This window comes from Stegostoma tigrinum, chromosome 23 (assembly GCF_030684315.1).
Source record: "Stegostoma tigrinum isolate sSteTig4 chromosome 23, sSteTig4.hap1, whole genome shotgun sequence".
Lineage (NCBI taxonomy): Eukaryota > Metazoa > Chordata > Chondrichthyes > Orectolobiformes > Stegostomatidae > Stegostoma > Stegostoma tigrinum.
Genome location: NC_081376.1, coordinates 24,424,342 through 24,568,520, shown reverse-complemented (window position 1 = coordinate 24,568,520; position 144,179 = coordinate 24,424,342). Strand labels below are relative to the sequence as shown.

The 144,179-nt window shown below is 42.1% G+C and overlaps 1 protein-coding gene across 1 annotated transcript; it reads right to left on the bottom strand.

Annotated features, from left to right (window-relative positions):
* Window positions 1-77,577: 77,577 nt before the first annotated feature.
* Window positions 77,578-140,362, bottom strand: LOC125462126 (interleukin-21 receptor-like). Its single transcript, XM_048551696.2, has 9 exons — window positions 140,038-140,362; window positions 137,937-138,018; window positions 134,584-134,698; window positions 117,498-117,694; window positions 115,468-115,619; window positions 110,663-110,831; window positions 104,959-105,064; window positions 99,779-99,863; window positions 77,578-79,190 (listed from the first exon to the last, which is right to left on the bottom strand). The coding sequence occupies exons 2-9, from the start codon at window positions 138,004-138,006 to the stop codon at window positions 78,240-78,242; spliced, it is 1,845 nt and encodes a 614-aa protein (XP_048407653.2). The 5' UTR covers window positions 138,007-138,018; window positions 140,038-140,362; the 3' UTR covers window positions 77,578-78,239.
* Between the last annotated feature and the right edge of the window lie 3,817 nt (window positions 140,363-144,179).

The window sequence follows — 144,179 nt, the reverse complement described above, 5'->3', positions numbered from 1 at the left end:
ATCATTCCATTAAGTCTCAGGCATTCCTTCATATTAAATGATAATACACACTCTTCTAAAGCTGAAAGGTAGAATGCAATGTTGCCTGGAGAGATGTCTGGAATCAACACTGATCAGGTGGTTGTGTGGATGGTCTCTGCAGGCCCTACCACAATCCCAGCACATTCCTTGTAGCCTCAACGTTGAATTTATTAAAATTTAATGCCGTGCTGCAGTTAGCAATGTGATGGTTCAATGATCCTTGGTGTCTGATGTTATCTGTAGTTAAGGAGTCGGTTGCTTGTGAAAGGTGAACAGAGCTTGTCCTTTAAAACTTCTTTCATTCTTGGAATGCCTGAAAAGGATGCTTATTCGTCAAGGAGGCGTGACTTCAACAGGTCTGGCAGCTACAAAGGGCATTAACAGATCTTTCAGAAGTGTCAGTGAATATACGTTTGCATAAGTGCAGGATAGTTTACTATGAAATGTGCCCTCAGTAAGCTTTTTCTTCCTTTTGTTCCTAATATGTTACTTTGCAGTTCTAATGTTGTAACTGGGTTGAGGGAGTCTGTTTCACGCCATTCGACATGTTCTGAGGCAGGGTCACTGGACCCAAAACATTAACTCTGATTTCTCACCACAGATGCTGCCAGATCTGCTGGGTTTATCAAGCAATTTTTGATTTTGTCTCTGATTTACAGCTTCCACAGTTCTTTCAGTTTTCATTCAACATATGTCCTCCTCAGTCATATTTAATTCTGTTAAGTAAACCAACTAGTCAGCTTTGTGAGATAAATGTCCTGATGATGCATCAAAGATCTTAATTTTCCACCAGGATCTCCTTTTGCCCTTTATTCAGCTAACTGCTGCTTTTCCTTGGCACCTTGTTCTGGAGCAAGCATGGCACAAGCTGCTGATCACACCTGTCACTGCTGCTGGGAGATTATGATGTCTGTCTGACTCTCAGGGCATTGATCATGAGTAGTATGGACATCTATGAAAACTTTTACAGTGGAAGCAAGCTGGAGCTTGGGTATTGTGGAAGTGTTTGACAGATAACAATCATTTATTTTGTGCACACAAGCAGAGAAGCTTTAACACAGGGATCAAAGCTCCCTCTAACAAATTACAGAATTCCTTCAAGTTTTATCTGGATTAAAGCATGCAGATTACAATTCTCACGTTCAATATCCAACGGTCCCACATTATCTTTGCTTCCTAGCTTCCTCAGAACTGAAGAAGGGTCACCGGACCTGAAACGTTAACTCTTTTTTTTCCTCCTCCACAGATGCTGCCAGACCTGCTGAGCTTTTCCAGCAACTTTGTTTTTGTTCCTGATTTACAGCATCCGCAGTTCTTTTGGTTCTTATCATTTCTGATCACATCATTTGAGAGATTTTCCTGCGTTGTTATTGATTTATTAATGGACCAGACATGTATGTCTGGTGCTGTGACTGAGCCCTCAATTACCCAGGTCAGGTCTTTGCCTGTATGGACTGTCTATCCTGGATCTTTGTCCCTTTTCCCAGATTTCCATAATTTGAGAACTTACAGTCTGAACCTTGTGGGCTGTAGTCACCAAACCGACTGAATCTTTTACCAAGACCATTTGTTGAATGCTGCAGCAACATGTTTGACAAAACTGTATTTCAGTTGGACCTTTCCCAGGAACGGGGTTGCAGAAATTTTTGACCCTCCACCAGTAAATCAAGCCAAAGTTGCTGGAAGCTCAGCAGGTCTTGCAGCATCTGTGAAGAAAAAGTCAGAGTTAATGTTTTGGGTCCTGTGACCCTTCCTTAGAACTGATGGTAGCAGGGAAAATATTGATTTATATGCAGCAAATAGAGAGGGAGAATAAGTTATGGAATAAATGATAGGATAGAGCCCAAAGAGAGAGAAGAGCAGTTGGATAGACAAAGGAGTTGATAACAATCTGGCTGGGAGGGTGAATAGTTGTTAATGGGGAAAGGTAGTGACTAACAACAGGTAGTGTGTAATGGTAGGCTATGTGATAACAAGGCCTAGTGTGTGGGGTAAGGGGTTAGGACATGGGAGAGTTTAGGTCCTAAAATTATTCAACTCGATATTGAGTCCGGAGGGCTGTGGAGTCCCCAAGCGGAAAATGAAGTGTTGTTCCTCTAGCTTACGCTGGGCTTTGCTGGAACATTGCAGCAAGCCAGAGACAAAGATATTGGCCAGGGAACAGGATGATGAGTTAAAGTGGCAGGCAACAGGTAGCTCAGTCTTTTTTGCAAGCAGAACGTAGGTGTTCTGCAAAGCGGTCGCCAAGTCTACTCTTTGTTTCCCCAGTGTAGAGGAGACGACATTGTGAGTAGTGAGTGTAGGTGAGGTGTTGCTTCACCTGAAAGTTATGTTTGGGCCCTTGGATACTGGGGAAGGAAGAGGTAGATGGACAGGTGTTAGATCTTCACCTGTTACATGGGAAGGTGCTGTGTGGCTGTGGGGGCATCTTGGGGGTGAAGGGAGAGTGGACCAGGGTGTCACAGAGGCAATGATCCCTGTGGAAAGCAGACAAGAAGAGGATGGGAATATGTGTCTTGTGGTGACATCGTGCTGGAGGTGGTGGAAATGGCGTCTGATGATCTTCTGGATGTGGATGCTGGTGGGATGGTAGGTAAGCACAAGGGGAACCCTATCGCTGTTGCGGGATGGAAGAGAAGGGGTGAAGTCAGAAGTGCGGGAGATGGGTCGGACCTGGTTGAGAGCCTGTCAACAATGGTGCTGGAGAATCCTCGGTTGAGAGAGAAGGTGGACATTTTGGAGGCCCCCTAAGTTGGCCTCAACAGAACATATACGATGGAGGTGGAGGAAGTAGAGGATGGGATGGAGTCTTTACAGGAAGTGGGGTGAGAGGATGTATAGCTCAGATAGCTGTGGGAGTCAGTGGGTTTGTAATGGATATTAGTAGCCCGTCTATCCCCAGAAATGGAAACAGATGTTGAGGAGGGTAAGGGAGGAGTCAGAGATGGACCAGGTGAAAGTGAGGGCAGAGTGGAAATGGGACGTGAAATTGATGAACATTTCCAATTCCGGATGAGAGAGGGAAGCAGCACTGATGATATCAAAGATATATTGGAGAAAGCATTGTGGGCCAGGACTGGAACAAGGAATGTTCCACATACTCCATGAAGAGACAGACATAACTGGGGCCCATGCAGGTACCTAAGGCCACCCCTTTGACCCGAAGAAAATGAGAGGTGTTAAAAGAGAAGTTGTTGAGGGAGAGGATGAGCTCAGCCAAATGGAAGGGGGTGATGTTGGGTGGGGACGGTTCAGGCCTTCGCTCCAGGAAGAATTGGAGAGTCCTGAGACCCTCCTGGTGGGGAATGGACATGTAAAAGGATTGCACATCCATTGTAAAGAGGAGGCAGCTGGAACCTGCAAACTGGAAGTTTTGAAACCAATGTAAAGTGTCAGAGGAATTGTGGATGTATGTGGGCAGGGTTTGGACCGGGAGAGAGAAGACTGAGTTAAGGTAGGAAGAGATGAGTTCTGGGGAACAGGAGGAGGCTGAAACAATGGGTCTGCCCAGACAGTCCCGTTTGTGAATTTTTGGAAGGAGGTAGAAGTGAGCAGTGCGAGGCTGGGGGACTATCAGCTTGGAGGCAGTGGCGGGGGGAGGTCACCAGAGTAGTTACCATTGTAGATACAGTGGCCTGGTGCATCATAGTGGGGTCATGGTCCAGAGGAAGGTAGGACGAGGTATCTGAGAGCAGGCGCTCAGCCCCTGCAGTGTAGATGTCAGTATGTCAGACTACAACAGCATCACCCTCATCGGCAGGCTTAATAACAAAGTCAGGGTGACATCTAAGTGCATAGAGTGCAGTAGGTTTGGAGGGAGACAGGTTGGATTTGGTGACAGAGGCAGAGAAATTGAGGCGACCAATCTCAATCACATTGACAGTTTCGAATGAACAGATTAAGAGCAGATAAGTGGCCACAGGGAGGGGACCAGGTGGAGGGAGAATGTTGGACCCGGACGAAGGGGTTTGTGGGACAGGGAGAGGCCTCCAGGAATTCCCTGGCATGTCTCGACTGGGACAACACATCCACAATAGCACAAGCTAAACAGAGACATGTCGGGATGTTCCTGGAGGCCTGGCATTCAAATCGGAACTCCGTCAACAAACGCATTGATCTGGACCCGATATATAAACCACCGCAGAACAGAACTGGAAGTGATACCAACCACTCCAGCAAACCAAGGCATATAAATAACAAGCGGGATGGAACACCAGCACTTCACAGGAGGTGCACTTACAATGTTAACTAGCAGGGTGACAAAATGTCTGCAATCCAACACACCATCTCAGCGAACAAGTCTACAACCTCAGTGAATGGGCTTGCTTGGATGTTTTAGGGATATTTCGATGCATCAGCAACTTATACTTCCACATTACTAATTGTACATGTTAACTAATCATTGCCTCTTCTGAGTGAGTTTTGTTTTGATTATAAACATTATTGTTGGTTTATTAAGAAACCCAGTAGGTTATCATTCTATAATTTTTAAAAAAATTTGTAGTATTCATACCACAGAAATGCCAGATGATGACGACCTCCAACAAATGGGATAAAAAAATGAACAATCATTTGTTGACATTCATAGGTGTTAACATCACTGAATACCCCGCTGTCAACATCCTGGGAGTTACTGAAATGAACACATGGGCTGCAGTGTTTCAAGAACGCAGCTCATTGCTGCCTTCACAAGGGCAACTAGACATGGGCATAACTGCTGGTGTAGTCAGTAACACCCATGTGCCCTGTATACATGAAAAAAAAAGTGGATAGAGTCACTGTATTTAATTGGCCACCTCAGTAACAGGTAAATCTATTTTAGATTTATTTTGTGACTGGTGGAATAGCGAGACCAAAGCATTCGTGTACTCCTCCAGGTTCAGCTTGCAAAATTCTCTTGAATATTCTACTCCTTATCCTTTATCTGTTCAACCTTTATCTGTTTAACCTCAATGGGTTATATTTGGTTATAATGGTTGAGGGAACTGATTTTCTGTTTTTGTTTAAAAAGGAAACCTCTACAGAGGGAGAAATCTATTCTTTTTTCTCTTTTCCTAGTGCCAAAGACATTGTGAGTTGAAAAAAAAGGAAGAATACGGACATTTATACTTTCTTAATACCCATGGTGTATGTAAACCAGTTCTCATTGAATCATTTTTGCTTTGGTAAGAAGCAAATAATTGCGTTTATAAAGATAACCCCTTGATAAACAATTTTTATTTAAAATTTGATATAGCTAAGCTATTTAGTAGGCCATCCCGGGAACTGTAAAATATCTTTTCAGTTTCTGTAGTGACCCATGGAGCCATGGGGCTGGAGACATAATGCAGTCCTCCTGCCTTGGTGACAGCACTATAGTAAGTTTAAGTGCAGAGTAGCAATCCGCCTGCACTGCTCAAAAACCCATTACAGAATTAACCATCACAGCCTGCCTCCTCTGTTACAACATGTACCTTTTCTGTTCTAGAGGAAGTGGGCTATTTGGGATTTCCAAATTAGTGTCATGTTATGAATTTTGTGATGGGGGCATCCATGGAAATATTATAACTCTGTTAGGGCCACAAAAGCAAATAAGTTGAGAAACCCTGATCCAGTGTGTCTTTGTTAAATAATAATCCATATGGGGCAACAATTTTTGTTCAGTGATGTGCAGTATATTTAGAGCATTATATCTAACCCATAATGTCACTGATTTAGCAGTATTTGATGGAACAGTGTAGAGGGAATTCTACTCTGGACATCTTCTGTTCTACACACACGCTTCAATATGGATTACAAAAAGTTACAAAAACTTATGTTTGTTTCGAAATTGAATCTTTGCACTAAAAGTACTAAATTTACAAATTAGCACTTCATTCTAACAATATAATCTTGCTATGTCCCCAGTATAAAATAATTATTAATAACTCACAGAAGAAATGAGTGAGTTATGTCAATGTCTTTATTTATTGTGACAAGATGCAAATTAGCAGCAACGTATATTTTGTATATGTAATTCTTAATGTAGAAACTAGACTTCTCCCAGCAGCTCAGCCAGATAAAGTAAAACGTAAATGAAATACCAGGAAAACCATCAATAATTATGATCGATTTAACAAGTGAGTCAAGTGCACATATTCCTAAATAACGCTCATAAAATTGTCCGATGGGAACTGTGTACATGGACTCCCTTTCAGAATAGTTAGTTTGGGTGTTCCTCCTTCATGGTTCACTGGAAGCAGCCATGTCAAGTATTACAGGGCAAGCTACAGCTAAGTAATGATGACATCAGCTACATAGGTGGTAGAAGCAGCAGAAAATCGGCTGATTTTTAACACCAGGGCTGAGTCCCATGAAGCTGATCAACTGCTAGCCATGGTGGTAAGTGACAGAAGGCTAGGAAGTCTGGGGCCAGCCTGTCATTCTCGCAGTATGGGAGGTATTAGAGACTCTGGTTGGGTAGGGCTCTTTGGTTGAATCACTTAGCAGGGTTTAGGGGGAGGGGTCACTCCTTGCTGTGATCAGGTTTTGGTGTCAGGACCCATTGTTTACTTTCTGGTTACTTTCTGATGTGACACAACACCAGTTTGCACATGTGGATCCCACTTTCAGACAGGCTTCTCAAACCCTTGAAGAGTCGAGCACTTAAAAATCACAATAGACTGTAAATGGAACAGGAAATCCACCCTCTCCCTTTTGACACATCTGTTTTTGCCAAGTAGCAGGTGTGGAGGAGTGGGTGTGGGGAAGTTCAAATTTCCATTCTCTTAGTCCTGTTATTACCAGCACAACTGATACATCAGCCTCGTTGACATCCAGAATTTTTCAGTTCAGGAATCTGTTTGGTGAATTTAGTGAGGATATAGTAAGTCACACATAATTGTTCTCACCCTCAAATACTGATTAAAAACTGTTCAGTCCTGAGATAGTAGGAACTGCAGATGCTGGAGAATCTGAGATAACAAGGTGTACAGCTGGATGAACACAGCAGGCCAAGCAGCATCAGAGGAGCAGGAAGGCTGATGTTTCGGGCCTAGACCCTTCTTCAGAAAGAAGGCCCTTGACCCGAAATGCTAGCTTTCCTGCTCCTCTGATGGTGCTTGGCCTGCTGTGTTCATCCAGCTCTACACTTTGTTATCTCAGTCCTGAGAGATGACTCCTCTCTTCCCCCCCACCCCGGCTATTCCCACCATCAGATTGTTAAAACCTCTTTACATTTTAAAGTCAACATCACCCAAACCCTGCACCCCCACCTCTACCCTGATAACATGGTATCATGTTAATTGGCCTGATCTGATAGTGTAGTCAGGGGTCAGCATTCAGATCTAGGGTAGAGTGGAGGTGGGGCTGCACAAATATGTGCTGGTTTTGGGTGTGGTGCCTTGACGAACAGTTCAACAGCAGCCACAGAGGATATTGAGTGTCAAGGCAGGCTGATTAAAATACCTGTCTCAACTACCTGGGACTGATCCCAATTGTTTTTGTTCATTATTATGTCCTTTAGACCTCATCACACATTCTTCCTCCTCTTCTGCGCCACTCCATATGTCCACGAGGTTAGCTCATGCCAGCCCACACTTCCACCAGTCCTCAGTAGCTCTTCTACCCTCTTTGCCAACTTGCCAACCTACCCCAATCCCCAATGGTTCTGCATACCTTCCATAACAGCTCATGGCACTTCCATGCCCATTCATGCAGTTGGCACACTGAACAGAACCAATGAACCCTGAGTAAAAATGGTGCATATGAAAAACCTTTAAAACCCTCCTTTCAAGACTTTCTTTAAAAAATCAGCTGTAAGTGCAACTCTAATAAGAATACTAATCAACCAGATTTGTGAAGTAAAAATGGCAGAACTGATTTGATGTCTTTTTATCTTGTATAAAAAAATGGTGGCTTTTCCATCTATTTTTGTCAATGCCATCAATCAAGCAACATTTTGCTTGTATCCACCTTGTATCCAAATTAATGAATATCTGGGATCTCAACCAAGCAAACATAATCAGGCTTGGTCCAGAGGCCAGACTTCCATTTATTTATTGAAACAGGTGCACTCAAGGGAAAACATTGCTTGATTGGTAGCTTTTTGTAACTTAGATCTATTTTGTCACTGGTTTAATTTTTTATTTACACAAGATAAAGAGATGTCAAATATTTAAAAGTTTCTGCTTTGACATTTGGTTGTCATGGACAATATGAGAGGCCACTGAGGTGGCATAAGTTTGCAAAGAGGGTATGGGTACGGCCTTTTAAATTATCCAGACTTTGATTCAGTATGTTTCTGAGGGCACTGAACCATAAGCCCTTGAGAAGCTGGTCTGATTTCATGAGTCAAAAGCATAGGAAATGTCCAATTTTACAATGAACCAGCCAGGTAAGGAATACATGGTACAAATTCACTGCCAACCCCTTTCTCCTGTGCTAGTAAAAATTGGGTGTGGTGTGAATGGGGCCAGGAATCCCAGAATTGGTCCTGCCTGCCATTTTCAAAAGCCTGCAGAGTTCTGTGGCTCCACAAGAAAACCCAAACAACATTTTCAGGTTAATAAAATGTGAGGCTGGATGAACACAGCAGGCCAAGCAGCATCTCAGGAGCACAAAAACTGATGTTTCGGGCCTAGGCCCTTCATCAGAGAGGGTGCTCCTGAGATGCTGCTTGGCCTGCTGTGTTCATCCAGCCTCACATTTTATTATCTTGGAATTCTCCAGCATCTGCAGTTCCCATTATCACTGATAAAATTTTCAGGTTGTTGGTCTTTTACCAGGACTGGGAAAGTTAGAGATATAATAGGTTTTGAGCAAGGTGTGAGTGTGGCAAGGACATATGGAAGGTCTGCGGTTCTGTGCAAGAAGAGAAAGATTGAGTGACAGAAGAATCAAAGTTATAGAATCAATGTAAATAATGATGGAACAAGAAAAGACACAGAAATTACAGACTGATATTATTGAACTCCATGTTGAATTCTGAAGTGTATAATGTGCCTTAAAAGGTGAGGTGCTGTCAAGCTTGAGGAACTACGCCGCATCATTTGATTAGGCACTTTTCAGCATTGCAGACTTAACATGGGTCCAATCTGGTTATACAGTGAGTGCACTGACTTCAATGCAGAGTCACAGGATAGAAGCTGTCAGTACTCTGCTGGTGTTGTACAAATGGAGGGTAGTTTGCTACTATCAATTCCATCCAGATTCATAGGTGCATCTCTCTTCTCTGTCTGGCATCCATTGGAGCTGAGTCGAAGGCCGATCTTTGAGGGCACCAGGCCATGACTGGTATCAGAGTGAGAGAGGGTGCAGTAGTCATCGCTGTAGTTGTATTCACCATTTGGATCTTGGGGCATCATGGACAGCAAGGTGGCATTAGCTAGGTCCTCAAACAACAACCAACTTCCAACCTGCTGACCCTCAGCAGGTAGAATGGATTGGCTTCCACTCAAACCACAAATGCTATTGCTATAATCTAGCATTGAGTTGGAATAAAACCTATTCCTTGGATCAATGAGACATTTCTTTTTAACATACATGGAATCTGCATCATAGTTGTGTTTGGGGCTGTTTGGATTAAGTGGTAATGTGTAGTGTATTGGAATAGGTTTTAGGTAGGTAATGTTAGAAACAGCTTCAATCTTGGGAGTTACAATCACTGCATCAGCTTCATCTTCCAGGGACCTCTTCATCTTCATCATCTCATGGACTGAGCTACTGCCAGGTCTTTTCTGAATGGTTGGTTGGTCTTTGTGGACCCATTCCTAAAAGACATAGTCATAATTAGACAGAATTTCTACACCTAAGCTGTGCTACAATACTTTATAGGCCTTTTCTTCATTTTTTAACCCGTTATTGTAGCTATTAAGTAACAATAGTTGGTTGATCCTTGGCTTTTCATACTACGGTAAAATTGCTGCTTATTGTGTGATTAAAGTGTATTATATTATTATTTCAAAATTGGTACTTTAAAAATAAAGAAAGATGAGCTTTAGTTTTAGTTTTGTGAAGGTAATTCTTTTAAAAATAGATCAGCATTCAGTTTGCAAAAGTAGTCTAAATATATAATTTCTAAGAAAATATGTGACTCGTAAGTGACAATCAGATACCTGTGGTATTAACTGATGAAGTGGTTACATCGTATAACACAACATCTTTTTTAAAAAAAACAAGTGAGTGGGGGAGCTGGTAGTTTAGTTTGAGATCAGTTCTGAAGAATCAAGTTTCAGTTTTGTGCTAGCAGGAGAACAATTTCATCTCAGTGGAAGAATGCTTTTGGTTCAAAAGAGTTGTTTCATTCTAGTCACACGGCTGTTTGCTAGGACTGTGGAGACTTAGTTTGTGATTGGTTTTAGAAATCTTTATTAGTCTAAACTAAATGGAAGTTCAGTCCATTAAAATTGGAACAAAGCCTTAAAAATGTTTCAGCAACCCGAGAAGGAAAACTGGAGGAAATCAGTTAAGTAAGAAATTAAATAATTGAAAGAGGAGTGATATTTCTCTGGGCTTGAGTATCTGAGAAATATGTCGGTTAGAAGCAGTTTATAGGAACAGGAGTAGGCCTTTCAGCCCTTGAACCTATTCCACCATTCAATGAGATCTTGGCTGATGTGTGGCCTAACATTGTATTGCCTTTGACCCATTTCCCTTAATACCTTTGCTTAATAGATTAAAGCCTTGTTTTACAGAGGAAAAATATGATGGATGTTTGCAATCTGAATCAAACAGAGAAAGTACTGGAGAAACTCAGTCTGGCAACCTTTGTGGAGAGAGAAACAGAGTTAACATTTTGAATCAGTTCTTAAACCAGACTCAAAACATTAATTCTGCTTCTCTCTCCACATGATGCCGAACCTACTGAGTTTCTCCAGAAATCTCAGTGTTTGTTTGAAACCTTGCTTGGCCGTTTATGTAAAAATCTTTCCAAACTGTCATATATACAGCTTTGATGGACAAACGGGAGGCTGAAAGAACACAACAGGCCAGGCAGCATCTGGAGGAAAGGAGCTGTCAATGTTTCAGGTATTATCCTTCTTCAGGGCTGTCTCTTTTGTCTCTTTCTTGTTTCTAATATATATAGCTAAATTTTGTTTTTCTTTTGTGCAATAAACTTGTGCTTTTTCGTTGAAAAATATTGGCAGCCTCATTGAATATGTTTAATGATGAACTATCACTGTAATCTAGTGCAGAAATTAAACTTATTATTCATCCAGGTGGATTTCAATCTTGAATCTGATTTATCTAGTGTTACCATCAATGAGATCATATTCCTGTGCCCACCACCGCTTTGCTCCTGTAATGATAGAGATCAGAATTTTTTTGTTTGTGTGAACTGATGAACAGCCACATAATTATGTAGCACAGGGATACCAAAATTCTACTCTTCACGTACAGTCTGATGGAGTTTAACTACCTGATGCAGTTTAACTATCTCTCACAGATCTGCAATATTCTCACTGTTCTAAATTTTAAAATCACCTTTGTTTCTGAAACTCTCAATGGCTTATTTTCTCCTTATCACCATTACTTCCACCTCCCCGACAACTCTCTGAGATGCCTGCACTTCTCCTCTTCTGCCCTCTCCCAATCTTCTTCAATCCACAACTGGCTGTACATTTAGCTGCTCTTACCCTAGCCTCTGGAATTTTTAAAACTTCTCTGATTTTTGGCCCTCCTTTAAAAGCTATAGGTCAAATCTTATACAGATTTAGAACATAGAACAGTACAACATAATGCAGGCCCTTTGGCCCACGATGTTGTGCCGAACTTTTACCCTAATAAATTTGGTATGGGTTACGGTAATAAATATGAAAGAATCTTGTTAGAACGCCTTTCATGATGTCAGAAGCAACTTATATTTTCAACAGAGTTTCGGGCATTGAGACAAAGTTTTGAAAGGAACCATAAGATAGAACATAGAACAGTACAGCACAGGAACAGGCCCTTCAGTCCACAATGTGTGCGAAACAACATGGTGCTATTAACAGAGATTATTTCTTGTTAACAGTCTCATCAACACTGATTCTCTGCCTTAATTGTGCTTCAACCAGAGCCTGAGTACTGACTGTTCTGTCATATTGACTTACTAATAAATGTTAATCATACACCTATAGCAAGTGCTGGCGGCCAATGTGACATACACATAGCATGATTTTTGAAGGAAATGGCCATGTCTCGATGGATATGGAGGTGGGGATGTTTTCCTCTATAAGAGGAGGTGATGGCCTACCAGTATTATCACTAGGTTATGAATATAGAAAACTCAACTAATGTTCTGGGGACAAGGAATCCTGCTACGGCAGATGGTGCAATTTGATTTCAATAATAAATATCTAGAATGAAGAATCTACAGATGACCATGAAACCATTGTAGATTGTCATAAAAATCCATCTGGCTCACTAACATCTTTCGGAGAAGGAAATCTGTCATTATCTCCTGTTCTGGCCTATACGTGACTCCAGATCCACAGAAGTATGATTGGCTCTCAGCAAGCCACTCAGTTGTATCAATCACTATGAAGTCTCAACAATGAAATGAAATCAGACAGACCACATGGCATCAGAAAAGATAATGGCAGAAATAGCCCTATTGACCCTGTAAAGTCCTCCTTACAAAATCTGGGGTCTGGTGCGAAAACTGGGAGAGCTGTCTCACGGACTAGTCTAGCAACAGTCTGATATAGTCACACGCATGAATCATACCTTGCAGGCAACACCCAGATGCAAGCATTATCATCCCTGGGTATATTCTGTCCCACCCGCAGAGGTAGCAGCTCAGTGGTGTACATCTGGGAGGAAGTTGCCTTGGGATTTCCCAACATTGCCAGAATCAATGTACTGCCTTCAGGTTAAATATGGGCGAGGAAACCTCCTGCTGATTCCACATACCATCCTCGCTTGGCTGATGAATCAGTAGTCCTCCATATTGAACAATACTTGGAGGAAGCATTGAGGATGGCAAGGCTGCAAAATATATTCTGGGTAGGGGATTTCAATGTCCACCACCAACAGTCACTCAACAGCAGCAGTCCTGATTGAACTGGTTGAGTCCTAAAGATTGTAGTTGCTGGACTGTGTCTTTGGCAGATGTTGAGGAAAATAATAAGAGAGAAAAAATTACTTGACCTCGTTGTTACTAATCTGCTGCCTGGACATTGAAATCCCCTACCCAGGTCCAGGACTTCCACTTCTGGACAGCACTACCCAGTAAGCTATGGCATCTAGAAAAAAAGTAACCTCAGTTATGAGTGTAGTTACATAGAACATCACTGTGTTTACCTTGAAGTTTCCGTTGTGTTCACTGTAGAGTGGCTGGAAAAAGTTAGCTGGGTTTGGAATATGAATCCATACCTTATTCACAATGCTTGAAAGGGACAAAAAATTAAAACATAAATTAACACATTCAATTTACATCATTTGGATACAAGACATTGTATATTCATGAAGTACCAACAAGGTTGGAAGATGAAGAAAAGGTTTTTCTATAAGAAACATGCAAATGAAAGAAAACATCAAGTCGTCAAAACGGATAGAGAGAATGAGAAACAATGTTCTGCGCAAAGTGGCTGGAATACAGGATCCCTTCACACAAAGAGTGATGGAAGTTAAGTCATTCAGTGAGAAAGTTAGAGGACAACTTACAAAGGAAAAGTATTAAAGAGAAAGAGCTGGAAAGCAACACAAGGTGGCTGATATGAAGGGGGTGAGGTAGTGGAATTACTTTACCCCTTTCTCCTCTTCATTCAGTTGCCTGAAACAATTTATGTTTTAGAAGGAATATTTGAAATGTTGTGTGTTGTAATTTTCAATTCTAAATATGAAGGAAGATTTCACATAAGTTTAAATCAAAAGGAGGGATAATGTGTATTTACTCAACACATAATGAAACATCTCACTATCTCATTGACACAGAGCAACATAGGTAAAGATGAATTCTAGAGGCAAGGTTTTATGCTATTAACAAAATAAAGTACAAGGATAAATCACTTGTTCAAATCTCAGTTGTTTAAAAATGCACATGTATAAAGTAGGTCTAGATAGGTCAGAGATAATGGGAACTGCAGATGCTGGAGAATTCCAAGATAATAAAATGTGAGGCTGGATGAACACAGCAGGCCAAGCAGCATCTCAGGAGCACAAAAGCTGACGTTTCGGGCCTAGACCCTTCATCAGATTTTCATCACTAGCCATGTAACTGGTTTGATATGAGAAGCCACTGCTGCACAATAGGATTTTAACATGGGCTGTTGAGGGTTTTTTCATTCATTCATGGGATGAGGGCATTGGTGGTTAGGCCAGCATTTATTACCCATTCCGAATTGCCCGGAAGCAGTTAAGAGTCAACCACATTGCTGTGGGTCTGCAGTTGTATGAGGGCCAGACAAGGTAAGGATGGCAGATTTCCTTCCCTAAAGGGCATGAGCTAGATGGGTTTTTCCAACAATTGGCGATGGATTCATGGTCATCATTAGACTCTTAATTCCAGACTTTTTTTATTGAATTCAAATTCCACCATCCTCTATGGCGGGATTCAAACCCGGCTGCCCAGAACATTATCTGGGTCACTGGATTAACCGTCCAGTGATCATACCTCTAGGACGGTGCCATCATTGAATATATTTTGAGCAGAGATAGAAAGATTTTTTTTTTCTCTCAGCGAATAAGGGATATGGGGAGTGGGTGGAAAAGAGGAACTAAAGTCTATGACCTGACACAATCATATTGAATGGCAGAGAATGGTCAGTGAACCATATGGTCTTCTGCTGTTATTTCAGATGTTCCTGTGAGACCAAAGTAAAGAGCTGTCATGTAATAGAAGCTCTAGAACTAGCATGATGTGCTGAATGGTCTCTGTTGTGCTGTGATTTGTGCATTTTTAAACATTCTGATGTGAATAGTCACTCAATATGAGGAGGCTGTTACTGGCTCCAAAAAAGCATGGGAATAAACTGTCAGTGGCTACAGTGACACTGGGATAGATTGTTATTGGTTACAGTGAAAAACTGTTACTGACTCCAGTGATAACAGTAAAGAACTGTTTCTTGGCCCATTGACATTGGGATGGACTGTTACCATTTACAATGAACACTGGGAAAATCTGTTACTGGTTAAAATAAGAATTGCAGTAGACTTTCTGGCTCCAGTGGTGTGAGTGAGACACTTACTAGCCCCATTGACAGTAGAATGGGCTGTTACTGGGTACAAATAGCAAGGAGATAGTCAATTATTGACTCCAGTCTATAGCTGCAGAGATGGCTATGGGTCAAATTATATAGACTTACCGTATGTGAATCCTGAAGTACAGAAGTATGGAAATGATGACAGCCAATGAGATTGGAAACAGCACTACAAACAACAGGCTACTCTGTTTGGAAGGACTGTCCATTGCTTTAAAGGAGAGAACAGAAATAAAATTTATTGTAGAGATGGGTCATGGGCCAGCTTCACAAGACAGAATATTTTAACTTGGGGATTAGAGGGAAGTTGCAATGTGAAGTGGAATTGTTTATTTTCTTGATATGCTCTGTGATTGAGTATTTTGCCTCATATTTCATTTGTGACTTGGGCTGCTGCAGTGATGGTTTTGAGAAATTGCAGACTTCCAAGAAACACTCACTAAATTTAAACTCTAAGTGTCAACATCCCAGTGTGACCTGAAGCATACAATAAAACTTTCTAAACATTGTCCTGTCAAGTACTTCCAGGACTGAAATAAAAAAAAAGTAAATAGAGGAAAGCTCTACCACTATCCATTTGACCTTCTCAAGGAAGAAACAATACTGGTTAGACAAAGAGTGAAACAATCCTTACATTACATTATATTATAAATGACAGAACCCTTAGGAACACTAACATTCAGGTGGACCTGGGTGTGCAGGTCCATAGTTCCCTGGAAGTGGAAACTCAAGGTGATTAAGAAGGTATATGATATGCTTGCCTTCGTCGCCCGGGGCATGGAGTGCAAGAGTTGGCAAAATATGTTCAAACTATATAAAACTCTTTATGGGCCACATTTGGAGTATTGTGTGCAGTTTTGGTCACCACACTACCAGAAGGATGTGGAAGCTTTGGAGAGAGTACAGAAAAAGTTCACCAGGATGTTGCCTGGTCTCCAGGGCATTGACTATGAGAAAAGATTAAAAGGACTGAGATTGTTTTCACTGGAAAGACAATGGCTGAGAGGAGACCTGATAAAGATCTACAAAATTTTGAAAGGCATATACAGTGTGAATAGTTAGAAGCTTTTTCTGAGGTTTGAAGTTTCAATTACAAGGAGCACAGGTTCAAGATCAGAGGGGGCAAGTTTCAGGGAGATGTGCGAGGGAAGTTATTCACGCAGAGAATGGTAGCAGCCTGGAAAGCCCTACCATAAGAGGTGGTGGAAAAAGGCACATTGAATACATTTAAGAGGCACCTAGATAGGTACATGAATAGGGAGGAAATAGAGGGATACGGATTGAAAAATGACAGGTTTGTTTTTAGATTAATTTGGGCACAATGGTTGGCACAGGCTTGGAGAGCCTTTTCCTGTGCTATACTTTTTCATTTGTTCATTATTCCAGCATGGGTTAGATATAGAGTAAAGTTATCTCTGACAGTATTGTGAAGATTCCAAGATTATAGAAAAGAAGGTGTCGAGTATGTTAAATACAAGATAAAGTTTATACAAACATACAAACCAAACTAGGAGCAGGCCAAGTAGCCACTCAAGCCTGCCCTGCTGTTCAGTAAGATCACAGCTGATCCGATTATAACCTCAAATCCATATCCCCACCTGCCCTAAAAACTTCTCACTTCTTTGCTTAACAAAAATCTATTTACCTCTGCTCTAAAAATATATAGGGATTTTGCTACCACCATCTTTCCAGGTTGATGGTACCAAAGACTCATGACCCCCTGAGAGAAAAGAAATTAGCCTAATCTCTGATATGACAAAGTGTGAAGCTGGTTGAACACAGCATCCTCTGATGAAGGGTCTAGGCCCATAATGTCAGCGTTTGTGCTCCTGAGGTGCTGCTTGGCCTGCTGTGTTCATCCAGCTTCACACTTTGTTATCTCGGATTCTCCAGCATCTGCAGTTCCCATTATCTGTTAGCCTAATCTCTATTTTGAAAACGGGAATCCCTGAATTTTTAAATAGTGATCGTAGTTCAGGATTCACCTGTAAGAGAAAATACCTTCTCCATGTCTACCCTGTCAAATTAGCTTTGCAAGGTCCGTCATTAATAAATTATGTATTTTGCAATGTCATGACCCCATTTAATTATTTAATTGTCTTTTTTTTAACTGGCAGCCTGGACCCAAAACCCAGGGCCAAGCTCCCATTACACAAACTGAGCTCATTGCCTAGGATTTAGGTGGTCAGTCAATGCACTGCAGTACTATGTGAATTAGTAATTTTTGCTTCATGGTAAAGGAATTTTTTTATTTATTTATTCATTCATTGACTTGAACATTGATGGTCAGAACAGTATTTACTTCCTAACCGCTGCAGTTCATGGTATTGGTACTTGCACAGTACTGTTGGGGGTAAACTCCAGGATTTTGACCAAGTGACAGTGAAGGAAAAGTGATGTATTTCTAAGATGGGATGCTTTGTGCTTTGGAGGGAATAGTGGTGGTGTTCAGATGCACTTGCTGCTTTTATCCTTCCAGGTGGTATAGGCACCAGGTTTGAAAATACGGTTGAAGTAATCTCAATGCGTTGCTGGCACTATGTTGATGGTGGAGGGAAGGTGACTCTTTAAGAGGTGGATGCAGTGTCAGTCAAGTGAGGTGCTTTGACCTGTTCTGTGTCCCTAACTGTTGCTGGAGCTGCATTCATTGAGGCAAGTGGAGAATCTTCCATTCCGCAGGCTTCATTGTTTGCGCATTTTTATCCACATGACTTGCTGTATTCTGTTAAATGTCTATTCACTAACACACTCAAAAGCTGTGGGGTAGTTAAACAGATTTTCAGCGTGTTACTAAATGTATACTTACCAGACCTTGGCAGCCATCTCTGTATAAAAGGGGCGTGACTTGCCCTGTGACTGATGATTCAGTGCTATGTGAAAGCTCTCTGATGGACAATCACTCCACAGTTTTGAAGAGGACGGAATTCGATTACCCCAAAACTACAAATCTCCATCAGTGAGCAAAGAATGTAGCAGAGAATGGCAACCCAACAACTGCTACACCATTGATCATAGATCGTAGATCATAAAATCACTGAAGTGAGGAAACAGGCCCTCCGGCCCAACAAGTCCACACCTAACCTCAAAGCATCCCACCCAGACTCACCCTGTTATAACCCACTTAATCTACACATCCATGAACACTACAAGCAATTTAGCCTGGCCAATTCACCGAGCCTGCACATCTTTAGACTGTGGGAGGAAACTGGAGCACCCAGAGGAAACCCACGCAATAAGAGGGAGAAGGTTTGGACTAGAGAAACTTACAAGGACAGATACAGCAGCAATATATAGAAATGAAGGAGAAGGGGAACAGAGAATGGAGCAGTGAATGACAGACAAACAGAATGTGGGAAGAACACGGATTTTTATAGAGAAACTGTTTGAGTGTTTAGTTTTATTCAGCTGATGGGCTTTAACTGGACAGTGAATTGTGCTCCTATGTATGTAAACATACTGAAATTGTGCTTTTTAGGTTATGGGAAATGGTGTTTCTTGAAACAAAAATGTGTAAAAATTACACTTCAGTCCTGTCTTTCACCATCTGGCTATCTGTGATTGAAAAGAATGAATTAAGATGACAGATAAACCAAGTAAAAGACAAAGGAGCAGAAAGAGAGAAATAGACATAGCCAAAGTGAGGGAGAAAAATTCAGAATGAGTGAGGGGCCAGTCAGATAGTGTGCTAAACAGAATCTCAGCAGCAGTATACTTGCCAGGGTTTGTCTGCCATTTTATTTCTGAGCTCCACTTGCTCCATCTGCCGTTATAGTTGCTTTTACTTGAGGGTTTGCTGCGAACCCTTGCTTTATAATGCATATCGGGTTTCAATTCTGACTCCTCAATAGCCAGATGCCGGATATCATTTAATATCTTTTTAACTGTCACATTCTGCTAAGGAGAAAAGAGATTCACGTAGGATGTAAGATGGAATTTAACATAATGTAACGTCGCTAAACAGAAAATGTGAATATCATAAGTTAGACATTTTCAGACAATGTTAGGTGGTTTGTTCCAAGTGAAAAATTTATAGAGGCACAGGAAAATCAAATGTAAACCTAAAAGAAGGTCAAACAAAGCTAAAAACTACACAGACAAGGTGGGAAATGGTCTAATAAGTGGCAGATGGATTTCTATATCTTTTGGTCTGAAGTAATAAACGTACAATTGAAAAATATTGGCAATGACACTGCTAGCATATAAAGGTTTTTAAGGCATATTTACCAGGTTGCTGCTTGGTATGAAGGGACACAAGTAAATTTGAAAAATGTTTTTGTTTGCGTTATGCAAATTAAAGGGCGATGTAACAGAATTTTAAAAATTATTACATGATGGTGTTCCCACTTAACTGGAAAGAATACATGGAAAATTGCGTCCCACTGTTCCACAAGTCACCGCAAAGCGTATAAAACCTCAAATAGCCTGTCAAAATGACCAATTTGCCTGACTATCCAGGACTCAGTAACAGAAAAGTAACTATTTACTGCAACATACTTAACTTAAACAACAGAAAAGAGGAGGTTGTGGCCTTGCTCGCTGAGCTGGTGTGTTTGATTGTAGACATTTCATCATCAGGCTAGGTAACATCGTCAGCGTACCTCCGGTGAGCTGTGGATGTTGTGCCCTGCTTGGTATTTATATGGAACAAAAATAAAGTTGCTGGAAAAGCTCAGCAGGTCCGGCAGCATCTGTGAAGGGAAAAAAAGGAGTTAACTTTTCAGGTCCAGTGACCCTTCCTCAGAATGTTCTGAGGAAGGGTCACTGGACCCAAAACGTTAGCTCTGTTTTTTCCTTCAGAGTTGCTGCCGGACCTGCTGAACTTTTCCATCAACTTTGTTTTTCTTCCTGATTTACAGCATCCGCAGTTCTTTCGATTTTTATTTGTTATTTACATACTTCGGTTCGCTACTGATGCCAACCACCGCAGCAAACACACTAGATCGGCAAGCAAGGCTACAACCTCATCCACAACCTGAGCTACAAATTTGCTCAAACTTCAAACAGAAAAGAGGATTCCTTATCTACTACTATGAAACTTTAATTATACCACTTCAAAAACTCCAAGCACATACACAGGATCAATCATGATGGAGATGATCAAAAGACAAATGTTTTAACATGTATACTTCGAGTGGTAAAAGAATATAGATCAGGCAAAAATAATTCTTAAATTCAAAAGTCCATGCCACAAGGTGGAAATTTATTTTTATCACAGTCTTTTTTTTATCTTAGCAATGATGATACAATGTTATCTGTAACGTGACAGTCACTCTTGGATTATATAGTTGTACAGTGGACCTAATTTCTTTTTTGTTTTAGAATTCTTTCCTTTTTCTTGGTTTTTCTGACCTTTCCACACATGAGAGAGAGATGAAGAAATGGATGTTTTCTGTTTGCAGGTTCTGAATGGTTCTCTCTCTGCTGCCCTGGCACTTACACGTTTTAACACTCTGCAACTCAACTAATTATCCAGCAGAATTTTCTCCTTCCTTCCGTCCTAAATGGATGACCCCTTACTCTGAGAAGATGCCCTCTGGCCCTATACTCTCCTACAAGGGAAACCAATGATGATACGAAGGTGGGTCAAGTTGTGGATAGTGCAGAGGGCTGTTCTAGGTTACAAAGGGACACTGATAGGATGCAGAGTTGGGCTGAGAAGTGGCAGATGGAGTTTAACCCTGAAAAGTGTGAGGTGATTCATTTTGGAAGGACAAACTTGAAAGCAGAATACAAGGTTAATGAAAAGATTTTTGGCAGTGTGGAGGAGCAGAGGGATCTTGGGGTTCATGTCCACAGTTCCCTGAAAGCTGCCACCTAGGTGGATAGAGTTGTTAAGTAGGCATATGGTGTGTTAGCTTTCAATAATAGGGGGATTGAGTTCAAGAGCCGTGAAGTTATGCTCCAGCTGCAAAAGCCTGGTTTGGCCACATCTGGCGTATTGTGTCCAGTTCTGGTCGCCTCATTACAGGAAAGATGTGGAAGCGTTGAAAAAGGTGCAGAGGAGATTACCAGGATGTTGTGTGGAATGGAGGGAAGGTCTTACGAGGAAATGTTGAGAGTGCTAGGGCTTTTCTCTTTAGAATGACGAAGGATGAAAGGCGACTTGATAGAGGTATACAAAATGATCAGAGGTATAGATGGAGTGGACATCCAGAGACGTTTTCTTAGGATGGAGGTAGCTATTATGAGGGGGCGTAGTTTTAAAGTGAGTGGGGGTAGATATAGGGGAAACGTTAGAGGTAGGTTCTTTACTCGGAGAGTGGTCAGGGTGTGTAATGCATTGTCGGGGAGGGTAGTGGAGTTGGCCTCATTAGGGGCATTTAAGTGGCAACTAGATAGGCATATGGATGATAGAGTAAGGTAGGGGTAGAGGTTAGATAGACCTTAGGATTAGGGTAAAAGTTCGGCACAACATCATGGGCCAAAGGGCCTGTACTGTGCCGTACTGTTCTATGTTCTATGTTCTGTGTTCAGAAGACTCTCGAAGCAACTTGATCTCAAATTCTCCCACTCACTGCTTCCTAAAGTAATATTGTATGCACAGTGCAAAGGAAAACAGAGCTTCATTTTCAAGTTGCAAAAATCTCATGGTATTTCAGTTATTACGCAGCAGTGTAACCTCCAGTTCAGTTTATGGTCTAGAAAATAGAAAATATATGGTCTCTAACAGCAGTTAAGGGTCGATTATAAGCAGACTGTTTCCAGTGATTGAGAGTGACCTGACAGAAGTGTGTCAATCCTGAACTCCAAAGTAAAGCATTGAAGGGCTGAATTGCTGTTGAGTTGGTCCAAAACCAGCATGATAATGTGGTGAGACTGGTGATTTGTCAATGCCAACTTGTGTAAATGAAGAGTCAAGGAGGATGATGACCATGCACCATGCAGGGATATTGTACTGAAGTCACAGTTGGATGATGACCAGGGCACGCAGTTGGAAAGCTGCAGCCGCCAGTTATCTGCTCTGACTTGTGTGTCAGGAATTTGCACTATTTTGTTTCTCAGGGAAGGAGAGGAGAGTTCAGCACTGCGTATAAATGAGGCAAATTGCGAAATGCACATAGTTGGAAATAAGCTGGTTGTCATTTAATAGTAATATAAATTAAAGGAAAATTGTAAAATATTTTCTTGTTAATAAGATTCTGAGTTTTTTTCATTTTTCTCGTATTCCCCCAACTTTGTCACCATTGTTCAAGCCACACCAGGGAGAAAAATTTTACCCCAGGTGAATCTAAAGAGTAGAGCAAATGAAGTAAGGCAATACAACCAGCTCCAGAAGGATTAAAAGCACTTAAACATATCAGGTAAATAAGTGGCAGATACATGGATTTTAAAAAATTGCTGAATAACATAGTAGAAATTTCTAATTTTTGTTCCTTAGGAACATCCAGTTCCTTTGGAATAAACACTGGTTAGGGGAGAGAGTCAGAGCTAGTGAGAACTTAATGTGGTTGCCGTGGCATAATGGTGAGCATGTGGGATTCTGACCGCTGGGATCTGAGTTCAAGTCCCGGGGCAGCCTATTTCCTGGTCACTTTAGCTTGTGGAATTCATTGCTATGGAGTGCAGTGGAGGCCGGGACATTGGATGCCTTCAAGGCAGAGATCTACAAATTCTTGATCTCAGAAGGAATCAAGGGCTACGGGGAGAGTGCAGGGAAGTGGAATTGAAATGCCCATCAGCCATGATTTAAATGGCGGAGTGGACTTGATGGGCCGAATGGCCTTGCTTCCACTCCTATGGCTTATGGTCTAACTGCTGATGCTGGAGTCTGAGATAACACAGTGTGGAGCATGGCAGGCCAGGCAGCATCGCAGAAGCAGGAAAGCTGACATTTCAGGCTGAGACCCTTCTTCAGAAATTCTTTTGAAATTTTTTCTGAAGAAGGGTCCCGACCTGAAATGTCAGCTTTCGTGTTCCTCTGATGCTGCCTAGCCTGCTGTGTTTCTAGAGCTCCGCACAGTATTATCTTAGGGGCGAGAGTGAGGTAGGGGTGGAGGTTAATAGATCTTAGGATTAGGGAAAAGGTTCCGCACAACATCGTGGGCTGAAGGGCCTGTACAAATCTTTGTGCAAGTCTTTCTCTATTTTTCAACAATCATGTTGGATAATTTGTCATGTGTAATGAATGAGAATGTGGGGTTTTATTATGTATTGAGTGTGAGCATTGCTGACAAAGCTAAAATTTATTATCTCCCCTTAGCTGCTGATCATGTGACAAAAATGCTCCCACAGTGTTTTTCTTTAGGAAGTTCTTGGATGTAGACCCAACTAACAATGAAGAAATAGCAATTTATGTCCAAATCGTGTTGGTACTGTCTTGAAGGAAACAGGAAAATAAAATGCTATGCACAGCTGTTCTTGTCTCTTTAGGTGATAAATGCTGTGAGTTTGGGTGAGGCTGCTAAGAAGACTTGGAAAGTTGTTGCAATGTATTCTGTTTACAGTACTGAAATTGCATTGTGTTGATAGTGGATGGAATGGATGTTGAGGCTTCTGGGGCTACAGAATGGAATCTCTGTGGGTACTTTGTGGGATGGTGATTGGCACTAAGTAGAAGTGAGAGTCACTCACCTCTTTTGTTTCTCTACTCCAAAATTCTAGTTCATGCTCCAGATAGGATCTCAAATACTCGCTTGCATTGTTCTGCCATGTGATGTTTACCTTCCGTGTGGTGGAGTTAACTGCCACAGACAGTTGCTGAGGAGCTTCTAATTGTACTACAAGATAAGAGTTGTCCAAGAGTTAGACAATGAGATATCACATGTTGTTATAAGAAGAAGGTAATATCCTGTTCAAAATGAAATGGAAAAGAGTTAACTCAAGTATTATGGGAAAAATTGATAATGCTGAGAGCTGAAACTCTTCCTATTTCAGTCAGATACCTCCAGAGAGCACTTTACACACAGAAGTGTGGTGTATCTCCATAAAGCTAATGGTGTGCCATTATGGAAACAGTGACCTATTAATTCCATGGGTGTTATGGAGGGAGCACCCATTTCAATACACACTTTTATGGAGAAGTGACCCCTTTTGTTCTACACATTTGCTGTAATGGAGAATGCTTCTTTAAGTACGCAATCAACACTTACTGTTTTCAGAAGGTTTGAATTCCTCAATGATGTAAGTTTGTGATGTGTTAGCCTGGCTGTTTGACTCAAGAATGATTCTAAATTTATCCATCCGAATGAACATCTGGAAGTACATGATACAAGTGTAGTAGTGAACCCATCTCTCGTCCTCCATTGGCTGCATGGAACTTCTTGTGAATGTACAATTATTTTGGTGAGAAAAGCTGTTTTTCACAATCCTGTTTGGAAATGGATTGATTAAAAAACATGAATCCATCAATGCTCATAATATGGCCCAGGCCATTTGCAGCCACCCACCCATCAATTTCAATCACTGCCTCCACCATAAAGCACTTTAAAATGTGTGCTGTCTAAAGGATTTACTGCAGCAATTCACCAAGACTTTTTCAATCACACTGCCCAAGCCTCTACCACTCAGAAGGATAATTTCTGCAGATGTTCAGAAGGTAAACTGCTTCATGTCCTTCCAAGTTTTGTTTATTTCCTCCCTGGCTGTGCAGTTTGACCAGGTGATTCACTTCAGTCTTTATTTCTTGTTCTCCAGTAAAAGATAAAATTATGGTATTGGATACAGAATTCATTTCCCGTACGGCATGTGATCAGGTACCATTAAATCCAATTACTGTACTGTTTTGGCCTGAATGTTGGGAAATTGCAGAACTAACAAGACAACTAGGGGTTGGATACAGAGTAAAGGTCCCTCTACACTGTCCCATCAAACATTTCTAGGTCATGTGCAGAATGGTTATATGCAATGTTAAGCTTCCTCTATACTGTCCCATTAAACACTCTCAAGGTGTGTGCAGCTCGGGTTAGATGCAGTTTAATGTTCTTTCTGCACTGTAGCATCAAACACTCCAGGGATTGGACAGAATATGTCAGCTGCAGGATAAAGCTTTCTTTATAGGAGTGAGGGGGGAAAGCGAGGAGGACCATACATTGTCTCTAAACATTTAAACTGACATGTGGTAGAGCGGCAGCAAAGGGAGGTTAATGACATGGGAGAAAACAAATTGCAGAATGACTTCACAGTACAAGGTGGCACGCAATCTAAAATCTTAAGGTAGGCTGACTTAAAATTGTGTCCCAGTGTTCTTCCATTCAAATGTATGTTATGTCCTCGCTTTGCATCTCCATTTCTAAAATGGAAGAAATTGATCTGTGCCATTTTCAGGTTGACCCAGAGGTGATTAATCATATAGAGGCTAGTTAGCTTAGCTAGGGTATGCCTAAGGAACTTCTCTATTGTGTCGAAGAATTGGCCCTTGAATGTTATGTCGATAACATCAGCATCAAGGAAACTTTCAGAATGTGAATGAATGGGCTAGCCTTTGATACAAATATTGAACAGGAAGGGCATGTGAACATTATCTTGAGGTGAGCCATCTTTCCATCTGGACCATCAGCTTTGCTGGTCATTTAGGTCACCAAAACAACACCTGTTGGCCAACACTTTGCTTATCAATCTGGTATCAGCTGAGTCAATCTGATATCTTTCGTTTCACAGAATAATTTCTGTACAAGACCAGCAGTTGGCTGTCGGTACCAGCCAATGTGTGCACTATTGGGATTATGGGTAGGTGGATGCCAGAGGAGGAATTTGTGTTGGAGTAGTGTCAGACAAAGGTGTCATCACCTTGAAGGGTCTGATAGGGATGCTTGAGGCTAAAATGGATGATTTGCATTGTGTTTGAAAACAATTATAAATGGACCCTCAAAGCTGATTTTGAAATTGGAAGTCAAGTTTCAGGTGTTGGATTGGAAATCAAGCTGACTGGACCAACCGTCATTTTGCATCAGCAATGACATTTGGAAAATGATAGCCCTATTGCTGTTTATCAAAGTAAGCCTCACCAAAAAATGCCGCAGCTTCCAAAACCAAAATGAAAGAATTACAAAGATTAAGTAGACAGCTGAATTGGCTTGGCACACAAACAAGGTCAGATATTAGTTTTACGCCTTTAAAGTTAATTGCATCTATGACAAATCCCAAAATGAAAGATAGTATTTGGGTGAACAAAACATTTGTAAAAATTTGAAAATAGGGCATTATTTTGATATATATGTATTAATATGCAATTATTTTGAAGTTTCCATCACTAGGAGATGCCAGGGACATGACGCTTGTTGGTTTTAGCCTCATGATTATTCCAGAAAACAGAATTCCTGCATTGGATCCTTCCAACTTCCAACCTATAATTGCAGAAATTTACCTGGCATCAGGAATCTGATTCGTACTGACACCCAATATCCTAATTCCCCTAATCTTCAATGTCTGCTCCAGCAGTCTCAAAGGAATTCTGTGTGTTGGAACAACTTGTTTTGATCCCCAGGATTCCTTATATTCTAGAACAGTGCCTTAAACATAATCGTGCTCTTCAAGAAAGGAAGAGTGGAGAATTCATTAAATTATAGGTATTACCTTCATACCTGTAGTAGGAAATTGCTGGACATCTATTAGGGACATGGTAGCAGGATACTTAAAAAATCATAAAGTAAAGGCAAAGCCAATACAGACATATGACATAAAAATCAAAAGAACTGCGGATGCTGTAAATCAGGAAGAAAAACAAAGTTGCTGGTAAAGCTCAGCAGGTCTGGCAGCATCTGTGAAGGGAAAAACAGCGTTAACGTTTCAGGTCTGGTGGCCCTTCCTCAGTGCCACTGGACCTGAAACATTAATTCTGTCTTTTTCCTTCACAGATACTGCCGGACCTGCTAGCTTCTCCAGCAACTTTATTTTTGCTACAGATTTATGACAGGTGCATTGTGTTTGATAACTCTATTAAGTGTTTTGAGATAATAATTTTGTTGTGGGAAAGCCATTCAATTGTGTGTAACAGCCCTTCTGGATATAAAAAGATAAAAGGTTTGAGATAGTAATTTGGCAGTGGAAAAAGCAGTTTGGTTGTCTGTGATAGTACTTCTGGATGTATAAAAAAGGAGTTTGAGATTGTAATAAATATTTAAGAAAATGAAGAACCAATGGATATAGTGTATTTGCTTTATGTTTTGTATTAACAAGATTATGGCTCCTTGGAAAAGATACAATAAATTTATAGGAGTGGTGGATTGTTGCATGAACAGAAAACAGCGAGTAAGAATAAATTGACCATTTTTGGGTTGTCAGCCTGTAACCAGCTGGGTATTAAAAACATCAATTTCTGATTCTCTGCTTTTATAATCTATATCACTGGCTTAGTTGAGTGCATTCAGTATAATATATTCGAGGTTGCTGATGATTCAAAATTAGATGGAAAACTGAGCTGTTATGGGTATGTAAGATGGTTCCAGAGGAATATAGGCAGATTATGGTAATGATGTCATGGTGGAATATGGTATGGAAAAATGGGAAAGTATCCACTTTAGTAGGAGGAACAGAAAAGCAGAATATTTTTAAAAGGTAAGGGACAATGAGATGTTGGTTTCAGAGGGATCTGGGTGTTTTTGTACAAATTGTAGAAAGTTAACAGACTGGTAGAGCAATCAGTGAAGATTGTGAATGGTTTCTGGTCTATGGTAGATTCCCAGGATGTTGACCATGGGGGATTCAGTGATGGTAATGCCATTGAATGTAAAAGGGCTGAGGTTAGATTATACCAAATTGGAGATGGTCATTGCATTGCACATAAGTGGCATTAGTGTCACTTTGCAGCTCAAGCCTAGATATTGTCCAGGTCTTGTTGCTTTTGAACATGAAATGCTTCAGTATCTGAGAAGTAAGGAATAGTGCTGAATATTGTGAAATTGTCAGTGAACACCCCCACTTCTATGATGATGCAGCTGGAGATTTTTGGGCCTAGGACACTACCCTGATGGACTATTTCCTAGATTGTTAAAAGTATGTGAGGTGAACTTATGGAAGTGTACATAAGACTTTTTAATAGAGCCAGAATGAGTTCAACAATACAGTTGAATTTCAGAGATGAGCAGAGCATGAATGCACCTGACATCAAGGTCACATGTAACTAAGTGTTGCATTAAGGAGCAGTAGCAAAACTAGAATCAATGGGAATCCAAGAGAAGACTCCCCAATGATTGCAGTTCCACCAAGTATGAAGGAAGATGGTTGTTCTTGTTCTCAAACAGTCATCACAGCTCCAAGGCATCTCTGCAGTAGTACATCTTCAGCTGTTCCATCAGTGAATTTCCATCCATCATAATTGGGATGTTCACTGATGATCCCATAAGACATGGACAATATCTGGGCTTGGCTGAGAAATGGCAAGTAACATTTGTGTGATAGAAGTACCTGGCAATGATCATCTCCAACAAGGGAGAGTCTAACCATTGCCCCTGAAATTCAATGACACTACTATCAATATCTTGGGTTCACCATTGCCTAGAAACTGAATTATACTCGCCATATTAACACATTGGCTACAAGTGTAGGTCAGAGATTAGGAAATCTGCAGCAAATAACTCACCTCCCGACTCCCCGAAGCCTTTCCACAATTTACAAGGTGGAGATCAGGAGCATGATGAAATATTCCCGAATTGCCTGGATGTCTGGAACTTCAACAACGCTAAAGAACCTTGACACCATCCAGGACAAAGTGCCTCCTTGCTTAGCATCACATCCAAAAGGTCTTCTCACTCCATCACCGATGCTGAGGAGCAGCGGTGTGTACCAAGTGTGGGATGTGCTGCAGACATTTATTGAGGTTTCTTTGACAGACCTCCCAAATACATGACTACTGCCATATCAAAGGACAAGTACATCAGATATATAAGAACACCACTACTTGCAGGTTCTTTTCCAAGCCACCCATCATACTGATTTGGAAATGTATTGCTGTTCCTGCACTGTTTCTAGGTCAAAATCCTGCAACTTCCTTTCTGGAAATTCCCTGACCCTCCAAGTAAGACCCACAGCTTCTCCTCTTCTATTTTTGCACTTTAGAATCTTTTAATTTGGACCCAGCTCTCCAAGGTGAAACTGGCTTATGATGAGCTATCAGCTTTTTAGCACTGAAACGCTTTGGGATGCAAAAACAGGTTCATCAGTGGAAAGTGCTTACCGAAAGACTTGCAGAGTAATGTGGCTGTTGTTGTTTCTCTCCTTCCATGTGCAATCCATTGTGTGTTTGTAGTCAACATAACAGTTCAGTGAACCTGCATAATAAAAGATATTCCCAATAAAATACTAAGAAAAATGGTTGGATGGTTAATACATTCAATATACCGTGTCCAATGAAGAAAATATTTGTAATTAATTTATCTTGAATCACTGACCTGAACTAAGCTTTCTCTTACCTAGCCCCATCTGTGAAATTAATAGGTCACTTTAAGGTTTGTTTCAAAATTCAGTTGTAGACTGTATGGTGTAACACTCTGATCAACAGTAATGTTGAGACTTCCTTAGACATTAAAGAGCTTGTCGTGGTATTTTTGCTTGTATAAGGTAATAGTTCTAAAAGGGTTAATGTTGTAGACTGGCATTAAGATCCCCCAGAAGTGATGAATTCATAAGGACCTGGGCAGGAAAAGGAAGAACACCGTAGGACCATGTAATGTGAAAGTCTATATCCACAAGTCTGCAATAGCCTCAAAAACAATGTTTAACTAATGTTGTGTTTGATTGCTATAATGCAATAAACTACAACTTGTTTAAAGTAAGAATATCTTCATTCACTTGTTTTCTTCAAACACCATAAAAGGAGACCCTTGAACCCAGTTGTCCAAAGAGCATGGTAGCAACACCACACCATTGTGAGGTGATAACTTCACTGTACACATGGTATCAGAAGTGGACATTGTGATTATTCTATAATGTAACAACAGAGGATCCAGGAATAGAGAATTTCAGTGGACGCAGGAGCAATATTGGATATTTACAACTTTAAAAACAGGGTTGAATCTTACATTTTTTTTGACTAAGTGCAAGTTGCATCAAGTTTGCTGAAGTGATTCTAGCGGCAAGGGCAAATGAGTTTTCTCATTAAACCTTACCAAACTCACTGCACAAATTGCCATTCCTGCCCTTCTGGCATGCATCATGTTTGATTTCTGACCCATCTTACTATGCCCCATTTCCAGAGCAACTCACCGTTCAGTGGATGCCCCAGAACTGGCCAACCTCCCTGAAGCTAACACCATCTATGAAGGACCATTATGCACTCAGCAAGCACTGGCAGTCCAGACCTACCCTGCACAGTTCATGACATTTGCTCCCAACATGGTAGATGGGGAAAATCAATGCTCTGCTTTATGGACGCAATCTTAGAGGTCTGACTTGACAGGGTAGTGCAGAGAGCCAACCAACATCTACAGATTCAGGGCATGGTCAAAGGGAAATTGCCTGGTCTTAGAAATCCAGGATATGACAAGAAAATATCTATTTTAACTGTTTTCCATAAAGAGAATTCATAAGATTTACGGATGCTAAATGATATTAGGGCTAGCTAACTGATTCAGCAGGAAAGAGTTCATCTGTAAAAGAAATTCAGGAGGTTAGGGGACACTCCATATATAGGGTCCTGCATCACACTGTACTCAATCTCATGATGTCAAAAGGACATGGTCGGGGAGAGGCAAAACAGCTCTGTGTCTTGTTTCTGTGAAGACCCGTATCCACAGTCCCCAACATTCTTAGTAATCATATTGCCCTTAGTCATGTAACTGATATCTGATTGCTGCCATACAGTAAACAATGTCTTATGTAAGAGGGTCGTCTTGATCAGACTCAGTAGTGTTTTTCTGCTACTGTTGTAAACCACATAGACCCTTAGACAAAATCAAGAAAAGAGGATGGTGGTAGCTAACCAGTCCAATCACAAGCTGAGATAACAAAGTGTGGAGCTGGATGAACACAGCAGGCCAAGCAGCATCTCAGGAGCACAAAAGCTGATGTTTCGGGCCTAGACCCTTCATCAGAGAGGGGGATGGGGAGAGGGAACTGGAATAAATAGGGAGAGAGGGGGAGGCGGACCAAAGATGGAGAGAAAAGAAGATAGGTGGAGAGGAGAGTATAGGTTGGGAGGTAGGGAGGGGATAGGTCAGTCCAGGAAAGATGGACAGGTCAAGGAGGTGGGATGAGGTTAGTAGGTAGGAAATGGAGGTGCGGCTTGAGGTGGGAGGAAGGCATGGGTGAGAGGAAGAACAGGTTAGGGAGGCAGAGACAGGCTGGGCTGGTTTTGGGATGCAGTGGGGGGAGGGGATGAGCTGGGCTAGTTGTGTGATGCAGTGGGGGGAGGGGACGTACTGGGCTGGTTTTGGGATGCGGTGGGGGGAGGGGGAGATTTTGAAGCTGATAAAGTCCACATTGATACCATTGAGCTGCAGGGTTCCCAAGCGGAATATGAGTTGCTGTTCCTGCAACCTTCGGGTGGCATCCTTGTGGCACTGCAGGAGGCCCATGATGGACATGTCATCTGAAGAATGGGAGGGGGTGTTAAAATGGTTCGCGACTGGGAGGTGCAGTGGTTTATTGCGAACCGAGCGGAGGTGTTCTGCAAAGCGGTCCCCAAGGTTCCGCTTGGTTTCCCCAATCTGGAGGAAGCCACACCAGGTACAATGGATACAGTATACCACATTGGCAGATGTGCAGGTGAACCTCTGCTTAATATGGAAAGCCATCTTGGGGCCTGGGATGGGGATGAGGGAGGAGGTGTGGGGGCAAGTGTAGCACTTCCTGCAGTTGCAGGGGAAGGTGCCGGGTGTGGTGGGGTTGGAGGGCAGTGTGGAGCGAACAAGGGAGTCACGGAGAGAGTGGTCTCTCCGGAAGGCAGACAAGGGTGGGGATGGAAAAATGTCTTGGGTGGTGGGGTCGAATTGTAGATGGCGGAAGTGTCGGAGGATGATGCGTTGTATCTGGAGGTTGGTGGGGTGGTGTGTGAGAACGAGGGGGATCCTCTTTGGGCTGTTGTGGCGGGGGCGGGGTGTGAGAGATGTGTTGCGGGAAATGCGGAAGATGTGGTCAAGGGCGTTCTTGACCACTGTGGGGGAAAAATTGCGGTCCTTGAAGAACTTGGACATCTGGGATGTGCGGGAGTGGAATGCCTCATCCTGGGAGCAGATGCGGCGGAGGCGGAGGAATTGGGAATAGGGGATGGAATTTTTGCAGGAGGGTGGGTGGGAGGAGGTGTATTCTAGGTAGCTGTGGGAGTCGGTGGGCTTGAAATGGACATCAGTTACAAGCTGGTTGCCTGAGATGGAGACTGAGAGGTCCCCACCCTTGTCTGCCTTCCGGAGAGACCACTCTCTCCGTGACTCCCTTGTTCGCTCCACACTGCCCTCCAACCCCACCACACCCGGCACCTTCCCCTGCAACTGCAGGAAGTGCTACACTTGCCCCCACACCTCCTCCCTCACCCCCATCCCAGGCCCCAAGATTACTTTCCATATTAAGCAGAGGTTCACCTGCACATCTACCAATGTGGTGTACTGTATCCATTGTACCTGGTGTGGCTTCCTCTACATTGGCGAAACCAAACGGAACCTTGGGGACCGCTTTGCAGAACACCTCCGCTCGGTTCGCAATAAACCACTGCACCTCCCAGTCGCGAACCATTTTAACTCCCCCTCCCATTCTTCATATGATATGTCCATCATGGGCCTCCTGCAGTGCCACAATGATGCCACCCGAAGGTTGCAGGAACAGCAACTCATATTCCGCTTTGGAACCCTGCAGCCCAATGGTATCAATGTGGACTTTACCAGCTTCAAAATCTCCCCCTCCCCCCACCGCATCTCAAAACCAGCCCAGTTCTTCCCCTCCCCCCACTGCATCCCAAAACCAGCCCAGCCTGTCTCTGCTTCCCTAACCTGTTCTTCCTCTCACCCATCCCTTCCTCCCACCTCAAGCTGCACCTCCATTTCCTACCTACTAACCTCATCCCACCTCCTTGACCTGTCCATCTTCCCTGGACTGACCTATCCCCTCCCTACCTCCCCACCTACACTCTCCTCTCCACCTATCTTCTTTTCTCTTCATCTTCGGTCCGCCTCCCCCTCTCTCCCTATTTATTCCAGAACCCTCTCCCCATCCCCCTCTCTGATGAAGGATCTAGGCCCGAAACGTCAGCTTTTGTGCTTCTGAGATGCTGCTTGGCCTGCTGTGTTCATCCAGCTTCACACTTTGTTATCTTGGATTCTCCAGCATCTGCAGTTCCCATTATCTCTGATTCAATCACAAGCTGATTATGGTGGGCATCACAACACATTTGACAATTGCATTTGCATCAATTAGGAACCATAATATGATGGATCAGGGCAATTATTGGTGACAGATATCAATGGGAATGAAACCCAGTAGATTCTACCTGAATCAAAGTTATTCACTTCATCAGATTGGCACCCAAGTGATGAGGGTGAAAATAATCTCCTACTTGTGGCTGTATGAGATGATTGATTTGATCATAGGTGAGCTGATGGGAACAAGCTCTCTGAACCGAAATATAACATTTTGATTTCCCCGGGTAAACTAGTAATGGTCTTGACATGATTCAAATTCTGATCATTGCATTTTAGAGCAGTGAGGAGAGGTGGATGTAATATATGACTTTGGACATTTCTGGCCTCTCAGCGGTGGAAATGTGAATTGACATTGACATAGACAGCCAAAGGAACTCAATGTCACTTGCATAATCTTGCTTCTCTGCTCTATCATCACTTACTTGGCTGCTTCGTTCTGTCCAGTTTGGTGTATTATAGAGATGTTATCTCTGCAAGGATAAACTGATTAATTAATACTTAGATAAATAGATTGTTGGAGCATTTGTAGATCAACTGATGAATTGATTTATGAGTGACAAATGGATCAATTGATACATCTATATATCCAAATACTGATTGTAAGTATACGGGCAGACAGATCAATTGAAATGTAGATAGAGGCCATGCATATGTGGATGAATCATTTTCAGGTCATTGTCAGTATGATTTTGATAGATTTCTGATTTACCTCAGATCTGGCCCCAAGATACTTTTTGTATGGTCCTGGTTCATTGCTCAGTTCATGTTGCCTTAGCTGATCTTTGTATTGGCAGAAGTGAATGATCTGCCATGTTGGCAGAAGTGGTGCCAAATTTAGGACTTACCTTAGTGAAAAGGGAGGAAAATGATAATCGCCACTCATACTCCCTACAGTGGTAAGGTTGGACAGTCAGCATGGCATTGTAAAAGGGAAATCAAGCTTGACAAATTTCCTGGAATTCTTTAAGGATGTATCTAGCAGGGTTGATGAGGGGGAGCCAGTGGATGTGGACTTTCAGAAGGCTTTCAGAAAAGTTCCTTATCAGAGATTAATGTGTAAAATTAAAGCATAGGGGATTGGGGTGGTGTGTGAAGATGGACAGATAACTAGTTGAAGGCATGGACTATGGGCTAGGATCCCAACTATTCACAATATATATTAATGATTTAGATGGGGGACCTAAATGTAACATCTCCAAACTTGAAGATGATACAAAGCTGGGTGGAAGGATGAGCTGTGAGGAGAATGTAGAGTGCTATTTGAACAAGCTGAGTGAGTGGACAAATGCATGGCAGATGCAGTGTAATATAGAGGTTATATTGTGAGGTCATCCACTTCAGAATCAGAACAGATTACAATTTAAAAAGCTATAAATTGAGAGAGGGGACTGAACAATGAGACCTGTATGTTTTCATGCACCAGTTACTGAAGGTAAACATGCAAGTAGCAGGTGGTGAAGAAGACAAATGGTATGTTAGCTGTCATAATAAGAGGATTTGAGCAGAGGAGAAGGGACGTCTTTGGCAGTTAGACCATACTTGGAATATTGTGTGTAGTTTTGGTCTCTGTATTTGAGGAAAGATGTTTTTGTTATCGAGAGAGTGCAGCCAAGGTGTATCAGGCTGATTCCTTGAATAGCTGGGGATGATGCATGAGGAGTAGTTGAATAGGTTAGGATTATATTCCCTGGGGTTCTGAAGAATGGGGAGGAATTTCATTGAGACATATAAATTGTAACAGGACAAGATTGGTAGATACAGGAAGGATGGCAGGGGAATCTAGGGCCAGGGATGACAGTCTAAGGATACAGGGTGAACTATTTAGGACTGACCTGAGTAGAATTTTCTTCACTCAGAGTGGCAAGCTTGTGGAATTTGCTACCGAAAGCAGTCGAAGTCAAAGTATTATATGATTTCAAGAAGGTGTTGGATGTGGCACTGTGGCTAAAGGGATCAAAGAGTATGGGGAAAAGCAGGAACAATCTGTTGAGTTGGATGATCATAACGAATGGCACAGCAGGCTCGAAGGGCTAAATGGCCTACTCCTGCTCCTATTTTCTACGTTTCCCTAATTATTGGGTCGGCTTTTCAAATGAGTCAGGTTTGAGTTTGGAAGTGAGTAGCTGTGCAATTTCATGCTGATGGCTGGCTCCGTGCTACCATCTCAGCCAGAAGTCATTTTCAAAAGGGTGACTTGGCTTTGGGTTAGATGTCTGCTACATCCCAGCAGGCAGCCAATGTAGGGTGCTTATTGGTCACAACAACTAATATTGGCCTCATCCCTGGGCTGATTGAGAATTTCAGCTAACAACGCAGACCTCTACACCTCACTCTCCATTACAAATCTGCAGCTAGCACCCTGGCTGTTAGGGTTAATGTGGGAAGGCCACCCATTGATCATTAAGTGTTGGGAACCTACTCTTTGTCCTTTGTTGGATGGCAAATCTGCTCCCTCCCATTAACTTGGCAAAATTTCTGGAGCTCATCATGTGGGGTTGGATTCCAAGCTGAACCAGTGCCCAGGATCTCAATCGATAGTTGAAAATCTTGCCCATGGACTCCCCCTTGAAAACTGATTTCTGGTTCACAAAAGAGGGCTTGGCTATGAACATGTCACTAGCCAGCTACCAATTACAGCTTATCTTACACAGAGGCTCCATATGGTTGACAGACAGAGAACCATTTTTTGACATCATTCAGTGGCTTCAAGGGAGATAGAGAGCTAAGTCAAGAAGTAAGGGGAGGAAACCAGGTAAGAAACAGGTGAGGACAGATTCTGATGAAGACAAAACGCTGAATACCTACATTGTTCCTGAGCTTTGGCAATGAAACACAGCAGTGGTAGAAGGATTAGCTTCATTGTGAGGATTGCCATGGCAAAAGCAAATCTATGGAATAAAATTTGAAAAATATTGATAAGTGAAGAGCCTACAGAGCAAAACAGCCCAAAATTAGAACAGAAGTTAGCAACCTCATTTCCAAATTCCACAGTTCAAGAGTTGTGGTTGCCACAACTGTACCTGCCCTGAGATTCCTTGATGGAACAACATAGAGGGTGCTCTATACTGTACCTAACATGTGATGTATCTGCCCTACAGTTTTTTGATACTTCAGTGTAAAGGGATATTTGCTCTGTAATCCTGTACTGTAGCTGTGCCAGGAATGTTTGATTGGACAGTGTTGGGGAAATGAAACCTGATTTCAAATCCATTCTGTACTTGCCTTGGGAATATTTGACAGGACAATGTAGAGGAAACATTATTCTATTTAACTTGTTCTGTGTCTTCCCCAAGGCCTGCCTGATAGAAACAGTGTAGAGGGAGCTTTGTGCTCTATATACATTGTATGCACCTGGGGCATTTGTATTGATAATGGAGTGGAAAATGTCATCTATATTTCCAAGTGTTCACCCACACTATAACTAGCTACACAGAGCTTGAGTTTGATCTTATCTAATAAGTGCCTGCATTTGAAACCAAAGTGATAGTGATTAATAAGAGTGCATGGAATGACTAAATCTGATTAATTATTATCAGCTATGAATCTCAGAAGTGAGCTAAATGCTGTTGCCGCATATTGCAACACACAGATCTGTCTTTAGTTTGTAGAGATTTCACTCCGTTTGTTGATTGTTCTGTCAAGGATTAATTCTGAATTCAAGCTTCTCATTGAAGCATGACAGGGAATAAATAAATTCAATGACCTCTGAAGTTCACTTGACATGTGATTCTAATTTAAAGGTGAGATAACAAGGTGTAGAGCTGGATGAACACAGCAGGCCAAGCAGCATCAGAGGAGCAGGAAGATTGACGTTTCGGGCCTAGACCGTTCTTCAGAAATGGGAAAGAAATTTAAAAGCTGCTGTTTTTAACAAAAGCATTTCTACTAGTGACAATTGAAAGTAGAAGTTGAGGGCAGATTGGCTGCACCTTTATATTTGTCACCTCCTTTTGCAATGCTGATGGGAGATATTCTATCTGATTCAGAAACTGCAACCTGTTGCTGTGCAAGTCTTGGTGGTGGATTACTTGTGAGCAGAGGAAATAGATCTAAATGCAGACACCCAGCACTGTCCTCTTTCCATCTACTTCTGCCAACATCCTGCCAGAGTTGCATTATTATATTTTGACATTTGTGCATGTACTTTGTCTTGTGTTTTAAAAAGGGGGATGAAATGATATCATACAAAATAAAACCCTTCGTATTTAGAGATACAGTATGATTTACTCTCAGTATAGGAGCAAATTACAGCAGATGCTAGATTCTGTACTGGAAACAAAAATTGATGGATATCATAGTGGGTGAGGAAGCATCCATGGAGAGAAAACAAGCTAACATTTCAAGTCAAGTTGACTCTTCATCAGAGCTGACATAATATGTAGAGGGGGTGTTTATGCAATAGTAGGGTGTGGGTGGTTTTGGAGTGCTGGGGGAGAAAGGGTGCTGACAGTGCAGATTAAGTGATCGGAATGCGAGAATGGCAGAACAATGGTGCAACTGCCAGACTGGAAAGAACAAACAGTCTCACTGAAGTGGGGTGAGAGGAGGGAGAGGTCTTGGTGACAGAGAATGCAACAAGTAAAGTTAAAAGAAAGGGAAGGAATGGGAGTGGGTTCATAATCTGTAGGTTTTGAACTCAATATTAAATCGAGAAGGTTGTTACGTGCCTAATCTGAAGATGTTCCTCCTTTGTGCTGTGATTCATTGGAGCACTGCAGTATGCTGAGGCCAGGTATGAGGGCATGCGAGCAAGATGCTGTGTTAAAATGACTGACGATAGGAAGGTCAGGGTTATGCTTGCGCATAGATTGGAAGTGTTCTACAAAGCGGTAACTCAGTTTGTGTTTGATTTCTCCAATGCAGAGTAGGCCACATTGGGTGCAACAGTACATTACACAAGGTTGGTGGAGGAAGAGGTGAAATGCTACATAATCTGGAAAGACTATTTAGGCCCTTGGATGGTGAGCAGGGAGGAGGTGAAAGAGCAAGTGTTGCTTCTTCTGTGGTTGCATGGGAAGGTGATGTGGGAAGGGGGAATGTTGTTGATTGCTGAGGAATGGACGAGGTGCCCTGAAGGGAATGGTCCCTTCAAAATGCATATAGCTGGAGTGAGGAGTAGATGTGTGTGGAGGTGGTATTCTGCTGGAGTTGTCTGAAATGGTAGAGAATGATCCTTTGAATGCGGAAGCTGGTGGGATACAAAGTGAGGATAAGAGGACCCAATCATGCTGTTCTGAGCGATGGGTAAGGACAAGGTACTTAGTGGCCTAAGTGTACTTAAATCATATCAGCTTATGTGTGTGCACAGTACTCAGTGGGTAAAGGGAAGTGTTAGATTCCCACCTGGTTCTTTACAGCCTGTGAACAGTGCTCCACAACCACTAACAGGAATCCATATTGTATTGTATTAGCATGTTCAAGTGCAATAATACTTTGTTTACAGGTAAGAAGTGAAGGCGTTCAGTTTGAAAATAAGTCTGATGTGTTGTTATTTACTGTCAATATTTATATGGGAACCACCATTTTCAACCTGGGAATATCAGACCACTAAAATGTAATTGAACAAATTCCATTTGTTCTTGGATATGTTCAAATATATCCCGACATCGTGAATATTATGCAATAATAACTCAGGCTAACTGAAAAGAAGTTTATCATGTGAGATCAAGTCATGCATATAAGAAATAAGGATTTGTGTTTGTTTTATATTCAGAGTTAATACAAGAGTGATCAGAGATAATGGGAACTGCAGATGCTGGAGAATCTGAGATAACCAAGTGTGGAATTGGATGAACACAGCAGGCCAAGCAGCATCTTAGGAGCGCAAAAGCTGACGTTTCAGGCCTAAAACCTTCATCGGAAAAGGGGGATGGGGAGAGGATTCTGAAATAAATAGGGAGAGAGTGGGAGGTGGATCGAAGATGGATAGAAGAGAAGATAGGTGGAGAGGAGAGTATAGGCGGGGATGTAGGGAGGGGATAGGTCAGTCCGGGGAAGATGGACAGGTCAAGGGGGCAGGATGAGGTTAGTAGGTAGGAAATGGAGGTGCGGCTTGAGGTGGGAGGAGGGGTTAGGTGAGAGGAAGAACAGGTTAGGGAGGCGTGGACAAGCTTGGCTGGTTTGGGGTGCAGTGGGGGTGGGGTGGATTTTGAAGTTTGTGAAATCCACGTTGATATGTTCATCCAGCTCCACACTTTGTTATCTCTTAATACAAGAGTGGCATCTTTGATGTTAAGACTGGAATAGACTTGTGCGATGTTGATGGGTGCATGTTGTAGTCTGAAGCTGTGGATAGAGAGAAAAGGCTCAAAATTTCTTTCTGCCACATGGCTAATGAGAATATCTCCTGCTCTTTCTCCATCCTATTAGTGGGAGTTGGAATGGTTTACATGTGGTTAATCAATCTGATTGGCCCTGTTATGAATGTACCTTCCTTGACTATAAAAGTTCTCCGGTCGGACTTCAACTGAATTTTTTTTACTCTGAGGCAGAGATGCTGCCCACTGTACCACAGGACTGGCCATAAACTTGTGTCTACAACAAATCTACTGCTCATGTTCAGTGCCATCTAAATTGTTCGACAAATATATACATAAGCAGAAGGAACAGACAGGTGACAGGTGTAAATTAATACAAAGAAGTGTGAGGTGATCATCACAACATTGTTACGATGCAGAAGGAGGCAATTCAGCGCATCGCTAATCATTTTGACTGACTGCCAATCTCTTGCAATTTTTGTGTAACTCCTGTACATTGTTTCTATTTAAATAATCATCCAATGCCCCTTTGAATGTCTCAATGGAACCTGCGTCAGCCAAACTTTCCAAGCAGCGCATTCCAAATCCTAACTACGGATCATTTGAAAATAAAGTTATTTTTCCTCCCTTAACATATGCTTCTTTTTTAAAACCATACCTGCTAGCTCTCAATCTTTATCTGAGTTGGAATAGTTCTTCCCCATTTACTCAGTCCACATGGTTACTCTCATCATGTTGAAAACTGCTACCAAATTTACCTTCAGTTCTTTCCAGGGAAAACAGGCCCAACATTTCCAATCTTTCCTCATAACCATCTTATCCCTTGAATGATTCTCCTAAAGGTCTTCTGCACTGTCTGCAATGCATTCATGTCCTTCCTAAGAAGTGGCATTTTCACAAATGGAATATGAATGGAAAATACATATTTAATGATAAACTTCTAAAGAGTACAGGGTAACAGATAGTTTGTGTGCACAGATTTTTGAAAGTAGGACCTATTGAGAGAATAACTAGGAAAGATCTCATAAATACAATTACTGAGTACAAAAACAAGAATGTTATGTTGCACCTTTATAAAGCTCTGGTTTGGCGACAACTTGAGTATTGCAATCAGTCTCCTTCATCACATAATTGGAAAGTTGTGAGAGTCCCTGCTAGTGTGCAGAAATCTTTTATAATTCATTTTTGGGATGAAGGCATCTCTGGCTGGGCTAGCATCTATTACCCATCCCTAGCTTCCCTTGAGAATGTAGTGGTGAGCTGCCTTCTTGAACCATTGCAGTGCAAGTGCAGTAGGTAGCCCCATATGTCATCAAGAAGAGAGTTCCAGGATGTTGACCTAATAGCAATGAAGAATGGCGATATATTTCCAAGTCAGGAGGGTCAGTGGCTTACAGGGGAGCGTGCAGGTAGTGGTGGTGTTCCCATGTATATGCTGCCAACAGCAGGTGGACTGCAATGGTTCAAGAAGGCAGCTCATCACCACCTTCTAAAGGGCAACTAGGGATGGGCAATATGGGCGAGTGTAGCCAATGACATCCAAATCCCATGAATTAATGTTTTAAAAATGGTGTGGTAATGGTTGGGGATCATAATATGATCAAGGAATTAATCATAGCAATGCGGACAGATGGTGTCTTGGGAGGATCCTCAAATGGAGGCCATACAGGTAGAAGTGAAAAAACACAAACGTCAAACATGCTGTTGGGTGTGTGCTGTAGGCCCCTGAAGCTGTTAGGGAGAGATAGAAAATCCATCAGGGCAGACTGATCAAGGAAACAAAGATCCAATGGGATTCAAGGCACCGTGGCACATTGGATCTAATACAGGCTAAGAGGTGGAAAGTAGAGGTGGTGGTTGAGGGATGTTTCTGTGACTGGGGTTCTGCAGAGCTCGGTACTGGTAGGAGGGTATGAATGGACTGGTCAGGTGGGCAGAGCAGTGGCAAATAGAGTTTAACCCTGGAACAACATGAAGTAATGCCTCGGGGAGGGCTATTACAATACAGATAGTAGGACCCTAAAAAGTACTGAAAATCACAGGGATCTTGGTATACATACCTACAAACCTCAAAAATAAAATTCCTAAATTGCATCCAGATAACTCTTTTAGCTATTATGTAGAAAGGATAACAAGGGAGGGGTTAGGTTCTCAACTTAGTATTTGGAAATGAACCTGGGCAAGTTGCTTGAAGGTGGCACAGCAGATAGATAAGGTGGTTAAGGCAGTATTTGAGGTTCTTTTCCCTATTTGTCAGGGCATAGAATACAAAAGCAGGGAGGTAATGCTGCATCTGTATAAAATGCCATTTAGCCACAAATTGGGCAGTTCTTGTTATCATATTGTCAGAAGAATGTGGTTGCACTTAGAGGAGGTGCAGAGGAGAATTACATAGGCTGGAGGGCCTGAGCTATCAGGAAAGGTTGTGTCATGCTCCTTGGAGCAGCAAAGGTTGAGAGGGTTCAAGGGTTTAGTAGGGTAGAGGGGTCAATAACCAGGAGTTATAATTTTAAGGTAAAAGGTGGAAGACCACAAGGGGAATTGAAAAGAAATATTTTTCACCCAGGGTGGGATTCTGGAACTCATTATCGAAAAGGAAGGTTAAGTCAGAAGTTCTTGTAATATTAAAATAGTATTTATATATTTACTTGCTTTGCGATTGTCTCAGAGGCTATGGGCCAAGAGCTGGAAAAAAGGCTTAGTGTGGTCAGATCTTTGTTGATTGGTACAGATATGATGGGCTGAATGGTCTCCTTTTCATGGCAATAGATGTTTTAGTCTAAGAGTACATCTATTTACAATCCCCTCACCATCCAACACTGGAGAGAAAGAAATTTGATCCCTTTACATGTACTCTGAATAATGGCAGTATACTGAAATGTTGTTTTCCATCGGTGTTCACCTCCCATTATACTACAATTCCTACTGTGGATGAACTCTTCCTGAAAACAGAGATTGAGGCAATTCATTGAATCCCCACAGTGTGCCCAGCTAGTCCACACCAACCCTCCAAAGAGCATCCCACCCAAACCCATCCCTATACCCTGTATTTCCCATGACTAATGCACCTAACCTACACATCTCTGAACATAATGTGCTATTTCACATTGTCAATCCACCTAATGTGCACATCTTTGGACTGTGGGAGAATACAGGAGCACTGGGCAGCAACCCATGCAGACACAGGGAGAACATGTAAACTCCACACAGACAGTTACGTGAGAGTGGAATTGAACCTGGGCCCTTGGCGCTGTGAGGTAGCAGTGCGAACCACTGTGCCACTGTACCACCCCAGCGAGATGATTCTGATGGGGTAGGTATGCTCAGAATATCTCAATCAATATTCTATGCATAACGAGTGGGAACCTTAGAGACTAAGTTCTCTTAACACGCCTTTTGGTTTTACACTGTCACTAATGAAAGTGACCAACCATAGGAAAGACCATAAATGACACGTAACTCTCAGTTTGACTTGCAAGATCCTGGATCGCAAAAGCCGCTCAAAGATGAAGTGTTCAAATGAAGACTCTGTGTTGAACACAAAGTGAACAATTACCTGAAGAAATGTGTTATGTTTATGTATTTAAACCCACAAGATCAACCGATACATTCAAGAAAAAAGACCTGTCGGACGCAAAACCTCCGGAACTCACCTTACCATCACTTCATCACAAAATCAAAACTAGTTTTCAAACATGTCCCTTGTTCTGACCTCTCTTGCACACAAACCACTTCATCTCAGTATTACAAAATTATCACAGTGCAGAAGGAAGCCATTCTACCCATTATGTCTACAAGGACTCTCTGAAAGAGCATCATGACTTAGTGCCATTCCCTCATGTTTTCTCCACAACCCTGCAGATTATTTCTATTTAATAATAATTTCATGCTCTCTTTAGTGCCTCTGTTGAAAATGTTCCAACCACAATTCCAGGCAGTGCACTCCAGACCTGAACCACTTGTTGTATGATGAAGTTTTTTCGAGCATTGCCTTTACTTATTTTGCAAATCACTACAAATTATGCCCGCTTGTTCTTGAGAGGGAACAGTTTCTAAAATCTACTCTGTCCATATCTGTCACAATTTGGGAAAAGTTCAATGAAATCTCCCCTCAGTCTATTCTCCAGAAAACAGTACCAATTTATTCAATCTATCTTCAACACTGAATCTTAACTCTGGAACTATTCACTGAAATCTGCGTCCTCTCTAAAGTGTTCACATCATTCCTGAAGTATGGCATTCAGAACTCTACACAATATTCTAACCGAGGTTTAACTAGTTTCTTATATAGATAAGAGCATAACTTTCCTGTCCTTGTACTCTATGCACCTATTAATAAAGCCTAAGGTACAGTACGCTCTCTTATCTGCTCCTTCCACCTGTCCAGTCACCTTTATTGCACTTACATACCCAAGTATCTCTGTTCTTGCACAACCTTTAGAATATTACCTTTATTTAAACTGTATTTCATATTCTTTCCACCCAAATGTAAGACCTCAAACTCCTTTACATTGGACTTCATCTGCCACCTCACCACTCCACCAACTTGGCAATGTCCCTTTAAAGTTCTATACTGCCCTCCTGATAATTTTCAATGCTTTGTAGTTTTGGACCACCCAGATCATCAATTAGAAACAAAACTAAAAGATCTTAACATCACCCCCTGGGGAGCTCCATCAAATCTTTCTCCTGCTTGCAAAATATCTATAAACAATTACAGATAACAAGGTGTAGAGCTGGATGAACACAGTAGGCCAAGCAGCATCAGAGGAGCAGGAAGGCTGACATTTCGGGTCTGGACCCTTCTTCTCTCATAAACAATTACACTTTGTTTTCATTCACTCAGCCAAGTTTGTATCCATGTTGCTATCCTTACGATCTGTTTGAACAACAGCATAATGTTTGCAATTCTCCAGTTCTCTGTCACCAACCATCTCCAAGTCCACGGAAGATGAAATTTATAATCAGTGCCGCTGCAATTTCCACTGAATTCCTGGTGCGTCTCGACTGGTTCTGCCGTTTTTTCAACTCAAATAACCAGCAGCTTATCTAACGCCGCCTCGTCCATTTTGAACCCTCCTGGTGACTGAGTTTCTTCCTCTGCCAACATGACCTGGGGAATACCTGCCACCTTGATTAATACATGTAAAGTATTCCTTTAGTACTTTAGCCATCTGCCCTGCCTCCATGTGTTAAAATCCTTCTTGGTCCCTAACCTGTTCTACTCTTCCTTTTACTATTTATGTGCCTATGGAAGAGTTGGGATTCCCTTTGTCAGCTGTCAGTTTTCATTCCTAATCCGTCATTGCAAAATGTTCAGCAAAGAGGTGGAAAAATGATTAATTAAAGCATTCAGCTTGATTCTAAATTGCATTTTCTCCCTGACACCTGACATAAGCATACTTTTTCTTGTTTATTTTCACGTATATCTCCTCTTTTATTCAAGAAGGTGTGGGTGTTTTTGCCATAATTTTCTCTTTCAAGGGTATAGACCGTAACTGTACTCAAATCATCCATTCTTTGAGGGGAACCCATTGTTTAATTACAGTTTTCCAGCCAACACTTTGCTGCAGTTTATTCAGCTCAGCTCTGTTCTTACCCCATTGAAGATGGCTTTTCCCCTGGTTAGTTAATCTTACTATGCATTGTCCATTGTCCTTGTCCATCATCATCCTAAACTTCATGATACAATGATAACTTTCCTCAATATGTTCCCAGTGACATGTGATCTACTTGGCCTACCTCATTCGCACGAACCAGGTTTAGAAGTGCCTCCTTTCCTTTTGGACTTGATACATAACTACTATAGAAGATTTTTAACACAATCCACAATCTAGCTTCTCTCTGCTCTTAACATTACCTCTGTTCCAGTCTATATTTGAATTTTCAAGTCTCCATTATAATTGTTTGCATCTGCAATTTGCATGCAGATTTGTTCCTCTGCATCCTTCCCAGTAGTTGATATCCTAAAGACCACACTGAGCAGTATGGTTACATCCTTCTTGTTCTTTAGCTGTAACCAAAGCAATTCTGACCTTGAACCTTCTGAGATGTCTTCTTTCTGCACCAATTCAACGCTGTCAGTGCAGTGCTCCAGGAATTTGGAGACCTCTCTCTGCACCGTCTTTCCAGCCACACTTTCATCTATCAGTCACCCATTCCCTACTTGCCTGCATTTCCCTAACCTGACTAGCTCCCTGAATGTATTATCCAATGTGTCCATAGCCTCACAGATTCATCAGTGACCGCAGAGAAACCCGGAGTTCTCGGTTCCACTGTCAGTAACACTTCCTGCATGTGTTCGTCTAGGTCTTGAGAAGAGTCCATGTTTCCACACATGCTTGAGAATGGATACTACACATTGTCAAGTTGTATTAATGTTACTTTTGTACTAATAAATATAAACTAAAGATCAAATAAAAACAAAAACACAGTTCTTTGTAGTGTCACTTTGATTTTGTTTTCCAAGCTGAGCCCTATTTTGCAACTTTTCAATTCCTGATCTTCTGGAGACGAACAAATGCGAAATAAGTGAAAACAAAAAGCATCTTGCTCACCAAGATTCCATTCTGTCTCACTGCAGTGAAGCTGCCTTTATTTATAGTACTGAACTTTAGATATGTCTGCAATCTGACAACTATAAATCCAGTTTTGGGAAGTTATTTGTATTTCCTAACCAACCTGTTGAAAGGTGTTATCATATACCTGTGGAGCAGGTACGACTTGAACCCAGGCTCTCCTGGCTCAGAGGTACAGACAGCACCATTCTGCCACAAGAGCCCTCAATTGGGAAATTATTTAATTAGCTTATCTCATTTTCTCTTCAAAAGAGCATGTGATTAGCTCAACCCAAGCCTGGAAGAAATGTAAAACTTTACAAGCCAGAAATTTATGCAAAACACTAATTGAAAATAAGCAGTACTGTTCATAATTAAAAGAAATTAGCTCTGGAATACACTGCCTTAATGTGATTCCACTCTGTCACCTTTCACGTATGGGAATAATTCATAGTATCTATCCCAATTTCACCACTTGTGTCCTCCTGTCCTATGTCCTTGGCACAAATAACATGCACTCCAACTCCCTCACATGCCTTTATTTGCTTTTAATCAACCTGTTAAGGTAAGTTATGACATGTCTTGAGAGAAGGTGGGTCTTCAACCCAGACCTTTTTGGTCCAGAAGTAGGGACACTACCACCACAAAGCCCCTCCTCGTGCCTTTATCCAGTGAGGCTACATTTTAATGAGACCCCTCAAAAACCAGTGTCCCCTCGCTAAATGAGATTCGACTTTAACTGTCCCCTTAATTAATCAGGCTTTTTACTTAGATCTCCCTTTAATGAGATCCATTTTAATCCATTTCATCTGACAGCATTTTGATTAGCCCCTCCACTAACCAGATCACGCTTTAATCAGATTCCTGAAGGCGAAAAATCTCAGATTATTCTATTAGCCCCCAACGTGTAACCTTATTGTTCTTTGTATAATGTTTCAAGGTTGGAATCTCTTACAACGTACATAGTGCCCTGTCTGTGAGCTGCACAGAGACACTGTGTTAGTTCTGTAAGTATTAAGGAACTCTATACAGCAAACATGGGAAACCCACTATCTCCACACCCTCAGGTTCACAAAGTTGCCATGCATCACACACTACTAACCCCTCATGCACAGGGCAGACTTCCTTCACATCCCCTCAAGCACAAAGGAGAAACCCTTCATATCCCACCACCCTTCATGCAATCACTGTATTACTCCCAGAGTATATCCCCTTTGCACCCCAATACATCCTTACCCACCATGCAGAAACACCTCACACAACATCAGCCATAGAACAGACAACCCTCATACCCAATCACCACCTCGTTTGGAGAGCAAACATCCCTCTCAACACCTTAGCACACAGCTCATAGAAATGACACCCTTCTCAGCCCATTGCCACTCAACTTCCAAATCCCTCTCGACCCCTCAGCATGCTACCCACAGGACACAGGGTGGTGCAGCTCTCTCAACCTCTCACATTCCAATCATTCTCAATCGTGAGAGTACTGTGGGTAAACCTGAGCCAAGGTCAGGTGCCTGTTTGTGTGGGGAGGTGAATGGACATCAAAACGAATAATAGATCATGTGTCTCATCTTTTGCTCTTCTTGGAGGATAGGCTGCTGAGCTGGAAGCAGGAGATCAGATCATCGCCTGTGAAGGGAAGGTGTGGGAGAGGTGGGTAGAAACATTAAAAGAGTGGGTAGAAATATCCCTTTCCAACTCAATATATCATGAGTAACTCTTGCTGTCAGTGAATCTATTCATCAGTGTCTTCAGAATAGCACAGAAAACAAAGAAACAATGGGGAATATCATTTTCTGAGAAACTTATGCCAAACAGTGAACCTTCTGTACATTACAATCTGTTGGTCATACCTGCAGTAGCTGGGTCCAGATTAAGAGCTCTTTCGGCTGGCAGGCAGATCTGACAAGCTCCAATGTTGTACCGTGGGATACTTTCTGTTGTAGCTATGAATATGGTCTACACACATTAAAGAAAACAACCCTTTGAGCGTTTTTTAGTGAGCTATCTGCCAAACTCATTTCATATCTCACTACCACTGCATATCAGATAAAAATTTGAGAAACCAATGAACACTGGAAGGTGTGGCCAGTTCATCCAGATACAGCTAGTGCTGCACTGTGCTCTTTCTTCGTCTATTCTTTCGCTCAGTTCCATTGTAGTTTTTTAAATTTTTGTAAGAAGTTTGTCTCTCTTTCTCTGCATATTTTTATTTACTTACTCTTAACTTTCTTTCTTGTGTCTCCCTCGGCCATTTTTGTTACCTTTTTTAGTCTCTTCCTTTCTCTAATTACTGTTTCTCGTTCTCTATTATTATCTCCCTTAATTTTCTTGTAACTTCCTTCTCTGCTTCTCTCTTGCTAGCTTTAAATATTTCTTGTTTTCCGCACCCCTTTGTTTTCTTTCTTTCTTCATTATTTTTCTACTTTGGTCTTTCTCGCTTCCTTTTTGCAGGATGATTCTCTCTCCTGTTCTACCCATGGTTTGAAACAGAGCCATGGATTTCTGGAAAAGATCACTGAACAATATGCATTTTTTCATGATACTGCCAGCTCTTTTGTTCACAATAACAAGAGTGAAGCCGTGTGGTGAGAGGTGCCGAATATCATTTTTCAGCATCAGAGGAGACTCTGCGTCTTGCCCCATGCTCCCTCTCAAAAAGGATTCTTCCATCAGTCCCAATCCCAATCCTTTTACCAAATGGTGCATTGCCTCTATATTATTTCTTTAAAAGAGCACCTCCTTTTGCTAATGAACTTTCCTTACCCTTTGTCATTTAAAAGGAAGATAGTTATGATTATTGAAGGATAATAATCTAAGATCCAGAACATTGCGGTAGGAGCTCCTCAGGGTAGCTTCCTAGACCCAACCAATTCAGCTGCTTCATGAGTGACCTTCTTTCAGTCATAAGACCAGAGATGGATGATTGATGATGATTGAAAGTGTTCAATATAATCCATAATTCATTTTGTACAATTCCTTTATTGTACAAAATGCAGAGGAATGGAATTGTGGGAGATATAGCAGTTTGGATCAGAAATTGGCTTGCTGAAAGAAGACAGAGGGTGGTAGTTGATGGGAAATGTTCATCCTGGAGACCAGTTACTAGTGGTGTACTGCAAGGGTCGGTGTTGGGTCCACTGCTGTTTGTCATTTTATAAATGACCTGGATGAGGGCGTAGAAGGATGGGTTAGTAAATTTGCAGACAACGCTAAGGTCGGTGGAGTTGTGGATAGTGACGAAGGATGCTGTAGGTTGCAGAGAGACATAGATAAGCTGCAGAGCTGGGCTGAGAGGTGGCAAATGGAGTTTAATGCAGACAAGTGTGAGGTGATGCACTTTGGTAAGAGTAAACGGAAGGCAAAGTACTGGGCTAATGGTAAGATTCTTAGTAGTGTAGATAAGCAGAGAGATCTCGGTTTCCATGTACACAGATCCTTGAAAGTTGCCACCCAGGTTGACAGGGCTGTTAAGAAGGCATACAGTGTTTTAGCTTTTATTAATAGAGGGATCGAGTTCCGGAACCAAGAGATTATGGTGAAGCTGTACAAAACTCTGGTGCGGCCGCACTTGGAATATTATATACAGTTCTGGTCACCGCATTATAAGAAGGATGTGGAAGCTTTGGAAAGGGTGCAGAGGAGATTTACTAGGATGTTGCCTGGTATGGAGGGAAGGTCTTACGAGGAAAGGCTGAGGGACTTGAGGCTGTTTTCATTAGAGAGAAGAAGGTTGAGAGGTGACTTAATTGAAACATATAAAATAATCAGAGAGTTAGATAGGGTGGATAGGGAGAGCCTTTTTCCTAGGATGGTGACAGCGAGCATGAGGGGGCATAGCTTTAAATTGAGGGGTGAAAGATATAGGACAGATGTCAGAGGTAGTTTCTTTACTCAGAGAGTAGTAAGGGAATGGAACGCTTTGCCTGCAACGGTAGTAGATTCACCAACTTTAGGTACATTTAAGTCGTCATTAGATAAGCAAATGGACGTACAGGGAATAGTGTAGTTTAGATGGGTTTGAGAACGGTATGACAGGTTGGCACAACATCGTGGGCCAAAGGGCCTGTACTGTGCTGTAATGTTCTATGTTCTATAGATAATGAAGCATTTCTGTTCCATACGTGGCAAGAACTGGGCAACATTCAGGCTTGGGCAGAAAATTACATTCATGTATAAGTGCCATCTCAAGCTAGAGAGAATCTAACCCTCTCCCCTTGACATTTAATAGCACTATCATCATTGATAGTGACACAATGAACATCCTGGAATTTACCATTCACCAGAAACTGAATTGGAAGAACCACATACATACCGCCTTTTAGAGGCTAAAAATTTTGAGCTGAGTAAATTACCTCCAGACTCCCCAAAGCCTGTCCACCATCATAGCACAAATTAGGCTTGTGATGGAATTTTCTCCATTTAACTGGAAAAGTGCGACTCCAACAACCCTAAAGAAACTTGACTCCGTCCAAAACGAAGCAGCTTACTTCATCCACCATTCACACTCTCCACAACCGACGTGTGCCGTGAAGCAGTGACATTATTTGTACAATGTGCTACAGAAATTCAGGAAAGATCCTTTGGCAGCACCTTCCAAATCCAGGACTCCTACCATCTGATAGGACAAGGGAAGCACACCCCTGCATACTTGGAAGATTCCTTCCAAGCCATGCAACATACTGACTTGGAACAATGTTACAGTTCCCTTACTGTGTGTGGATCAAAATTCTTGAACTCCCTCTTTAACAGCTTGCACAGCACATGGAATCCAAAGATTCAAAAAGGTAGCGTGCTGCCATCTTCTCCAGCAATTTGGAATGGCCAACAAATGCTGACCTGGCTAATGATGCCTTCAACCCGTGAAAGAATAAAAATTAATATCCCTTTCTTTTTTAAAAGTTATTTTGGATACTTCCTCCCCCATTACTTATGATCAGACATTCCATATCTTACTAACCATCAGTACATATGAAAAAAAAACTCCCCTAACCTCTTCCTTTGCTCTTTGTGCTGACCTTTAATTTGTGTTCTCTAGTTACTGACTCACCAACCAGTGGAAACAATTTTTCCCTATTCACATCATCATAGTTTCACATATTCTCAGCACCCTATCATATCTAATCTAAATTCTCTGTTTCAGTGAAGACAGCCATTTTATTTAATTTATCTTTAAAATTGAAGTCTGTCATTACTGGCATTACTTCAGTGAATCTTCTTTGCACTTTTTTCACAGCTTTGACAGATGTTAGAAGCCAAAAATGTTTTACATTTGGTTTTAACCAAAGGTCTGTATGCTTTTTATATTTATAGCACGTTGGCTCCCAGATGGTTTTATTTAATACTGCCAAGCTCACATAATATGAACTTATGGATTTATGGAGATGATTACCTTCGTTTTATTAAATATGTGGAAAATAAATCCTCTACTTGTTGTAAACAAAGAAGATTTTGTTGAGAGTTCAGGTGGCATTTGTTTTCCTGTAATACACATTGAAGTACACAAGACCCTGGAGCTAGTTTTAATGTCTGGAGAAGAGATTAAAATGGAAACAAAAATTGAAGAGGTATTAAAATGTGAAAAAAACCTTTCTTGTGATTTAATGGCTTTCCTTATCCAAATGATTAAATAAAACAAGTTTACAATACATTTTGCAGAATTTTTATCTTTGGACTAGAGTTCTGAAGAACGTGTCTGAAAAAATCCCATTCCATTGCAATTATATTTGAAGAGCTGAATAGTAGAGTCTATTATGTCAGTGGTCAAATTATCAGGGATCATTTGTGAAGACAATGAAGGAATGATACAATGCTCACATGATAGGAACCAGATTGAAATAACTGCACAGAGGCTGGTATCCCGTCATCAACTCATGCTTTATTTGCATGTGCACAGTATATGGACTCTGACCAGTCAGGTTAGAGCCAGTCCCTAGAATGAAAACACTCTCTGAATCTCCAGTTTATATCTGTCAGCCAGTGCTCCCTGACTGACCCCAACCAAGGATCTCATACTCGATGAGATACACCTGGCCCTCATTCCAATCACAAAATTCCTCCCCTACCTAAATCCAGGGATGTCGGCCTGTTCTTTATTTTACAACCTCTCCTAGGCCTTTTTGCTCCAGTTTTGGTTCCTCTGACTCTGACTCGAACATGTGAGGTGTGTACCGGATCCTGGCCTATTTCTTGCGCCAGGTAATGGTATTGAGGTTGCACCCACCTTGGACTCTGGTTTCTTTGATGCTAGACATGGGGGAGAACCCACAGTTTCTCACAGGCTTTCTGCTATTCTGAGGGGCCAGGTATGTTTTATTCCTGCTCTGCTTGCGAGGTGGCAGCTTTCAGGTGATCCACATGTACATTCAGGACTGCCTCACCTACCTAAACTTGAATGTCGTAGGGCCTGATCTCATGTCAGCCTCGTCTCACACCCATATAAGGCCATTTCTGTTGACACCAAACTTGGTCCCCTAAAGTAAACTGTCCCTCTCACTTAGAGGAGGCATGTGGCTGGCATTGGTGTTCCTGTTGCCATTTCACCCTCCCCTTCCCTGGTCCAGGAATAGCAGGTTTAACCTGTGGAATCTTCTCCCCTTTATAGTTATCCCTGTAGTTGTGTGAGGAGTGGTCTTATAATCAAACAGGAACCAGGTAAGTTTGGTATTGAGCCCAAACACAGGTTTGCGGTCTGTTATTATTACAAATTTACGTCCATAGAGATATTGGCAGAACTTTATCACACCAAAGATGACTGGCAAACCTTCCTTCTCTACCTGGATGTATTCATATTCAGCATCAGCCAAAGCCTGGGAATCATACGCTATTAGGCATTCTTCCCCTTTGGGCCACCAGTAAGCCAACACTACCCCATTACCATACAGGGAGGCATTGCATGTCAGCATCACTTCTAGCCTGGGATCGTACTGGGTCAACACCTTAGAGGATGGTAGCTGCTTTTTCACATCCCTAAAGGCTACCTCTTGGCTATGCAATCATTTCCAAGGCTGACCCTTTTTCATTAGAAGGTGTTTGGGTGCTAAAGTGGAGGCAGGTTATGTACGCATTTCCAGTAATAATTCACCAATCCAAGGAAAGATCTAAGCTCTGGTGTGGGAGCCGCAACACTTTTGATTGCACTCACTTTATTTTTCAATGGGAGTGACCCAGTCATATTGAATGTTTAGCCAAAGTAGGTCACTTGGGATGCCTGGAACATATATCCTTTCCTTCTAAGTCGTAAGCCTGCTTGGGAGAAATGTTAAGTGGTCCATCCAAGTTCTCCATGTGCTCTTCATTGGTCTTCCCGGTTATTGGCATGTCATCCAGATAAATGGCAACCTTGGATATACCTTGTAAAATGTTCTCCATCATCGGCAGGAAAAGGGTACAGGCTGATAATACCCTAAATGGCAGACTTGTATATTAGCACAATCCCTTATGGCTATTGATTGTGGCATACTTCTAGGGTCTCTCTTCTAATCACAGTTCCAGGCACGCATGGCTCATGTCCAGTTTTGTGAAGGACAGCCCCACCCCCCCATCCCATCCCCAGTAGTGTTGAGTACAAGTCCTCTATGCAAGGGATCCGGTATTTATCCAGTTGCAGCAAAGGGTTTACTGTTTGCTTAAAATCCCCACAAAGGCAGACTGAGCTGATGAGCTTCACAATCATTCTACCTGATGCAAATTGTACTGGCATGACAATTCCGTCACTTTCCAGGCTCCTGATTTCTACCTTTACTTTTGCCCGTCAGGCAAACATCACTGGGTGAGCCTTGTAGAATTGCGGAATTGTTTCCTGATCAACATGCAGCGGAGCCTTGGCTCCTTTGATAGTTCCCAGGCCTTCCTGAAAAACTTCTGGGTATGTAAATAGGACTTCACTCAGGCAACCATTTTCTAATTGAAAAAGGTTGAGCCAATCAACATGAATCTTTCTAAATTAATTCTGCTCCATCAAGCTTGGGCCTGAGCCTTTTAGTACAATCAATGTTCACTGATCCAGCTGTTTCTCACAGGAGACCAGAACCAAAGTACCATTAATCTGTAATGGTTCCCTGGGTTCTCAGTCTGGCTAAGGTCTTGTGCAAGCTTAAGGGTTGGAGTCCAGAGTGAATCTTGTTAAAGCCTAGCTCTGCAATCGCTGATACAGCTGCGCGGCTATCGACCTCCATGAGAACCAGGCTGACCATTTAATCAGAGATAGTGGGAGCTGCAGATGCTGGAGAATCCAAGATAATAAAATGTGAGGTTGGATGAACACAGCAGGCCAAGCAGCATCTCAGGAGCATAAAGGCTGACGTTTCGGGCCTAGACCCTTCATCAGAGAGGGGGATGGGGTGAGGGTTCTGGAATAAATAGGGAGAGAGGGGGAGGCAGACCGAAGATGGAGAGAAAAGAAGATAGGTGGAGAGAGTATAGGTGGGGAGGTAGGGAGGGGATAGGTCAGTCCAGGGAAGATGGACAGGTCAAGGAGGTGGGATGAGGTTAGTAGGTAGATGGGGGTGCGGCTTGGGGTGGGAGGAAGGGATGGGTGAGAGGAAGAACAGGTTGGGGAGGCAGAGACAGGTTGGACTGTTTTTGGGATGCGGTGGGTGGAGGGGAAGAGCTGGGCTGGTTGTGTGGTGCAGTGGGGGGAGGGGACGAACTGGGTTGGTTTAGGGATGTGGTGGGGGAAGGGGAGATTTTGAAACTGGTGAAGTCCACATTGATACCATTAGGCTGCAGGACTCCCAGGCGGAATATGAGTTGTTGTTCCTGCAACCTTCGCATGGCATCATTGTGGCACTGCAGGAGGCCCATGATGCACATGTCATCTAAAGAATGGGAGGCGGAGTGGAAATGGTTTGCGACTGGGAGGTGCAGTTGTTTGTTTGCGAACTGAGCGGAGATGTTCTGCAAAGCGGTCCCCAAGCCTCCGCTTGGTTTCCCCAATGTAGTGGAAGCCACACCGGGTACAGTGGATACAGTATACCACATTGGCAGATGTGCAGGTGAACCTCTGCTTAATATGGAATGTCACCTTGGGGCCTGGGATAGGGGTGAGGGAGGAGGTGTGGGGGCAAGTGTAGCATTTCCTGCGGTTGCAGGGGAAGGTGCCGGGTGTGGTGGGGTTGGAGGGCAGTGTGGAGCGAACAAGGGAGTCATGGAGAGAGTGGTCTCTCCGGAAAGCAGATGGGGTGGGGATGGAAAAATGTCTTGGGTGGTGGGGTCGGATTGTAGATGGCGGAAGTGTCGGAGGATGATGGGGACGGCTTTGCAGAACACCTCCGCTCAGTTCGCAACAAACAACTGCACCTCCCAGTCGCAAACCATTTCCACTCCCCCTCCCATTCTTTAGATGACATGTCCATCATGGGCCTCCTGCAGTGCCACAATGATGCCACCCGAAGGTTGCAGGAACAGCAACTCATATTCTGCCTGGGAACCCTGCAGCCCAATGGTATCAATGTGGACTTCACCAGTTTCAAAATCTCCCCTTCCCCAACCGCATCCCTAAACCAACCCAGTTCGTCCCCTCCCCCCACTGCACCACACAACCAGCCCAGCTCTTCCCCTCCACCCACTGCATCCCAAAACCAGTCCAACCTGTCTCTGCCTCCCCAACCTGTTCTTCCTCTCACCCATCCCTTCCTCCCACCCCAAGCCGCACCCCCATCTACCTACTAACCTCATCCCACCTCCTTGACCTGTCCGTCTTCCCTGGACTGACCTATCCCCTCCCTACCTCCCCATCTATACTCTCTCCACCTATCTTCTTTTCTCTCCATCTTCGGTCCGCCTCCCCCTCTCTCCCTATTTATTCCAGAACCCTCACTCCATCCCCCTCTCTGATGAAAGGTCTAGGCCCGAAACGTCAGCGTTTGTGCTCCTGAGATGCTGCTTGGCCTGCTGTGTTCATCCAGCCTCACATTTTATGACCATTTAATCAGATATTTATTTCGATTGGTTCTGATTTGGATGTTGCTCAGCAATTTAATTGTTCCAAACCACATGCAGGCAGACTTTCCAGGGCGTGCACTTTTTTGCATACTGGCCTGCGAGTTCTCTTACTCACAACAGGCCTCATGGGACTCCCTTGCTATCTTGAGTCCTCATCCCAGCAGCAGCTAAAATTGCTTGCTTGCCTGCCTGCATCCTGAAGAACACTAGCCAATTGGCTGAGTCTCCGTTTTGTGGTGGGTTTCTGCTGTGGGCTGACCAGCATCTCTCTGCTCAGGACGTGCTCTGCGCGCGGCTCTGTGTTTGCTTACACTCAAGTTCAGTTCCCCATGCTCAGCCAGACAGGTGAGGGTGTCCACTTCCATTGGGATGGTCCTGTAGCTGACATGCTCCACTTGCTGTATTTTCTAATGACAGTGCCAGTTGTAGTGCACGTTTGAAGCCCAGCTGGGCTAGTAGGCACTTTAACTGGCTACTTCATTAACACCACGGACCAAACGGTGTCTCAGCATGTCAGCCAGGGTCAATCCCAAATCACAGGTCACTGTCAAGCCCCTAGCTGCTGCCATCCTCAGGGCTGCAATGAGCCGTGATGCTGTTAAAATTATTCTTTTAGTGATACGTGTGTGGGCTCTTTCTGGATTTTTGTTTCTCTAGTCTTTTAAAAAAATCATGGAATTTGGTTCAAAATGGACAAGCTCATGCTTACCTACCTGAAACCTATCTGCTACTGTCCTGCCAGTATTTAATCAAGTCGGAGAAGGTAGTAGTGTCTTGAGAGAAAAGGTAGTTTGGGCATATTTTCTTACAGTCTTCATTAAACAGGATCAATCCCTCAGCTATTTCGGAGATCATTTTTCAAAAGAATGCTGGGACAAATTTTTTAAGACACTACTTGGAAGACCCATGGATTAAGCTAACTGCTTGATTGAACTTACTGGAAATCGTGCCTCAGTTTGAGGCATTGTTTTGGATATTGTTTTCAGTTCATTTAGGGTTCACTGTATATCCCTATTTAAGACTGGAAGAAAAATAAATTAACTCTTACCTTAAACTGTAATTTCTACTTAATTGTTAACTGTAACGAAAAACTAGATTTTAGTGAGTAACTAGCCTATTAAGATTCCCTCATTCACCAAACCTGCAGCTTCACAATCCAGTGTGTACCAAATACGCTTGTTCAATACGATCAATTTTTCAGAACAGAAGAATTGTAGAAAAGCTGCATTCTTAACACCAGTCAGAGAGAATGAATGTTTCAAGTGATGGATGGGAGCCAATAAAACAGATTATTTTGCCTAGTTGAAGTCGGGTTTCTTGCGTTTCATTGATCTGCACTCATCCAAGCAGTGACAATCCCAAGCTGAAAGGCTGTAGTGAGTCACTAGATAAAAATAAGCATTGATTTAAAAAATGCAAATGACATTACCTGTCCCTCATAATCATTGCATGCTCTGACTTTGTAGTTTCAACTGTTCCTCCTATTTACTTATAGGCAGGTTAAAGATGTGCATAGATAATCAAATAATTACCAAGCTCAGGTAACTAAAGGTAGTAATGTTATTAAAAATATCACAGCATCATCTCCTCAGTCTGGGCATTAACCATCACCTGTTCCCTGTATTCCTGGTACTTTAAGTAAGTCCTGTGCAATGGACATGAATTGTTACTGTGCAGAAAGATACAATTCAGTCAATTGTATCTGCACCAGCCCTCTGAATAAGTATTTCACTTAACGTTATGATCTTTGCTCTCCCAGTAACACTGCACATTCTTCAATTTGGGCCAAGAGTCTGATTTCCTTTTAAATGCAGTACTTTGACTGAAACTGGCTCCATCACACTGTCAGGCAATGCGTTCTATACCTGCCACCATTTGAACTGCATTTGATTCAAAACAAATCTATCAATTCAAAACTTGACATCCGTGATCCACTGTCTGCCATCAGCACAATTTTACTCAACTACAATCTCTAACTTAATTGCTTGATATATGCCTCACTCTGAGACCACCAAGGCTTGTGCGGGTCAATAGCATCCAGAATCAGAAACTATGCATTAGTACACTGATTGGTACCATGCAAGCCTGGTCTGTGATTGACACCCAGGTCAGTGCAGTCTCAGCCTTGGAAACCGCTTTCCACTCGCAAATATATCAGGAAAACATTACCCCTTGTTTCCCCTGTCATGATTCACTGGGGTAGCATGCTGGAAATCAAGTCCTGCTATTTCCAGAATCATCACAAAAGTTAAAGCTTTTCAAAGGAAATACAGATTATCCGATAATCATTTGGATAACTATTTTATCTTCCTCATTCTCTTTTTGAATTATGGTACAATGTTCATGGACATTCAATCCTCTGGTACCTCATCTGTAGATGTTGGAAAACGATCCTCAGAGCATCCGACATTTCCTTCCTGGGTTCCCTTAATAGTCAAAGGTGCAATTCATTGGCCTGGGTGATCCGCCCTTAAGGAGATCAGATCCTCGAGTACTTCTCTTCTCATTATATACATTTTCTATAATATTTCAGACTACTGCTCTTTTGAGTAGATAGTCTGGATCTCCTTGGTGAAATCAGAAACACAATACTCATCTAGAAACCTGTCCACATTGCATCCACATACAAGTTCCATGTACATGTCTGATAGGCACAACCTTTTCATTAGTCACCCTGTTGTTCTTAATGCACCGATAAGACATCGTTAAATTTAAATTTACTCGTCAATTTGTTTTGTATCTGAGATGCCATATTCATAATAATAAGGATATAATTGTATCCTGCTGTTGCTTTCGTATATGTCCTACATCCTTTATCATCATCCGGCTACAAGGTTCCCCAAAAGGTGGGTTGTAAATTTAAATTTTTTCTAAAGAATGGTCTCGACCCAAAACGTCAGCCTTCCTGCTTCTCTGATGCTGCTTGGCGTGCTGTGTTCATCCAGCACTACACTGTGTTATCTCTGTAAATTTGAGGTCCTAGTTTGATTGCAGATTGCTGTTTCCCAAAATTTGGAACATATGAGTCATTTTACAAAGCTGCCCATTTCCTTGTTAAGTCTTGGCCAGTAACAATGTTGACTAATATGTGCATCAGTCTTCAGAAACACATTGTCCTTAACACTTCTTATATGTGAGTGGAATCATTATTTGGTGAGCAATGGTCCATTCTTCTTTTATAGGTTACTGAGAAGGTTTCCACTTTCTATCAGAATCTCATTTTTAATCATAATAGTATTCCAGAATTCCTCTTGTTTCATTATTTGGGTTGAGCTGATTGTGTGACTTTAGTACTCTAGGCCAGTTTTGTGAGCCTCAATCAGAGAAGACTTGTTGAGCAATTCCTTCGAGTTATATAAATCCCTGCAGAATGTTCCAGATAGCTAAATATCAGCCAGCTTTGCCCATTTGATATTTATCTTTGTTCAGCCATTGTTTGGGCCACAGCACATGAAGAAAAAATTCTTGGAATAATTTCCTAGAAATGCTCTATCCCCTTGCCCGTACTTGATCTTTTGTGACTATTAGAGAAGCTATTACTTTTGCTCTGGTCAACTCATTCCCCAAAATTAGGCCAACTCGACCTCCAGGTAAACTATGAATACTGTAGTAACAAAAGAAATCAAGCATTGCTTTAGGAATGGAAGGGGTGTGAAAGGAAGAGGTACTCAAATTTGTCAAAAAGAAGGTAAGCCTGAAAATTGAAAGCACTTTAGAATTCTGTAAAGGAGGCCCTAGGAAATAAAATCAAAGAAAGGGAGAATAGAATGTGAGAGTAAACTAGTAAGAAACATAAGAAGTAGACTGTAGAAGCTTCTGCGGATACTAAAAAGAAAAGTAGCAAAAAAAACCAACCATAGGAGGTGGGAGAATTTATAATGGGGGATAAGGAAATGGCAAAGAAAGTAACAAATCTAAGAAAAATACTAAAATCCTTCCAGAAATAATAGAAAATAAAGGAACTAGTGTAAATGAAGAACTGCAAGATATTAGCATTCATTAAAAAAGTACTAGAGAAATATTTGGGATTGTAGGTAAATAAATTACTACATTATCTACTTCCCAGACTGTTGAAAGGAGTGGATGTAGAAGTAGTGGAGATCATTGGAGATCATCATTCAAAATGCTATAGACTCTGGAAATGTTCCTTTAGATCACAAGGTGGCAAATGCAAGCTCACAATTTAAGCATCCCAAAACCAGCCCAGCCCTGTCTCTGCCTCCCTCACCTGTTCTTCCTCTCACCCATCCCTTCCTCCCAACCCAAGCCGCGCCTCCATTTCCTACCTACTAACCTCATCCCACCTCCTTGACCTGTCCGTCTTCCCTGGACTGACCTATCCCCTCCCTACCTCCCCACCTATACTCTCCTCTCCACCTATCTTCTTTTCTCTCCATCTTCGGTCCGCCTCCCCCTCTCTCCCTATTTATTCCAGAACCCTCACCGCATCCCCCTCTCTGATGAAGGGTCTAGGCCTGAAACGTCAGCTTTTGTGCTCTTGAGATGCTGCTGGGCCTGCTGTGTTCATACAGCTTCACACTTTATTATCTTGGATTCTCCAGCATCTGCAGTTCCCATTATCACTCACAATTTAAGGGACTAAGTTTGCAGATAACACTAAAATTGGAGATGTAGTGGATAGCAAAGAAGGTTACCTCAGAGTACAATGGGATCTTGATCAGAGGGGCAAATGGGCCAAGGAGTGGGAGATGAAATTTAATTTAGATAAATTTGAGGTGCTGCACTTTGGGAAGGCCAATCAGGGCAGGACTTATACGCTTAATGGTAAGGTCCTGGGGAGTGTTGCTGAACAATGATACCTTGGAGTACAGGTTTGTAGTTCATTGAAAGTGGATTCACAGTTATATAGGATAGTGAAGAAGGTGTTTGATATGCAACTTATTCCCTTTCTGCAGACATAGGGGTCATCTGACAATCCCCACCATGAGAAGAGCAGCTTCTCTGGATATAAGTTGTTTCTCTATCTTGCATTAAGCAGGCACAGATTCTTCATAGGGTGCACCAGCAAAGTTGTCTCTTGCAACCTCTGCCAGGATGAATACTGATATTTAGTTGGAGTCGGGAGGACATCACTGCAATATCTCCACAGCTGGCCAAGGAAAAAATGCCTCAGAGGACTGACAGAGACCAGGATTCTGCCCAGCCCTGGGCAGGAGAATATCCCATGGCGTTGGCCATTCATAACTGCATAAAATGCACAAACAGAACAGGATCAGCAGTCAGTTTTGTCAGAAACACTGCAGAAACTGGGTTTCAGATTGAGGAGCCCTCCATCAACTTTACCACTAGGCTATTAAATAAGAAATGAGCCTATGGTGTTGGGAATAGTATATTAGCATGGTCAGAGGTTTGGCGAACTAATAGGAGTTGGAGCATTAGAATAGCTGGGGTATTTTTCTGTATGGGGAATCTGCAACTAGTGGAGTGCCACAGGGAACAGTGTTAAGGCCATAATTATTTAGAATATATGTTAATTACTTGGATGATGGAAGTTAACGTACTATAGCCAAGTTTGCAGACAGCACAAAACTACAAAGGGGAGGTGGTGGCGTAGATGTAAAAGTCACTGATCTATTAATCCAGTAACCCTAGGCTAATGAGTGTGAGTTCCACCATGGCACATTGTAAAATCCAATTCACCTCCACCCTGCATGCGCCCCCTTCGACACATACATGTTCAAGCACCCAAGAAGAGTCAACATGCATTTAACAAGAAGACCATTGGCATGTTAGGCTTATCCATTTCCAAAAATCCCTGGGTCCACCTTACCAAGTTTCCAGAGCTAACAACGTCCGCTTCAAAACAGGCTCCCTCCACCCCAGCTACAGAACAAGCTAACTCAGTACAGTGGGTGGGAAAGAGAGGAGAAAGAAATTGTACTGAGGGCACATGGTGGGGGGGGGGCATGGTTAATACTTATGTAAGTAGTTTGTTTTGTGCATAAATGCTTGTTCCTCAAACCATTCATGTCATAGTGTGGACGTAGTAGAGTTGTTGTAATGGGTGACTTTAACTTTCCCAATATTGATTGGAACCTCCATCGAGCAGAAGATTTGAATGGAGCTGTTTTTGTAAGATGTGTTCAGGAGGGTTTCCTAACTCAGTACGTTGACAGGCCAACGAGGGGGGAGGCCATTCTAGACTTGGTGCTCGGAAACGAGCCAGGGCAGGTATCAGATCTTGTGTTGGGAGAGCATTTTGGTGATAGTGACCATAACTGCCTCACATTCTACATAGCTATGGAGAAGGAGAGGATTAGGCAAAATGGGAGGATACTTAATTGGGGAAGAGGAAACTATGATGCGATTAGACATGAGTTAGGAAGCATGGACTGGGAGCAATTGTTCCATGGTAAAGGCACTATAGACATGTGGAGACTGTTTAAGAAACAGTTGTTGCGAGTGATGAATAAATATGTCCCTCTGAGACAGGCAAGAAGGGGTAAGATAAAGGAACCTTGGATGACGAGAGCGGTGGAGCTTCTCGTCAAAAGGAAGAAGGTAGCTTACATAAGGTGGAGGAAGCTAGGGTCAAGCTCAGCTCTAGAGGATTACAGGCAGGCGAGGAAGGAGCTCAAAAATTGTCTAAGGAGAGCCAGGAGGGGGCACGAGAAAGGCTTGGCAGAACGGATTAGGGAGATCACAAATGCATTTTACACTTGTGTGAGGAATAAGAGAATGGTCAAAGAAAGAGTAGGGCCGATCAGGGATAGCATAGGGAACTTGTGTGTGGAGTCTGAGGAAGTAGGGGAAGCCCTAAATGAGTTTTTTGCTTCTGTCTTTATGAAAGAAACAAACTTTGTAGTGAATGAAACCTTTGAAGAGCAGGTGTGCATGCTGGAATGGATAGAGATAGAGGAAGCTGATGTGCTGAAAATTTTGTCAAACATTAAGATTGACAAGTTGCCAGGCCTGGACCAGATTTGTCCTTGGCTGCTTTGGGAAACGAGAAATGCAATTGCTTCGCCACTTGCGAAGATCTTTGCATCCTCGGTCTCCACTGGAGTCGTACCTGAGGACTGGAGAGAGGCAAATGTAATTCCTCTCTTCAAGAAAGGAAATAGGGAAATCCCCGGCAATTACAGACCAGTAAGTCTCACGTCTGTCGTCTGCAAGGTGTTAGAAAGGATTCTGACGGATAGGATTTATGACCATCTGGAAGAACATGGCTAGATTAAATGCAGTCAACACGGCTTTGTGAGGGGCAGGTCATGCCTCACAAACCTTATCGGGTTCTTTGAGGATGTGACTAGAAAAGTTAATGAGGGTCGAGCGGTGGATGTGGTGTATATGGACTTCAGCAAGGCATTTGATAAGGTTCCCCATGGTAGGCTCATTCAGAAGGTCAGGAGGAATGGGATACAGGGGAACTTAGCTGTCTGGATACAGAATTGGCTGGCCAACAGAAGACAGCAAGTGGTAGTAGAAGGAAAATATTCTGCCTGGAAGTCAGTGGTGAGTGGTGTTCCACAGGGCTCTGTCCTTGGGCCTCTACTGTTTGTAATTTTTATTAATGACTTGGATGAGGGAATTGAAGGATGGGTCAGCAAGTTTGCAGACGACACAAAGGTCGGAGGTGTCGTTAACAGTATAGAGGGCTGTTGTAGGCTGCAGCGGGACATTGACAGGATGCAGAGATGGGCTGAGAGGTGGCAGATGGAGTTCAACCTGGATAAATGCAAGGTGATGCATTTTGGAAGGTCGAATTTGAAAGCTGAGTACAGGATTAAGGATAGGATTCTTGGCAGTGTGGAGGAACAGAGGGATCTTGGTGTGCAGATATATAGATCCCTTAAAATGGCCACCCAAGTGGACGGGGTTGTTAAGAAAGCATATGGTGTTTTGGCTTTCATTAGCAGGGGGATTGAGTTTAAGAGTCGTGAGATCTTGTTGCAGCTCTATAAAACTTTGGTTAGGCTGCACTTGGAATACTGCGTCCAGTTCTAGTCGCCCTATTATAGGAAAGATGTGGATGCTTTGGAGAGGGTTCAGAGGAGGCTTACCAGGATGCTGCCTGGACTGGAGGGCTTATCTTATGAAGAGAGGTTGACTGAGCTCGGACTTTTTTCATTGGAGAAAAGGAGGAGGAGAGGGGACCTAATTGAGGTATACACGATAATGAGAGGCATAGACAGAGTTGATAGCCAGCGACTATTTCCCAGGGCAGAAATGGCTATCACGAGGGGTCATAGTTTTAAGCTGGTTGGAGGAAAGTATAGAGGGGATGTCAGAGGCGGGTTCTTTACACAGAGAGTTGCGAGAACATGGAATGCATTGCCAGCAGCAGTTGTGGAAGCAAGGTCATTGGGGTCATTTAAGAGACTGCTGGACATGCATATGGTCACCGAAATTTGAGGGTGCATACATGAGGATCAATGGTCGGCACAACATCGTGGGCTGAAGGGTCTGTTCTGCGCTGTACTGTTCTATGTTCTATGTTCTATAGTCTGAATTTCAGCATAGGGCCTAGATGATTCATTGTTCCTCATGGCATCCCCTGGTTGGGGATCTACAATGAATACCAATTACATCATGTGGGAATAGGGGTAGCAATGCATGTAAATGTTATTGTCTCACTCAGTCACCTTCAGCATCATTTACAGTTCAGTTGGTTGTGTGTGTGTACAAGAGTGTATATATCATGTAGTTTCCTAATAGTGACAGTGCCAGGGAAATACAATACACAGAAAGGGTCAATGCTCCAGGATAGCCAGCGAGTAGAGAACTCCCATGCATCTGTCGCCAGTGTATGTGTTTCCAGTCAATATTCTTCTCCTGTGGTGGCTTAAGACAAGTTGCAGATGCAGCTCCCTCACTCACTTATCCCATCCATTATGAGGGCATTCACAGCCATTCTTCTGAACATGTTGCACTTTTCACAATTGAAGTGACAGTGAACGATACTCTGTCACTGATTTTCATTAACATGCTGCTGACTCACCTAACATCACCCCGTCCTTCCTAGACGCCCACAGGCTTCACACCTCCGCAGGTCATCGCCCAAGCCATACCCATGTACGTGACTACCTGTCTGCTTTACAATCCCCACCACCCCTCCCCCTTAAATTCTGTGAATGGAGTTGACAGGGTACCTCTAACCCACCTCCTTGAGTGAACCAACTTGCTAGCCCTGGCCCAGATCACTGACTGGTGGCCACACATGACCACACATGGCTGGTGTTCATTGAGCATACCCTATTCTGTAGTTTGACTGTGGGAAAGATGGAGGTCATTAGGGGGAGGTGACAAGATGCATCTGCCAAATATTGCTCTGTTTTCTATGCCAATTTTTCCGAGCAGCTAATACGTTCAGCGAGTTCGGTGTGGCAGCAATTGGAATATTAATGAGGGAGGCAGTAACTGGGGGAAGCAATGGCCTAGTGGTATTATCGCTGGACTATTAGTTCAGATAACGTTCTGGGGACCCAGGTTCGAATCCCACCAGGAGAGATTGTAGAATTTGAATTCAATAAAATATCTGGAATTAAGGATCTAATACTCACCATGAACCCATTATTGATTGTTGGAAAAACTCATCTGGTTCAGTAATATGCTTTAGGGAAGGGAACTGCCATCTGCCTGGTCTGGCCTACATGTGACTCTAGACCCACAGCAAAGTGGTTGACTCCGAACTGCCATCTGGGCAATTAGGGATAGGCAATGAATGCTACCCAGCCAGTGACACCCTCATCCCATGAATTAATAGAAAAAAATTGGGTTGGGTTGTCAAAAAGGAGCTTAACCAGCCTGAAACCTGTCAATTGGCAACTTGCCAAGAATCTAGCTATGCTTCCTGTGAAAAGCATAAAAGATGGAACGAGATGATCTCAGTGGTGAGATGGGCCTGCCTCTACTTCTTATCTGATTTGGCCACATATCTGACCATAGCCTACGCTGCTCACATCTTTTGTAAGTTTCTGCCCAAACAGAAACATAGATGGGTTAAGTGAGTGGGCCAAAATTTGACAGATGGAACGTGATGTGGGAAAATGTGAGGTTTTGCTCTGTGGAATTTTTAAATTTCAAAAATACACTTTATTCATAAAAATATCTTTATATTTAATCTGTAGATATCTAAAAAATAGAGGTTTGTCTTGGGAAGAGTGGAAAGTTGACTGGCGAAAGATGACAGACTGACTGGGGAAGGTTGGAATACTATTTGGTTGATGGTATCTGCTCCAAGATTCCAATAATGATGTGCAAAGAATAAATGTCTGTCTAAATGTATTTTAAATATTGCACCACAACCTTTACGTTTTCAGGGGTATTGACTTCTCCCTGTCAAACGATTTGCTGTACTCCTCATGTTTGCAACTGTACGAGCTAAAACAAAATGCATAATCACATGAGAAATGCTAACTTGTCCTGAACAGAAGTGAATTCCACTTCCATATCCATCGCCCAATGTGGACTACATCTCGGAAGATACTACCCTCTGTGGGGGTAACTGCAGATGACCTTGCAGAACAACCTTGAGAAAGTCTGGACTTTGAAAGCCCACTTTTGGACTGCTCCCACTTCAGACTGAACAATAGTTTGTGTTGGCTAGTTGGAAGGCAACAGTGAGAGTGTTAGCAGAGTGTCTGTGGGTGAAACAATAAATGTTGTCATCATGAGAGATCTCTCAGTCTAAACATAACTTTTCTAACAGCTGCAACACTGTTAATCAAATTCCAGTGATAATGATAAAGAAAATATAGTCATTTGTGATCTTCAGTTCAATTTTGTTTTTCTCTGGCACACGTGAGCATCATCTCAATTATGAAGCAGTCTGTAAAAATGTCTGTCAGCCTGAATACTCTGTACATTACTGATGAAGAATGTTACAAACTTCTGTTTCCTGCAATAAATTCTTTTGGAGCAAAACAGCATCGAAACAAAGGCCAGTACTAATTTTTAATTTATATGTAAATTTGTATCTACGAGTGACGTGCACGATCAGTCAGTGTGCGCTATATAAGCCAGTTACATAGTGCCACATAATTTCATTCTGCTCGGCAATGTTGTATCTGTAACCTGTTATGAACTTCGATCCAAGCAAGCATTTGATAGAATTTCATATTTTTGTGATTAAGTAGTTCACAAATTCTAGCTATTATCATTTAAGATACCCACCACCAGGGACATTTTTAGTTTTGTAACAATCTTTTGAATTAGATACACTATTTTCTGAAAAAGCAATGATGTGAGAAAGTAGGTTTGATAGATCAAGAACAGGAGTTGTACATGAGTCACTAATGACCAACATATAACATGGAAACCACCCGTTGCTGATCTCTGAGTTAAAAAAATGGTGGACTCTGACATTGTCGTACAGGGCATCATCATGAACTTGGAGCCCATCGTTTCTGCTGTAGAAGTGCTGGGTATCGTCATAGCAGCACTACCAGACTTAGTCGCAATGCGGTGGCTACCAGCCTCTGACTCAGCTTCAACTACAGTAAAGGTGGATGCCTTGAATATTTCAGTGCTGCGGTAACGTTCATTTGGAGACCACAGAGACTGAATTTTTGTAGAAAGTTGGTATCATGGATGTCAATCCCAGTGCCAAATAGGTAATGCAGGCTCTCACAGCAATCAATACTCCAGCAGATTCAAAGGATTCTCCAGGTGCTATCTCATTGGGAATGTGCAGTGCGAGCCTGCTGTCTTTTCTCTGATCAACACCACTTGTGCTTCTACCACTGTCAGTTCACCAGAGCCTTGTAAACTAAAGCAATCCATGCTCAGGTCCAATGCCAGCCCTAAAGACCCAGAGCCACCTCCCACCTATACTGTAGCTAATAGGGTACATGAGAATGCAAGAAATTTGAGCAGGACTAGATAGCATAGTCCCTTGAGTCTGCTATATTGTTCTATAAGATCGTAATAACCTATTAATGCCATCTTTGAACATATTCAATGGTTTAGCCACTGCAGTACTGAAACTATGCCATCTGGTTCTACATTCCACTATGTGTGGAAACGTTAACTCAGACTCAATTCTGTCAAACACGGAAGAGTATTTATCTGAGATAACAAGGTGTAGACCTGGATGAACACAGTGGGCCAAACAGCATCAGAGGAGCAGGAAGGCTGATGTTTCAGGCCTAGAGATCACCTTTCAGTTTCCTGAACCCCAATGAGTATAGCTCAACATTCTTAACATGACCCTCTTAAAACAATCCTTTCAACCCAAGAATCAACCCAGTAAACCTTCTCTAGACTATAGCTGATGCAAGCATATCCCTCCTTAAATAAGGTGGCTAAAACTCTAGGCATAGTCTTGTTAATTCCCCGTACAAATTACAATAAGTGTTCCTTCTTTCTATGTTCCATCCTCTCTACAGTAAATGCCAACATTCCATTTGCCTCCTCAATTACTTGCTATATTTTTGTGCTAACATTTTGAGGGCCCCAATTCCTTTCGTGCCACAATTTTCTGTATTCTCAGTACTAAAGCAGATAACCTCATATTTTCCCACATTTTACTCCATCTGCTAAATTTTGACCACTTACTTCACCCACATATATCTCTATAAACTCTGTGGGTCCTGCTCATACCTGTTTTCATGCCTAAGTTTGTATCCCCAGCAAAATCGATTAGATGGTGGACAAACAGGAGGCTGGAAGAACACAGCAAGCCAGGCAGCATCTGGAGGAAAGGAGCAGCCAACATTTTGGATATTATCCTTCTTGAGGGCTGGATATGAGGGTAAGGGGAGCTACAGATAAAGAGAGGTGTGGAGGGATGGAGGTGGAATGGTGGTGATAGGTGGACACTGGTAGTAGGTAGGACCTGGTTGGTCAATGGGAGCGATGAGTCCATTTGATGGCTGGAAGGGAGGGTCAGAAGGTGGAATGGAGGGGAGGAGGTGGGGCTGGAAAGGGAGCCATGGGATGGGTGGGAAAAGTTATTTGAAATTGTAGAACTCAATGTTGAGTTCTCCGGGCTGTAGGGTTCCCATGTGGAAGATAAAATGTTGTTCTTCAAATTTGCATTCTGAGTCGCTGTGACACTGGAGGAGGCCAAGGATGGACATGTTGGAGGGGCTGTGGGGCGGGGAGTTGAAATGGGCGGTGACCATGAGGTTAGGTTGGCTGTATGGGCCAGGCAAAGAAGTTCAGTGAAATGGTCGCTTAGTCAGCATTTGGTCTCACTGATTTCGAGAAGATCACATTGGGATCTCCCTCCACTGTGTCTCCTAGAGATCTACCGGCATCACCTCCAAGCTAGTCTATTGCATCTGATGCTCCTGACGTGGTCTTTATGTTGGTGAAACCAAACCTAGACTAGGTGACCATTTTGCTGAGCATCTTCGCCCGGCCCGTGACAGCCAACCTGACCTCCCGGTCACTGCCCATTTCAATTCCCTGCCCCATTCCCCCTCTGACATGTCTGTCCTCAGCCTCTTCCAGTGTCGCAGTGACTTGCAACACAGATTTGAAGAACAACACCTTATGTTCGCCTAGGCACCCTCCAGCCTGGAGGACCAACAATAAGTTCTCCAATTTCAAATAATCTTCCCATCCATCCCATGGTTCCCTTGCCAGCCCCACATCCTCTCTTCCATTCCACTTTCTGACCCTTCCTTACAGCCACCAAATGGATTCATTCCTCCCATCAACCAACCAGGTCATACCTACCACCAGTTTCCACCTATCAAACCATTCCACCTCCATCCCACCCCCTCTTTATCCGCAGCGTCTGCTACTCCCACATACTAAAGAAAGATTGTGTCCAAAATGTAGACTGCACCTTTCCTCCAGATGCTGCCTGGCTTACTGTGATCTTCCAGACTTTTCTTTTTCTACCTTGGATTCCAGCGTCTGCAGTTTTTTTTGTCTCTAAATTTGAATAGATCACACTCGATCACTTCAACTAAATCAGTAATATGGGTTGGAGATAGTTGAGGCCCAGAGTTTACTAAAGTGAAAATGACACATTAATCCCAATTCTCTGTTTTCTGTTGGTTGGTTAATCCTCTATCTGTGCTAATTTAAGATCTTGTTCACTAATCTCTTTTAGCACCCTTTTCAACAACTTTTGGTGAATTCAAATACACTATTCTACTTCCCATTTATCTATGTATTCAGTAATAAAATCTACTAAATTTGTATTTTGTACTTGTAAATACTAACAGATGAACAATTTCTCTTTCAATAACCATACTTTCTCAGCTGGATTATAGTTTTTTTTAAAATACCTGCCTACTATTTATTTCTGTATTTTCCAATGATAGATATCAGGCTGAATGTCCTATACTTTCCTGTTTTCTTCCTTTCCAGGTAGGTGCATTACATTTTTTGCTTTGTAATCTTTCCAGAGACTAGGTTATTTTGGAAGAAATAAACTATATTACAATAAAATCATCCACTATGTCTGTAGCCACTACTTGTGGCTGCAGGCTTTCAGTACATGGTACTTGGTGGCCTTTCAACCCATGAATTTTCTCAATACTTTTTCTGTAGTTATGATTGATTTAAGATCCTCTATCCGCTTTATCCCTTGGATTTCAACTTATTTATTAGGATGATTTTGATGTCTTCTACCATGAAACAGTTACAAAATGTATCTTCAACATCTTTTTTGTTTGCAATTTCTCTATTATTAATTCCCTAATCTCTTATCTGAGGGACCAATGTTTATTTTAGCTATTCTTTCCCTTTTATACATCTGCAGAAACATTTACTGTCTGTTTTTATATTTCTTTCTCATATGTTCTCATAAACTATCTCATTTCTCTGTCCAAGCATCCAAAATACCAAGTACTTTTCAATATTAAGTTTCCAGTCTTCGTTTCTTTGCAACCACATAGCTGCGATAGCTATCAGTTTAGACCATTTATTTCTTTTTGAGCTATAAATGATGTGAGTTCAGTAAAGAAGCTTTATTTTGTCTTTTTACCATATTTCCATATTTTTCCACCCTTAGAATTGTATATTCTTTTTACTAGTGGTTATTATTACCAACATCGCTAAACAGCACTATTGGCTTGTCCTGTTTAACTTTTTAAATTTACCTTCATTTGCACACTCCACCCCCACCCCTATACATGCACCAATTTCAACGGGTGTATGAACAGGCAAGGTCTCTCACAAGGCAGGCATTGGTGGCATGTTTAAGGATAATTTTTGCTTTGTATTATGTGTTGCTGGATGGAGCTGTTGAATCAAGGTTTTTGTTGATATCGGTCAAAAGGACTTTGTGGTGGCGAGTCTGATATAGACATACTTTTCATAGAAATCATAGAATCCCTACAGTGTGGAAGCAGGCCATCTGGCCCATTCAGTCCACACTGGTCCTCCGAAGAGCACTCTACCCAGAGCCACGCCCCCCCCCCCCCCCCCCCCCCCCAACCGTATCCCTGTAACCCCACATTTACCATGGCTAATCCATTTAGCCTGCACATTCCTGGACACTAGGGGTAATTTAGGATGGCCAATCCACCCTAACCTGCACATCTTTGGACTGAGGGAGGAAACTGGATCACCCAGAGAAACCCATGCAGACATGTAGAGAATCCACCCAGGTTGGAATGAGACAGCAGTGCTAACTACTGACCACCATGCCACCATTTTAGGAATGGTTCAAATGGTAAGAAGGCAAATTTCTTTAAACCAGAACCTCACAGTACCCTCCCTCATATTTCATTTTTTTCATGGGATAGATGGGAGTCTCCTCCAGCTGTCTCTTCCTCCTCTTCTTGAGAACGTCTTTAGATTCTGGAAGTTGGACCTCAGAATTGCGAGGTTGTGCATTATGTAAAATACCACCACAAAGTTGGAGACCGTTTTTCTATATACAGTATTCCCCTGAGCTACTTAAGCAGCAAGAGGAGCAGAAGCTTTGTTTCAGGAGGTTTATGTTTTCCTCTGCAGTGTTATGTAGCTCCATAGCCCTCTTTGTGGGCCTTCTTACCTGTGTATTGGTAAGGAATCATCAGCCATGTACGTATGCATTAGTCTTTGTGACTGAGAAGCCATCTTCCATACCTTAGCAAAGAACTAAAGATGTTATACTGTTCAGTGATGCAGGATAAAAGCACCATAGTTCCTGCCAGCATGGTGGGCATTCACCAAGATAGACTTCTTAGAGTGGCCACACACCAAGTGCCCACTCATTGAGTGAGAGCCCTTATAATGCTCTTAGTTGATGGATGGGCCTGCAGAGCCAGTTACATGCAGTTGATTGTGGGAAGTCCACTATGCTGGCAAACTCATGTGCCCTTTATTTTGTGTGTTTCTTCTTCGGCGAGATGAGGATGAAGTCTCTACCTTTTCTGTGCTTTACAACACTTCCTGATACTTTTATACATGGTAAATGATGTTGCCTGCTCCTGGCTGGATAGATTCACTGGCACAGAATGTACCAGTAGCAATCACCTTCTTGGTCACAGGGAGTGCTGAATTCACTCTGTTTTGAGAATCCAGGCTAGTTTGAGGGAGCTGGCCCAAATTCATGATGACATTTTTTTGTGAAGTGCTCCTCAGGCACTGCTGCTTGCTCTTGGCTAATTAGAAGAAATATTCCCACCAGGTCCTATGACATTACATCCCTTATACAAAGGCTTCCTTCTCTTCCCTCCTCACAGTACTTCCTTTCTGCACCTCTTTACCTCCTCTTTTCTATGCATACAAATATATGAACAAGGGAAAAGAGTAGGCTATTTGGCTTTTCAGACATGCTCTGTCATTTGAAGGATCATGGCTGATCTGATTTTAATCTTAACTCTACTTCCTGTATGCCTTACTTATATTGTTGATAAGTACCTCAACACCCATGTAAGACTCTAACCTTCCCTCAATGCTTGTCTGTGGTAAAAATATGGATATTAAATGAGTAATTCACAAGAGTGCTTCACAAGCTTTGCTTCTGCAAAATAAGTCGAAAGCACCCACTGTTCAACTTGTTGTGTTGGGTCTTACATTTCATTGCAGAAAATTCCCGTCAACATACTGCACATGTGAAAACTTCTGTTAGGTTTCTGCATCACGGAATTGAATTTTTGCACTGTGGAAGTTGTAAAGAGTACAAGAAAAACATCAATTAAGTGCTTAGTTATGGTTGCAGGGTTTTCTTGCATTTTGACTTGAAGTTATTTTAGCTGTTCTATCTTTGATCACCTCCATATGCAAGATCCTGAGTGACATGCACAAAATAATCCATTTGGTAATTGCCGATGAGCATCTGGAGCTTCACTGGATTTATGTGTTCCATTCACAGAACTGCTTTGAAGTAAAATGAGTAATCGGGATATCACACTACTCAAACTTTGACTTAGTTTAAGCCTTCAGCAAATTTATTCAACAAATGCAAGCATGGAAGAAACAATTGCATCATCCTGTAACCTCTTTTGTAGGATTTAAAGGGATACTTAGTACCTCATTTTTGTCACTCAACTCAATGGATGATACTTAGTGAAATACTATAGTCTATAGGGCTCTACTGGCACTGAAGCTTTCAGAATAATCAAAATTTAATAACAAAAGCCTTAATTTCAAAACTGAGAACACGTCAGACCTCAGATGTGCAGCAAGAGGTCTCTAAATATTCAAACCTCCTGCATGCCTTCAAACTTACCATTTCCCCAGTTTTCTCAAGTTTGAACACTGGGAAAATTTAGCCTCCCTTTGTGTTAAATGTATACACCATATTAGAGGACTGAATGGTGCAAAATCACTGCTGCTTGATTTGTTAATCAACCAATCGCATTTTGGTCCTCCAGATCCAAAGAAGAGAAAAGGGTCCTGCAGAATGGCTCACCCACAATTCTTTCCCCGCTGTAATACTTTTATGTGGAGTTTAACTCAGCTTTCGTTCAGCTCAAATTGGCTTTGTGTATTTAAAGAAGACACAGGAATTGGTTGAAGAAATTTATGAAGTCACATAATCAGAGATCCTGTTGTACTGTTTCTGGGAACTATTTGAGGATTAACTGAAATACATTTCACAAGATAAAGTGTTGCAAAAAATGTGAGTTTTGTTTACTTTGCAGAATGCTTGATGTTTTGCAAGATTAAGTTAATTAGCAGAACTTCTAAAAAAAATTAAGCAGGAAACTTATTCAAAATGAATTCATGTCTCATTTCTGGAAGTAATTGTATGATGTGTATCTCTGAAATTAATTTTAAATGACAGAATATCATACATTTCATCTATATCCAGAAATAAGATATTAACTCATTTTACTTGCAATCGATTCTATGTGTAGTAGAAGTAGCACTGACCATTTCTGGACAAAATTAATCACTCCCACAAAGTGCTGAAACTTTTCATGATGCAGGAATGTCACCAACTTAAAACACTTGACGCCATCATGACAAGTTTATACCTCACTGAGCTATATCTGATAGACTGAAACTAGCCAGCCCCATTATCTGTGGCTGCTGCAGTCCATACAGGTTTGTTTCTGGCATAGTCTCAGCAGATTGGAGAGTGACAAATGTAGACCCACCACACCCCAAAGGAGTGTTATGTCTGACTGGGTAGTGTGATGAAAATCAAGCCTTGCTACTCCCAAAGTTATGATAAATGCAAGGTTTCATGAAACTTCTTAATGATTTCATGAAATATACTAAAAATCTAATTTTGCATCTGATCAACTACTTGTTAAAACACAAACACTTTCTGTGTTAAAGTGCAACCTGACCATTCAGAGACATGTTGCTATGTTGGCCTCTCCTGAACCCATGACAAATGCTGCTTTATTTTCTGGACTATATGTACTCAAAATGTAAGATTATTTCATATGCACCAGTTAACTCCACCAGTTTCTTCTGTTAAAGCTCTAAACAGCTTTTTATGCTTTCCTTTCTAAACCACAGTCCATTTTTCTCATTTTCAGTCCATTATCCAAAAATAAACAAATGTGTTGTCTTACAGGATGGAGGCAGAAAAATAGGAATTACAAACTGGATAATCTAACATTGGTAGTGATGAAAATACTGGAGTTTATTAAAGATGTTATATTAGGAGACCTAGAAAATATCACTGGAATTACAGAAAGTCAACATGGACTTATGAAATGGAAATCATGTCTTACAAACCTACTTGTGTTTTTTGAGGACCTAATTTGTAGAATAGGTAAAGTCACCATCATCTTACCAGACAATAGGGCTGCTCTCCTATTAGAGAGAGAAGACTGGTGGTGTTTTAATACAAAGATTTGGAAGGTCAATAGTTCATGATAACCTCAGCTAGTGCAGGAATTAAATCCATGTAATTGGTGTCACACTGCATTGCAACGAACCACATGAACTAAACTGATTCTCAAAATAAATAAGGGAGAACCAGTGAATGTGGTTCAGTGAATTTCTATTTTCAGAAAGTTTTAATAAAATCCCACATAAGAGGTTGTTGTGCAAGGAAGTAATGTTTAACTTGTATAAAATACATGTTAGACCACAGCTGGAGTACTGAGTCCAGTTGTGTGAGCCACATTATAGGAAAGATGTGAGAGAGTGCAGAAACCATTTACAAGAATGGTTCCAGAAATGATAAACTTCAGCCGAGATGGTTGTTTGAAGAAGTTGGTACTGCTGTCCTTGGAGAGAAGGCGGCTCGGCGAAAATTTGATAGAGGTTTTCAAAATCATTAGTCGCCTGAACAGAGTTGATAGGACGAAACTGTTCCTACACTTTAAAAGAAAATCGAAAGAGCATAGATTTAAAGTGATGCAAAAAAAAAGGGAAATTAGGGATGTTTTTCTCAAACAGTGAGTAGTTAGTGTATAGAATGCATGGCTTAGAAATGTAGTGGAGGCACGTTCAATTGAGTTATTCAAAAGGGCATTAGATGATGATTTGGATAGAATTAATGTATGGGGAAAAAGCAGAAGATTGGCACGAGGTAATGATGCTTGTTTGAAGAGTTGGTGTTGGCATGATGGACTGAATGGCCTCCTTTTGCTCCTTAACAATTCTGTAATCCACTTATAAACTCCCCTTACATAAACACAGACAAGGTGAATAGGTTATAGACAAAGGACAAAGCCTGGAAAGACAGTCTTTGTTCCCAGATACTATTGTTGAGAAGATCTTTATGACTCTTTCCACTGGCCAGCACTTTACTTCAGTCATTTTTCTCCAGTTACTTCAACTGGTGGTAAAAGGGTCACAGAGTGACTGGTTTACTTATAAAAAGTCTCTGACTTATCAACTAAAAGTTACAGCTTGCAACAACAGTTGCAAGAAAGATAAACTTGTTTTCATCAAGTTTATCTATCTGTCTATCTGTAACTTATTTTGATCTCCAAGCTGTTTAGTTATCGAAGAACCAATCACACAGCTACTAGCAAGCAAATGAAGCTTTGTTATTTATAAGTGCTGATTAGTCCATAGAACAGTCAACATTCTTTTGCAACCAAAAGCTGCATCTGGACACTCTTTGTCCTCAAATGATCTGAAACTCAAACTCCAATCACTGCTTGTTGAGTTGTTTGTGATACTTGCAATAGGTGTTTAGGTTACTTGCTTTCAGCACTGCATCCACACTTTCCAACACTGGTTTTCAAAACATGCTCTATCTCATCTCAGCTCAGTCTCTAAAAACACAACATGAAAAGATGATGAGGTGAGAGGAGGTGAATGGGAAAGTGTTACACCTCCTGCGACTGCATGGGAAGATGCTGTGGGGCAGTGGCAAAGCATTATGAGTGATAGAGGAGTGGACTAGGGTGTCACAGAGGGAACTATCCCAGTGGAATGTTGACAGTGGATGGGAGGAGATGATGCATTTGGTGGTGGCATCTTTCTGGAGGTGGCAGAAACGGCTAAGGATTATTCTTTGAATGCAGGAATTGGTGGAGAGGAACATGATGATAAGGGAAATCTGTTGCTGTTCTGGGCAGGAGACGGTGGGGGGGAGAAGGTGAGGGCAGATATGTGAGAGATGTGTTGGGCCCAGTTGAGGGCCCTATCAACCATGATGGGGGGAGTTCCCAAATTGAGGAAAAATGGAGAATGTGAATTATAGTACCCACAGTATTTTGCTTTTACTTGAGCCATACTTTCAATTTGTCAGGTTCCTCATAGTGCAAGATATTTGGGGGAAAATCACAGCAATCAATTAGGATGATTTAACTGTTCAGCATCACAGACAGCCACTTTGGCAGCTCCAAACACAAGAGTCAGTCTGTAAGGTAAATGTGAGGTTAGGGTGATGAAGGGCAGAGAGCTAGTAGGAAGGTTGCCAGAAATGTTGGGTGTCAAGTGAGTAGGATGCCAGAGCACAAGGTTGGAAGCTGGTCAGGTAAGTAATAAGTATTTAGGGTAGATTGGGGTGGGCAGTAGCCACAGGATCAAGTTATGGGGAGGTGATGGAAAGTAAGGACTCTTAGAGATGGGGGGGGGGGGGGGGGGGGGGTTGGGTCCTGGGAGATGTGGGAGTAGTATTTTAACTCCTGGATGGAGAGAGTCAAGAGGGAGGGATTCTAGCAGCAGGAAGAGAAAGGCTAGGGTCTAGTGGCAGAAGATTTGGTTTCTGAGGGGACACGGGTGATTTCAGGTCTGGGATGGGGGTGGGGAGATGATGGCAAGGGTGGGATGGAGAGCAAAATCCAGTCTTGGGAGTGGTGGGGGTGGCTTGATGGGTGATAGGGAAGGGGATTTGTGTGGGTGAGAGTGGAATGGAAGGTGTCACGTGACTAAAGGAATGGGCAGGAATTGGGTTTGGCGATGGTAGGGAGGGTGTCATGCCCCAAGCAGAGGTGAAGAGTATCCTGGGATAGTTCCAAGGGGTGGAGGGAATGTTAGGTAACGTGGGTCTTGGGTCCTGGGGTAAAAGGGAGTGTCAGATCTCGTGGCAATGGACTTCAGGTCCCAGATGTAGAACAAATATATCAATCCCCGGCAGAGATTAGGTTTGTTGGGTCTCGGGAGGGTGATGAGGTTGTTGAGTACAGGGCGGGGTGGGGAGGGGTTGCACTGACGTGTCAAGACTGTGGTAATTGGAGGGTGTGTGGTAAGTTAAATAGTCAGTTTAATAGTTAGTATGCTGCAGAAATGATTATCCGGCCTTTGGAACATCTATGTGGAAGTGGACTTGGCCCATTGCTTCACATAGCTTCCGTAATACTGCTCTTCCTGCTCTGTATTAACAGGGCTGTTATTGTCCAGCTCTTGCTTGTGATCTGCGTCAATTATTCCTACTGTATCTATGTTAGTCTTATATCCAGAATCTACAGCGGTCATAGAATCAGTGTCAGTCTCAGTGAATCCACTGTCAACAGTATCTAAATCCAGTGATATCTTCGGGTAACCAAGGTCTGGTTCAAGCCTACTGCATGATGAGAGAGTATCAAGACTTCCATCACTCCAAGAACCACCTTCACCTACATTTCTGTCATTCCAAGAGACATCTTCCCCACCATTCAAAGAAAAAGGTTCATTTTCTTGTCCCCAGTCAGTCATGTTGGGACATTGAAGGTCCAAAGTATCTTCACTTTTCCCCTCATGGGCGCAAGAGTATTGTAACAGGGACATCATGGTGTTTAGTGGTGCATTGTCACAATGTTGAGCTGTTTCTAATGTAACTGGGTGCAAATGGTGGAATTGTTGGATGCTAGTAGGATAATTCTGCTCATTTGAATTGTCTACAGTAGAATTACTATTACATTGGGTCAAGTAGGGTAGTCTGGTTGACTTGCATTTATAACTGCATTGAGAACAACAAGGTACAACCTCATCAGTTACTGTGACAGTGTTGATAGATACATGTCCATAGGATTTATCCTTCCATTGTTGGATGTTATTCCCAAATTGGCCCCGAGACTGAGATGAATGGCAGGGACTTGGGCCACACAAGGCCTGCCATGAGGAATGAATTTCAGACTGCTTGTCCCATGGTTTCAATCCCATTTTCAATTGGTTCCCACGAGGTTTATCGTATACCTGAACACTGTCACCCTTTTCCAGGACCATTACATTTTTCTCATTAACTTCATAAAATGCATCTGGATGTGGAGCATTAACCCAGCTCTGAAACAGTAAAGAGAGACATAGTTAAAAGTGACTGAAGATGGAAAGTCTTGTTAACTTGTATTTTCAATATTTTTACATGAAAACATTGAGACAGAGATAGTAGGAACTGCCCATGCTGGGGAATCTGAGATAACATGGTGTGGAGCTGGATGAACACAGCAGGCCAAGCAGCGTCAGAGGTGCAGGAAAGCTGATGTTTTGGGTCGAGACCCTTCTTCAGAAATTCAAAAACATTGAGACAGTTTGGTTAGGGGATTGCTGATTTGGAGTGCACAATCTGGATACGTAAAATAACTGGCTACTATACAAGGGGTTACGATATAAAACTAGCTTCTCAATAAGAATCATCTGACATTGATTAGTAAATATGATCGGTTCATTCATACCTCAAGTTCAACACTACCGTGTAACATGGAATGGCCCTTTTCACTTTCACATTCTGCTGCATATGTGGGACAAAGGGAAAGGTTAATATGACAGCAGTAAGTACTATTGAAGGACATGGTGATCTTATCCGCCTTTTTAAACCATAGAAACCCAAATTAACAGCGTTGTCAGGGTACAACTAAAAATATGCATATCTATAGCATTTTTTATGATCTGGACTTCCCTGGAAAATAGAAGGTATGACCATTAATGGTGGAGCAATTAAAAGTGGGCTGCTCAAGAGGCCAGAATTAACTGAGCATAGAAAACGCAGGATGCAATAAGAGGAGGGGATTACAGAGTGGGTGGGTGTGAGAGGATGGAGTGATTTGAAGGCAAGAATAAAAATCTTAAAGTTGAGGTGTTGTTTGACTGGGAGTCAATGCAGGTCAGTAAGCACAGTTTGAAAGGGGAATAGTGCCTGATGTGAGTTAAGGCATGGATGACCTGAAGTGTGTGGGAAGTGGGAGACTAGGCAGGAGTATATAAGATTAGTTGGGTCCAGAAGTAATAAAGGTATGAGTGAAGATTCCGGCAGCAATTGAACTGAAACTGGATTAAGTTGGGAGGTATGAAAATAGGTGTTCTTAATGATGAAATGAATGAAGTCAGAAACTTATCTCAGGATCAACTGTGACACAAAGGTTGTGAACGGACTAATTTAATCTCAGACCGTTTCTAGACACAGGGATAGAGTTGGTGACTGGGGATTGTGTTTGCAGGCAGAAAGGAATGGCTTCAGTCGTTTCTTTGAGTGGAGGAAATTTCTGCTCACCCAGGACAAGATGTCGGATAAACAGCCTGACAATTTAGCAACACTGCAGGAGTTGAGAGAAGTGGTGATGAGATAAAACTGGGTTTCATCAGTGCAAGTTAGCCTTACAATGATATTGCTAAGTGGCAGTATCGTGATATAGGATGGGCCAAGTATAGATCCTTAATGGAAAACTAGCAGTAAAAGTGCAGGAGCAGGAAGAGAAGCCAATGCAGGCTTTTCACTGGCTGTGATTAGATAAAATTGGAATGACATGAATGCAATCCTACCCAGTTGGAAAGCAGTGGAGAAGTGCTGAAGAAGGATCAACTGGTCATCTGTTTCAAAGACCAATCAAGGAAAATGAGAGAAAGAAAGCTTACATTTGTCACAGCCACATAGAATATCATAAAATTAAAGCCCATGGTCTGTATTGATCATGGGTCATCTTCCTCTGGCTCACTTAGCCCTTACCAGACCTTCTACCTCCTCTGCTTTCAGCATCTCCAGGCCCAGGAGAAGATACCTAATTAAGAGTTGTTTGGATACTGTGACAGGAACAGGTGCCTGATTAAGTATTCACAGGACTAAGTTCCCAGGGGAGATTGAGTCAGTGTAGAAAACTGATCAGGCTGGAGAGATCACATAGCATTTGGATCCTTTATCTCAGAAGAAACTAAGCTGTCAAGCAAAGACTAATATTGAATCTGATATTAACAATAATGTAGAGTAACAAGTAGAGAAAGAGGCTGGAGACTACTGCTGAGGTGAAGATTATCAAAGGTAAAAATTCCTTTCCACTCTCATATCAAAGATTCCCAAACAGGTACGGCACACGTTAGTGCAGTTGAAACTAAAGCTCTTTTAATCTTTTCAGAAAACTGTGTCTTAGCTTCAATGAGCATAATCAATAGGAACAGGTGTAGGCTATACAATCCTTTTATCATGTTCCACCATTAAACAAGATCATGGTTGATCTTGTTTCTCAGTTCCAATTTCCTGCAGAATCCCAGCGTACTTTAATTCCCTTAGTATCAAACAATTCTGTCAAACCTTCTGTCTGAGCATGCTCAGCAACTAAGCACTGACAGGTTTCTGGAGTAGAGAACTGCAAAAATTTACTAACTTTTGAGAGAATAAATTTCTCTTCAGCTCACATCCACTGGTTCCTTGTTGTACTCAAGCTCAAATGCAATTTTGTTTTCAAAAGCTCATGTTAATTCTGCTTAATAACATGGTATTCTAACGTTTCTAATAATATATTCTAATAGTTGTTTCCGACACTGACAGCAGATTAACTAGGCTGAGCATCTTAAGAGCACAAAAGCTGATGTTTCGGGCCTAGACCCTTCATCAGAAAAGGGTCTAGGCCCGAAACACCAGATTTTGTGCTCCTAAGACGCTGCTTGGCCTGCTGTGTTCATCCAGCTCCACACTTTGTTATCTCGGATTTTCCAGCATTTGCAGTTCCCATTATTTCTGATCACAAGATTAACTAGGCTATAGTTTTCAGTTTTCTTTCTCATTTTTCCATTTTTGGTTAGCAATCTTAGATTTACTGCTTTAGAATTTATTGGGAACATTCTAAAAAGTAGACAATTCTGGAAGATCAAAACCACATCAGCCACTTACTCTGAGGTCATCTGTTTTAAAGCCCAGGTGCCAGATGGGTAGTGTGCCAGGGAACAAGATGGGAAGCTTGCCATGAGGAGTGTAAAGAGTATATGGGGGTATTTTGGGTTGGGGGTGGTGGTAATCAGGTCTGGTGGGGAGAGGTAGAGTTTTGCGTCTGGCAGCGGTAAAAAGAAGGGGAGAAGAGGTGGGGTCTCACGTACACTGAAAAATTGTCAGGCCTAGGTTTGTGTGGTATAAGGTGTCTGTGGGAGGTGTAGTTGGGGATGTATGTGGTAATTTGAGCTCAGTTAGTCAAGCAGAGTTCAATAGAGTTTCTTCCCTATCCTACTGCACCTTCAGATTGTTCATATGTAATAGTTTCTTAGAAAACAGAGGCAGTAACCTGGAAACAGGAGCCCCCAGTATTCTCTCATATTACAAGATGTAGAGCTGGATGAACACAGCAGGCTAAGCAGCATCAGAGGAGCAGGAAGGCTGACATTTTGGGCCTAAAAGGGTCTGGGCCTGAAACATCAGTCTTCTCACTCCTCTGATGCAGCTTTTCTAGCATCTGCAGTTCCTTCTCCCCCAGTATTCTCTTCTGACTTTAGATGGCGAAAACAGTTGAGGGAGTTGTGGAAGCTAAGTGAGGCAGAGAAAGATGACCCACCACCAATATAGATTACAGACTAAATTATAGCCTTTCATTTTATTAGCCTGTAATTAAAGACTAGTGTCGACTATGGTCAAATGGTTCATCTATTTATGATATTTCCATAGGAGCTGATTGTTTAGAACGTACTTTGATTACCTTCTTGGCAGAATTTCTTGAAATGGGCACATTCTACCACTGCCTTTTGTACTTCTCTGATGTCTTGTAACTTCCTAAAAGCTGGTAAAGGATTTACTTTGACTGAAAGAGATGCTCCATTGTCTGAAATAAAGACTAGATTTTCTGCTTTAACTTAATGGGGAGGTGATGGCCTAGTGGTATTATTATCGCTGGACTGTTAGTCCAGAAACCTAGATATGTTCTGGGGACCGGTGTTCAAATCCTGCCACGGCAGATGGTGGAATTTGAATTCGATAAATATCTGGAATTAAGAATCTAAAGATGACCATGAATCCATTGTCGATTGTCAGGAAAACACCCATCTGGTTCACTAGTGTACTTCAGGGAAGGATAACTGCCATCTTTACCTGGTCTGGCCTACATGTGACTCCAGACTCACAGCAATGTGGTTGACTCTTGACTGCCCTCTGAGCAATGAGGGATGGGCAATAAATGCTGCCTATCCAGCAATGCCCTCATCCTGTAAATGAATAAAGGAACTTGGTGCACTGCAACTCTAGACAAGACCTCAGCTGTGAGCTGAGTTTTTCTTGGCATTATACACTGTTTGTGTAATCATAAAGTGTCAGGCTCAGTCTAAACCCCTAGATACATAAAGCCATTTTGACTGTCTCTTTGGAATCCAATTGTGTAACTGCTGTTCTGTGGTTTGTCTCAATTTGAAATGTTAATCCCTCCATCAGGTAGTTTGAGAATTGCTCACATCCCCGTATAAATATCGAAATCTCTATTGTTTGGTATTGCTGTTCGAGTTCAGTTGATGCTTTGTACATGAAGTAGATCAACTTAATTTCGAAAATTGCAACTGTTGCAAACCTGTTAAGAATGCATCTGTGACCACAGCCAGGGGAGTACTAGGATGACAATGTACCAGGACAACGGAAAAAAAATTGTGCCTTGAAATGCTACGGTTTTCTTGAAGACTATGTAATTTGAAATTAATTAATTTAGTCTGTTGACCATTCTCAGAAATCTTTGGGCATCATTTATACTCTTTGATTGTGAGAAGTCACTTATGGCTTTTGTTTATTGAAGATTTACTATTGTCCCTTTATTGGTCAAGAATCTAATTTCCATTCTTACAAACTGACATGTCTCATTCAATGTAGGAGCTGCATTCTGTAATGCTTTCATAATTTCACAAACTTTGTGATTATACTCCCGTTTTATAGTGCCATTTATATATATGTAATCTGTATGACAAACCTCTTCATTATTTCCATCTAGAATGACGTTGTGAGCTGATTATTTACATTACACAATCTAGGGCTGATTTGATGGAAGTTTTTGAAGAGACTAGGGTATTCAGTTATTGTATGCAGAAACTATTTTCACTGGTTAGGGCTAAGGCAGTACTAAAAAAAATTAGAATCATATCTTTTAGGAGTGAAATTAGGAAATAAAAAGGGTAGTGATTAATTGATTACTCTCTTCTGCAACTAACAACTGATGCTACATGAATTATTAATTGTAAATCTACAACTGAAATATTTTTGTTAATCAAGATATTTAAGGATATAGTTCAAAGGCAGATTTCTGGGGATAGGTCGTAAATTAGCTATGTTCCCAATGAAAGATGGGATATATTCAAGCAGCTAAAATGGATTACGCCTGTCAAAAGATAACAGTTTGTCACTGAGTCCAGCTAACAGAGTGTGACTCTTGGAACTTGTACAGTAAGGGAATTCGGTGATGCAGATGGTGCAGTCTAAACAATAGGCAGGTTATAAATTAAAAAGGTTAAATAGCATTAAGAAGTGGCAAGTGAGTAGCTGATGAGAGCAGCAAACTTCAGAGGCACAAGACAAAAGAGAAAGCAATCCATGTATAGTGAAGTGATTAGGTGGTGAGTATTTTGTTTGCATCTTTCAACATTTTTCCCATTTATTAATAATTATAAGAAAAGAAGACTGTAAAAAGACATAGAGCACTCATTATAAAGTCATTAATTGGTGAATATTTACTGTAAGGGTTGGGTGTACAAGTAACTAGATTTATTTACTACTCTAGAAAAGGTGTGTAAATGGCTGGGTTACAGAAGAATGTAAATATTTTATGTAACTGTTGACTGCCTGCCTTATATGCACAGGAGAGGTAGCTGATTAGTGAGTAAGGGTGAGTAATTCTAAGTTCAATCTCAATTTTATTGATAAATTAAGCTATAATTGGGCAGGTCAGCTGAGTGGAAATTCAGCATGTGGGTAATCATGGATGTTTCATGTGGCCTAGGTGAACACACACAGGAAGTGTCACTAGTTGCAATAACCCGAGCTTCAGATTTCAGAACTCAAGTCACTGTGCACATCCAGACAGCCCATATAGATAGCACACTTAAGAAGCTGGTCGCACCTCAAGTTAGGAGCATGCCAGCAGAAAGGGAATGAGTGACCGCCACAAAGTCTAGGAGTAACAGGCCAATAATAGATGAAGTCCCCCTTGCACACTGAAGATACCCTCCATTGCGTTGTATGATATGATCACTGTAGTAAATGGACTAGCGTTTAAACAGATATCCTAACTTAAGACTGAGCATCAATGAGGTGCTGCAAGCTGCCAGCAGCAGCAAAACTGTATTCAACCACAATCTGTAACCTCATTTCCTTGCTCTATCATTACAACCAAGTCAGGGGATCAATCCTATTATAATTAAAACTGCAGGAGGACCTGATAGGAGCAGCAACACTCATACCTAAAAGTCAGGTACCAGCCTGGGGAAGATACAACACAGAATTACATACATGCCAAGCAGGGTAAGCAGCATGCAATAGAGTTAACTGAGTGAACATATGCAAAAGGATTAGTTTTCAAGTTGTAGGCTGCTCCCTCGTTAAGAGGTGGCTGATGGTGGCTTAACCTATGCCTCAGGTGAAGGGCCAGGTTGAGAAGGTGGGATCTTCAACGGTGACCTCCACCAGGATATGAATTGGACCTTTGCTGACAGCATCCTTCTGCATTGTAAACCAACCATCCAGCCAACTGAGCTAACTAACTCCTTTAAATAGTAGTGTTATATGCCAATGGTTCATAATTACATACCTCCAAATTGTTGAGCACAGAAACCTTGTCTGGCTTTCTATTAACTTGGCTCTAAAAGACAAGCAAACTGGGGAATTCTATGTATTTTGATAAAATCTTTTTAATTTTATGACGAGTCCAGGAATAGCAGGAGCAATGCTATAATTAATTAAAATGCATAGGTCTATGATGAAAAGAGGTAGAAGTGGGATTAATTGAATAGCTCTTTCAAAGAACTGACACAGGGATGATGGGCTGAATGTGTTCCGTACAGTATCATTCTGTAATTTCCTACTGTTTGGAATGGGCTTTTTCAAAAAAATGAAAGCTGGTGTCTGTCACTGTGAAGCGCAGAGAAGTTTACTCAGCAGCGTCACCACAGTGACAAGGAGTCCTGCATTGCTAATTCCTGTTTCTTCCTAAAATGAGCTGCTGATCTGGTTTGCTGTAGAGAGGAAACTGTTGTGGTGCCTTTCATTCTCTGTGAAAGTGTTGAGCTAGCTTCGAGGTTTTCTCACTTGCTATTGTTACTTTGACAACTCTAGTGCTGATTGATCACAGTACCATAAAGGATCATCAAACAGGAAAAAACATGAACAACATTCAATGGTTTCTGATCCAGGGCTGGCCAGTATGCACGTTTACATGAATGTTAAGTGCAGTGGTGTACACCTTTGCATTTGTGTTAATTTGAGCCTTTGAATGTTCTTTTGTAAAATCGCATTCATCCAGTTGACCCATACTCTAATCTCATTCATTTAAAAGGAGATGAGGTATTCAGGCTTCATCAACCTCAAAAGTCTTTAACAGTTTTACTGACTTCCTTTCAAATTCCTTCCTCCATGCCAAGTAGACTTTTGCAAAGGTAACAATTTGCCGGCTACTTGTTGAGGTGCTCACTATTCTAGCTATAATCGAGAGCTTGACTTTTAGTTGGTTATTTCCTGAAAGGAGGGCAAGACTACTCTATTCTCATTCAGTGCTGTTGTATGCATCTTTCAGCAGGACTGAGGAAATGTACTCAGCACAGAGCTGCTAATCTGCCCAGTTCTGTATATTCAGTGGCTGAAATTGGCTACCTTTGGTCCTTCAGTATCTCTCCTGGGGATTGTGTGCTGACTATGATATTACTTTAAAGAGGATCTTTCTCGGACAGTAACATTGGTTTAAATGATTATCTGCAAAGAGGAAGGCAAGTAGTGCAGCTTTGTCAAAGTCATTATGTATCTGCCAACATTGATATTTTACAGATGGAAACTGATACATTTTTCTTAGGTCAGAACTATGGAGCACAAACAGGTGAACTCAGGTGGGTCGGGGATCAACCATGATCCGACAGCAGAATAAATTAAGGGGTGAAATGGCCCATTCCTGGTCCAATGTTTATGAGTTTGAAATTGGGATTTTTGGGTATCTTGCTTTAGGAACAATATTAAGGCCATTGGGATGGTGCAGAAGTATTGATCAGGATGATTTGAAGGCTGAGAGATTTTGTTACATGCTGAGATTAGAGAAATTCAACATAAGCAATGAGAGATTGGATTCAGGTGGTCGGTTCTGGGGAGTTTTTAATAAATAAATCAAGAGAACCTGTTCCTACTGATGAATGGATTAGTAACCAGTGAACATACATTGAAACTGAAGAATAAAGAGAGAGGGTTGTTAGAATATGGACCAGGTTAGCAGGAGACAGAATCCGGATCAGTTTTTAACAAGAAAGTGAACCGATATTTGAAAACTAAAATGATATAGTAGAGGGCAAGACAATGGATATTAGAATAGATATTAAAAAGCTGGAATGGTGTAACGGGCTGAATAGTATTCTCTCTGCAATAAAATTCTACAGTGAGACCTTTGAAGTGAGATCAAATGGTGACATTTAGTCATTTCAAAAAGGATCTGAATGGTGAGAATTCCTCTTTGAAAAGGGAACTAATGTAAGATTCTTCTTTTATACCTCAAACTGGGAGCAATGATGAGATAGCAAGGTGTAGAGCTGGATGAACACAGCAGGCCAAGCAGCATCATAGGAGCAGGAAAGCTTGACGTTTCGGGCCTAGACCCTTCTTCAGAAATGGGGGAGGGGAAGGAAGGATGTTGTTTCCAACTGACCCCCAGCTGTACCATGCCATCTAGCGCCTCTGGGCCTGTCATTTCTTTTCCTGAATTTGATCTGGAACATGAGTTCCCTTTAGCTGTCAAGGGAATTGATTCCTGGCTTGTTGAAAAGGTCAGTTAGCAAAGAGAGAGTCATGGCAAATGGACTGTTTACATTCAGAGTGCTTATCACTTTGACATATTTCTATATGCAACATGATATGAATGTCATTGAGTTCAGAGGGTGGTATTATGTAAGTCAACCCAGCAGCCAGAACTGAATATCGTTACACGATGCAAGTTATTTGGATGAAACGTCATCAACATGAAAGGCTGAGTTTTGTTTTCCAATGGGCCTCAGTACCTTGACATCAGGATCAAAGGGATTGTTTAGCCCTTGGAAGAATCCAGCCCAAACTTTTAGGATGATGACTCTCCTCAGAGTCACCAGGGGAGAGCTGGCTACCTCTGTACATCCCTCCATTAACACTGGTCCAGTTAGATGAGAAACCAACTGGGAGAGCTGTGTGTTGTTGAGGCTTGCTGAGGAAGATGCGAGACTTTGAGAGTGCTTTAAAGGGAGGACACTTGGATACATAAATCTAAACAATGTTCAGAAGGACCAAATAACAAATGCCTCAGTACAAAGTGAAAACTCCCTATGTTAGAGTTGGGTTCTTTGTGTGGTTTAGTCTCTAATGGCCTTCCACCCTGGTGCAGGAGCACTGTGTTAGTTGCTGTGGGGAAGAGGATGAAGTATGGTGATCAGTCGTCATTGATGCTGGAAAAATTCTGACCCTTCAAATCGCTTCTAATGGAAGACTTGCTTATTGAATTGGCTGCCCACCACCATTCACCTGTTTACCCATTCACACATAGGGCTTCCTCTTGGTGTCCTGCCCAGCTATGTGAATGTATCAGGGAGCATTGACATATTTCCTCCCTTCTTGCCACCACCCTACACCAAGCCCACCTTTGGGTCTGCTGGGAAAATTCTATCCATTTATCCAGATTCTCTCTCCACAGATGCCTCTGTGTCTACTGTGTATTTCCAACATTTTCTGTTATGGTGTTGAATAATTAACTTGATTGAGGGTGCAAAGCTAACCAGGACAGCAGGAGAATCACTTATGCACTGGAGTATTCTTCTGGATTAATCAATCTGAATTATAAACTGACGCCTGAATCCTGGGCTCAAAGCTTTAGCCTTCATTGACAGCACTGTGCAATTGCTGGGTAACTAGCCTATTAAAGGAAAAATTCAGCCAATGAAGGTGGCCAACTCAGTCAAAGCTTTTGTTTAAACTTGGAGCTCCAAAATGCAATGCCCAGGACTTAACTATATTCTCTGGCCTGAATCTATGTACCCAAGCCAGTTAATATATATTACATGACTCCCTCTGGAGTCATTGCAGCTGGCGGTTTTAAGAGACTTCACCCCTGATACGATGGGATTGTTAATCTAGGAGGCAAGGTTACTTGTAGTGAAAGACTTCTCAATCTGATCCATTCTTTTGCAAGTCACCGTGGAGTCCAACTTTATCCAGTTCTGAGGAAGGGTCACTGGACGCAAAACGTTAACTCTGTTTTCTCCTCCACAGATGCTGCCAGACCTGCTGAGCTTTACCAGCAACTTTGTTTTTATTTTTTATCCAGGTCTTCCCTGAAGCTGCTGACTCACATTGGGTTTCAGGCTCTCATCTCCCCTAGAGGTACTGATTCTTCCTTGGGTATGGATCCCTTCCTCTCCTGACACTGCTGATTCTAAATCACTAGGAAGAGTCTTGGTCCATTGGGGTTCTGTACATTGAGGCTAAATGGGAAAGGGTTTTACATCATTTGGATTTCAAACAGGTCTAGTATTCATTCATTCATCTACTCAATGTATTTACTACTGTCAGCCATCTACAAACAGTTACTGTTGAAAGAAAGAGCCAGATGTGGGCCTTGATCAGTGCAACATTGAAGGGGACAGGAAATATATCTCCTTAATCTTCAAGTATCTGAGAATGCATCAGTTTGAAGCACAATGTACTTGAAACAGTTTCCTGTCACTGCAACAAATGCCGGATGTTTTTATTCTCTTTGTCTTAATAAGGTCAACATTTGGCATCTGTGGGCATCAAATTTTTTTTTGAACATTCCTTTTGGTCAAAAAACGTGTTCAGTGACGCTTAACTGCAATCTATTAAGATTCAATGTGGTGCAAGGAATTTTGCAAAGGCAGTTGCTGCCCTGTAACAACTTACAGTGGCTGGGGTTGGGTGGGAACTGGCAATGACATTGATACACAGCTGTGGAGAAACTTTGGTAGTGGGAATAGCATGGGAATGCCCTGGAACAATAGGGAAGATAGGGTGTTGTGTGCAGGCTGCCACATGTAAAATCCTTGAAATTTGCTAAATTGTAAGTGAGATTTTCCCATTCTGTTTTATATCCAATCTGTTCTGTATGTATTCTGCAAGTGTACGATTGGACAGTGAGACTCCTACTGCGTTCAGTCCTATGTATTGAGTGTAAAGGACGATTTACTCTATGTATTGCAGCATGTTATTTAAAGCCTGTGCACCATCTATAAGTGAGGAGCATGATGGAATGGATGAATGTAATTTCAACAATACTTAAGAAATCTCGATTGCAATAAAGATGAAGAAGCCCACTTGACTTGCAACCCATCGACTATCTCTACCGTCTTAAACATTATGTCTCTCCACCACTGGTGCACAGCAGTGTACCATTTACAAGATGATCTGCAGTAATTCACCATGGCTCCTTTGGCAGCACCTTCCAAACCCATGACCCCTTTTGCTTAGGTTAGCAAACAGCAGATGTATGTGCACCTTACCACCTGAAATTTTCCTTCAAGCCACATTCCATCTTGACTTTGAACTATATCATCACTCCTTCATTGTTACTGGATCAAAACATTGGGGCTTCCTCCCTAACAGGTAGGCATACCAAATCAGATGGACTGCAGCAGTTTGAGAATTCTGCTCCTCCTTCTCAAAGGTAAATGAAGAGCAACAGCAATTGGCACTCACATCGTTTCAAAGAATAAAACAAACTTTTCCTGGGAGTATTGATTGGCCCAATTAGAAAGTTTTTAAAAAAAATCTCTAACAATCATATTTTAGCAATAGTTTTCAGCTTCCCTCTGTACCCCTCTCACTCCTTCGATTGCAAACAGTTCTCTAATCAGCAATATTTATTGTACGTCAGCAAATAAGTAACAGTGTGCGGTGAGACAAGCAGTTGTGTGGTAAGACATGGCTGTAGTGTACCCGTGACATCTAGTGGTGAAACTGAATAGTGTAGGCCCCAGAAGCTACACATCATATTTAACTACAGAAATAATAGGAACTGCAGATGCTGGAGAATTCCAAGATAATAGAATGTGAGGCTGGATGAACACAGCAGGCCAAGCAGCATCTCAGGAGCACTGCTGCTTGGCCTGCTGTGTTCATCCAGCCTCACATTTTATTATATTTAACTACAGGCCAGCCAGACAATTCATAAATCTTTCATTTTTACTCCATCCAGGCTCATACTTCTGATATGAATGGAGATTCCTTATTGGATACTGGAATAAATCAATTGAATACTTAAATTGGAGGACAACCAATTTGAATGAGGTGAGTACAGATAAATTGGAATCATAGAATGGCAATCAAAAATATAATGAAAGGTATGCTGCCTTTAAAGAGGAGATCTTTTAGGTACAGTTGAGATATATTCCCATGAAAAGGGGAATGTGAGACAAACAAAGCTGGAGATGCCTGGTTGAAGAAAGGCATAGAGACTAGAGTGAAGCAGAGAAAAGACCAGCTTCAGATTGAGAATACAAAATAGAACCAGACTAAATACACAAAATTCAGATGGAAAGTGAAAAAAATATGAGAAGCATAGCAAGAGTATAAGAAGAAACAGGCAGCCATTCACAAGTCTTCAATGGGCACATGGACAGTAAAAAGGTTGTAAAAGGTCTGAAACCAAGTCAAGGTTCAGAGGACTGATGTATGGCAGCAGAGGGCGTAGTTGAGATACTGAATGAGCAACTTCCATCTGTCTTGACCAAAGAAGCAAACTCTGCCAAAATAATTGCAAAAGAGGAAGTAGTTGAGACACTGGATGGATTAAATATTGATAAAAAGGAGGCTGGCTATATTTAAAAAAGAAGAAGTCACCATAGCCCTACCAGACCATAGGGCTTCTGTTACTAAAGAGAGATGACAAGTGAGGGGATGGTTGAGAACAAGATCCCTGCATGGTAATCTCAGCCAGTGAGGGAATTGAACCCACACTGTTGGCATCACTGCTCTGCAAACCAGCCAAATATGGCTAATCAAACAAACTCATTTATATCAGCACTAAAACCACCCATTTCTACTTTCTTAACATCATCCAATGTGATACACCTCTGTTGTAGTTCATCTGCTACTAAAATGCTCATTCATGCCTTCATTACTTCTAGACTTGACTAACCCAATGCAATCCTGGTGCATTCTATCCCCGGTAAATTTGAGACCATTTAAAACTGTGTTGATGTGTCTAAAGTTGCAGCAAATTCCTTTTTCATCTATTATCTCTATGCACACTAACCAAAAGCCTCTTGAGTTTAATATTCATTTTTCCTTTCTTCCTCAAATATTTCCATGGTGTCACCCCCTTCCTATCTCCAACCTTCTCCAGCCATACAACCCAGTCTGATGTCTGTGCTCCTCTAACTTTAACCTATCGTGAATTCCAGATTTCAGTCAGTCTGCCATTGTTGAACTCAAATGTTTAGAACCAAAGCTTTGCAAATTTCTTTCTATAATTCGCTACCTTATTTTGATTCTTTAAGACTATCTTTGAAACCTATTTAATTTAACATTATTTTGATCATGTGATTTCTTTTTACTTGGTATCGCTTATTTTATCATTTTTCTCTGAAGCCTCTTTACCAAATTCTATTACGTCAAAGGCACTATCTAAATATAAATAGTTGTTGTTGAATTCAACAACACTAGATCAGGTGCATCAGAAGACAGAGAGAAGTAGAGCTGGAAATTGAGGAGGCACTGGCTTTGATCTCGCCTTAAAGCCAGAGGTTTGGAAAAATGTATATGTTTTAAATAAAGGGTGTAAAGTTAAGTCCAGCAACTCCAAGCCGGTTTAATCTCCATGATGGAACAAAATTTAGAAGCTGTGCCTTTGGACAAAATTAACAATCACTTGCGTAAACATGGATTAATTAAGGAAAGCTAGCTAAGATTTGTTGAGTGAACTTTATTAGGTTTTTTGATGAGGTAACAGTGAGAGTGATGAGGGTACTGTGGTTGGTGTGGTTTTATGAACCTCCAAAAGGCATTTGATAAAGTACCACACAGTGGGCTTACAAGTAATGTTGAACCTCATGAAATAACAGGACAGTATGGATATGAAGTTGTTTGAGTCACAGGAAACAGTGGTGGAGAACAGTTACTTTTCATATTAGAGGAAAGTATACAGTGGGTTTCTTCAGGGATTGACCTTAGGACCACCGCTTTCCTCAATATATAGTAAATATCTAGACTTGGATGTGTAATATTAAAAATTACAAATGATGCAAAACTTGGAAGTATCTTAGACTATGAGAGGAATAATGATAGATTTCAGGAGGAGTTAGTTTGGTGAATCAGTGGACTTGTAGCAAATTAACTTTAATGCAGAGAAATGTGAAGTAATACATTTCGAAAAACAAATGAGGAGAAGGTATCTAATAAAATGGTGACAATTTAAAAAAAAACATTGCAGGAGCAGAGAGACCTATGGATAAAATGTGCATAAAATTTGTGAAGTTGATAGGGCAGATTGAGAAAGAGGCTATAAAGGTGAATGGGATCCTTGGGCTTTTAAATAGAGGCAAGTAAGTTACAGTGATTCTACAAAAAACAGTGGTTCTATTTCAGCTGAAGTATTGAATCCCACAATGGACACGGTATTTTTGGAAGGATATAATGGCATTAAAGAGGTGCAGAAAAGATTTGCAAGAATGTTTCCTGGGATGAGTGTCTTTGGTTACATGGATAGATTGGAGAAGCAGGAAAGAAAAGAAGGTCAGAATTCAGATTGGATTGATATGTTCGAAATCATAAGGGATCGGAACTCGGGAGTCAGATAAAGTATTTTCATTGGCAGAAGGCCTGTCAGCCAGAGATCATCATTATAATCTGATCATTTATATTGGCATAAGAACCGATGGCAACAAAAGGAAAAGTTGTTTTTTAAATGAAGCACAAGGCAAGACGTGGCAAAACATTTTTGGAATTGAAGTCCTATCCTGAAAGGTACAGGCACACCTGAAAAATAACCAACTGATACTAGGTTGGGATAACAAGGTGTAGAGCTGGATGAACACTGCAGGCCAAGCAGCATCAGAGGAGCAGGAAAGCTGATGTGGGAGCACGAGGAGCTCGAACAGTTCATCCACCTCACCAACACCTTCCACCCCAACCTTAAGTCCACATGGACCATCTCTAATACTTCTCTCTCCTTCCTCACTTTCTCCATCTCTGGCAACCACCCAGAAACCAAAATTATTTCAAGCCCACTGACTCCCACAGATACCTAGAGTGCACCTCCTCCCACCCACCTTCTTGCAAAAATGCCACTCCCTATTCCCAATTCCTTCGCCTCCGCCGTATCTGCTCCCAGGATGAGGCATTCCACTCCTGTACATCTCAGTTGTTCTCGTTTTTCAAGGACTGCAACATCCCCTCCACGGTGGTCGAGAACGCCCTTGACCGTGTTTCCCGCATTTCCTGCAACTCATCCCTCACACCCTAAAAGTCATCATCCTAAAAGTTTGGGCTGGATTCTTCCAAGGGCTAAACAATCCCTTTGGTCCTGATGTCAAGGTACTGAGGCCCATTGGAAAACAAAACCCAGCCTTTCATGTTGATGATGTTTCATCCAAATAAGTTGCATCATGTAACGATATTCAGTTCTGGCTGCTGGGTTGACTTACATAATAACACCCTCTGAACTCAATGACATTCATATCATGTTGCATATAGAAATATGTCAAAGTGATAAGCACTCTAAATGTAAACAGTCCATTTGCCTTGACTCTCTCTTTGCTAACTGACCTTTTCAACAAGTCAGGGATCAATTCCCATGTCAGCTAAAGGGAACTCATGTTCCAGATCAAATTCAGGAAGAGAAATGACAGGCCCAGGAGTGCTAGATGGCCTGGTACAGCTGGGGGTCAGTTGGAAACAACATCATTGCTCTCCATTTCCCTCCCCACCCTTATCTGTTTTCAGGAGGGACCACTCTCTCCGTGACTCCCTTGTCCGCTCCTCACTCCCCTCCAGCCCCACCACCCCAGCACTTTTCCCTGTAACCACAGGAAGTACCCCTACAACCCCCTTACCCCCCTCACCCCCAAACCAGGCCCCGAGATGACTTTCCACATCAAGCAGATATTCACCTGCACCTCTGCTAATGTGGTATACTGCATCCGCTGTACCTGGTGTGGCCTCCTCTACTTTGGGGAAACCATGTGGGGACTTGGGGACCGCTTTGCTGAACACCTATGCTCAGTTTGCACTAAACAACTGCAGCTCCCAGTCGGGAACCATTTCAACTCCCTCTCCCATTCCTTAGATGACATGTCTATCCTGGGCCTCCTGCATTGCCACAACGATGCCACCCGAAGGTTGCAGGAACATCAACTCATATTTCGCTTGGGAACCCTGCGGCCCAATGGTATCAATGTGGACTTCACAAGCTTCAAAATCTCCCCTCCCCCTACCGCATCCCAAAATCAGCCCAGCTTGTCTGCGCCTCCCTAACCTGTCCTTCCTCCGAACTAACCCCTCCTCCCACCTCAAGCCGCACCCCCATCTCCTACCTACTAACCTCATCCTAACCCCTTGACCTGTCTGTCTTCCTTGGACTGACTATCCCCTCCCTACCTCCTGACCTACACTCACCTTTACTGGCTCCACCCCTGCCTCTTTGATCTGTCTGTCTCCTCTCCAGCTATCTTCTCTTCTAAACATCTTCTATCCACCTTCCCTTCTCTCCCTATTTATTTCAAAACCCCCGTACCCTCCCCCATTTCTGAAGAAGGGTCTGGGCTCAAAACGTCAACTTTTGTGCTCCTCTGATGCTGCTTGGCCTGCTGTGTTCATCCAGCTCTACACCTTGTTATCTCAGATTCTCCAGCATCTGCAGTTCCTACTATCTTGGGGATAAGCAGTTTCAGAGTCTGCTCTGGTGGTGATCAGAAAAGCTGAGATCAGATCAAAACTGATTCTAAGGAAGGGTCACTCAAACCGAAACATTAACTCTGATTTCTCTCCACTGATGCGGCTCAGCATGCTCAGGTTTTCCAACAATTTCTGTTTTTGTGTCTTATTTAAGGTGATCTTTCCACATGTGGCATCCATTTCAAGTACAAATATGAGCCTAAAGTAATTTGTAACTGTGTTTCTCTATACTGTACTGAGGTTAAGAGTATGAAATGTGAGGCTGGATGAACACAGCAGGCCAAGCAGCATCTCAGGAGCACAAAAGCTGACGTTTCGGGCCTAGACCCTTCATCAGAGAGGGGGATGGGGGGAGGGAACTGGAATAAATAGGGAGAGGGGGGGAGGCGGACCGAAGATGGAGAGTAAAGAAGATAGGTGGAGTCCCTGAGGTTGGTCCGGAGGGAGGAGGGTAACTTCTTCAGGTTAGGCATCCCTGGAAGAGGCTTCGCAGTGAGGTTAAAATAGTATCAGAGATGATGGGAACTGCAGATGCTGGAAATTCCAAGATAATGAAATGTGAGGCTGGATGAACACAGCAGGCCAAGCAGCATCTCAGGAGCACAAAAGCTGACGTTTCGGGCCTAGACCCTTCATCAGAGAGGGGGATGGGGGGAGGGAACTGGAATAAATAGGGAGAGGGGGGGAGGCGGACCGAAGATGGAGAGTAAAGAAGATAGGTGGAGTCCCTGAGGTTGGTCCGGAGGGAGGAGGGTAACTTCTTCAGGTTAGGCATCCCTGTTTTCAAAGACTCCATACCCACAAATGAGCAGGACAGATGGGATATAGAAAATACCATGCAGCAATTGTGAGAAACACTACATAGGACAGATGGGCAGGAAACTCACCACCAGGATACATAAACACTAGCTTGCAGCAAATGGCATGACCAATTCTCCCTTGTTTCAATACACTCTAACATAGAAGGACATCAATTTGACTGGGACAAAGTTACAGTACTACGACAAGCGAGACAGAGACAAGCACAAGAATTCATGGAAGCCTGGTCCCAACAGCGCTTCAGCGGAGGCTACACAACACTGATATTGCCACCCAGAACGGAGACGAAACGCTGGCATGAAAACCAGTCAGCTCAGCGAACAAACAAACAACTCCAACTCTAACATGTGAGATGCATGTGACAATTGGTGCATACTTTGAGTGACAACTGGAAACCAGAGAGGCACCAGAACTCATTAGCAAGTGCGAAAGGGCAACTCAACCCTTCCAGACAGACAGACACAGACAAACAAAGAGTAGATGCATGGGGTAGACATACCTAAGACAAAAGACTAGAGTTAGAGATACAAACTGCTGATGCTGGAGTCTGAGTTAACAAATTGTGGAGCTGGATGATCACAGCAGGCCAGGCAGCAGAGGAGCAGGAAAGCTGATGTTTCGGGTCTAGACCTTTCTTCAGAAATGGGGGAGGGAGAGGGGGCTCTGAAATAAGGAGAGAGAGGGAGGCAACAATAGAAGATCGACGGTGGAGAAAAGACGGACAGGGCAAGGAGGTGGGGATGAAGCTCATAAAAGGTGAGTGCAGCTAGGGAGTTTGGATGGGGGTTGAACAGTGAGGAGGGAGGGGTGGGTAGGTGGGATGGAAGACGGACAGGTCAAGGAGACGGGGGCAAGTGTACCAGACACCTTCCACCCCCACCTTAAGTTCATCTGGACCATCTCTGATACCTCTCTCTCCTTCCTGGACCCCTGTCTCCATCTCGTGACCACCTCAAAACTGATACCCGTTTCAAGTCCACCAACTCCCACAGCTACCTAGCTTACATCTCCTCTGACCCACCTTCCTGCAAGGATGCGATCCCCTATTCCCAATTCCTCCACCTCCACTCCCAGGACGAGGCTTTCCAGTCCTACAGATCCTAGATGTCCTCATTTTTCAAGAACCACAATTTCCCACCCCCCCCCACCCCAACAGTGGTAGAAGAACACCCTCGACCATCTCTTGCATTTCCCACACCTCAGCCCTCACACCCACTCCCCACAATAAAAAAAAAGATTGAATTCCCTTGCCCTCACCTATCACCCCATTAACCTCCAGATTCAACGCATCATTCTCCTCCACCGTCAAAATGACCTCACTACGAAGGATATATTTCCCTTCCCATCCTTATTTGCCTTCTGGAGGAACTGCTCTCTCCAATGACACCCTCGTCTGCTCCACACTCCCCACTAAACCCACCAGCCCCAGCACCTTTCCCTGCAACTGCAGACGGTGCTACAGGTGTCCTGACACCAATGCCCACCATGCAACCCATGCAGGGAGGATTGGTCATGCCATTTGCTGCAAGCTAGTGTTTATGTATCCTGGTGGTGAGTTTCCTGCCCATCTGTCCTATGTAGTGTTTCTCACAATTGCTGCATGGTATTTTCTATATCCCATCTGTCCTGCTCATTTGTGGGTATGGAGTCTTTGAAAACAGGGATGCCTAACCTGAAGAAGTTACCCTCCTCCCTCCGGACCAACCTCAGGGACTCCACCTATCTTCTTTACTCTCCATCTTCGGTCCGCCTCCCCCCCTCTCCCTATTTATTCCAGTTCCCTCCCCCCATCCCCCTCTCTGATGAAGGGTCTAGGCCCGAAACGTCAGCTTTTGTGCTCCTGAGATGCTGCTTGGCCTGCTGTGTTCATCCAGCCTCACATTTCATTATCTTGGAATTTCCAGCATCTGCAGTTCCCATCATCTCTGATACTATTTTAACCTCACTGCGAAGCCTCTTCCAGGGATGCCTAACCTGAAGAAGTTACCCTCCTCCCTCCGGACCAACCTCAGGGACTCCACCTATCTTCTTTACTCTCCATCTTCGGTCCGCCTCCCCCCCTCTCCCTATTTATTCCAGTTCCCTCCCCCCATCCCCCTCTCTGATGAAGGGTCTAGGCCCGAAACGTCAGCTTTTGTGCTCCTGAGATGCTGCTTGGCCTGCTGTGTTCATCCAGCCTCACATTTCATCATCTTGGAATTCTCCAGCATCTGCAGTTCCCATCATCTCTGAGGTTAAGAGTATCACTGGCACGAATCCCCTTCTCTATTTTCGAGCAAATTACTGCAGATGGAGGAAACTGTACTGAAAACAAAAATTGCTGGAAATCACAGCAGGTCAGGCAGCATCCATGGAGAGAGAGTAAGCTAACGTTTGAAGTCTAGGTGACTCTTCAGCAGAGCTGACGAAGTGTGGAGGGGACAGCGTTCATGCAATCGTGGGCGGCAGAGGGGAGGAGTGCTCGGGAGAAAGGGTGTTGGTAGAGCAGATGAAGTGATCAGATTGTGAGAATGGCAGAACAATGTTGAGTCCAACTGCAGACAGGAAAGAACAGATAGTCCCATAGGAGTGGGGAGAGGGGAAAGAAGACATGGTGACAGAGAATACAACCAGTAAAGCTAAAAGAAAGAAAAGGAATGGGATTTGTCACTCTTTACCATAATTACATTTAAATGTACTGTATTTTAATTTGCAAAGAGTTGAGACATTTTCTTTGTGCTGTAAAAGTCCCCAATCCCTAACTCTCATTAAACAGGAGTTGAAACATTACCGTGAAATTTCCTCCATGGTCCTTAAACAGTGGTTGAAAGAATGGAGCTGGGTCAGGGGGCATCACCCACACTGTCTTCCATAGTCTGTAAAAAACAAAGTGAATTACTGAGTGAGGGGGATTTGGTGTCACACCCTAATTTTATATCTTAGTGTATCTCATTTAAAGGTCACACAAAATTAGTTCCTTTTGAAGTACAACCATGCAGCCAACGCAGAGTCATTTTTGTATTATATTGAAAATTGCATCCACAAGGCTGCCATACACACACGTACAATAGAAGAAACCTAAGGGTATTATGGTTGTTTTAACAGAACATGCAGTTCTGACTTTTATTTTCAAATGTTAAATGAGTGCAAGATCTGATAGCTCCATAAATGCAATGACCCAGTTTACAGATGTTTACATCAGTCATCTCTTCAGTGAAATTGTGGGTGCTGACAGTGACATGGGAACCTGGGAACAGTTTCATTAGATGCTGCAGCCAGGTCTCAGCATTCTCTAACCCTGATATAATTGCTCTCCAAACCTCATTCCCTCTTTGCTTTGCTTGGTATGCATTGAATTCTTGAGCAAATGGAGAGAGGGTGGACTCTCATGGGTTTATCTGGAATGCAACACCAGTTGAGGAAGATATGATCCAGAATTTACAAAAATGGGGAAGTGGACCCTATCCTTGACATTTCATCTAACAAGCACAGCTCCCTCAGTAATGCACCTCACTACTGTAATTGTGCTCATGTTTAAAGTGAGGTTTGACTCCATAGCCTTGAGCCAGAGATACCAAGTTTGTATGCTGCCATAGGGCAATATTGAAATTTTCAGCCTACCATGTCATCACTAGATCAATCAAAACTAATTTCACTGCCATACCCTCTCCCCACCATCATTCAGTTGTCTGACTGCGAAGAGGACGTTTCAAAGGGACGATGACTGAGAACTGAAAATCTACTGCAGATGGAAGTCAATGTTGGGAAGAGTGAAATAATCCGCTGCAATTTAGGAAGTTTAATTGAATTAGATTCTTAATAACAAGAGAATAGAATTGTGATGTAGAAAAGTGTTTGGCATCCACACATTTTAATCACCAAAGGCCGATGCACAAGTACAGTAATCAAAAACTACTAAAGACCTTCATCGCAAAGGTTTTGAAACACACAAGGGAGATTGTGGTGCTTCAGTTATACAAAGCCTCTATCAGACATCAGCTGGAATATTGCATTCAGCTCTGAGCACAGAACCCCAGGAACAACTGAATGATCTTGAGAGAGTGCAGCACATTATCATTAAAAAAAACCCCAAAAGCGTTACTATGTCGAAGGACAAGATACATGCGAACACCTGCAAGTTCCCATCAAAGCCACATGCCATCCTGCCTTGGAATTATATCACTGGTCCTTCACTGTCACTGGGTCAAAGTCCCAGATTCCCTTCCTAACAGCACTGTTGATATCCCTACATCCAAAAGATTCAAGCAACTTAAGGCAGCAATTCAGGACCATAAACTCCAGGGCAATAGACTGAAACTGTGATTGCTGCATCCTATAGATTAATCTAAAAATTGCAGTTCAAGGATTGGAGCCAGTTTAAAGTGAGTGCCAATAGAATCCAAGAGGACAGGACAGATGTGAGCTCCACTGTTTAATGGTTTGGAGTTGATCTCACAGCTGCATATTTTTATTTTTAGGGTCTGAGTGTGCCCTGCTTGCATTTTTATATTTTTAGCTAAGCTGACAAGCAGCTTCCTGTGGAAATATGACTGAGTAAAAGCGAGAGAAGGCAGTAAAGGACAACAGCCAAGTTAAACCAGCAGATTGTCTCTGACATAAAGATGGCTATGCAGTCTCTGTACATCTTCCCACATCATGGAACATATCCACAGCCTTCCTGAGACCTACACAGCCTGGTTTTAGGCCATTAGTTCCTCTAATTGGCGATTTTCATTATACAAAAGCTGATGGAATACAAAGCCATACACAACAGCACACACAGGACTAAACCCACAATCTACACAGTGTTAGTTCCTCCAAGCTGTGGGGTGTAACAATGGCTTCAGTTTCCCAAGAATCAGCAAGGAATATCAGCTCTAGTTCCTGGTCCTCATCACTTCACTTATCCCTGTTGTAATATGTACATCTTTCTTCAAATGAGTTTCGTATTAGTTTGGCCGGTAAAGCACCCATGGTAAAATATCCAGCCAATTGTGACCGCTGGGATTACACATAGAGACATGAAGGCGGTTTGATTTGTTGATACCTTTCATGATGGATGGTAATGGGAAGGTGTTTAATCTACTGGACAATATGAATAGACAGGGGTTTGTTCAACTGGAATTCTATACAATGGATGTGAATTTGTAAGTCAATTGATATCTGCTGAAAACTATGGTAATTTGGGTTAATCGGTTTATTGAGTTTGAACATCATGGTACCCTGACTGTTTTTATTCTGCACAATAGATGAACAGGCAAAAAATTGACAATGGGCTCGTGAATCTATGTGAAGTTGCCAATCCTGATGTCTACAAACATTCCAGTAGGAGTAAGAAATCACTGGATAGTGATCAGAACCAGGAATGCGTTAGACATAGTGGAGGGTGAATTCATGGAGTGACAGACTTCCCAATATATTAACAGAATACTTGGAAGTGTCCTGACAGGAAAGCATGGCTTTGCATTGTTCCATTAATTGCTGTTTTAAGAAAAGTATATGACAGTAATGACATCAGTCATGAGTAAATTGGACAGTAAATTTCGGGTTAGAGTAATAAAAGTGGCAAATATGAGCTCTGAAAAAATACCAGTTGATGAAGTCTATTTTTCAAAGAGTTACATCAGAAAGTTTAAGAGTTACATCAGAAAGTTTAAGAGTTACATCAGAAAGTTTAAGAGCTACATCAGAAAGTTTAAGAGTTACATCAGAAAGTCTTGGTTCAGGGAAATAGATTGCAGTTAACAATTACAACTGTTCTCACATGAGTAGATTTTAAAAAAGATTTGGGAATAGATACATTAAGGTACTGTCTTTGTCATGTACCTTTTAATTTGAGCAAAATATGCTGTGTCAGGGACCATGTCTTTCAATAATTCGAGTAATCATTAATCAGGTCTAGTAGGAACAACAGATGCTGGAAAATCTGAGATAACAAGATGCAGAGCTGGATGAACACAACAGACCAAGCAGCATCAGAGGAGCAGGAAAGGTGACATTTTGGGCCTAGGCCCTTATTCAGAAAATTTCTGAAGAAGGGTCTAGGCCCAAAACGTCAGCTTTCCTGCTCGGCCTGCTGTGTTCATCCAGCTCTGCACCTTGTTATCTCATTAATCAGGTCTGATCCATGTACAAAGCATTTTGTGATGACTCATAAATATTGTTGTATACTAGTGAGGGAAGGAAACTGACTGCTAACTCGTACTTATTTCTCTTGTTCTAACTTGGGAATCCTGAGGCATGAGATCTGCTAACTCAACAGAGAAAACCCACAAAAAATAACCATTTCATGTCCAAGTCTGACTAAATAGTCAGATTGGATGCTGTCCTGCTGGTGGGAGAGGACATACGCAGGAATTATAATAATGTAGCCCAGAATATTGACTGTAAGTTATGTTTCTATGAGACTGACTGTCTCAGACTGTTGCTTGATTATTCTGTGGGACAGCTCATTTCATACATACGAATTAGGAGCAGAAACAGCCATTCAACCTGTTGTGCCTTCTAGATAAGATCATGGCTAATTGATGGTAATCTCAAATCTGTATTCCCATTTTTTAGATAAGCTTTCAGTCTCCTGCTTAACAAGAACCTATCTATCCTGGCATTAAAATTAATGAAGGCTTCTGCATCCATCATCTTTTCAGGAGAGTGTTCCAGAGACTTTCAACCCTTAGAGGAAATTGTTTCTTTTCATCTTTCTAATCTCATCTGTATTTCTCATCTCTGTTTTAAATGGATGACCCCTGATATTTAAACAGAGACCCCTGGTTCTAGGTTACCCCACGACAGGAACTGTCCTCTCTACATCTACCCTGTGAAGACATCTAAGCATCTTGTATGTTTCAATCAAGTCATCTCTTATTCTTATAAACCTAGATTGCCCAACCTTTCCCTATATGGCAACCATTCAATAGAAGTATTTGTGTAGCAAACCTCTCTGAACTGCCTCCAAAGCACATTCATCCTTCCTTAAATAAGGTTACCAATAGCATGCGCTGTCCTTCAGATATTGTCTCACCAGTGGCCTGTAAAACTGAAGTATAACTGCTCTAGTTTTGTATTTAGCTCTCCTTGTGATAAATGATAACATTTTAATAGCTTTTCCAGATTTTAGTTAAGACAACTTTGACAGGATTAGGTTTGACATTAAAATAAACCAAATAACTAGAGATGCAGAAAATTTGAAACAAAAACAGAAATTGCAGGAAAAGTGCATCAGGTCTTGCAGTATCTGTGGAGCGAAAGCAGAATTAACATTGAGTCTGTCCTGAAGAAGGGTCATTGGACTCAAAATTTTAACTCTGCTTTCTCTCTACAGATGCTGTCAGACCTGCTGAATTTCTCCAGCAATTGGTTTTGTTTACAGTTTGCCATTATTGTTTCCAGTGTCAGGCTCATTGATCTATCAGATTTCATTGTTGCATCAAGTTTGGAGTCACATGTAGGCCGGAGCAGGTAAGGATGGCAGATTAGAAGAAGCATAGAGGATTTAGGAGAAACAATGGGAAATGGTACATGAGGGAGAGTAGGAGAAGGTTTAGGAGGAAGCAGGTGAAAATTTAAGAGAAAGCAGGATTAAAGGGCATTAGCCCCAGTGAGTGAGGGCGTGAAAGAGGGAGTGTGAGGGCGATGGTGTGTGAGAGCGAGAGTGAAGGCGTAAGGCAGTGCAAGGACATCAGAGACAGTGAGGGAATGCATGGGCATGAGAGAGCAAGTGTGAGGACATGAAAGAGAATGAGAGAGAGAGTGCAAGGGTGTGACAGAGAGCAAGATAGTGGGAATGAAAGCGTGAGAGAGTGCAAGTGTTGGGGAGGTGCCCGTTGTGCGATATGCACAAAAAATGAAGTAGCACAGGTTTCTTGGATGTACATCAAGAATGTACCATGATGTTGCTCCTGCTAAATAAGCTACATGGATTGTAATAGAACCAGAGCATGCGACAAGAGAAGGCAAAGTCAATGATCTTACCTTTGAGGTACGTTAAATTTTAGCACTGCCATGAGAAGAACCATTGTAGGGATAAGGCCACAGACAATTGGAAGCCATTGTATCTGAAGAGGTGTCTTGCATGGTGCTAAAGAACATGATAAAAGTCTAGATTATTACATTAATCATGGCATTTTCAAATTTTAATCGAGTGTGTAGTTTTAGATGAGTTTCCTCTCTTGAAAGCTTGTACCCAAATCCAATTTACAGCAGCATTATATAAGGAACTGTTCTGATATTTGTACACGAGCAAAGCACTCCTGATGCTGGAAATCTAAAATAAAAGCTGAAAAAGCTATAAATACTCAGCTGGTCTGGCAATGCCTGTGGATAGAGAACTAGAATTAACATTCCAAGTCAATAGCTTTTCATTAGAAACAGGAAAGCTCTGAGATGTAACAATTTTTAGCCAAGACAGGGAGATGGGAACAAAGTGTGATAAAGCTGGAAGACAGGAATGACTGAATGACAGAATAAATGATAGTGCACAGCAAAAGGATATGCTGATTTCTTTTATTCATTCATGGGACATGGGCATTGTTGGCTGGCCAGCATTTATTGCCCATCCCTACCGTTACCATTTTATAAATGTACCACAGAAAGCATCCTATCTAGATGCATTAAAGCGCGTTTTGGCAACTGGTCTTTCCAAGATCGCAAGAAACTACAGAAAGTTCTGAACACAGCCCAGTCCATCACGCAAACCAGTCTTCCATCCATTGAGAGACAGTAGGAACTGCTGATGCTAGAGTCTCAAATAACGACGTGTAGAGCTGGATGAACACGGCAGGCCAGGCAGCATCAGAGGAGCAGGGAAGCTGACGTTTCGGGTCATCCAGCTCTACACCTTGTTATCTCTTCCGTCCATTGACTTCATTTATATTTCCCGCTGCATCGAGAAAGCAACCAATGTAATCAAAGACCCCTCCCATCCTGGTACACATTTCAACTGGCTAAAAGATGTAAAAGTTTGTATACATGCATGAATAGATTCAATAATAGCTTCTGCCCCGCTGCATAAGACTTCAGAATGGATCTCTCAAATTTTAAGTTTAACATTGATCTTGGTCTCTGTGCACCTTCTCTGCAGCTATAACTGTGCATTCCTTGCTCAGTTCTATTACCCTAACACACTTTGTATGGTTTGACTGCCTGTACTGCACACAAAACAATATTTTTCACTGTATTTAGGTACATGTGACAATAATAATTCAAGAAGTGGTGGTGAGCTGCATTCTTTAACTGCTGCAGTCCATCTACTCAAATATAAGACCATAAGACAATAAGACATAGGAGTAGAAGTAAGGCCATTCAGCCCATCGAGTCCACTCCGCCATTTAAATCATGGCTGATGGGCATTTCAACTCCACTTCCATGCACTCTCCCCGTAGCCCTTGATTCCTTGTGAGATCAAGAATTTATTGATCTCTGCCTTGAAGGCATCTAACGTCCCGGCCTCCACTGCACTCTGTGGTATCGAATTCCACAAGCCCACCACTCTCTGACTGAAGAAATGTCTCCTCATTTCCGTTTTAAATTTACCCCCTCTAATTCTAAGACTGTGCCCACGGATCCTAGTCTCCCCGCCTAATGGAAACAACTTCCCAGCGTCCACCCTTTCTAAGCCATACATTATCTTGTAAGTTTCTATTAGATCTCCCCTCACCCTTCTAAACTCTAATGAATACAATCCCAGGATCCTTAGCCGTTCATCGTATGTTAAACCTACCATTCCAGGGATCATCCATGTGAATCTTCGCTGGACATGCTCCAGTGCCAGTACGTCCTTCCTGAGGTGTGGGACCCAAAATTGGACACAGTATTCTAAATGGGGCCTAACTAGAGCTTTATAAAGTCTGCCAAATATCTGCCACTGCATATCTATTGATCTGTTCTTAATCCTAATTTGCCAATTCATTTTAACCAGCTCTGCTTTAATTCCCTTATAATTGCGTTATTTAAGTTTTAAAAAATTATACTGGACCCACGTGCTTCCCTCAAACTAAATATAAAATGCTGTCATGCAATGGTCATGGCTACATGGGACATCTCTACTATAAGATCATTAATTAGTCCCATCTCATTGCATAATATCAGGTCTAGAAATAGCTTGTTTCTGGTTGTCTCCAGGCGTGCTGTTCTAAGAAATTATTACAAAAATATTCTATGAATTCCTCTTTGTAGGCGGCTTCTCCCATATAAATTTTCCATTCTAGATGTAGTTTAAAATCTGTCATCATCATTGCTTTGCTTTTTGACAAGCTACCACAGTTTCTTCCTTTAGGCTCCACACTGGCATGTGGTTATCTTCAGGGGCGTGTACACCATTCCAGCAAGTGACTCTGCCCTTGTCATGTCTTATCTCTACCCAAATTATTTTCACATCATGGTTTTCTGAACTTGGGTCATTTCTCTCTATTGTGCTATTGTGCATAATTAACAAACAGAGCCACCTTTCCACATTTACATAGCTGCTTGTTCTTCTTAAAGGTCCTATACCCTTTAATATTGAGGAACAAATCTATGGCATCCTGCAGCCATGTTTCTATTATGGCTACCAGATTCCACTTGCTAATTTCTGTTTCACTTTCATTTATCAGTTTCTTTTGAGTGCTATGCACGTACAGGTACAGAGTTGTTGGTTTCATTATGTTGTAACCTCCAGCTTTATCGATTGATTTGCTCTTGGATTTGTATTCCCTATCCTTTCTTGTCACAGTTTATTTATCCTTTTCCACATTCATACTTCCTCTTCTGGCTTGTAGTTACTGCTTGATTTACCAAAATCCTTTACTCTTGCCAAATTTGATTCTTTATCCCAACTGCTTAGTTTAAATGCTGCTCAATTTCCCTATTTACACAGCTAGCAAGAATCCCAGCCCCAGCACAGTTCAAGTGGAGAGTGTCCCAATGGCACAAATCCTAAACTCCCAGTACCACATCAACTGGAAGTCACTTCCCTCATACCAGTCTCTCAGTCACATGGTTGTCTCTGTAACAAAAATAGAAATTTCTGGAAAACTTCCGCAGGTCTAGTAGCATCCGTGGAGAAGAAACAGAGTCCAGTGACCCTTCTTAAGAACTGATGGTAGCTGGAAAAAGGATGGTTTTGTTTGATAAATACCACCCTTTTCCTAGCTACCATTGGTTCTGAAGAAGGTTCATTGGACCTGAAATATTAACTCTGCTTCCTCTGCACAGATGTTACCAGACCAGCTGAGTTATTCCATATTTCTGAGTTATTTCTGTTTTTGTTTCTGAATTCTAGCATCCACAGTTCTTTTGTTTTTTTTTCTCTCTAATTTGATTTGCCGGCATCAGCTTGCCTTTACCTCAAGTAATAATCCAAGATTATGCCATTTGAGGTTCTGCTTTTTAATTTGGTGCCTAGCTCATCACACTGACTATGTTACGCTTCAGTCAGTAAAGGAAAGTATGTTGATTTTTTTTGACCTGCCTCTGCATGATCCCCAGCCTTTCAGAATTTCACAGTTACTGCATGTTCCTTCTTTGTCCTCCTTCTTTGTCCTATCCATGCCATTGGTACCTACATAGGCCAGTACAACTGGATTCTTCTCCTCCCAATGCAAACTTCTCTCAGCCCTGAATCCTGGTACCAGGCAGACAACACAGCTATGCGGGGCCATGCTCTTTGCTGCATAGAGAGGTGTCAATCCCTTTGACTTTACTGTCCCTTATAACTACTACATTCCTTTCTAACTCCTTCCACTGGAACGGTTTTGTGTACCATGGTGCCATGGGTAGTTAGCTCATCCACCTTGTAGACCTCACTGTCATACAGACAAGCTGAAAGAACCTGTTGATAATTGCACAGACTGGCTCCTGCACTCCTGCCTCTGGATACCCTCACATGCTTTGCTCACAGTCACACTTTTCTTACCTGAACCCCAGTCAAATCAGAAGACTTGGTCCAAGATTGGATCAAGGAAATGTTTTCAGTCCCTGAAGCATCACAGTGTCTGCAGTTCAACTTCCAGCTCAATAACTACAGACTAATGCTGCTCAAACTAACAGCAGACAAGTTTGTCCTGGATAAAACTGGCATCCAGGAGCTCCCACTTGCTGCTGCAATACATTATTTTCGTCCTTCAGCCCTTCCTCCCACATGAGCAGCCATCCACTCTCTTTATGTCCTAACGTTGAGATTTCATTATTACTGCAAAATCTTGTGGATGGATTTCAGTCCAGAGCAGGGTGATGTAATGTACCTAGGAGGAAAAACAATGTGAAGGAACATGCAATAACTGTGAAATTCTGAAAGGCTGGGGATCATGCAGAGGCAGGTCAAAAAAAGATCAACATACTTTCAACATACTGAAGTATAACAGCAAGAAGAATATACAGATGCCTAGTTCAAGTACACTTCAGAGTACTGTGTAAAGTTCTGAACATCACACTACAGGAGAGATGTGATTACATCAGTGAGGATTCAAGAGATTTGCAAAGGACGTTATTGAAATGGAATATTTTAGCAAAACTTGATGGAAGATGTCTCTTGCGTTCCACTTTGTCACAGATCTCTCTTTTGTCCTTTCCTCCCCTTCTCCCTTTCCATGCATCACTTGTAACAATTACATTTCAGAGAACTCCCAATTCTGATGTGAGGGCATCAACCTAAAGATCAACTTGGTTCTTCTCTCTACAGATGTTGCCAGACCTGCTGAGTATTTCCAGCATTCTCCGTTTTTATTATGCTTTCTTACTTGGGCTGAGTAACAGTGAGGAAAACAAAGGAGTTGCTGACCTAGCCCTTGTTCACTTTTCAGGCATCTATAAACCTGAGCAGGCTTGGGGCTGGGAGCATATCATGGACAATGGTGGGCATCACGGCTGTCCAAACAACAAGTACACAATCACTGCTCAGGTTTACACATGAATGATGCGTGCTTGGATGAAGATTTGGAAATTGTGTCAGAATATTTAGGCATTTCAGCACCTGGGTAGAAATGGACGGTAGACCAGGACTCCTGTATAAGGCTGTTATCAGTCGAGGAGGCCTTAGTAACCTCTGCACTTATCGGCATTCCTAGAATGCACTGCCAACACTTAGAATGGCCAGATGGTGCTGGAGGAGTCAGTGGAACTGAAAAGCAGAAGCAGTTGACAACTCTCAAGAGCAGAGGGGAACTTGGGAGGGAGGAGAACAAGGTTAACATGTCCCAGTTGAAGGTGGTTAATATCTTGAGAGCACATGCAGGATGTATACAACAGTTTCCAGAATTTTATTAGTCATGACAGAAATAACTTCACATTACAGTATTAGTGACACAGGTGAGCAGAGTGAGAGACCCACAATAGAACCCATCCTCATCCTAACCTTCATCCTTTCTCTCCTATTTCCTCCTCATCCACCTTTTCTTAGAGAGAAAACTAGTAATTCATGGAAATTAACATACTGGACCTTCATTCACTAGTTTTATTGTTTTATTTCTCCTGGGCAACTTTTTTATTCATGTCAATGCATTCTCCTTCCTACCTTGTCTGCTCCTCCCCAAATAGGTCCTCTCATTACCTGCCAGCTCAAACCTTCTCCTTGATATTCTGTTAACATGTACTCCAGGCCCATGAGAACTTGGTGTTCTCTGATTCTGCTCAGTTTTGGAATTGGGATCCTTTTAACAAAGAAATCCATTGATCGACCCATGATTTTGAATGAATCACTAACCTGTCTTCCATTTCACTCTGGGGCTCCAGTCACTCCAGGTCCCTGTGTAACCAGAGTTTTCTGCAGGGCGACTGCGGATCTGTGCTGAATGTTCTGTGCTCGAATCTAACTCGGAGGCCACCAATGCGAAAATTCTCTGGTTACTTCTTATACGTTTGACTTTCTGTTGCTGAAAACGAAGATCAATCATATCATTACCCTTTGAAACTATAATCTTCTGTCTACTGAATCAGTTGCTTCAAGCAGATCGATTGTGCTCACCAAACTCTCACTCTCATGATCTGATCTCCATGGTACTAGCATTCAACTGTTTAAAATTCATCATTGAACAGCATCAACCTGGGGTTTACTGGATATCATTCTCATCCGAGAGTCAGAGGTTCTGTTTCAAATTACATTTCACCAAAAATTGAGCCAGGCCATTATTACACTTTAGGAGGAAGATTGCATGGGAGAAGGCGGAGTCATTGAAGAAACACTACACTAACGAAGTAACAGTACTGAGGGACAGTTACACTCGCACAAAGGGTCAGCTCTAACGGATTTCAGTACTGTAAAAGGGGCATCGTTGAGTAAATCACAGTGGCAGATGGTCAGAACTATGACAGTACTGCACAGGCAACAAGGAAATACTGAAGGAACATTGCACTGTAGAAGGGGCAATGCTGAGGAAGCATTACACTGAAGAAGAAACAGCACTGATGGAGTGATGAACTAGTGAAAGAGCTGTACTGAGAGAGCACTGCACTGTAAAAGGGACAGCACTAAATGAATGTTGCACTGGCACCAATCATCAAGATCTTCTCATAACTTAGTCTAAGTTCAGAATTAAAACAAGGCAGTGAGCAGGACTGCAGCCACATAAATGAGCTCAGTCTGCTATCTTTCAGCACTTGCTACATGACCCATGGGAAAGCCACTCAGAAACTACCATCTGACCATGAAAGGAAGAGCAATTAGCAATCTGTCTGGGAGTCTCCCAATCCAGCCAGCAATCCCTCTCTAAATGGGAAATCTTCCTTTAGCTTAGTGCAGTTTTTGGTTTTAACGTTGATGGGTTGTCTCTTGTACACAACAGAAATGGGAAAGGAATACATTAATGCTTTTCAGCCTTTTCATCAACACTCAATAGAGAAGAAAATTCATAATCTGGGAAAAATGAGGTTCATCCAGCAGAATGAGGAAGTGCATTAGACAGTCACCAGAGGGAACTGCAAGGTGACATTGTATGAGGAATAAACATGAGAACTGTAGGTTCATAGAATATTCCAGCGCAGAGTTCCATCTATTTCACATGAATCACCCACACACTCCATACATAATAAAATCTCATCGACTTTAACCCATTCTCCCACATACTGCCCTGAGCCTTTAATATCTCACCCAATACAATCACACTTCACTGTTGTCCTCTTATCCCTTTTAATGCTTATACAGTTCATACAACGATCTAATTCTATTCTTGTGAAATTCCTGGAGTCTGTTCTAATCACTAGGGTTTGTTTCAGAATCCTATTTCCTGTGTTGAAGTGTTTTCCTGGCTTATCTTATATTATGCTTGAACCTCTTAGAATTGTACCAGTGACTTGAAAAAGCACGTTTTTTATCGGTTTATGGAATGTGGAAGCTGCTGGCTCAGCCAGAACTTCTCCTATTCCCTAACTGCCCTTGGGAATGGTATTGGAGTGTCGTATTTTTCAATCCACGCAGTTCAACTGGTGAAGCACGCCCACAGCACTCTTTGGAAAGGACACTATGGCTTTGACCTAGCAATGGTGAAGGAGAAATGATACAATTCCAAGAAAGGATGTTGTGTGCCATGGAGCGGAGCTTGCAGGTGATAATGTTCCCATGTATTTGCTGCCCTTGTTTGCCCAGGAGGTATGCTTGGAAAATGCTGTTGAAGAAGCCTTGGAAAATTGCTAGAGTACATTTTGTAAATGATACTTTTGTTAGTGTACATCAATGATGGAGAGAGTGAATGTTTCAGGATTGGATGCCAGTCAAGCAGGCTGCTTTGTTCAAGATGATCTGAAACTTCTCGAGCATTATCAGAATGATCATCCAGGAAAATAGGGTGTATTACATTAGATTTGTGCCTATAGGTGGTGGACAAGCTCTGGGGAGTCAAGATGTAATTATTCATGTCAGATTTCATAGCTTTTCTCCTTGCTCCTGTAGTCACAGTATAAATGTGTCCCATTTGGTTAAGTTTCTCCCGCCAGCAGAGCATCTTCGCCTTGATTCTCATTGACTTCAATGGCTCCTTAATGCTACACATAGGCAAATGCTTCTTTGATATAAAGGGAAGCCACATTCACTTCACCACTGGAATTCAATTATTTTGTTCATATTTGGAGCAAGATTGTAAATAAGGTCCAGAGCTGAGTGATCCTGAGAGAATCCAAACTGAGTATCCAAAAGCAGGACATTACTATGTAAGTGTATAATTATTTGATAGCACTTTCATTAATACCTTCTATGATGATACACTGATGATCAAGAGACCGATGAAATGGTAATTAATCACACTGAAGTTTTCTTCCTTTCTATGAACCAGGTATACCTGGCCACTTTTCCTCTTTGTCAGGAATATACCTGCTGTATTAGAACAGTTCAGCTAAATGTGTAGCTGGTTGAGTAGCAACAAGTCTTCGGCATTAAAGTCAGGATGTTGTCAGGAACCATAGGCTGAATGATATCTTTCAGCCACTTCTTGGTATCATGTGAACTGAATTGGCTGAAGGCTAGCAGTTAAGATTTTGGGGACCTCGGGTAGAGGCAAATATTCATTATCCATGCAATACACCACCCAAAGATGGTTGCAATTGCTTCAGCCTTCAGCACTGACATGCTGAAGTCCTCCATCATTGAGGATGTTTGTAAAATCTCTATCATTTAATTGTGCATCACTATTTACAACTGAACATGGCAGGACTGCAGAGCTTTGATCTGATCCTTTCATTGTGAGATTGCTTAGTTCTGCCTATTGCATGATGTTTCTGCAGTTTAACATGTAGGTAGTCCTGTTTTTGTAGATACACCAAGTTTGCATTTCATTTGAGGCATGCCTGGTACTGCCCTGTGTCCTAACATTCTCTCACTCTTTAGTTTATATCCTTCCTTTTATTCCATGAATCTTTCACTATCTGTGAGATGAGTATCCTAACGAGAATTAGTACCTGAAGAAAATTATTACCATGAAGTTCAGTCTCTGTGCATTCTATACAAATGGGAGAGTCAGTTTGAGGTCAAGTTGTATCTCAGTGGAAGTCAGTATTTTGTGGAAACTGTACCCCGTGAAAATCAGTATTTGTACAACCTGTACCCCAGTGAGTGAAACTAGTCCCAGGTGAGAGGAAAAGTCAGAGATGGTAGGAACTGCAGATGCTGGAGAATCTGAGATAACAAGGTGTAGAGCTGGATGAACACAGCAAGTCAAGCAGCATCAGAGGAGCAGAAAAGCTGACATTTCAGGCCTAGACCCGTGTCTAGACATGAAACGTCAGCTTTCCTGCTCCTCTGATGCTTCTTGGCCTGCTGTGTTCATCTAGCTCTACACCTTGTTATCTGAGAGGAAAGGTTTATGTGTTTATATCCTAATGATGGTCAATGCCTTTAGAACCTGTTGCCTAATCAGAGTCAATATGTGTGGTGATGTACCCCAATAAGAGTCTGGTGACTCTAGCCTGAATGAAGGTTCTTGGCTCAGGTAACTCAAATTAGAAGTACATGGATTTTTTTAATATTTGGATTCAGGAAGGGTTTTGGAAGTTATGCCCATCACATCTTGAAAGAGCTCAGAGGCAGCTACAAGAGTTGTTGGATGTGGAAGCATCTTTTTTGGGGAAAGGCAGATGTTGGTGGTCTGGGTCTTTATACACTGGTTAACAAAAACACAAATATAATACTAAAATACTGCCAACTTTCATTCCTACACACTCTCAGCCACTCGCCCACACATTGCTCATTACCCTTAAATGCCAACACTGCCACCTCACGGCCTCCATTTACCCCTATGTCCCTCTGTATGTTCCAAGTTATCTCATGGCTCCTCTAGCCTCCATGGTCAATAATATTCCCTAACTCAATCTATGCCTCTCTCGCCATCCATCATAGATTTAATAGTCCCTTTACCAACTTACCGCCATCTCGTGCCAGCCAAAATGCTATCACTCATTGCTCTTCCATGCCAATTCACCCGCCATGGGCAGACCTCAGAGGTATGCTGGTATTAAATAATGCTTATTGCAGACTGCTCAATAGTTGTCCTCAGGCTCATTAAGTTGATGAATGAAATAGCTAAAGCACTGTTTTTCTAAGACTGCAGTTTTTATAAAATTTAAAGGCCAAGAGATTTAAATGACTAGACAGTTTGGCAGTTTCAATGAGATTTAAAGGCATTTTACATATATTTACATCTACTTTCAACAACCTCGAAAAGTACTTCACCACTCTCAAAGTAGATTTGAAGGGTCAGTGGACTTTTGTTTTTAGCTTTATTGTCACATGTTCTCAATGAGTACAGTGAGAAGTTTACAAGTCACCATTTACAGCACCATCTTAGGTACAAAAGTGCCTAGGTACAGCTTCTTGGCATGTTAGCTCTGCCTTCTCTCCACAGATGCTGCTATGATCTCGTGATAATCAGTGCCCCTTGAACCCATATGCCACTGGAGCCAGTGTCTCTGCAACCCCAGTGGGTGTTTTCAATACAGAAGCAGAAGACAATAATGCGCAAAAAGTGCAGAATGGGTACAGTGGGAAACATAATACAGTCAGAGAAGGATAAGCCATTTTCTTACCTCCCAGCTATCTTCTTTCCTTTTGTATCTCAATTCGTATTCAAAATCATCTAAGTAATCGGTCTCATCATAAGCTATTTGCCAGGTGAAGTTGTATGATTCACACGGAGAGATATACGAGACATTCAGATTGAATGGCGGAAGAGGTTTTACTGTAGCAACAAAAATTTGTTTGACAAGTTTGAATTATGAAGTACAAAATGAACATTACTTACAGTTCAGAACATTCTTACTGGGTCAGGATTGTGGAGCAGACACTGTAACTGTAACTGAGATTTTGTGAAGGCTCTATGTAGTCAGGTGAATTGACAAGGTTGATGCAAAATCCTGGCCGTTAAATGAATAATGAAGAAGGAAAATCATAGTAATATTTCTACCCAAAGTGTAACAGGGTTATAGAATTAGTTTCCAGAGTAAAACTTGAAGTGGAAAGAAATGGCATGAAGATGCAGTAGGTTTGAAAGAGGGAGGATGATCTGGGAGGAGAGTGAAAATGGTATTAGTGTGATGAGATGTGATCATCAGGGAAAGACAAGGTCTGTACTTGGGCAATTATATTCCTGATAAGCTGGGCCTAGTTCTGTTTGACTGAAACTTATTTCAATTTACTCTTCATTCAAAGAAAACAACAGTTATTGAATTAAAATAATTCATTTCTATATGCATGTACAAGTGCTGGACCTTCTTAACTGTTTAATAAGAAAGTACATTCAACAGCTTTAGAGTAAGTCCACATTGAAAGGAAGTTTCTGAAAATCATGACTCTAAGTGAAACATAGGTTCCTATAAAAATTGGTAATGGTTAGCTCAGCTGGCTAGACAGCTGATTTGAGATGCAGAGTGGTGCCAACAGCATGGATTCAATTCTGGACCAGCTGAGGTTACAATGAAGGATTCGCCTTCTCAATCTCTTTCCTCACCTGAGGGGTTGTGACCCTCAGGTTAAACCACCTGTAGTCAACCCTGTGTAATGATGGAACAGCCCAATTGTCTGGTAAGACAAATTTAACTTTATACCTATAAAAAACCAATGCTGAATTCAGAGTAAGAACATTTGTTGTCTGAAAAGCAATGCACAAGTTATAAACATATAAATAAGGAACAAAAATCATACAATGATACAGTGCAGAAGAGGCCCTTCAGCCCACACAGTCTGTAACTGCCAAAAATATAATACTACGCACACAACCTTTTTAGAGTTTGTGAGGTTACCCACTTCAGCTACCATCCAATGCATATGTATACAGCAATCTGTGTTCCTAGCTGAAATAACATGCAAAATACATCATATATATATAAAATAATTGCAATATAAAAATAAAGATACACACTGCACATAGTACTTTCAGATTGGCCAGGCTCGTTCTGAGATGAGAGGTTGCTCCAGTATTGATAAATCGAGGACTACCTGCACTAACTAACTTCTGCCAACAGATGGAACCAGGATTTCTGCGAATATCAAGACTGGGTCAGGCCAGCCACCAGAAGAAGAGGAGACACGAGGGTTTAAAGCAAGAACAGGGGGCGGGCAAGGCTGCAGTTGGAGGCAAGGGAAGGCAAGGTTGAAACAGAGCAACACTGGCGAGTAAAGATGGGAAGCAATCCTTGCTGGGAGGATGAAAAAGTCTTTGGGTAGGAGGGAGGCAAGACCAGAGTGTAAGGGTGTAAGGCAAAGCCAAGAAGGGAAGCAAGACCGAAAGGTAATGTCACCTGGAGCCAGGGCAGCACTGGGTAGAATAAGGATTGAGGGCAAGTGTGGAAGCACAAGGGGAAAAATAATGCAGAGGAGCAAGACTGTGATCAAAAATCATTAAAGTGAAACTGCAGTGTTACATTGATATCTTAAAACAAAACTATATTAAGCGAGTCAACATTAAGCATGACTTTACTGTAATCTGGCTCTAACTTGTGCAATAAGATAGATAGAGCTGACTAATTGTGAAGAATTTATTATTCCCCAACAGCAACATTGTTCCTTCAGATTTTGATTCTTGCGATGACCAAATCACACAGTTGTGATTCACACTTACTGTTTTGCGTTGTATCAAAGTAAGGACATGTTTCAATGCACTTTTCGATTCCTCTGCATCTTGCTTTGATGCTGATGGTGTAATTTTCAATTGTGATTCCCTCTTCTTGATAAAGTTTACACTTGTACTCAGTGAGACTCTTATCCCCATCAGAACAGGACATCAGGTCTAGATTACAGGAAATCTCCACATCCTCCCTAGAGTAGAAAATGGTAAGAAATAATACATGGTTTATTGTGTGGTTTTGGAAAGTTACAATGAGCATGTGACTTAGGCCTGCAGATGAGCGAGTTTTGGGTACAATTCAAGTCAGTTGGAATCTCAAAAACGGAATGCTTTGGTTCTGGGACTGTGTACTCCAGAACCTGAAAACGATCCCTCAGGATGTTCCCTGATGGAAAGAACGTGAGCTTAGTCAGAAGGCAATCTCATTTATGACAAGGTCACCTCCGACAACATTGGCTGTCTAAACACATGCATGATGAATGACCAGTGAAGACAAGAACTTTACTTTAATAGTATCTTTCATGACCAAAGTGCTATATCACAATCAAGTATTACAAATATCAATCATGACATGCACAGTATCACAGAATAAAAGTATGCACAGCAAGATCCCACAAACAGTGGCAATCTGATCATCTTTGTGATAATATTTGAGGAACAAATATTGACAAAGTAACTCGGAGGTTTCTCCAGAACCAATAGTGCATTTGTTTTTTTTCTTAAATAATCACTTTTGTTCTGTCTTAAAGAATAGAGCATTAGAAGAATTGTGCAGGTTGATTATGAACTTGCTTTGAGCTCTGTAAATTGTACTTCTGTATCCAGTAAGACCTAGTACCGAATTTTTCCAAAAGCAGGGATCTCCTTCCTGCCATTGGAAAGGTAACTGGGGAGCTGACCACACGAGTGGACAGCTGCCTTGCAGCCAATTAAACTTCTGTGCAGCATGAGTCAGCTGGATGTGGAGTCCCCATCTGCCCTGATCTCAGGAGGGAGTCTCGCTGGTCAATAGCTCTCTAGTCCATGCCAAAGGAAACTTGGATTGTAACAAACCCTACAGAACAAAGTGCCTGGAGCCCAGGTGCAGGCTGCTTTAAGAGTTGGGAGTCAGCTGTGGACCAAATAAAACCACATAACCTAATGCAGTACAGCAGAAATAAGCTGGACGGCATGAAGATACATAATTATCTGTACCTGCTAGTTGTAGTCTTAGCTGTGAATTAAATTTGCATAATATCTGCAAGTAAATTGAATCCTTGCGACTTAATTTGCATTACTCACCAATGAACACAAGTAATGCAATTGAAATGACAAATTAAGAACAAGAATAGGCCACTTAGTGCCTCAACTCAACATTGTACATCTTTCAAAGAGATCATGGATGGTACGATTACTCTACATTTCTACCTACTTCTGATATCCTTTCATTTCCTTGCTTATGAAGAATCTGCGTCTTCCTTAAAAAATTCTCAAATACTCTGCTTCCACCACCTTTTCAGGATGACAGACACACAACCCTCCATGTCCCTGACCCTTTCTTAAATGGGTAACCACTTATTTATAAAAAGTGATGCCTTGTTCCAGATTTGCCCATGAGAGGAATCATTTCCACATTCATCCTGCCAAGTCCCTGCAGATTTTATATCTTTCAACCAAGTCACCTCTTCCCCTGTGAACTCTGGTTAATACAATCTAGGCTGTCCAACCTTTCCTCTTAACACAACCTACCCATTCCTTAGGCTCATACACCTTTCTGAACTGAGTGTTACTGAAAAAAGACGCTTTATTGAAGCTTTTTATCTGACATTCATCAGGATAATTTGCAAGAATACCAATTAAATGGAAAAACAATATTTATACTGCAAGGGAGAAAGTGCTGACATGTGAACCAGCAAACTCTGATTGGTTGCCATGGCAAATGCCACAATTACTGATATTTCTGGTTTTTGAAGACTATGTTGAAATTTTAAACCAGGCAGGTTGACTCTGATTGATCAGTGCATTGTTCTGAGAAAGGAACCAGCAAATGTCATTTATTTTGCTGAGGTGAAACAGGCACAGTGTGTATGTACCTATTCTTTGACTGCAAGGAACAAATTTCTGTTAATAATAAATGTGGCTTCCAGTACAGGCAAGTGCACCACACCACGATCCTGCGAATCCTAAATTTGTTGTTGGTGTAATTCTTTGTGCGCTCAGGATTATCCAGGAAATGTTATCCAATTTCAGAATCATTTCTAAGGTTGAAAAATACGTTACATATTTTGCGAGTGAACTAGTTGGGTACCTTATTTGTTGCAAAGAGTCTAAGGGATGTTCTGTTTGATACAATCCACCAGTCTTTGGGATGTACAGTCTACATACTTGGCATCGCATTGGCACTGAAATTTATATGCCACATTACTCACATGTGTGATAGTGAGAATGCCTGTTTGGCTTGATGGCAGCATTCTGTTAATACCAAACATCATTCATGTTGCTACTGTGTAGTAGCAGCCTGAAACATCTGTTGCTCAAACATTTGAGGAACTTTTCTCTGCTAGAATAATCTAAGGTAGACTAGGCATTTTCCAAGACTGTGAGGGACTGTCTTAGCGTTTTTCATGAGTTTGCACAATGTACAACGAGAAGTGATCTGCTCAGACTTCCTGTTATTGCACAGGATGGTATTCAGGCACTCTGTTTCAGCATCAAGCTCATGCCCTTTTTGAGACTGCTAAAAAGGCCAAACTCTCAGCACATGGAATCTTAGGAATCCCAAACGTATGCTGACTATGGAAAGAAGGTTTGCAGTCTGTCATGGCAGAGAACCACCTGGCCAATTCCTCAACTAGGACATTGAGAAAAGGGAACTCACTTGACTGCACCATTTCAAACATGAATTTGAGGACATGTTGGAGCCATTCAGACATGAAAGGGAATTCTTACATACAGCTGTGATTTCAAATATTACAAATGTATCATCTACATATTTGAAATATACAATGGGTAGGAGCTTAGGTGGCTGGCGAATCATATGAGAAACAGAATATTCCTTGCACTGTTTGCAACAAGTAAGATATTGACCATATCTAACTAGTACACAATTGCAAAATTTGCAACATATTGTCTGCCAGTTAGACGACATTTGCTGAATACTCCTGTGTGCGTGAAGAAACATGCTAAGAAATGATGTAGGATTGTCATTCAGGCTCAGAGTATGGTACACCTCTGTCTATTGGAAGATATATTAATTAATACACAGAGACCTGTTCTTCGCAGGCAGAAAGAACAAATATACACTGTCTCTTTCAAGTCAAGAAATGGGTGACAGCCATTCACTGATTTGTTTCACATGCGAATACCATGATCGGTCATATTCAACCTTTAAACAAAACCTGGCAGTTAACATCAATCATTAATTGTTGCATTCTCGATGGCAATACATCTACCAATCAGAGTTTATTTGCCAACCAAACAGCAGTCTTCTCTCATGCAGTATAATGATATTTTCCCCTTAAATTCATATTCTTTCAAATTGTCCTGATTTTGTGCACGAAGAAAAGCCTCAACAAAATGTCTTTTTTCAGCAATACTCAAGTTCTGTGCTACCAAATAACTATTTTCTGAATTGATTCCAATGCATTTACATCATTCCGTAAACATTGAGACCCATACAGTACTCAAGATATGGTCTCAGCGTTGCTGTGTATAACTGAAACATAGCCTATACTGTATACAGTTCCGCTTGTAATAAATGATAACATCCTGTTAACTTTGCTGTTTATTGTTTTCTTTTTTCTTGCTGTATTCACATACTAACACATACTGCCATACAATACCCAGAACTCTTTGCATCTCAAAGCTCTGAAATCTCTCACCATTTAGAAAATGCACTTTTTAAAGAAAAATTCTTCTTGCCAAAATAGAGTAATTCACATTTTCCAACATATTACTCTATGCGCCAGGTGTTTGCCTACTTACTTAACCTATTCATAGCCCCTTGTGTTCTCCTTAATGCCCTCTTCACAACTCAATATCCTAACTATCTTTGTGTCATCAACAAACTTAGTAACATATTTGTACTAACCCTGCAGCCTAATGGTTTCTGCCTGGGAACCCTGCAGCCTAATGGTATCAATGTGGACTTCACCAGTTTCAAAATCTCCCCTTCCCCAACTGCATCCCTAAACCAGCCCAGTTCGTCCCCTCCCCCCACTGCACCACACAACCAGCCCAGCCCTTCCCCCCCCCACCCACTGCATCCCAAAACCAGTCCAGCCTGTCTCTGCCTCCCTAACCGGTTCTTCCTCTCACCCATCCCTTCCTCCCACCCCAAGCCACACCCCCATCTACCTACTAACCTCATCCCACCTCCTTGACCTGTCCGTCTTCCCTGGACTGACCTATCCCCTCCCTACCTCCCCACCTATATTCTCTCCACCTATCTTCTTTACTCTCCATCTTCGGTCTGCCTCCCCCTCTCTCCCTATTTATTCCAGTTCCCTCTCCCCATCCCCCTCTCTGATGAAGGGTCTAGGCCCGAAACGTCAGCTTTTGTGCTCCTGAGATGCTGCTTGGCCTGCTGTGTTCATCCAGCCTCACATTTTATTAACATATTTGTACTCCCTTGATTGAAGTCATTTATATAAATTCTAAAAAGGTGAGGCCACATCACTGTTCCCTGTGGCACATGTATATTTTGTTGAATTCATTTTATCTTGCCAAACAGAAAATTACCCATTTTTGCTTGCTTGCCATTTTCTGTTAGCTAATATATCTTCTATTCATGAGAATGTTCCCCTCTGAACCATGAACTTCTACTTTCTAATTTGCAATAACCTTTGAGACTTTACCTTAAAGTGCTATCTGGAAATCTAAGTGCAGTACATCCTTTGGTTTCCCTTTGCCTGTGGTACACGTTATTTCCTCGAAGAACTCTGAAAGACTCGTTGAACAGATTCATCTTTCACAATACCATGTAGACTGTGCTTGATTAACTTGAATTTTTCAAAGTACCTTAACATAATGCCTTTAATAATAGCTTATATCATCTTCTCTATGACAGAAGTTAAACTAACTGGTCTTTTCATCTCCTGCTGGTCTCTCTTCCTTTTTGGATAAACGAGTTACTTCCACAATTTTCCAATCTAACGGAACTTAACCCAAATCAAGGGGGCTTTGGAAAATAAAAACCAATACATCAACTATGTCATTAGCTTATTTTTTGTTTCAGAACCTCGGATGAAGTCTATCAGGACCAAGAGCTATGTCATCTCATAGTTCTAAGCATTTACTCAGTATCACTTCCCTGGTGACAATATTTCCATTCCATTTCCTGATTTATAGCTATTTTCAGGATGTTACTTGTTTAGTGAAGACTGATGCAAAATACTTGTTTAATCCACCTTCCATCTTCTTATTTTCCATTCTTAATTCCCAATATACTCACTTTCTATAGGATCAACACTCACTTTGTTAATTCTTTTATTTTAAATATTCACTGTAACTTTTATAATCTGTTTTTATACCTACAGCTGAGTTCCTCTCTTTAATCTCCCCCCCCCCCCACCCCCCCATTCACCTTTTAGAGGTAATGGTCTAGTGATATTATTACCAGACTGTTAATCCAGCAACCCATATAATGTCCTTGGGAGCCAGGACCATGGCACATGGTGGAATTTGAATTCAAATTTTAAAAAGCTGGAATTACAAGTCTAACAGTGACAATGAATCCATTGTCAAATGTTGGAAAACCCCTACTGGTTGACCCATGTCATTTAGGGAAGGAAACTGCCATCCTTACCTGGTCTGGCCTACATGCAACTCCACACCTACTGTGATGTGGGTGACTAGGGATGGGCAATAAATGCTGGCCTAGCCAGTGATACCCTTATCCCATGAATGAATAACAAAATGTTATTAGGTATTTTTGGGAGTCACTCAGCAGGGCCAGGAAGAGAGGGGAGACACTGGATGAGAGAAGTGGCTTGGGGTCCAAGTTGGAAAGAGTCACCATGGGGCAGACAGTAGGGAGTCAGAACTGGGAAATGGGATCTACCTCTTTCTACCTAATGCACTGAACAGGCTAACCTGCCGTTTCTTACCCCCATCTGTCTCTGACTTCCTTCCAGTAACTGAAAGTTTGGGGCTGTGAAGTTGTTGCCAAGTGGGATTAAGTAGCAGGATGCACGTCTACAGAGCTTATGGATTGCTCAACTGTTCAACTAGCAGCACGGACTACGATATTCTGCTCCTGAACTTCAATCCAGGGCCTTCTGATTCACACGTAGGACTGCTAGCAGTGAACCACCCATGCTGTTTTGTTTATATGGTGTAATGGTCAACTTCTCTGCCACGGCAGACAGCTGATCTGACTTATCCAAACAGGGGTGCTTTAAATAGTACATGACTGCCTGACTACTGCCTGAATTATGGGCTCAAGTGTCGGTTAGCTTGGTCAGCTGGATGGCTGGTTTGCAATGTGGAATAAAGTAATACAGTGGCTCAGTGGTTAGCCTCACAGCGCCAGGGACCCCGGCTCAATTCCATCCTCGGGCGACTGTCTGTGTGGAGTTTGCACATTCTCCTCGTGTCTGCGTGGATTTCCTCCGGGTACTCCAGCTTCCTCTCACAGTCCAAAGATGTGCAGACTAGGTGGATTGGCCATGCTAAATTGCCCGTAGTGTTCAGGGATGTGTAGCTTAGGTGGGTTTTAGGAGAATGGGTCTAGGTGGGATGCTCCAAGGGTCGGTGTGGACTTGTTGGGCTGAAGGGCCTGTTTCCACACTGTAAATGAATACCATAGCGGGCTCAATCCACAAACTGGCTAAGGTTAACATAGAGAACTCTGCTTCTCAACCTCTCCCCTTCCTTGAGCTGTGATGATCCTCAGGTTAAACCACCACCAGTCATTCTCTCTCAAGAGACAGCAGCCCTATGGTTTGGAAGGACAGTGGTGACTTTATAGACTGAAGTCTTATGGGACTTGACCCTACAATTTCTTGGAGTCTGAGGCAAATGTACTACCCACTGAATCATGGTTTATGGTACAGAGCTGCAGTAAATTCTGCTGGAAGCATCTGCAGACGGTATATTCAAATAGCAAGTGAAGGGATGGCAATAGCAAGATGGAAAGGGAAACTTACCTTCTTTTGCAAGTTCAACAGTGTGAATATTGGAGTAATGAAATAACTCCCAATAGTCAAAAAAAAACTCATAGTAATATAATTAGTTTGAACTAAGACATTTTTAAAACTGAACTGAGGAGACTGGAAATTCCCCAGGACCACAGAACTTTTAAAAAGATCACAAGCAGTTTTGTATTTTTAAGCCCAAACGTGTCAGTGGAATGTTTAGTGATGTCATTTTATTTGTACAATGCTACACTAGGGTAAGTTTCTGTAACTTTTTAAAAACCAATGCTTCTCTAAGTAAGGCTTATAAAATCAACTAGATGGAGAAAGGTGCATGGGCGGAGTGTGACTATGCTGTGCTCTCTGCACCACAAGACATTAACTCTGCAAAGGCAGTACTTCAAGCACAGTTTGACATCGCAGGGGAAACCACAATATCGGAGCTCAGATCTCTAAATAGTCAGCCCGATTTCAAATATATTGACAGCTCAGTCTTGCAATTAGGCTTTCTGTATAGCTGATAACTGCTTGTGTGTCCTTTTGACCTGTGTCCATCCACACACTCATCTGTTGTCTCTAGCTTCCTCTCACTACCCATCTCTGTCCCTTAATTACTCTGTTGCTCAACGTTCATTCATTCCTCCTTTCTGTTTGTATTAGTCAATGGGTCTTCATATTTAGCCATCTATCCCCATCTTGATCCAACTGCTGCCTGGATTTTCACATGGGGTTTGAGTGTACAGAATTTTGAGCTCCACAAACCTTAAAAATGTCTGCCTGAATGTTAATATTTAGTCCAAGTGGTGGGCTACAGTAGGAGTCTGGCACAAATCATGAATGTAATGAGGAAGATGTCAGGTGCAGAGGGAAGCTAGGCAGAAGTCTTGCTTCAAGGCTCCAGTGCTAAGTCCAAAATTCAAAAACAAAGAATTAAACATCAAAAGTCCTTCCAGCTCTCACCACTCACACCCCAACACACTCCCCATGTCAATCAGTGCCTACACATTCCACCTGTACTAACCATCTATCACCCTAAGCCAGCCCATTCTCCAGCACCCATCCTCACAATCATTCATATCCTCCAAGGCAATCAATGGCCTGTGCCTTGTGGCCTTTTGTAGCTCTTATGTCAGCCTGGTCAAAACCCATGACAATCCAGGGAGAACCTCAACAGGTTTGGCAGCATCTGTGGAGAGTTAGTCTGCAGGTTCAGATCTTAAGAATTCATAGCAGACTTGAAATATTAACTTGGTTTCTCTGCATAGATGTTGAAAGTTTAACCAGCATTCTCCAAATCTTTTTGAAACAGATTTCCAACATCCAGAATATTTTGCTTTGATTTATGACAATTCATGATCTCTCTCCATCTACCATGCAATTCTCCCACTATTCACCACAGGCAGGCATTCCTTCATGAACAAAGCCTACTAACAACAAACATCGGAATGTACAGTCTGCTTCAAAGGGTCTATAAGCACTTATAGACGACAATGTAACTGTGAAATAGCAGGGACCCGCAGCGATAATGAACAGTCATGAAATCAGTAATGCAGTTCTAATTCAATAACTGAACCCTTCAGGCTATGTTAACAAAGTGAGAAGACGGGCAATTAAAAATAACACTTCAGACTTTCTTCACTTTTACAAATGTCTTCTACTTTTAAAAGCTTGACAGCTCCCTTTGACAGAGCTTCTGACAATTCTCAGACATTTTTATTGATTATTTTGACACGTTTGTTGATAATTACAATGAACTTGACAGAAAATGATTTTTTACATACTTTCGTGCCTACTTCTAACAATTCCAAAAGGCAGTTTACCTTTCCAGAGAGAACCTGACTTCCCCGACATTTGATCAGGGACCATGTCCAAAGGCATACATTACCCTCTCCAAAGATCTACCCTGACATTTCAAAGAAATGCACAAAGTTCAGACCTGCTTTTACCAAGTCTGCTCTGCATAGTTTGGGTATCTCACTCCTGAACTGCTAAAATCTGATATGTAGGCAAATGGATTAGAAGCAGGAGTAGGATATTTGGCCCCATCAAGCCTGCTCCACCATTTCTTAAGATCAAACTAATCTTTAACTACATTTTCCTGTCTAACCCAATGCTCTTTGAATCCATTTTTTGCCAAAAATCTACCTACTGTTGCCTTAAAATTATTCAATGGCCCCACTTACAACACTCTTGCAAAGTGTTTCAAAGACTTACAACACTCAGAGAAAATATTCCTCTTTATCTGTCTTAAAAGAAGACCTCTAATTTTTCCACTTTGTTCCCTAGTTCTGTCATCAGTTGAATAAATCTTCTTTAAACTGCTTCTAAAAGCATTTATATCCTTTGTTAAACAAACGTGGACTCACTTATATGCTATAGAACAGGATGAAAATATTCCTTGTTTATCTTCCATTCCTCTTGCAAGATCATTCCACTTGCCTTCCTAGTCACTTAGACTCATAGAGTCATACAGCATGGAAACAGGTCCTATGGCCCAATCCAGTTTATGCTGACCTTGGTACCCACTCAGCTCATTCCAATTGCCTACGTCAAGTCCATATCCCTCTAAACTCTTCACATCCATGTACCTATCCAAATGTTTTTTAAATATTGCTATTGTACCTGCCTCAACCACTTTGTCTGGCAGCCCATTCCACATGTGTACCGCTCTTTGTGTGAAGAAGTTGCCCCTCAGGTCCTTCTGAAATCTTTCCTATTCACCTTAAACCTCTAGTTTTCAATTCCCCATCCCTGGGAAAAAGACGATATGCATTCATCCTATCTATGCCTCTAACGATTCTATACACCTCAATAAGGTCACCCCTCATTCTCCTATGTTCCGAGGAATAAAGTCCTCTCTTGGCCAACCTTTCCCAATAACACAGGCCTACTAGTCCTGGCAATATCCTCATAAATCTTCTTTGCACACTTTCCAGTTTAGCTATGTCTTTCCTATAACAGGGTGACCAAAACTGTAAACAATACTCTGAAGTATGGCTCCACCAACAATGTATACAACTGTAATATTACATCCCAAATCCTACACTCAATGCGTCGACAGTTCAAGGCCAGGATGCAAAATGTCTTTTTCACTACCCTGTCTACCTGTGACATCACTTTCAATGAAACTATGTACTTGTACTCCTCGGCCCCTGTGTTCCCCAACACTCCTCAGGACCTTACCATTTACTGTGTAAGTCCTACCTTGGTTTGACTTTCCAAAGTGCAACACCTCACACTTATCTGTATTGAATGGTATTTGCCAATCCTCAGCCCATTTCCCCATCTGATCAAGATCCCTCCACAAGTTTTGATAACCTTCTTCGCTATCAATGATACTTCCTAATTTTGTATCATCCACAAACTTATTAATCATGCCTTGTACATTCGCATCCAGATCATTTATGTAAATAACAAAGGTCCCAGCATGGACCCCTGTGGCACACCACTCGTCACAGGCCTTGTCTGAGAATCTTCAACCATCACCCTCTGCTTCTTACCATTGAGCCAATTTTGAATCCGATTAGCTAGCTCTCCCTGGATCCCATGTGCCCTAACCTTCATGCCATGCAGAACCTTGTCAAAGGCCTTGCTAAAGTCCATATGGACAACATCCATTGCCCTACCCTCATCTATCCTCTTGGTTACCTCTTCAAAAAGCTCTAAAAGATTTGTCAGACATGACTTGCCAAGCACAAATGCATGCATCCCTAGTCAGACTTGACTATCCAAATGTTGGTTAATCTTGTTCCTCAATATCCTCTCCAATAACTTGCATACAACTGAAATCAGGCCCACTGGCCTATAGTTCCCTGGCTTCTCTTTGCTACCTTTCTTAAACAATGGAACAATATTAGCCACTCTCCAGTCTTCTGGAATTTCACCAGTGGCTAAAGATGAAGCAGAAATCTCTGCAAGGGCCTCTGCAACTTCTTCCCTAGCCTCCCACAATGTCCGAGGATAGACTTGATCAGGCCCAAGGGATTTATCCACCTTACTGCACTTTAAGGCAGCAAACACCTCCTCCCTGGTAATATGTATGCAGTCCGAAACATCTCCATTTGTTTCCCTTATTTCCTTAGCATCCATGATTCTCTCCTCAGTAAACACTGAGGAGAAATATTCATTAAAAATCTCCGTCATCTCTTGTGGCTCCACACATAGTCAGCCATACTGATTTTTAATGGGGTCTAGTCTCTCCCTAGCCAACCTCTTACTCTTAAAATAGCTATAGAACCTCTTGGGATTATCTTTAACCTTATCTGCCAGATCCATCTCATACCCTGATTTCCCTCTTAAGTGTGCTCCTACGCTGTTTATAGTCATCTTGGGATTCACTTGAACCTGGTAGCTCAAACCCAATGTATACCTTCTTCTTTCCCCTGACCAGGGCCTCAATATCCCTCGTCAGCCAGGGATCCCTAAACCTGCCAGCTTTTCCCTTCACTTTAACAGGGACTTACTGTCCCTGGACTCTTGCTATCACATTTTCAAAAGCCTCCCATTTGCCAGTCATTCCTTTTCCTTCAAACAGGCCTATCCAATCGACCTCTGCTAGATCCTGCCTTATGGCTCCAAAATTGGCTCTGATCCAGTTTAGCACCTTAACCTGTGGACCTGTCCTAATTTTTTTCATAACTAAGTTAAAACTAAGAGAGTTATGGTCACTGGACCCAAGTGCTCTCTGACTGACACTTCAGTCACTTGCCCGACCTCGTTTCCTAAGAGGAGTCCAGTATTGCACCTTCCCGAGTAGGGCCCTCTACATATTGATTTAGAAAACGTTTTTAGACACATTTGACAAATCCCACCCCTTCCGGGCCTTTTACACTCTGGGTGTCCCAGTCAATATAGGGGAGATAAAAATCTCCAACCAAAACTACTCTACTATTCCTCCAAGTATCTGCAATCTCTCTACACATCAGCTCCTCTAGTACCCGTTGGCTATTTGGGGTCTATAATACAGTCCCAACAGAGTGACCTTACCCTCTTGTTTCTGGGTTCTAACCATATGGCCTCATTTCATGACCTCATAAGAACATTATCTCTAAGCACTGTTGTAATGTCCTCCCTTATCAAAAAGGCAGCTCCCCCTCCTCGCTTACTTGTACTTCTATCACACCTGTAGTTTCAGCATTCTGGAACATTGAGCTGCCAGTCCTGCCCTTCTCTCAGCCATCTTTCTGATATGGCTATAATATCCCAGACCCCAGACCCAATACATGCTCTGAGCTCATCTGCCTTACCAGTCAGGCTTCGTGCGTTGAAATAAATGCTCGTTAAACAGAAGTCGTTTCCCTCCCTTTACTGTGCCCCTGGATATCCCGAATAGTAAACTTGCTCTCGATACATAATGTTTTTCCCTTGACTTCTCGATGGCCCCTCTCTTATTCAGAGTCCTAAGCCCCTGGCAAACTAGTTTAAACCCCCACAGATAACACTCGCAAATCTCCCTGTGAGGATATTAGACCCTCTCTGGGTCAAGTGGAACCCTCTTGTACAGGTCGCCTCTGTCCCAGAAGAGATCCCAAAGATCCAAGAACTGAAAGCCCTGCCCCCTACACCAGCTCCTCAGCCACACATGCATCTGGCCTATCTTTCTAATTCTATCCTCACTGGTGCGTGGCACTGGGAGTAATCCGGAGATTAATACCCTTGAGGTCCTCCATTCTAACTTCTTACCTAGCTCCCTATTGTCATTTCGTAGGACCCCATGCCCATGTCTACCTATCTCATTTGTACCGATCTGCACAATGATCTCCAGCTGTTCACTCTCCCCCTTCAGAATGTTAGACAATCGCTCAGATAGTCTTGACTCTGGCATCCGTTCTGAGGAAGGGTCAGCGGAACCGAAACGTTCACTCTGCTTTTTCCCTTCATAGATGCTGCCGAACCTGCTGAGCCTTTCCAGCAACTCTGTTTTTGTCCTCCTCATAGAGCGTCTTTTTTTCAGTCAAAGGAGGGAGGGAGGGTGGGAAACACCAATGTAGTGTTTGATCCATGTGGCAGGATACCCAGATCCTGCGTACCTCAGGGTTCTACAATCTCTCTCTCTCTTTAACCAATATGCTGCTTTCCTATTCTTCCGGCTAAAGTGGACAAATTCACATTTTTTCCACATTTGGCACCATTTACTAAAGTTTTGTTGACTCACTTATTCTATCCACATCCCTTTGTGCACAGGCCTTATGTCCTGCTTGCAGCTTACTTTGCTACCTATCTTTGTATCATCAGCAAGTTTAGCAACTGTACACTGCTTCCTTCGCACAGGTAAGGCTTGTGTGGAGGCATCTGATGATTTAAGAGTCTAGCTGCCTCTGTGAAATGCACATGTATGAAATATGACGTGGCCTACCTCATGAAAGTGATGAGTTACATGCCGTAGGGTGCAAGGGAAGGCTTGTGATTTCTGGGCCCATTGTCTAATTTATCCACAATGGGGAGGATCTCCACCACCTCTCTGTTGTGTGAAAAATCCAGGCCTTTGTGTCACTGCCTCCTGCCTTCCCTCAGCTACACTCCAGCCTTGCAGTCTGGGTGATGTCCTCAGCCTTTCACTTAGTGCCCTATTGCAGCAGTTTTCAATTGATGTACTGCAGCACCGTGACAAGGTGAGATGTGTGCTGCAAAATTTTTGAGAAGCAGCTCCTCTTTACTTATGCATCAAGGCTGTGTCCATGGTTCTGATCTCCTCTGGAGCCTCAATGTCTACGACTGAAGATAGTATCAGCTGCCACCAGGTGCCCCTATCAAAAAGCCTCCACAGCTCTGTGTGCATAGACTTCTGAGGTTGCCCCTGTGTAGAGATTTGGCATTGCTCATGTACAGGAGAAGGGAAACCTGCTCAGTTATGCAGCCTGCCCGCACATGCACAGGGCCAAACATCTGGCCTGAGATGCATACACAAGATGGAGGACCATTTCTCCGGGATGAGAAGAAACTGCATATGCACAGCCAGGAGATATGCAATTAAAATGGCTGCTGATCTGGCGAGCTGTCTGCTCATGTTTCCATGTTAACACAATTTTAAACTTAATATTTTTGGATTTTTTTTACTGATGGCTCTGATCTAAGTCTTAGATTCTAACAAAATATAATGTGTTCCTTGTCATAAGAGGCGATTCCTCTGCTAATTCAGAAGATGAAACATCTCAACCCAAAGATAAAACAGCAAGAACTATTCAGAAATAGTTTATTGAGAGCTATGTGGTAGAGATGAAGGCTGAGCACCAGAATTTACTGCTACAGACTGAGGTGCTATAGTTATTGGGGCAGGGGGTAAGTTTCTGTCCCATGCTCATGAGCTTTGGTGAAAACTGATAGTTTTCAACAACCCATAAACTGCTTTTATGAAGAGTTACTATCTGATGATTGTTGGTGGTAAATCTCAGACATTTTCCACCAAATACTAAAGATTAGTACATAGAACATAGAACAAAGAACGTAGATGCAAGGAGAAATGAGACGATCTTGACCGTCGCAGATAAACTTCAACATTTCAGGCTAGAACTGGGATTTTGGCAAGAGACAGTCACAGTCTGTCACTTGAGATGTTTCCACTAGCTTTAAAAGCAGCAGATGTAACTATCAAGATGTACAGCCTCATATTCGAACACCTCAAAGCATTGCAAGAGAAGTTCAAATTCTACTTCCCCTCAAAAATATGGAAGACTCTGACTCGACACATGATCTGTTAGTTCACAGTCTTCCGATTTATCACAAAAACTGATGGTAAAATAAGAAAAGGATTACACATAGTTACAGATGGACCACACATCGAAGCTGAAGTTTGGAGAGATGGCTTTGTATGCATTTTGGCTGACTGCAGCACGTAATTATCTGGTGATCCCTGACTAGACAATTGCTGTATTCTTGCCATTTGCAACCATATGTATGTTGCAAGGAAGCATTTTCACCACTGTCATACATGACAAACGACAAGAGGGAGCGCTTTTCACTGGAGCAAGATTTGTGGATGGCCCTCCTATCAATCCTTTCCTGGATCTTTTTGCTCTACACACACCAGCCCAGATTTCCCACTCATCCAGTAAATTGCAATTTACTCAACAATTGTGCTTGACTGTGATTCATTGTTCATGAATAATTGAGTTGAGCAGGTTTTGATAATGTGCCTGTACTCGCAGTTGAAGGCAGTATGATTTTGCCAGTGGATTTGAAACATTAATGCTTTTTATCCTTTTTTTGTTGTACGTGCTATTTTGCAAACCACTCTAGTAAGGTCATAGCCAAAGCAAATTAGAATAAATGTGGTGTTAATGAGCCACCAATTCAGCTGAAAAATGTAGGCGTCCCATGGAATTGTATATTCCATTGAAATATGCGGTGATATTGAAAAGGTTGGGAACCACTGCCATATCAGACTGCTGATCCTCTGATGCCCTGTGGGTTGTTCATCTGGAGCCGTGTGAGGCTGGTTGCCCATCCCTTTATGCTGAACTGGACTGTGGCTGGAACCTGGTCTCCTATGGGACAGTGCCCATACTCTGGTAGTGTTCTGCATTAAGTGTTAGCTTTTCACTCATGTCCAGCACTGTGCTATATGGCTCTTCCACTAGTTTTTTGCATTCTGCAACTGGACCTTTCTCCTGATGTCTAGCCTATGGGTCTGGGCCTATTCTCTGGTCCCTTACTGTGGAACCATGCGAAACTGGACCCTTGTTCTTGTGCCCTGCCACATGACAGCGGGGCTTTCCACCTGGTGCCTTGAACCCTGGGGTTTGGGTTTTCACCTCTTTCCTACGTGGGGCCCTTCCCATTCCTTGATAACCTGTGGACCTGAGCCTTTCCCCTGTTGGCCTGCCCTGGAGGTAGTTGGTGTTTCCTTTGGCACCAATCCTGTTGGATTGAATTATCGTCTGGTGTCTGTCCCTTAAATGGTGTCCTGAATTATAGAACTGTGCTCTTCTGTTATGTTCCAGAAAATTGCTGCCTGTTCTGCCTTCGATACTGGGCTACATCACTCGTACCCTTACACTGGCGTGCTATCCTGTGTGTCTGGCCCTTCCCCTTGGTGCTTTGCTATACTGGGTCCTTCCTCTGGTGTTTCATCTTTGAAACTAGGGCCTTCCTCTGCTGCCCTTTGAAAGTGGGTGCACTGTGGGGCTGGGCTTTTCACCTGGAAGAATGAGATTGATGGAATGAATGGCTGGTACGCAGTCTGTGTGAACGCATGTTCAAAGATAGTAAACTCACAATGAAATTTAATAAGCAGTTCAATCAGCAGCTTAGGGCTGTTGGAGTCTATTGCTATGAAAATGTTTGCTGCATCCTTGATTTAATCATCAGAACAGATCCAAATGAATGACATGTAAGTGTGCAAATTAATAGCTAGAAATGGCTCTCTTGTGGCGCAGTAGTAGCATCCCTAACCCTAGACTGGAAGGCCCAGGTTCAAACCATACCTGCCCAGAGGTGTGTAATAACATCTCCGAATGGGTTGATTAGGAAAAATAGGTGAAATAAAAATAAATTTAGTGATGATGCTCTTGTGGTTCAGTGATAATGTCCTTAGCTCTGAGCTAAGAGACCTGGGTTCATATCCCAACTGCTGCAGGGATGTGTAGTAATATCTCTGAACAGCCTGCTTAGGAGGGGGAAAAAAAAATCCAACAGCTAGTCACGCAAGATCAAATGCTGTACCAGCCAGTAGAGTAAAAGTATGCTATGAAACAATGAATTACAAAACTATAATTAATGTGAGAGCAAGTGATACAACAATAAGCAACACAAGCGTGCGCCATCTGACAGTGAGTGATGTAGAAAAAAAATGAGCAAACAGAATTGAATAATGCAACAGCGAGTGTTGTAAAACTGAATGGTATAATGGTGGCAAAATAGGGAGTGAGCTATCAGTATGTAATGTGTAAGATTTTTTGCATAGTTTGATATTTGCTCCACAACACCAAAGATGTGATTGCTGTGACAGGGAATAATTCTATACTTACGATACTGCAGTAAGTTGGTATGAAACGCCAGGTTCATGTGGGACTGGAACTTTCCAGATGCATGTTATGTGCTCCAAGTAGTCGGTGACACAGGTTAGACCACCACAACCTGTAGCTTTGAAGAAATGATTGGAAGAAGTTATTATTCGGGAGTTAATTTCCATTCACCTTTGAATTTATTGACTCTAATTAAAATACAGATTTCTCCTTCCACCAACACCACAGATGTTGAGGATCCATTTCTATTTGTAAGAGATTGTTATGCGTATGATGGCCGCTGCATTTTGCCAATACCACTGCAAAAATCAACTCATTGTGTTTGAGAGACCCTAGAAGGTAAGGGCTCCCTTTATGCAAATAAAGTATTTCATACAAATTTTCTCCGTAAATGTCATAAGCAGCATATGAACCTGTTGTCTAAATATCTTCTTCGAATGTGGGGCTCAAGTGTTGGCAGCACCATCCACCTCCCACATTGAATAGTGCTCTCTCAAGCAGCAACCTAGGTCCTCAACTGTGACTAAGGTACATTACTATCCTGTTAAACTCATCATTCCCTCATCTATGTGAAAGATGATTTACTAGCAGCTCCTCAGTGTCAGGATGATAACATTTTACAGCACAGAAAGAGGCCATTTGGCCCATCATACCTGTATTGAATCTCTGAAATACACATCCACTTATTCCCATTGCTTTGTCCTTCCCCCAGTTGGCCCATTACACCCGTGAAGTCTCTTTGAAAATGGATGCCTTAACATCATTTGCTACTTTTTCTCATCGTGCCTGCATGGATAATGTAGAATCCTTTCTGCTTTAGAAAAACTGACTTATTAACATGTCCTCCCTCTGTTATAAATGTATGTACCTGACCCCATCATTCTTTGCTCTTTTAGACTTTTAGCATTTGGCACAACTTTCATCTTATTTACATTTCACACTGCATTAAATTTTACGTGCCTTCTACATTTCCTATCAAACATTTCTCCAGCCACTAATGTTAATTAAGCATGATCTGGTCCATTATCCTATTGCCAATGTGGGAGTTTTGTGTGAAAATTGGTTATTGCGGTTGCCTGCAAAACAATGATGAATACATTTCAATAGCACTTTGGGACAAGTTGAAAATCTTAATGATGCTGCATAAGTACAAAATATTTATTTCTTTATCCATCTAATCTTCAGTTAACCATGTCCTTTGTTCTTCTGCTACCTGCAGGTTTCATTTATACCCACTCTAGCCCACATCCAGGTCATCTACCTTTATTGAGATGAGCAATCATCCCAACTTAGACCCTTGAGCAACACTATCCTTAATATCTTCCAATCTGAAAAACGTTAGTTACTATTATTTGCTGTCCTCAAACTTACATCCAATCCTTGCTGCCAAAGTTCCTTCTACAATATTATACAACTTGTTCTTAACAAGTGTCTTGGTGATACATCAGAAGCCTTTCCCCATATACCTCCATCTCACAAACACAGTGTTTATATTCCTCAACCATATCTGTTGATCCTCTCCCTGAATCCCTTAACTCTGATGGCTACCTTCTCCTCATATCCACAATGTCATTCTCACCTTTTTGAAGAGACAGAGGAACAAATAATCTTTTGACTGAACTCACTTCTCTGATAACATATGCTGATTGATTATCCTTGTATGAAAATGTCCCCAGACTTTCTTAACTGAAACCACGTGACATAGTGAATAAATAAATGAAGTGATTTAGAGACTGAAGTACAATTGATAGGTTAGTATTGCTTATACATAAATTAGCAAATATCAAGAATGAGCCATGGGCTGGAATCAAAGTGTGGAATTTGGATAGTTTATATGTAGCAAAGTGTCTAACCAGTTGTGAGTCACTGGTGGGAATACGATCAAGGAGTTCGGGAATTTCTATATTGAATAATGGATACCTAGAAGTGAGTTAAGGGCTGGAATATAATCAGATAGTTTGGGGACAGGTACAGGATTAAATATTGAATAATATCCAAGAATTAGTCAGGAATGAAAAGAGGAAATTGTGTGATTTTTAAATAGCAACAGATTCTCAGGAATGAAGTGCAGGCTGAAATATAATGGAGAGGTTTGGGAGTTTGCTGGGGGCACAGTTGCCCAGTAATGAGTTGCAGACTGTGAAAAGATTGAGATGAGATAATAGAAACTGCAGATCCTGGAGAATCTGAGATAACAAGGTGTAGAGCTGGATGAACACAGCAGGCCAAACAGCATCATAAGAGCATGAAGGCTGACGTTTTGGGCCTAGACCTTTCTCGGCCTGAAACATCACCCTTCCTGCTCCTATGATGCTACTTGGCCTGCTGTGTTCATCCAGCTCTACACCTTGTTATCAAAGGTGAGTTGAGATGTTTATGTATAGATCAATTAATTTGCAGCACGAATTAAAGGTGGAACTGTGTTTGGGGTGGTGTTGTGCTTTACATTTGGAATAATAACCAGGTGGAATCTAGTTGAGTGATTTGACAGGGGCTTATCTGAAGGATAGTGTATCAAAATGAGTCACACAATACACTTTTAATAGAGAGTTGGATAAGCTGTGCTCGGTGATATTGGTACTAATATGTGTGAAATGCAACAGGCTAGCTAGATGATTGTAAACCTGGCATCTAAGGGCGGGCACAGTATATTGTTTTCAGAATATTAGCCACCATTGTTTGTAAAAGGAAAAAAGTGCTGAGTATAATTGATTGAAGAGGATTAAACAGAGTAAAAATGTGATTCTTATTTTCAGTTGGAGCACAAACACTGGTGCATTTTTTCATTGTGAGATGAATTTAATGCTGATGGTAGAGTTAGTACATTTTGTTCTTACAAAAAACCATCACCCAGTGACAACAAAGGGCAAGATTTCAAAAATTACAGTGGCTTCATTGTTAATTGTATAAATTGAGGTCATGTGAATACAGGGAGTCATTCATTAGATATAAAGAGACAGTTCTGTCACTGATATAGGTTGTAAGATTATCATCTATATATTTGTAATGTTGAACTTTCTGAATAAATCTAACAGTAAGTAAGTATTGGCTTCTAGTCTCCTCTTTCAACTGTTGTCAGAAGTTTAAGACAACAATTACACCCACAGTATGTTGATTTTATTTCCCTCAAAGGTTTAATATTAGTTACCACTCTATTCTCTCCCACAACCATGTTTGTGGGTCTCCTGGAGGGACACTCAGACTCCTATATGTTTCATGCAGGACAGCTCCATGATTGGAAGATCCAGTCACATTGTTGCCGTGACCACTCCTCATTGACCTATTAAAATGTCCCCACCAGTGACAGGACAGTACCAATGGAAATTCAATCCAAAATGACATTTGTCTAAACTTACTGCATTGTGCCCATCTGCACAGTAGAAGGAGGGGGACTATGGCCAGCAGGGAGTTCCAGGGACAGCTCATTATGGGAACTTCCTGTGGAGGAAAAACACAATGTTCAATATCATCGTTATCTGTTTGTGAATTACAAATCAGTCACAACACCACATCATCAGACAATGACTAAAGGTCATGAAATCATACATGCCCAAGATGCTTATCAAGCAGCATGAGGCAGCAGCACTTGGACACCAGTAGAGAGCATAAAATTTGCAAGCAGGCACAATAGCAGCAAGACAATGTGATTTTGAATGAGTTGCCTGGAATGGAGAGGGGTGGGGATACAGTTTATGGAGGGCCCACGCGCACATACACACGCTGATACAGTGATGCGTAATACAGAGTGGGGCAAGCTGTGTTCAGATGCTAGTGGAACTAGAAATGAACAGGCTGTGTGAATGATGGTAAAACTGGTATCAAAGAGTGGGATATACTCATTGTGATAATGCTGGAGGAGCTGGTATCCAAGAATGGGATAGTCTGTGTGTGTAGTTGATATGTAGTTGGTATCTGGGAATGAGATGTGTTATGTGGGGTAAATGAAGAGCTAGTTTCTGAAAATGGAACAATCTGTGTTTGTAATAAGGGGATTGGTATTCATGAGTGGGACAGATTATGGAGCTGGTTACTGTGGATGTTTATGTCCACTGTCAGTGTTTGCCACACTCTAATAAGATTGTCTATCATTGTCAATGATCTTTCTTATAAACTACCTCAACACAGCACAATATAGAATTGATAGTTGAGTAATTAATATTGCCTAGTTGTGTGAGTGTGTGAGTGTCTCTGTCACTGTTGATTACTAACTTTGATAAACCTGGAATAAAGTATTTGAAAGCTTGATCCCGAGTAGCAGTGGGATTGTGGAGTTGGATATCACTGCAGAAGCTCTCAGGATTTCTCCGTTTTGGTAGTTGAGCCAATCTTGGCTTTGAAATGGGTTCACTCTCTTATGGAAGGTTTGCAGCTCATTTCATGTTGCTGCTGTCTTTGAACCAAAAGGTTATTCTTTAAATCTTATTCTAGGAATGGTTAGACTTGGAAAACCTTGATATTTCAGTTGGTTGATAGTGAGCCTACTAATCCTTCCAGACCTCGTCATTATTCCCGAAAGGGGGAAAATATGTGCGACTACAGCAAATAAATAACTCCCCCAACTCCATCTTCTTCATACCCCTACGGTAGTGGAACAAGCCATCCGTGGCCTCTGCTATTTGACCAACCTACGGACACTAATAATGCAGTCATGTTGTTGGGAATGACTGTTAACAGATGAAACCTGCCAATTTAAGCAAATTGCTCTCCAATGTCACAGTGATCCAATCTTACCCTTTCCTGGTCGTCCGTGCACAAAGTGCATTCCTCAACAGCAAGGGGAAAGGCCTTTCTGTCTATCGTATCCGCGCCTATCGTTAAATATCTTCTAATTCCATTTTACTCCATTTGGCCCGCAGCCGTGTAAACTATGACGATTCTCGGTTTCGATTAAAGAAACCAAATCAAATAAATCTCTTTCCCCGACCTCCAATGCGATCCTAACTATTCTTCCAGTTTTCCTTGGATTCCACTAGGGCCCTGAACGCAACGCTCACGACTCAATCTATACATCCTGCATGGTTCAGCGGTAATGTATCGGTTTGAATTCCTCCGGCCTTACCATCGCCCTCAGAAAACTCAACTTTGGTGCTAACACAGCCTGCGTTTACCGAATTACCTATGGATCTTCGCCAATTTTGTTAGCGTTCACTCACTCATGTTCCTTTATTTGGGGAGAGGGTTTGGAATTCAATCAGCTTTGTTGGGTACTGGAGATTGAGAAGTTTTTGTACAGAAAAATCTTTAGTATGATAGCTGATTAAAACGTTAAAGGACTCGTGCAGAATGTTTACATGCTAGCCTGTAACAACTCAGCTGGTCGGATCAAGGGGCTGAAAACAGGAATTACAGTGATTCTGTAAACAAAACCGCTGTAATGTCTGGTCAACAGCCTTGGTTGTTGTGGTGAGGAGCCGAACTGGAATTAAAGCCACATGCCAGCTCCTCAGAAGCACTCACCAGATTCCGGATCCGTCTTTAGCAGCCAGTGAGACGGCAACTGGTGCCTCACTTTTTCAGTCCGTTTTTTGGCAGCAGATTGCAATTCCAGAGGCATCTGTGTGAGTCGCTCGAACCTCCAGTTGGATGTTGCTGGTGTTGAATGGCCATAATCTCTCCCGGCAAAGTGAGAGCAAGGAGACAGGTCAGGTACCAGCGCTAGGGGAGAGCAGCTGAAGCCCCTCCTTTTACATTTCAGACTGTACACTACAATACAGACATGGAACATTCAACTAATTCTTACAGAGCATTGACGTCACCTGTCATAGATTGATCAAAGGTCAGGATGTGGTTAAAAGTTTAAAAATGAGAAGCTGAGTGTCACAGGCCGGGTCGTGTCATCGTCATCTTCATGAATGCATGGCACTCGGCTGAAAGAGCTGGATTTTATATGTTGTGGCACTTCAAAGAATGTCACGTTGAATGAAACACTGTTTAATTTGCTACTTATCGCCTTCCATTGATAATGAAATCGTTCTATACAGAAAGAAAATGGGAGCGATCTGGCTGAAACGTTGGTACCGTTTCCATTTTTGGTTTAAATCTTTCAGAAAACTTCAAGAAGCCTCAGTGATAATGGGAGCTGCAGATGCTGGAGAATCCAAGATAACAAAGTGTGAAGCTGGACGAGCACAGCAGGCCAAACAGCATCTCAGGAGCACAAAAGCTATTGTGCTCCTGAGATGCTGCTTGGCCTGCTGTGTTCATCCAGCTTCACACTTTGTTTTCAAGAAGCCTCATCCAGGTTGAACCGCTAATGTCAATGTGAAAACTGAAAGGGTAGCCAATCTGTGCACAGTATGATCCCACAAGCACCAGCAATGTGAATAGCGAGTTAACCTAGTTTGTTTTTAATGGGTGTTGATTGAGGGAGGACGGGTGGGCACTTTAATGCCGCAAGCCTCAACAAACTGTCGGCACATAGACTCAAAGAATTGTCTTTATGTAGCCACCAACAGCCGTGAAACGACCCCTCCCCCACAAGGAAGCCTGTACAGAGAAGACGTTTAACGTTCTCCATGTTGTAACTATAGTGCAATGAGTTAAAACAGGAACTGCTGCACCTGGGCGAAAATAAGCAACAAAATAACTTGTTGCATTGAGCCATGAAGTATGATTCCAGCAATGTTTACGGTAACATTTACAGTATTTACTCAAAACTCGATTCAGAGCTGTTTGTTGAATCCAATAAAGTCCGCCTCTCATTGAATGCGCTTTCGGATAAGTTGAATGTGAAAGGCCCAGCGGGAACTTCATTCATTCCCCCAAATTTTGGATCAACGAATGCACCGCGCGGCATAATGTGACACAGACAGAACCCAGGAAAGACCTAAGCTCGCTCCTTGTTAATTCATCTCAGCCCAGATGGTAAAAGAGGAGGAGGAGCAGGAACTTTCACTGAATGTGTGTCTCTGGCTCGGAGAGAATGGGGGAAATAACCCAGAATCCAGTCAGAGATAATGGGAACTGCAGATGCTGGAGAATCTGAGATAACAAAGTGTAGAGCTGGACGAACACAGCAGGTCAAGCAGCATCAGAGGAGCAGGAAAGCTGACATTTCGGGCCTAGGCCCTGCTTTCCTGCTCCTCTGATGCTGCTTGACCTGCTGTGTTCATCCGGCTCTACACCTTGTTATCCCAGAATCCAGTCCTCCCCCTTCTAACCACTCACTCCCAATTGGTTGGAGTGGTAAAATGGTTGTGACTATGACCAGTAATCCAGAGAATTTACATTCTCAAACCCACGCTGGCAGCTTGATTATTTGGATTCAATGATCACCAACTGTTGGGATTTCATTAAATAAATAGTGACGTAGTGCTGTCCGTAATGATGTTAGTCCTAAACCAATGTGGTCGCTTCTTAACTGCCCTCTAACATGTCATTCAGTTTATGTTAGGGTCACGAGATATCAGTATTAACCACCAGCCCCCATCCAACAGTGAAGTCGAGGTGAAGGACTGAGGGAGGCTGTACCTGAGGTAGAGGGAAGAGGGAGCAGGAGTTAATACTCTCTGATGAAGGGTCTAGGCCCGAAACGTCAGCTTTTGTGCTCCTGAGATGCTGCTTGGCCTGCTGTGTTCATCCAGCCTCACATTTTATTATCTTGGAATCTCCAGCATCTGCAGTTCCCATTATCTCAGGAGTTAATACTGCTGGCTTTGTGTACTGATGTGCAGCTGGCCAGCCTTGTCAGGTACAGCTGCACTAGTTCTGCACCGACACACACGGAGTGCAGCTTTTTGCACAGCTTCTCAAAGAAGAACAGTAAGATGTTCAGCACCGATAGCTCGAGAACTCGCTCGTCTTTGCAAAACCGCAGCGGCGCACACACACACACACACAAATAAGCCCACACAAGCCTTAATTATAGTTTTAAAAAGTCAGATGGAAAGACACAATCAGAGCCAGTACTCAAGGGGATTGCAGGACTACGAAAAGACAAACAACATGAGAAAAAAGTTAAAGTGGTTTATCATCTATAAATGGAAGAGACAAGGCCATCTGGTAACGACAACGCAGTCATTCATGCCACTGCCAGACACAGGCTCGAACTGCTCCCCCAACCCCTCTCTCGAAACCGGCCATTGACTGTGCACGATCTCCCGTTCCATACTGAAAAAGAGTATTGGTGGGCTTTCCTCTCACTGGACCCCCTGCATGCTCATCTGATATCCACGTATGGGCATTTTCTTTTTGTTTACAAACAATGAATGATGGAAACGTTGACAGGTGATGACCCCACCGTATCCCACCCCTGGCATTATGGCTGGTTGCAGCACCAATGTCATTTCCCCCGTCTCCGAACAATAGGGAGGCTCAGATAGTGAGCGGGGTTCAATGCTGGGTTCCGTCCTGTTTGTCTGTATCTGCGTAGACATGAATGCAGGAGGTTATGAACAGTAAGTTCACAGATAACACAAAAGCTGGGGTTTATAGCCAGCAGCAAAGTTTTAGGAAAGAGGACAACGCAAATGGGCTGGTTGGCTAAGATGAGCCATGACAAATTGAATGTAATCCTGAAAAGTGTAATGTGATGCGTTTTTGGAGAAAGTAACAAGCGAAGGGAGGAGATGATGAATGCTAGGAAGCAGCGAATCAGAGGGACCTTGGTGCGCATGTCCATAGATCCTTGAGTCAAAGGAGGGTTGGGTAAAGTGGTTAAGAAGCCTTAAGGATGCTTGCCTTTATTAGTCAAGACGCTGAATACGCTAACAGGGATGTTATGATGCAGGTCTGTAAGACATTAGTTGGGCCATTGTGTACAGCTCTGGTTACTACACTTTTGGAAGGATGTGATTGCACTATGGAGGGCTGCGTCAGAGATTGACTGGAATGGAAACAGGAACATAGAAAATAGGAGTGGGCTAGGGTTAGTCTATTCAGCCCTTTCTGTGTGCTCCACATTCATTTCAGCCATTGCTGATCATCCAAACTCAACAGCCTGTTGCTGCTTTCCCCCCACCCCATATCCCTTTTTCCCTATCGCCTCAAGTGCTATATCCAACTCCATCTTGAAATCATACAATGCTTTAGCCTCAATTTCCACAGGCAAACCATTCTATGGGTAATGAAATTTCTCCTCATCCATATCATAAATGGTGTATCCCTCATCCTTAAACTATGATGCCTGCTTCTGGACCCTGGTATCATCAGGACCATTCTTCTTGGATATACCCTCTCTAGTCCTGTTAGAACTTTCCTTAGAATTCCTACAGCATTGAAGCAGGCCATTCAGCCCAACAGGTTCACACCAACCCTCCAAAGAGCATCCCACCCAGAAACATCCCTTTACCCTATCCCTGTAACCCTACATTTCCCATGGCCAGTACCCCTAACAACTGAGTTCTGAGGAAGGGTCACTGGACCCGAAATGTTAACTCCGTTTTCTCCTCCACAGATGCTGCCAGACCTGCTGAGCTCTTCCAGCAACATTGTTTTTGTTTTTGCACCTAACAACACATTGCTATGAACACTATGGGCAATTTAGCATGGTCAATCCACTTAATTTGCACATCTTTGCACTGCGTGAGGAAACCGGAACACCCAGCGGAAGCCCACACAGACACGTGGAGAATGTACAAGCTCCATACAGGCATTCGCCT

What these genes read in the sequence shown, in the direction of transcription:
- LOC125462126 (XM_048551696.2), bottom strand. Translation starts at nt 138,006, where the DNA reads ATGAGCTGTCCCTGGAACTCCCTGCTGGCCATAGTCCCCCTCCTTCTA. An exon ending in TACCAACTTACTGCAGTATC is followed by an intron (nt 117,695 to 134,583) that starts GTAAGTATAGAA and finishes TTTCTACTCTAG; the next exon opens with GGAGGATGTGGAGATTTCCT. An exon ending in GGAAAGAAGATAGCTGGGAG is followed by an intron (nt 110,832 to 115,467) that starts GTAAGAAAATGG and finishes CTTCGTTTTCAG; the next exon opens with CAACAGAAAGTCAAACGTAT.